This window comes from Lepidochelys kempii, chromosome 3 (assembly GCF_965140285.1).
Source record: "Lepidochelys kempii isolate rLepKem1 chromosome 3, rLepKem1.hap1, whole genome shotgun sequence".
Classification (NCBI taxonomy): domain Eukaryota; kingdom Metazoa; phylum Chordata; order Testudines; family Cheloniidae; genus Lepidochelys; species Lepidochelys kempii.
The window spans coordinates 193566451-193679782 of NC_136382.1; the positions used below are offsets into that span (position 1 = coordinate 193566451).

At 41.4% G+C, this 113332-nt stretch overlaps 1 protein-coding gene and 1 long non-coding RNA gene across 5 annotated transcripts; one reads left to right on the forward strand and one right to left on the reverse strand.

Annotated features, from left to right (window-relative positions):
- Positions 1 to 16406: 16406 nt before the first annotated feature.
- On the reverse strand, positions 16407 to 23849 carry LOC140909652 (uncharacterized). Its single transcript, XR_012158311.2, has 3 exons — positions 23077 to 23849; positions 17940 to 18019; positions 16407 to 17016 (listed from the first exon to the last, which is right to left on the reverse strand). It is a non-coding gene; the product is annotated as an uncharacterized LOC140909652 (long non-coding RNA).
- PPP3R1 (protein phosphatase 3 regulatory subunit B, alpha) lies at positions 23385 to 110478 on the forward strand. 4 transcript variants are annotated; one of them, XM_073339458.2, is made up of 8 exons: positions 23385 to 23634; positions 70611 to 70635; positions 71041 to 71082; positions 73022 to 73061; positions 98827 to 99003; positions 103436 to 103495; positions 104721 to 104905; positions 108300 to 110478. In XM_073339458.2, exons 3-8 carry the CDS (start codon positions 71053 to 71055, stop codon positions 108345 to 108347), a joined length of 540 nt encoding a protein of 179 aa, XP_073195559.1. In that variant the 5' UTR covers positions 23385 to 23634; positions 70611 to 70635; positions 71041 to 71052; the 3' UTR covers positions 108348 to 110478. The 4 variants fall into 4 exon arrangements, with proteins under 4 accessions (XP_073195559.1, XP_073195562.1, XP_073195560.1 ...); XM_073339461.2 differs by lacking the exons at positions 70611 to 70635; positions 71041 to 71082 and adding an exon at positions 26012 to 26096 and having other exon boundaries at positions 23398 to 23634; XM_073339459.2 differs by lacking the exons at positions 70611 to 70635; positions 71041 to 71082 and having other exon boundaries at positions 23400 to 23634.
- Positions 110479 to 113332: the final 2854 nt, after the last annotated feature.

Consider the following 113332-nt stretch of genomic DNA (forward strand, 5'->3'; position numbering starts at 1 on the left):
ACCATCATAGGGCCTAATCACATCAGCCACACTATCAGAGGCTCGTTCACCTGCACATCCACCAATGTGATATATGCCATCATATGCCAGCAATGCCCCTCTGCCATGTACATTGGCCAAACCGGACAGTCTCTATGGAAAAGAATAAATGGACACAAATCAGACGTCAAGAATTATAACATTCAAAAACCAGTCGGAGAACACTTCAGTCTCTCTGGTCACTTGATTACAGACCTAAAAGTGGCAATTCTTCAACAAAAAAACTTCAAAAACAGACTCCAACGAGAGACTGCTGAATTGGAATTCATTTGCAAACTGGACACCATTAAATTAGGCTTGAATAAAGACTGGGAGTGGATGTGTCATTACACAAAGTAAAACTATTTCCCCATGTTTATTCCCCCCGCCCCCACTGTTCCTCATACGTTCTTGTCAACTGCTGGAAATGGCCCACCTTGATTATCGCTACAAAAGGTCTTTTTTCTCTCCTGCTGGTAATAGCTCACCTTACCTGATCACTCTTGTTACAGTGTGTATGGTAACACTCATTGTTTCATGTTCTCTGTGTATATAAAATCTCCCCACTGTATTTTCCACTGCATGCATCTGATGAAGTGAGCTGTTGCTCATGAAAGCTTATGCTCAAATAAATTTGTTAGTCTCTAAGGTGCCACAAGTCCTCCTTTTCTTTTTGCTAGATGAAAAAAGATCTGTAGAGCCCCATTTCCTGTACCGGTCTCACTGCTGATATTTCCTGATAGCTAAGTTTGTTAGAAAAATTGGATTCAGCAGGTTGGAAGCAGACATGCCAAACCCACGAAAAAAAAACAGAAATTGGGCTTCTTATTGGCTTGTGAGTTGCTTGTTGGCTAGTTTTTGGCTTGTAGCTTGTTGCTTCTTTTTTTTTGATCGGCTCCCGGCAAGCAGGGGCAAGGGGGGGAGAGAGTCTGGAGTGCACAGCAGGCCCGTCACAGCCCCAGACTGCATATGGGGGGATCTAGTCACGTAGAGTGTTGGGGTTCTTAGGAATTGGCTTGTTTTGGCCTTGTTTTGAAATGGGATTAGCTTGATTTTTGGCTTATTGTGAAACTCGGGGTGCTTATTTACTGTGTGAAAGTTGACAGCTGTGGTTGGAAGTGTTCTTTTTTCAGCTATCTGTCCTTGGCTGCTGCTCTAATGGAACAGCATGAGTATGACATCCGTTTTAAAACTCACACTGTACATTGTGACTTGGGGCCGCAATTTGTGGGTGTGAATAATTGTAGAGGCAATATTTCACCTGGGATGTTAGGCAGACGCCGTGTAGGTAATTTAGATGTCTAAGCACCGGACTGTGCCCATAAATCAGGCACTGGCACAGGGAAAACAGGCCCATAAATAAATGGGACTACTCACAGTGCACATACTTAAGCACAGTTATGTCTTTGCAGGAGCAGGGCGTTTAATGTTAAAATGACCTAAACTGTGCCTGAAACTAACACTGCGTCATAATTTTGCAGGAAATAAAATTAAGCCCTTCCTATTAACATCTGAGGATAAATATGTTTTATAAGCTTAGTCTGTAGAGTTTTGTTCAGTAAAATGTAGTTGTAACTCAGCTGAATAATGTACTATATTATAGTGTTATTTACTCAATTTAATATAGTAATCCAGAGATGTCTAAATCTATTACTTGCTTACAAACATGCTACAGAAATAATTAAATACTGCAAGTGCCTTGTTGTAAAGGCAAGCTCATTCAAGGCTTCTCTGAAAGCAAATATTTTGGTGTGTGGGCTTAAAATAAAAACACAGACAGAGTTGCAATGACTAACTGACTGGAGCAAAGGAAAACAATTTTTTGAAAGTAATGTCCTAATTTAAATATTATATGGCCATAGTCACTGTATCTGAGATATCAACAGAAGCTAGATCAGGGCTTGAGAAGGGACATCAGTTGATTGTACTATTAAACAAAGTTTTCCTTCTCAGCGACAAGACTTCAGATTACCCAGTGAAGTTACACAGCTGAGGAATACACACTCTGGAGTCACAGAAATTAACACTATGAAATTAACCTGTTATGATTATCTTCTAATTCTGAAACTGACTAAATACCTGACCTAATGCCCACTGAAGTCAGTGGGGATTTTTCCATAGACTTTGATGAGTGTAGAGTCAGGCGCTAAATGATCAGTTCAGTTAGGCACTCAGGCCTTGATTCACCCAAGCACATGCTTAAATCAGTCCCTGTTCAGCAAAGCACACTGACTCAGTTACTAGGGTGAGGAGCATCTCTTCAGGAAAAGAGTTGGCCCTGTTGTGGGCAGATGTTATTCATATTTTCAACTTTGTAACTTCAAACTTCAAAATCTTGTTACCCCCTTTAAAAATATAAATGATCTTCACTCTATTGTCCATTAGCAAATTAATAAACACATTAAAACCTAAGGCCAAAATTGCCAAAATTTATACATTGGGTGTGTAAAGTTAGGCACCTAAGATGACAACTGAACCATTTATTTAGGTCTCTAAATATGAATTGAGATGCCTGGCTTTATGCATCCATTTTTTAAAATGTGGGCCTAAGAGAATGTGTGAAAGAGATTACTGCAACTATGTTGAAATTTATTCTGTTTATATTTTAACAAGGTTTCTACGAAAGCTAAGATAAATTCTGATGCAAATAAAATCATCACACCCTTTTGCTCATGATGTCTCTCAATTGTAAATTATCATTATTTGTCATACACAAGCCAAATATTTTGTAACTGTAAGTGCTCACATACACTAAAGAGGAAATTCTCCAGAAACCCAAGGAGTTAGAGAGTCAATGGGACTTCATCTTTTAAGCTCGTTGGAAAATCTCCCCCGAAGTCATTAAAGATCTCAGGCCAGATTCTCTGCTGATGTAAATTGATGTAGCTCCATTGATTTCAATCAAACTATGTCAATTTACACCAGCTGAGGATCTGGCCCATAAACTCATGTAGTACAAGAGACTCTTCTGTTTGCTGGGTGAAATGCCTGCCAATAAGCTTGTATCAAGCCAATATTTTCTTCTCTTTTGGTTCTTTTACCAAGCCCTTCGCCATGGTATTTGTGCGTGGATCGGTTTTGCTGAATGTATTTATTTTTACAAAAAATTCAAGGAAATCCAATTTGAAAACAGGACAATCTGAACCCATGCACCCATTCACTAGAACTATCTAGAAATGCTTTAGTTTAGGAAATATTTAATTAAGATTAGACAGGGAAATGATTTCTAGGGCTGAATGGCTGCAGAGAGGAACTGTAGTGACAGAAATCTTATACAATAACACTAAAAGAATGTATTCTAAGCAACAACAGGAGGAATATACCTTACAAAATAAAGCTCAAATATTGCCAGCTGATAAATTGCCTTATTTTATTCCATCATGATGTCTCCTGAGGCGGCTTCTGTTGCAATTTTATTTTTTGCTAGAGTATATATAGGATTTTACCTGGGGCCAGATTTAGCCCTGGTTTCTAAAATTGTTCACTTAATGTATTGTTCTACCCTATGAATGTATGTAAAGAACTAATGGATTCACTGGTAAAGACTTAAGGTGAAATCTTGGCCCCATTGGCTTGGATTTCATCCTTGGTGTGAATTCCTCAAGGCAAAGACTCTATCTTCTGTGTCTTGTGTAGCACTGAATACGATACCAGTATGCAACAGGTAATAATAAAGAACTATTTGTACAATTTTGCACCAAGAAGTGGAATGTAATTGTGAACTTCTACAACAGTGTGTCAAACTCTGTTAAGTGTCAGCATTTATAAAGGGCCACACGCCACCACCCTTATTCAAGCTGAGTAGTACTTTTCAGTCAAGTAGTCCTAGTTTCTTCAGGGGGACTATGCTGGAGCAGACTACTACTCAGTGTGAAAAAGAATGGCAGTATGAGGACAATCAGAATGATGTTCACACATTTTTTCATTTTCTTTGATCCAAAGCAAAAAGTTTTATTTTTGTCAGTTTGCCAAAAAAATAAAAATAAAATAAAGCAGTTTTTGAGTCAAACCAATCCCCCCCCCCCCCCAATTTTTTGGAATTGCCAGCAAACTGAAAAATCAGTGATTTGCCCAGTTCAAGTTGTGAATTGACCATTTTAAACTCCCATTCTATCCTACAACATGGGGCAGAATCTGTGACATAAACAGCAATACATGCAAAGTTATGTATTCTTCAGTCAAAATACAGGCTCCTGTTTATTTGTCAGGCCTTCAGAACACAAAATAAGGGGGCAGGTTGGGTGATGAATACTGGGATGGGTTATTGCCCTGACTTATGGATTTATGATTGGTATTGCAGTAGCACCCAAAGGCTCCAAATCAGCAGCAACCAAGTGCTTTAAACATTGATATGAAAGATTCCAAGAACTGCTGTTTTGATGATGGAGGGTTTTATTTTAATACCTCACTTGGGCTGCTTTCAGCCTAGGCTCTTCTCCTGTTAATATCCTCTATTACTCTCTAGCACTTTCAGGCATCTTGATCTGCTAAGTAGCATTTCCTCTTCAAAGGGCTGTTCCCCTGGCCACTCAGATGTGTTCAGGAACTGGAAGGCTTTGACAATGATGCAGCTCAGTGATCTGGGAGGATTTTTAAATGCTTATTATTCTTTGCAGAGGATCCATGTAAATTTCAAATGCTCTGGCTTCCAACATTAGTTATATATACAAGCAGTTCTGGATTATAGTCAAAGAGCTTTGAAAGTAATAGCAGAGAGCAATCCAAGCTGAGAGCAGCTTCAGTAGAAAATTCAGTTAAAACAGGCTCATTCCTCTACAGTCTACAGCCAGACATTCAGTGGCTAAAGCCAGTCACAGCCCAACCAGGACTGTGTAGCCAGAGACAAATAAAAGGGGAGAGAGGCCCCTGTGTTTCAAGTTTTGGATGAATTACAATGGAATAAAATAACTCGGGTATAGAGGAACTCCACCACTAATGAAGTGGAATGAAAGTCCCAAGTTACTTGCTACTCAGGTCCCCTCCACACAACAGCTAGAGCCATAAATAAGTGGTTGAAGTACAACCAGCTTAATCAGTTACGTAGTTTTGTTTGTGCCCACACAAGAAGTGTTTCTATCATCACAACCCTGTATTTGTCCACAGTACAGTAGCACTCTGGTTAACTGTGCCATTAGGAGTACTTCCCAGAATGCCGTCTGGCTAACAAACACATATGTACATGAGGCCTCGTAATCAGACAGATTTCATGCTCAACTGCAGTTTTTGACCTGAGCTTAAGGATCATCTTAATCATAGTTTGGAGTCTGTCTTTCCAAAACATTTGATTTTGAAGATCTGGAATCTTGGCCAGCCTGATAAACTTCACGTTGGGACAAAAGTAGGCTTTTCGATGTTAGTTGCTCAGTAACTGGAACAACTGGCAGACTGTCTTTGAGAGCCATATACATCCTCTGAGGCAAGCAGTCTTATCAGGTATACACAAATACCTGATCTTCGCAAGTGAACAGCCCCATCACCAAGCAATTGGTGAAATACTCTTGGGCAAGTCAAAACAGCAGAACCTGACACAGGTAGTGGTGATTTATGGCACAAAACCGGAGGGTATTTCCAACAATCAATGCAGATTGCAATATGGAAATATGCATCCTTCAAGTCCAAAGCCACAAAGAAATCCAATGGACATAGGGAAGGAATTATGGATATGATATAAGAACATAAGAATGCCAACACTGGGTCAGATCAATGGTCCATTTAGCCCAGTATCCTGTCTTTTGACAGTGACCAATCCCAGGTGCTTCAGAGTGAATGAACAGAAGAGGCAATCATCGAGTGATCCATCCCAGTTTCTGGCTTGTCCACTCCCAGTTTCTGGCTATCAGAGGCTAGGGACATGCAGAGCATGGGGTTACATCCCTGACCACCTTGGGTAACAGTAATTGATGGACCTATCCTCCATGAGCCTATCTGGTTCTTTTTCTAACTCTGTTATAGTTTTGTCCTTCACAACATCCCCTGGCAATCAGTTCCACAGGTTGACTGTGCATTGTATGAAGAAGTACTTCATTTTGTTTGTTTTAAACCTGCTGTCTATTAATTTCATTGGGTGACCCTGGCTTCTCGTTATGTGAAGGAGTAAATAATACTTCCTTATTCACTTTCTCCACACCAGCCTAAATTTTAACACCTCTATCATATCCCTTCTTATTCATCTTTTTTCCAAGCTGAACACTCCCAGTCATTTTAATGTTTCCTCTTAAGGAAGCTGTTCCATACACTGAATCATTTTCATTGCCCTTTTCTGTACTGTTCCCAATGCTAATATATCTTTTTTGAGCTGGGGTGACCAGAACTGCATGTAGTATTCAAGGTGTGAGCATACCATGGATTTATAAAGTAGCATTATGATATTTTCTCTCTCATCTGTTTGCTAATGGTTCCTAACATTCAGTTATTTTTTTTGACTGCCACTGCACATTGAGTGGATGTTTTCAGAGAACTATCCACAATGACTCCAAAATCTTTTTCTTGAATGGTAACAGCTAAGTTAGTCTCCATCATTTTGTATGCATAGTTGAGATGTTTTCCGATGTGTATTACTTTGCATTTATCAACACTGAATTTTATCTGACATTCTGTTGCCCATTCACCCCGTTTTGTGAGATCCCTTTGTAACTCTTCGCAGTCTACTTTAGACTTAACTAGCTGAGTGATTTATTATCTGCAAATTTTGCAACCTGTTTACCCCTTTTTCCAGCTCATTTATGAATATGTTGAACAGCATTGGTCCCAGTACAGATCCCTGGGGGAATACCATTATTTACCTCTCTCCATTCTGAAAACTGAGCACTTACTCCTACCCTTATTTTTTCTTTTAACCAGTTACTGATCCATGACAGATCCATCCCTCTTATCCCATGACTAATACTTTGCTTCACAGTCTTTGGTGAGGGACCTTGTCAAAGGCTTTCTGAAGTCCAAGTACACTATATGCACTGGATCACCCTGGTCCACATTTGTTGACCCCCCTCAAAGAATTTTAATAGATTTGTGAGGCATGATTTCCCTTTACAAAAGCCATGTTGACTCTTGCCCAATAAGTTCATCTATGTGTCTGATAACTGTGTTCTTTACAATAGTTTCAACCAATTTGCCTGCTACTGAAGTTAGGTTTCCTGGCCTGTAATTGCCAAGATCGCCTCTGTAGCCTTTTAAAAAAAAATTGTGTCACATTAGCTATCCTCCAGTCGCCTGGTACAGAGGCTGATTTAAATGATAAGTTACATACCACAATTAGTAGTTCTGTAATTTCTTATTTGAGTTCCTTCAGAACTCTTGGGTGAATACACCTGGTCCTGGTGACAATTTGTTCCAAAACCACCTCTATTGACACCTCAATATTGGACAGTTCCTCAGATTTGTTACCTAAGAATGGCTCAGGTGTGGGAATCTCCCTCACATCCTCTTCAGTGAAGACCAGTGCAAAGAATTCATTTATCTTCTCTGCAATGACCTTATCTTCCTTGAGTGCTCTTTTAGCATCTTGATCGTCTAGCTGCCCCACTGATTGTTTGGCAGGCTTCCTGCTTCTGATGTACTTAAAAAAACTGCGTTAGTTTTTGATTCTTTGGCTAGTTGCTCTTCAAATATTTTTTGGTCTGCCTAATTATATTTTTACACTTCACTTCCCAGCCTTTATGCTCCTTTCTATTTTCCTCAGTAGGATTTAACTACCAATTTTTAAAGGATGTCTTTTTGCCTCTAGCTACTTTTTACTTTGTTTAGCTATGGTGGCGCATTTTTTGGTCCTCTATGTTTTTTTTAATTTGGGGAACATATTTAATCTGAGACTCTGTTACGGTGTTTTAAAAAAAGTTTCCATGCAGTTTGGAGGTATTTCACTTTTGGGAGTGTACCTTTCAATTTCCGTTTAACTAGCTTCCTCATTTTTGTGTAGTTCCCCTTTCTGAAGTTAAATGCTACTGTGGTGGACTTCTTTGGTATTTCCCTCCCCCCACACAGGATGTTTAATTTAATTATGTTATGGTTGCTATTACCAAGCAGTTGAAGTGGCTGAAATTTAGTATTTGTTTATGCACTTCAGTTCCATTATGGCCCATAGAGCCTCTTTTCTTGTGGGTACCAGGAAGAAACAAATGTAAACCCTTAACCCCTTCCTGCTCTGGGATTTCCCCTGTGGCTCCTATGTGAAGGAGAGACACAACTTCAGCCTCTAGCAATGTTTCATAAGAGGGATCCCTGAAAAGGATTAAGTGACAGAATGGACTTGGTTCCACAGAAAAACTCTTCTCTATAATCTAAAAGCTGTTGGTCCCCAGTAATTCCATTTTATGCCAGTAGGGAAAAGGAAAGGTAGTTGCCAAAAGGGAAAGAAGAGGGAAAAGCATTCACAGGAAGAGTTAGTTTGAGGCTCCCAAACCTCAGATATGGTGCAACCCATCAGATTTGGTGAATTTCTCCAGACATTGTGGAAGCTGAACAAGCTGAGGCACAGCCCATCCTGTAATAAAACCTGCTCTTTTGTTCAACTATGTCTGCTTCCAAGTAGAATCCAAGAGCTGTCTAAAGAGTCCCGGCCTTTGGGAATGGAAGATGGTAGAACATCTCTTAGCAGAGAAAGTATATAGTTGCAGAAATCTTAAAGGAGCCCTAGAATCCTTCTCTTTTTTGGAGTGAGTTGTCAGTTTTTCCACTAAATAGGTCTGGGTCTTAAAAATGCAGATCTTCAATGATAGTCGCTACCTCTGTAGGAAGAGAAGACTTCAGGAATTAAAAATCTTATCATGATCACAGCCTTTGCCTCTGATTTTGGAAACATTTAAGTGTCCCTAAGTAAATGTTTTGCTTGCCCCTTGTTACAGAAAATAGCCTTGGCCTTCTAGTTGGGTTTAGTGTATACAAGGTTGGGTTGACAAAAGTTGCCTTGTGTCAACCTATGTGTGCATGGTCTACTCTTGAACTTGTCTCCTGCCAGCATAAATGCCCCACAGACAGTGACACAGTAATACCACCTCGCCAAATGGTGTTAAGCCGTGGTCTACATAGTGTGGTTGATGCAGTTGGAGGTGACCGATGACAACCCTAACAATCCTTTTGCAGCTATCCCATAATGACAGTGACTGTTCTGGTTATGCTCGTAAACTCCACTGCCCAGGAGATACATAGACTAGAAGCCATCACCCCTTTTCAAGCCCTTGCATATTTTTGAAATGCTTTTTACTGATTGCCCACCTTGGCAAACCACACCAAGGCGCTCTCTCCCTTGTTGTATGCAACTGCCCAACCGACCATGCCAGCTCTATGCTCTAAATACACTCCTGCCTGGAGTAGAGATGTGGTATTGGATCTCCTGGGCTGGTGGGGAGAAAAGGCTGTGCAAACACAGCTATGGATCAGCCATAGAAAGGTGAACATTTATAAAAAATATTGCACAGGGGATGCAGGCGAAGGGGTATGACAGGGATCAGCAGCAGTGCCACGTGAAAGCGAAGGAACTGCAGCAGGTATATCTGAAGGGCAAGAAGGACAACAGTCAATCTGGTGCTGACCTGCAGATCTGCCACTTTTACAATGAGCTGCATACCATACTTGGTGGAGACCCCACCCTCCTCTCAGGAACCCAAGACACAGATCCTTGCTGTGAACAGTGAGGAGGAGGAGGAGGGACAGGTGCTGGTGGGGGTCCAGCTGTGCCACAAGCCAGGATCTTTTTTGAGACTCCACCATAGTCTAGACAATCCCGCCACCTGAGCACAGACGAGCCCAATCCAAGGGAAGGAACCTCAGGTAAGTGTGTGCAGCAGTCTCTTTAGATGTGTAAATGTAAAGATGGCGCCCAGCCCAATCCCAAATTAGCAGGATACAAGTATCTACTTTTCATTGCTTTAATCACAGAAGAAGAGGTAGTGGTCCAAGAAACAGACGCAGACTTATGTGCTCTTCATTTCCATGTAGGGTCAGGCAGTTTATGTACAGAGTGATGTCCCTTGTATTCTCCTGAGAGATCTTGATGAAATCTTCGAGGTACCCTGTAATCATCTCCCAAAGGCTTCTAGGGATGGCAGCCTTATTTCTTCCTCCATAGTAGGACACTTTCACATGCTCCTCCACAATGACTTCAGCAGGCAACATGGCAGCAAAGGGGCTAATGGTTTGGGTAGCTTTGGGACGCCAGCAGCAGCTGTGTTCTCTGTGCCTTTGTGACCCTCAGGAGAGAGAGACCAGCTAAAAACACCACCACCTCGGGAAAACGGTGCCAGTCCTCAGTGCTACTGCCTTGTTCTCAGATTCAGGGAAACCGTGGCCTAAATTTTATTGTTCTATGCAACTGAACAATCCCCCCATTTCCCTGCCCCTCAGCAGGCCATACACACTGTGGCTGTCGCTGGAGAGTGGTGCTGTGTAGAAATACACCAAAACCGAAGTGTCAATGAGCGTGCCTTATTAAAAGCTTTGAGGGAAATAAGGTAATCCTGAAACTTATGTTTCGCTTTCCATTGTGACTGTAAACACAATACATCTGTCTGTTTTAGCTGTAGCTGGTGCTGTTTCAGCTTAGAGGGGTGCCCCTCCACACCTGCAGAACACCTGACCCTGATGAGGAAAAAGAAGCCGACTGGGGGGATATGCTCACAAAGATCCTGCAAGCCACATCAGACTGAACAAAGGGCCCGGGAAGAGTTGGAATCCATACAAACAAAGTTCAAAGAACAATGCATATTATTTTCTTACCACTCATTTTGGCCTCAAAAGTGAGATGCAAATATTATCTTTGAATATTTGCATGGTAATCACAGAAATAAGCAAGGTCATGTTGTCACTTCGTTGTTGTAATGCTTTCAAAGAAAGTGAAATACTGCATTTTTTAAATGGAAAAGATAAGAATGCTGGCACTATGAATGGAGACTTGTAAACTATATGAGTGTTGAGGCCTTAGCAATCAAAGTAATGAGGAAATGGAAGACTAGCATAGATTCACAAAACAGGCATGCAAATACAGGATATTTACTATACTATATAATAGATGACATTCATTAATGGGCATTCTAATATATTTGCTAATGAGGATTGCTACTATATTACACCAAAATGCCTTTTAATACTTCTCTATTTAAGTCAATGCAGTACTTATTTTTCATTGATTTCCAATTAAGTTGCCTGCTGGTGTATCTTTATTGAAGTCAATGGGCTTCCATCAACTCAAATGTATTTTTACTAATTTCCATTATTTTGAATCAGTACTAATCAACTGCTATTCTGGGCATCATCTACAACTGCCTCTTCTCTATTTTATATTTAGAAGCATCTTTGTGAGATTGTCTATTCACTGGGTTCAGCAACTGATCACTCTGCATTATTTCACTTCAAATGGTTTACAACCTCTCTTCCATTCCCTAGAAAGCAAAAGAAAGGTTTTCAGTTTGTTTGCAGTCTTAATTTTCCCCTTTTGGAATAGCTTCAACTCAGCTTCCACAATAAACAAAAACTAAATGGTTGGTATTTGTCTCACTATCTCCTCAAAACTTTGGACTGTCTGGAACTTAATCAGTCAGCTGATACAAGTAGCAGTGGCCAGATCCTAAGAAACAAGATGTAAAATGCCATTTTAAAACTCAAATTGTTTGTTTGGGGAGGGGGGCAAGACTGGTGAGGAGCATATATTGAAAGTCCACTAGTGGTTTGCAGTGCAAGAGGCCTACCTCTACTGTGTGGTCAGTTGTTGTAGGCTAAGATTTAGCATCTTCTGACTTAAACCCAAGATAAATGGTTTATCACAACCAGAGTCCAAACACAACCACAAAATAAGAAAAATAAGATGAGCCTCTGCAGGTAACACGTAAGAGCCTGGCTGCACTAGCCAAGCACATTGGTGAAAGGACAAAGAGTGAACTTCTGAGTACAACATTTGTCCTATCAATTTTAGAAAAGTGCTTGTGTTCCGTTCCTCTGCGATAGTACTAGGGTATTGAGAAACTCCCACAGTTCTTGGCACAGCTCTCCAGAAGAGGTGCTTTTTGAAAATCAGCAAATTATAACTGGCTGCCCACCAAAGATGTGCAAACAATCACCTATTATTATAAGCTGGTAGGCAATTGAAGCGGTCACAATATCAAGCCATTATGCCACCAACAACCCAGCCTCAAGTTTAATTGAAAAACTCAATGGTTTCTCCAAAGCATTGTTTCCACTTGTTTGTTCTGTGGAACCAGCTCTATATCTTGAGGTGCTATACCCACACACAGCTGTGGGGACAGGAGTGGAGGGTGGGAGGAGTACTTTTCTCACCCAATTGATTTTAGGCAATTCTGAAGCTGTGTTTAGGTTAGATACCTGAAACAGAAGCTGGTCAAAGGTTCTAAATAAAGAGTCTTAAAATTAGGACAGGAAAAGGAGGAAGTGGGGGGCAGGTAGAGATAGCAGGATGGATTTAGTGAAAACCCTGTGCAGCTAAGCCAAGTAATAGTTTTGTTAATATACCCCCATATATTTGGAACACCTATGCTCCCAACATCCATTATGAATGAATCTGGAAGGGAAACAGTGTTTCCCCATTTTAAAAAAAGCCATTTTAACAATGACCCTGACAACAAAACTGGGATACATACCAACAGTTTATTAGCAGGCAACCTGTTGTAGATTAGGGTTGTCTCATCCTTCCTCTTCCCGAACTCTGGATAGAATTTACACAACCCAAAGACATTCACAGAGCAACCAGCAAAATATTAGGACTACATTTTTATTTCTCTCTGCCAAAAAGAACAGATAAAAGCTGATATTTGAGATAAATTTGAGCAACCTTTTATTTTCAAGTCCATTTGTGAATGCATTTCAGTCAGCATTTATACTGTATATTTATATTTGTTTTATAATCTATTAATTTCATTTACCTAAATTGGATTTGTAGAAAAATGGTTTGTCAGTTTTGATGACTGAATGCATGGGAGCTACTTTCTAAATGCACTGAGCTGTGGCTAACAAGCCAGCACCAATGTTTATACTTTAACAATGGTGCCATTTCTCACTTCAATTAGTAAATGCTCTTTCCCTGGGAAAATGCTGCCTTATATTTTAGCTGGTAGATAAAGAACAATTTCCTTCAAAGCTGTTTGCAGTAAGATGACTAATTGATTCTTATACAAGGGTAAAGGAGAACAGTAATGCTTACTAAAAATAACTATAACAAGCCTTAAAAGCCAGTTACTGAGAACATGTATATTTTTCAAAATGATAGACATTTTAGAACCTAACTGCAATGCCTCAAGAGTTCACCTGCTTTGCTGAGGAAAGCTTCTTATAGGCCTTTAAGGGTCGGAAGTGAAAATTATTTAATTAGATGGAGTCCCAGGCCCTGGGTTAACTGACAACTGAATGATCCATGAGAGGCAGTTTAGTGACAGTTGTGAATGAGGTGTGAAGAGACAAAATACAGGGTAAGATAGATGCCCTATTTTTATCCTGATTTTTGGTTTTTAACTGATAATCAATAAAACACCACAAATACCAAAAAACCCAAAACAATAAATCAGAAATTGGTGTTTAACCAATAAACACAAAAACACTGAAAATATTTACTTGTGTCTAACTGCTTGTCTACACGGAGCCACAATGCCAACTATGGGGGTGCAATTTCTAACGTGCACTAACATATTGTGCATTAATTTGTTTGTGTAAACTCTCCTGGTGTGCACTAAACGTTCCCTAGTGCGCTTTAATGTGGTGCTGTTTGAAACATTACATTGGGAACATTACAAATATTGCTCCATTACAGCGGTGTATACCATAATGAGTAATGTATAATATACTATACTCATTACACTACAAAGAGAAAGCCAAAAAACCCTGATTTTTGACATTACATAAAATGTAAAAATTGCTAAAAATAACCCCTCAAAAATGAAATACACATCAAGAAAATAGAAGCCCAAGATAAAAAGGATCTGCTCAGAACACAGAGGGACCAGTGTAAACATTGGACTTTATTCAAAAAAGTTCAAAATTTATATACTGAAAAAACACCCCAAAGTAAGTTAATTAAGGAAAAAAATTCAGTTATGTAAGGAAAAAAATAGAGCTAGATTCTAGTTAGATAAGCAGTCAGGAAGATTTATAGGGTAGTTTTAATTAAAATGGATATCCATGTTTTTCTGTTGTATAATTTATTAAGTTAAATTTAGTAGGCAACCTTTCTGCAAACTGCACCTTTACTATTAATGTTGCTGAGGAGCCCCAATAAGCACAGAGTTAACTTTAATTTTATCTGTGTGGATAGACATTTTGGTTAGAGGATAAAATACATACTTATTCTAGTTTGAACTGAAGTAATTATGCTGCAAAGAAAACTTACTCAAGAGCCAAACAGGAAGTGTTAAGCAATGAAATTTTCTGAAGCTTGTTCTAAAAAAATATTTTAAAATAAATACATTTGCAAAAATACTACGCCAGACTGACATTCAGGCACAAAGGAACAAATGCAGTGAAGAATATTAATGAGTACTATTCAGTGTTTAGTACACAGTGTTACAAGCATGTGCACCACCAGTAAACACTGGTATTGTATTTTTAACATCTTATAAAAGAATGGTAAGTACACCAGAGAAAAGCAAACCACTAAAAGAACTGTAGGAAATAAGCAGGTAAAAATAGCTAGTATGGCTCAACACACAATAGCATAATAGAGAGATGGTACTTCACAATTAGTTCATTTTAGTGTGTCCTCCCATTTGTCTTTGGGTATGTCTACACTATGAAATTAGGTCAATTTTGTAGAAGTCAATTTTTAGAAATCGATTTTATACAGTTGATTGTGTATGTCCCCATTAAGGGCATTAAGTCGGTGGAGTATGTCCTCAATACTGTGGCTGGCATCGACTTATGGAGCGGTGCACTGTGGGTAGCAATCCCACAGTTCCCGCAGTCTCTGCTGCCCATTGGAATTCTGGGTAAAGCTCCCAATGCCTGATGGGGCAAAACATTGTTGAGGGTGATTTTGGGTACATGTCGTCAGTTGCCTCTCCCTCCCTCCATGAAAGCAACGGCAGACAATTGTTTCATGCCTTTTTTCCTGGGTTACCCGTGCAGACGTCATACCATGGCAAGCATGGAGCACGCTCAGCTCACCGCTGTTGTTGTGAGCATTGTAAACACCTCACACTTTATCCTGGAGTATGTGCAAAACCGGGCTAAGAGGACGATTGTGATGAGGACACGGACACAGATGTTCCTCAAGCACGGGCTGTGGCAATTGGGAGATTGTGTCAGCAGTGGGGCTGGTTGATACAGTGGAACGCTGATTCTGTGCCCAGCAAACAAGCACAGACTGGTGGGACCACATAGTGTTGCAGGTATGGGATGATTCACAGTGGCTGCAAAACTTTTGTATGCGTAAGGCCACTTTCTTCAAACTTTGTGAGTTGCTATCCCCTTCCCTGAAGTACAGGAATACTAAGATGAGAGCTGCGCTAATAGTTGAGAAGCGAGTGGCAATAGCCCTGTGGTAGCTTGCAACGCCTGACGGCTACCAGTCAGTCGGGAATCAATTTGGAGTGGGCAAGTCTACTGTGCGGACTGCTGTGATCCAAGTAGCCAATGCAATCACTGACGTTCTGCTATCAAGGGTAGTGACTCTGGGAAATGTACAGGTGATACTGGATGGCTTTGGTGCAATGGGGTTCCGTAACTGTGGTGGGGCGACAGATGGAACATATATCCCTATCTTGGCACCGGACCACCTTGCCAACCAGTGCGTAAACTGCATGGGATACTTCTCTTTGGTGCTGCACGAACTGGTGGATCACAAGGGATGTTTCACCGACATCAACGTGGGATGGCCGGGAAAGGTGCATGACGCTCACATCTTTAGGAACTCCAAACTGTTCGAGCAGTTGCAAGAAGGGACTTACTTCCCAGACCAGAAAATTACTGTTGGAGATGTTGAAATGCCTACAATTATCCTTGGGGACCCAGCCTACCCCTTGCTCCCATGGCTCATGAAGCCGTACACAGGCAGCCTGGACAACAGTAAGGAGCAGTTCAACTATAGGCTGAGCAAGTGCAGAAAGGTAGTAGAATGTGCCTTTGGACGTTTAAAAGCTTGCCGGCACTCTTTGCTGACTAGGTTAGACCTCAGCGCAACCAACATTCCCATTGTTATTGCTGCGTGCTCCATAATATCTGTGAGAGTAAGGGGGAAATGTTTATGGCGGGGTGGGAGGTTGAAGCAAATTGCCTGGAGGCCGATTTTGAGCAGCCAGACACCAGGGCGATTAGAAGAGCACAGCTAGGCACGCTGCACATCAGAGAGGCTTTAAAAACCAGTTTCATGACTGGCCAGGCTACAGTGTGAGAGTTGTGTGTGTTTCTGCTTGCTGCAAACCCACCCCTCTTGTTGATTTTAATTCCCTGTAAGCCAACCACCCGCCCCACTTCGATCACAGCTGGCAAAGGAAATAAAGTAACTATTGTTTTGAAACCATGCATTCTTTCTTTATTAATTAAAAAAAGTGAGATAACTGACAAGGTAGCCTGGGTGGGGTGGAGTGAGGGAGGAGGGAAGGACAAGGCCACATTGCTTATTGTAGCCACACTACAAATCAAAACTGTTTGAATGACAGCCTTCTGTTGATTGGGCCATCTTCTGGAGTGGAGTGGCTGGGTGCCCAGAGCCTCCCCCCGCACTGTGTTCTTGGGCGTCTGGGTGAGGAGGATATGGAACTTGGGGAGGAGCGCAGGCAGTTATACAATGGATGCAGCAGGGGTTTGTGCTCTTGTTGGCTTTCCTGCAGCTCCAATAGATGCTTCATCATGTCCCTTTGCTCCCCCTTTAGCCTCAGCATCACCTCCTGCCTCTGCTCTTCATGGTCACTTAATGCTTTCCTGGCCTCTGCCACTGAATGCCCCCGTCAGTGCAGGAGGACTGCACGAGCTCAGAAAACGTGTCATTGCGAGTGCGTTTTTTTCGCCTTCTAATCTGCGATAACCTCAGGGATGGAGATGATAGGGGGAGCATAGAAACATTAGCTCCTGGAGTGGGGGGGGGGGAGATAAAAAGGGAGAGTAAAATTTAAGAAGATACATTTCTGAGAACCAAAGGGAGACTCTTTCACAGTGAATCAAGCAATTCACAGCAGACAGCACATGTGCTTTAGGTACAAGGTCACATTTTGCCTTTTATAATGAGCGCCTGCCGGCATGGTGACATATCACAAACGGCTGGTCAACAGAATTCAGTTTCCAGGCAGCCATGGTAAGCCTTTTGGTACGCGGGTTTGGCTTCTTACGCCTTCAACACATGTGGGAATGGTTTAAAACTGCAGCACCATCCTTTCCCATAGCAAGCAATGCCGGTTGGGTTTCACGTTTAAAAAGAGGGGATGCGGCACAGACCTCTCCCCACCCCACCGCGTGGCTATTCTCTGGGATGATCCCTTCACCCCTCCCCCCGCCGCATAGCTATTCTCCGGGATGATCCCTTTTTGCCAAGGGCAAATAACCCAGCATGAACGGGGTCTTTTTACTGTTCCCTTACAAAAATCCCCCTATTTCAACCAGGTGACCATGAATGATATCACTCTCCTGAGGCTAACACAGAAAGATAAAAGACTTAATGTTGCTTGAATGCTACCAAAACCCAGGACCATTCGCTGCCATGCTTTGTGCTGCAATGATTCCAGACTACTTGTTACTGGCTTGGCATGGTAAAGTACCATGGTAAAGTACTGTGGAGGACACAATAAGGAAGCCCTCCCCAGAAATCTTCTGCAAAGGCTTTCAGAGTACCTCCAGGACAGCTTCATGGAGATGTCCCTGGAGGATTCCTGCTCCATCTCCAGACACTTTTCCAGTAGCTGTACTGGCCACGAATGCATCCCAATTCTTCAGGGCAAATCAAACATTAAACACTATTGCTTTTAAACCCTGTACTGTAGTTACAAACGTGCACTCACCAGAGCTGCCTTCTCCAGCTTCAAGGTCGGAGATCCCGCCTTGGGAGGGTATTGGCTCCAGGGTGATGAAAAGGTCCTGGCTGCCAGGAAGAACAGATTTACCACTTGTCTGCTGAGCATCCCCCTCCCTGTTGTGTGAGACTCCACCCTTTCAGGTGTCCATGGACAGTGGTAGCATAGTGGTGTGATCCCCCCCAGAATGCCATGCAGCTGATCATAGAAGCTGCATGTATGGGACTCTGACCCGGAGTGACTGTTTGCCTTCTTTGTCTTTTGGTAGGCTTGCCTGAGCTCCTTGACTTTCACGCAGCACTGCTGTGTCCCCCTGTTTAGCCTCTCTCTACCATGCCCTGTGCGATTTTGGCATATATATTAGCATTTCTTCGTTTTGATCGGAGTTCAGCCTGCACAGATTCTTCTCCCCATACAGCAATCAGATCCAGTGTCTCCCTTTTGGTCCATGCTGGAGCTCGTTTGCGATTCTGGGGGGACTGCATGGTCACCTGTGCTGCTGAGCTCACCATGCTGACCAAACAGGAAATGAAATTCAAAATTTCCTGGGGCTTTTCCTGTGTACCTGGCTAGTACATCAGAGTTGAAAGTGCTGTCCAGAGCGGTCATATTGGAGCACTCTGCGATAGCTCCCAGAGGCCAATACCATAGAATTGCATCTGCACTACCCCAAATTTGACCCAGCAAGGGCTATATTAGCGCTACTCCCCTCGCTGGATTTTAAGAGCCCTTTAGGTCGACAGAAAGGGGTTGGTTGTGTAGATGCATTCATTTTAAAATCGATCTAAGGTGACTAAATTCAACCTAACCCCATAGTGTAGACCAGGGCTTTGTGTTGAAGAGCTTCTGAACTATTAGCTATTGTACTACAGGATAAAAATGATGTATTTGGGGGAAAAAAAGTTGAGCTGTTTCGTTAGCCTTACATGAATAAGGTTAAGAATTTTAAAGTTAGTGCATTCTTTCTCGTTAATGCCATTTGCTTCTCTCTCATTTCATTCAGGTTGGGCAATAAAATTAGACTAGTCAGATTCATTTTCAGTTACAGTCAACATCTAGTCAATTTCACTTCCTGGTTCTCATATACTCAGTAGGGTTGCAGCCTTAGGGATGCAAACACAGCAGAATTTTAAATTGAAGCTATTTTTTTCCTTTGGAATTTTAAGAGTCATGGAAACATTTCGGTTGATCTTAGGTTTTGTAAAACAAGTCTGGGGCCTAAATGTACATGGCAATGCTGCCCCTGAGAAAGCTGTATTTTGAGTAATAGCATCACTAGTAAAAGTTAAGACTGTTTTATTAGCATCTGTGTTATAGAGTTTGGATTAATTTACAAGAGCACAGTTACACAAGCATACAGTATCTATTATCATGGCAATGAATGTGTGACAAAATATGAATACAGTAACTCCCATACCAGAGCAGACTAGTGATCCACCTCGTCTAGTACTGATCTTTGACAGTGGCAGGGCCAAGATTCTTTAGTCATTAAGGTACTTCTTGATTGTTTGCTGTTAATTTAGCATTCAGAAATATGTGACTTTTTAAAAATTGTTTCTTCCACTGTGCATTATCTTGCATTTATCAACAGTGAACTGTGTGTGTCACCATACTGTTCATTCACCGTTGTTAGGTCTTTGTCAATTTCTCCAAGTCAACTCAAACTCAGACTAACCTCCAGAACTGAGTCATCTACATTTTGTCACCTCACAGTTCACCATATTTCTCAGATATTTCTAACAAATACTAAACATCATGCCTACTATGGAACCTACAGTACTCCACTCTTCATCTTTTGCCATGTTGAAAACTGTCCATTTTTTCTTACCCTGTCTTTTAGCCAGAAGTTTCTAATCTGTGATAAAACTTCACGTTTCACCCAGTGATCTAGTTTCCTCAAAAATGTTAATAGCCTCTTTCAGGGGATAGCTGACCCTTAGTTCCTCTTTTACTGCCTTTGCTCACTAACACCTGATTTCAAGAGTCTAGTTACTTCTTAGAGAGTTGACAAGTTGGCCCCAGGCACAAGCAGAAAGAGTGACCACGCAGGGACCACTGTTCTTGTACTAAGAAAAGGAGTACTTGTGGCACCTTAGAGACTAACCAATTTATTTGAGCATAAGCTTTCGTGAGCTACAGCTCACTTCATCGGATGCATACTGTGGAAACTGCAGAAGACATTATATACACAGAGACCATGAAACAATACCTCCTCCCACCCCACTCTCCTGCTGGTAATAGCTTATCTAAAGTGATCACTCTCCTTACAATGTGTATGATAATCAAGTTGGGCCATTTCCAGCACAAATCCAGGTTTTCTCACCCTCCGCCCCCCCCCCCCAAACTCACTCTCCTGCTGGTTATAGCCCAGATAAGCTATTACCAGCAGGAGAGTGGGGTGGGAGGAGGTATTGTTTCATGGTCTCTGTGTATATAATGTCTTCTGCAGTTTCCGCAGTATGCATCCAATGAAGTGAGCTGTAGCTCACGAAAGCTTATGCTCAAATAAATTTGTTTGTCTCTAAGGTGCCACAAGTACTCCTTTTCTTTTTGCGAATACAGACTAACACGGCTGTTACTCTGAAACCTGTTCTTGCACTGAGTCATCAAGTCGTAAGCCAGCTCCGTCTCCCACTCAGATAGCAAGACAAGAGTGGGGGGACAATTCACTCCTTTGATAACAGGCTAGAAAGGGATGAAATTCACAGTCCAGTTTGGGGACCTTTGTTCTCAATGATAAAGCTGGAAACGATTAGCTTAGTGCTAAATTAAATGATTTCCCCTACTCCTCCCCCCAAAAAGCTATCATCCTGAATTTGGTAGGATTGATTTGTCAATAAAATGTCATTAAAAAATCAAATGCCTGCAAAATGACATCAGTGTAACTGTTTCTGCATGATTATTCTTAAGGGATATCAACATGGTAATATTTTATATTTATTTTCATCTCTCTACCTCATTTATCAGAACCGTGTCATATTGTATTGATAGTCAACACAAAAAGTTCTGATCTGCACAGTAAATGCCATAAGGTGGCAGTTGTAACCTACAGCCGCTAAAGGAATGCAAAGTAAAACCACTTTTACTTAATATTTCACTTTACCCTTCATAAAGTCTTTCCTAATAAAGCATCTGCTGGCCTACTTACCACCTTACAGTATAAATAGGTCATTTTCTGAAGGCCGATCTTACTCATGCCAGCAATTACTGTCCTAAAAGCTAGCCCTGAAAAGGTACTCAGGCTCCATTCCCTATATTATTTGCACTTATATAGCACCACTTCTTATAACTAATTTGTAAGCGCTTCAGGGCAGGGAATGTCACTTTGTAAAATGCCATATATATGTTAGTGCTATATAAGCACTTTTAGGCAGAATGCCACTATCCAGTAGCTCAATAATATTGTCTACAGCCTAGCTCTACAATACAACCGCATTTGCTCCAACCCCTCAGACAGAAACAAACACCTACAAGATCTCTATCAGGCATTCTTACAACTACAATACCCACCTGCTGAAGTGAAGAAACAGATTGACAGAGCCAGAAGAGTACCCAGAAGTTACCTACTACAGGACAGGCCCAACAAAGAAAATAACAGAACGCCACTAGACATCACCTTCAGCCCCCAACTAAAACCTCTCCAACGCATCTTCAAGGATCTACAACCTATCTTGAAGGACAACCCATCACTCTCACAGATCTTGGGAGACAGGCCAGTCCCTGCTTACAGACAGCCCCCCAACCTGAAGCAAATACTCACCAGCAACCACACACCACACAATAGAACCACTAACCCAGGAACCTATCCTTGCAACAAAGCCCGTTGCCAACTGTGTCCACATATCTATTCAGGGCACACCATCATAGGGCCTAAATCACATCAGCCACACTATCAGAGGCTCGTTCACCTGCACATCTACCAATGTGATATATGCCATCATGTGCCAGCAATGCCTCTCTGCCATGTACGTTGGCCAAACCGGACAGTCTCTATGTAAAAGAATAAATGGACACAAATCAGACATCAAGAATTATAACATTCAAAAACCAGTCGGAGAACACTTCAATCTCTCTGGTCACTCGATTACAGACCTAAAAGTGGCAATTCTTCAACAAAAAAACTTCAAAACCAGACTCCAACAAGAGACTGCTGAATTGGAATTAATTTGCAAACTGGACACAATTAACTTAGGCTTGAATAAAGACTGGGAGTGGATGTGTCATTACACAAAGTAAAACTATTTCCCCATGTTTATTCCCCCTGCCCTCACTGTTCCTCACATGTTCTTGTCAACTGCTGGAAATGGCCTATCTTGATTATCACTACAAAAGGTCTTTTTTCTCTCCTGCTGGTAATAGCTCACCTTACCTGATCACTCTCGTTACAGTGTGTATGGTAACACCCATTGTTTAATTTTCTCTGTGTATATAGATCTTCCCACTATATTTTTCACTGAATGCATCCAGTGAAGTGAGCTCTAGCTCACAAAAGCTTATGCTCAAAAAATTTGTTCGTCTCTAAGGTGCCACAAGTCCTCCTTTTCTTTTTGCGGATACAGACTAACATGACTGCTACTCTGAAACCTGTCAATAATCTTAGTTTTGCATAATTAATTGCATTAACATCAAAGACACACTGAAAGCACTTGGCTAGAAATGATAGAGGTAAAATATTATTTGGGGGCATTTCAGCATGAAGACTCCAGTGAAGTGATACCACAACTGGTGGAGGGTAGCAGCCAGTAACACAGGATCGGCTCATCCTACCCAGATCCACACACAGAAGGTAACCGCCACAATCAGATCCCTCCCCATGTGCACTTAAGCGTGTGGTGGGGTAGCCACCTCTGCAGCCCTCTCTGGGGGAATCCAATGAACAAAAAGGCTGAGGAGGCAAGATAAATCATCAAGGGGGCAGGTGGTGATGGTTGTAGAGAACATCACTTTGTGCGAAACACGGATTATTCCTTCCCTCCCCCACGTTAACCAGGGCATAAGACAACCCAAAAGGAAACAGCTTTAGCCCCAGTGTCTCTAAAGGGCCCCAGGCAGACGGTTTGGGCAGGGACAGGAAAGCCTCCCCCCAGGGCAAAGAGAGAAAAGGAGGCAACACAGTGGCACAGACCTCCCTGCCTGTAGGGGGCTCCTGCCCCCCAGCCGAGGGAGAAACGAAGCTTGGGAGAGGGAGCTGAGGGTGGAAGTCGACGGGGGTCCGGAGAGGGGCCCCATGTGGGGCAACAGGCCCAGGAGAACCAGCCCCCAGCGGAAACTCCCTCCACGAGCTACAGGAAGCAGGGGCCGAGGGGACCCACTTCCCGCTCCGCGCGAGGGCTAACCCAGATCCGGCCGGCAGCCGCCATTTTACACACCCCTATGTGACCAACCTCCAACCTCCCCCGGCTGAAACGACAGAACGTCCCGCGCGGTCTCCCCCGCCCCCCGCACGTATGCAAATTAGCCCCTGGTGGCGGGGGTGCCCGGATGTTGGCTGCTCCGCCCTGTGCTGCCGCTCTTCGCTCGCTCTTCTTCCCTCCCTCTCGGTGAGGTTGCGGGTCAGCGCGAGCCACTGCAGCGAAACCGTCAGCGGCAGCGCGGCGGGACTGAGCGGGCGCGGGCGGCTACTGAGACCGGCACTCGGCGGATCCAGCTGCGGGGAGGCTCCCAACACCCACCCGCCACCATGGTGAGCAGCCCCCGCTTCCCCTCCCCCGCCCGCCGAGCCCCCTGCACCGGGCCCGGCAGAAAATTCCAGACCCAGCCTGGTCCTGCGGGTCTGGGGCAGAGATCGGGAGGGAGCGGGGACGGCAACGGCCCTTAGGAGCCGCCCCCGTCCTGCTTCCCGCGGGACCGGGCCCTCCCCTCCGCCATGCCCGGGCCGCCTCCAGATATCCTCGTCCCCTCCCCACCCCCGTGTCCCGGCCGCAACCCCAGCTACCTCCGTGCCTGGGTCGCCTCCAGATACCCCGGTCCCCTCCCCTGGGCCGCCTCCAGCTGACCTCCCGCCCCCCGGCAGCCTCCAGCTACCCGTGTCCCCGTCCCCGCCACGCCGAGGCCAGCTCCAGATACCCCCTGTCTCGTCCGCCTCCGGATTGTCCCGCCCTCCAGGCCCGCGCCGCCTCCGGGTACCCCCGCTGCGCCCCCCAGGCCGCTTCCAGATATCTCCTGTCTCCTCCCACATGACCCCCTACAGTCTTTTCCTGCCACCCTGTCAGTAACAGCCCATCCCCCCGTCCTCAGACCCCGTCATCCCCCTCACCTACCCTTCCCCTCGCTATCGTGTATCCCCACGCCGCTGCTCCTCTGCCTTTATGCCCTCCCCTCCCCTGCCCCCAACCTCAGCGTCCCCGGGCCCCCTCCCATCTCTGAAACAGGATTGAATCCTAGGCTGCTCTTCATCTGTTTCCCAGATGTAGTCCTGCGTTTCTCTGCCATTGCTCAGTGGTGCTGTTCCGTGGTGGTTATTTTGCAGTCTTGCAGGGTGGTTTTTTTTTTTTTTTTTTTTTTTTTTTGCGCTTTGGTGCAGCAGCGTTTGCTTCTCATGTGCAGACCCGGAAGGCTACAATGTACGTCGCCCATGGCAGACTTTATTGCTCAGAGTTTGTAAATCTTACAGTAACTGTGATCTGTATGTAGATTTTTGGATGTTGTAAGAAGGTTTGCAGTATATCACGGTGTGCATGAAGGGGTTGTCTTTTTAAAATCATAGCGATTTAAATTTCCCTTTTACTGCCGTAAAATTAATCCAGACATATGGTATTCTATGCTGTAGTATTTTACGTCGACACTAGGGGTATCTCCTGCTTACCACTCGTGCCAAGAAATCAACGCCCTTTTTAATAAACATTTATTTTATGCTAAATTATCCGATACCCCTGGCTGCAGGGTGACTTCTGTCAAAGTTTCAGTTTTGGAATTGGGAAATGTATACAATTGGAGCTATTCATTCCCAGCTCTTCTTCCCTTATGTGCAAAACCAGCTGTTTATCACCATTACATGTTAAATCTAGCAGTGCGTGTGAACCAAAAATGGATTTCCTTTTGTTTTTATTTTTAAAAACACAATTGCCAACTTTCCTTTTTACTGTGCAGCAAAGCTATGGTAAAATATTATGCTGCATGTTTCGACTGATCTTGTAATTGTGCCTTTACTTTCTGTTAGAAATATTTTGTTAGGGAAACATTTTAGAGGCTTGCTTTGTTTTGAATTGTGGTTCTGGAAAGCTACTGCCAAACATTTGAAATACATAGAAAACACTAAGGCTATCAAATCCCTTCCCTGTTCTGAAAAAGTGGTAATAAAATCAGGACTTAAAAACAAAACAAACCTTTACTATTTGAAGCCATGTTACCACTGCAGTGCTTCCAGTTGTTGTATGTACATCTAATAACTGAACGATATGTAGCTTTCATTACATTATAATTACATTAATGCAGTCATTAGCCAAGGTTATATGAGAAGAATTTCTTGAAGGTTTCTCTGATGCTTATTAATGTGCACAAATTACAAGAAAGAGTTCCTGAACGGTGAGATGTATTTTTGTGTGTCTGTGAAAGGTCTTTATACTCACCCTAATTTTTCACTGCCTTGTGAGAAACTTTTGCCAGCATAGTCATATTGGGTGAAGGTGTCTTTTTTACAACATTTCTATACCAGCAAAAACCTTAGTGTATACACAGCTATGCTGTTAAAAATACTTTTGTTGGTATAGTTTATTTTGCTGGGGGAACTAATATAATACGCTATACTGGGCAAAAGCGTTTTTATTATTTATTTATTTATTGCCAGGATAAGCTGCGTCTACACTAGCAGTCTCTGAAAACCTTTTCTGATGTAGACCTGACCTTTAAGTCTGAAATTTGGATAAAATTTAAGAATAGATTAATTTGAGAAATTAAGATCAGCATAATTTAAGCTGCCTTTCATTTTTAGGAAAAATTGAATGTACTTTGTGCTAATTTGGATGCTTTCACTGCAAGAGACCAGTCTCAATGTGTATAAACTAAGATCAAATCTTATTTTTCAGTTCTAACTTTTACTTTTTTGTTTTGTTTTGTAATAGGATGATGGTTTTCGGAGTTTGAAGTAACATTTCTCTTGTGTTCCTGCAGGACCAAAGTACTGGCAGTTATAGTAAACGAGCTGAGGTGAATGTATTGTAGTGTGCATGATAGGTAGATTTATTCTAAGATTTCATAGATAGTAAGGCCAGAAGGGACTGAGGTGATCATTTAGTCTGATCTCCTGCATAACACAGGCCATTGGATTTCTGTGAATTAATTCACATTTGAACTAGACTATATTTTTAGGGGGAAAAAATCCAGTTGTGATTTGAGATGTATTCTGAATATAAACATTAGTGAGAGTGAAAATAGAACCACAATTCTGAGGTACATTGAACTTGTTAGTATACTTATTTAAATATTTTTCTAATGGGCACCTAAATACTAAGGTGATGGGTGCATTACAGATTACTTGAAGCAGTGTACACACTTTATTTATCAGAGTTTGATCTAGACAATATGGTCTAAGGGAAAAATTACTTTAATCAGAGGGAAACTTACTGGGGAGTTCTATAAAAATAAACTATGTTGGTTTTGGGCAAACATGTTGTTGGGACAAATTATTTTTGATAGCTTCTTTCCCACTGGGACATGGTTTTTCTAGCTAGTTTTGAACTTTATACCTGGAGAAAAGGAAATATAAGAATTCAGCAAGAAATCTTTTAACTGGACGTAACATAATATATATGTGCTTTTAGTGGGGGGAAAAAATTCAGGGCATTGCAGCAGATTATTAATTTAACTCTTGCTTTCTGTAAAATCGGGACCTCATGATTGTCTACTCGGAGATTATGCCTACCTTTACTCTGGAGGTGATGTGTCTACTATAGACCATCGCTTGAATATGCTGGCTAGTAATAGAAGAGAATCAATCGGGAGGGGGGTCCTAGAGTACATACAGTGAAAAATGGTAAGTTTAAGGTTATTTTGCTTAATAACTTAGACTTGTGTGAAGGCATTTGTACTTTTTATCAAAGGATTCTTATTTTGAAGATTACATTTAAAGGGCATATTGTCTCAGTTTTGTGACTAGAAATTAAATTTTGCAAAGGAAAGAAAATGAGGATTATGCTCTTTACATCATGATGTCCAAAGAAGGTATGAAGACTTGACATTAAAAGAAAAAAAGTCAACTTTTTTTTTATATTAGAAATATGGGTCCTGTCTAGGCTGGAACATTTTAATGACTGTAGAGCTAACAAAATGGTATCATCACAAAACCGAGGAGAGTAAAAGCTGAGCAATTGCGGGAGAGGGATTTTAAGTCAGTGTTTGAACCTGTTAACTTTTAACACTTATTTAACTTCGATGGCTGATAAAACATTTTTAAGTCTGTGATTTAAAACCCTCCTTCAGTTAAGGTGTTAGCAGGTACAGTAAACATCCATAAGTTCTGCAGCAAAATCAGGGGAGGACAGACTTGACACTCCAGATATTTCTAAGGCTCAACGGGGAGCTATTCAAATCAGGGAAGCTTTAAAGGAGTATTTTGACAATGAATCACAGTAATGTATGTTTCTGTAATGCACTGAGCCAGGCATTGTTTTCTTGCACTGTGGTATGAACCTTCTCATGATCGCTGTGTGTGCAGTAACAATGCAAATGCACCTATTTGGCATTGTCAACTTAAGTTACATCAACGTTCATCCACCACTATAATTAAACTGCAGTTGCATGTCCACACAATGCTCCTTGTGACGGTGGAGCGTGTCCACAGTAGTTACTCTTGCATTGACAGAGAGCAGTGTGCCGTGGGTAGCTATCCCACTGTGCAACTTGCAACCATCTTCCCCTGGATGTTCTGGGAAAGGGTTTGCAGTGTCTCACGGGGGCGGGCTGAGCGTCCCATGATGCAGTTTTCTCCCTCCCATGAATCCACGGGTTTCCTAGTACATTTCACGCCACTTGTCAACAGATCCTGTAAACACATGCCTGCCATCTGTCAGAAAGCATGGATCCTGCAGTGCTCTCCAGTATTTTGGTGAGCGTTATGAACGCAACACAGTGGTGACTCTGATCATGACACCATGGTATCTGCCCTGTTGTGTGTGCCATGGACAGAAACAATTCAAGATTGCCGTTGGCATTCATGGAGGAGCTGCACGTAGTGGACTGTTCGTTCCGGGCCCAAGAAACAAGCATTGAGTGATAAGATCGCATTGTTATGCAGAACTTTTGGATGCGTAAATCCACCTTCCTGGAAGCGTATGTGGTGCTCATCCCTGCTCCCTATCACAAGGACACCAAAATGAGAGCTGCCCTAATGGTGGAGAAGCAATTGGCAATTGCAGTGTGGAAGCTGATCATTTGCTAATCAGTTTAGAGTGGGGAAGCCCACCATGGGGGTTGCAGTGATGCTTGCAAGTGTGCATGGCCATTAATCACCTCCTGCTGTGAAGGATTGACACTCTGGGCAATGTGCGTGAAATAGTGGATGGGTTTGAGGCAATGGGTTTCACTTACTGCGGAGGGGCAGTGGTGATATGCGTGCTATCTTGCGATGGAGTACATCAACAGAAAGGGCTACTTTTCTATGGTATTGCAAGTGCTGGTATATCATTGGGGTTGTTTCATTGATATCAACACGTGCTGGTCAGGGAAGGTGCATAACAAGTGCATCTTCAGGAACACTGGACTGTACAGAAAGTTGCAGGCAGGGACTTTCTTTCCAGACCAGAAGATTTCCATTGGAGATGTTGAAATGCCAGTAGTGATTCTGGGAGATTCAGCCTATGCCTTGCTCCCATGGCTCAGGAAGTCTTACATCAGCAACTTTGACTGCAGCAGTGAGTGCTTCAACAACAGGCTCAGCAGGTACAGAATGACTGTTGAATGTGTCTTTGGCCGCTTAAAAGGTTGCTGGTGCTGCCTCTTTGGCAGGTTAGACCTCAGTAAGGAAAATATTCCCATGGTCATAGCAACCTACATTGTGAAGCTAAGGAGGAGAAGTTTCTGTAGGGGTGGAGTGTTGAGGTGGATCAGCTGGCTTTTGAGCATCCGATACCAGGGCTATTATAGGGGCTCAATGTGGCTTTGGTTGAATCAGGGAGGCTTTGAAGGAGTATTTTGATAATGAGCCACAGTTATGTATGTTTCTGTAATGCATTGAGCCAGGCATTGTATTCTTGCACTGTAGTATGAACCTTGTAATGATTGCTATGCATGCAAGAATGCAACAAAGCAAATGCACCTTTTGGCACTGTCTTAGAATTTTAGCAGCAACCACCGTATGTAAGAGACAAATAAAGATTCATTTACTTTCTATAAGTACATTTTTATTCAACAGTCATGCAAACATTTCTATCTTCTGGAAGGAACACATTTGCCAATGAGGCTCTCACAGCTGGGTGTATGTCCAGCTGTCATTGTAAACATCCCTTGGGGTGGAGTGCCTGGGGTACTGCGACGACCCTGGAATATGTGAGGAATGTGTGGGGAGAGCCTGGAAGGCAGTTCTGCATGGGCTGCAGGGGTAGGTGAGCACGGATGTGTTCCGCCTGAAGTTCAGTCAGGGACCTCAATATGTCAGCTCCCTGAGCTCCTGCCTGTGTTTCCTATCCTGACTATCCATCCGCAGTTTGCCTTTGATAGCCTCTCTCCATGCTCTCTACTTGCAATACAAAGCACCAGAGGATTGCAGCGCTTCCTGGAACATGTCTTCCTTACTCCTCTTGTTTTGTCTCCTTATGAGCCTGACTCACTCAGCTGGTGTGCAGGAGGATATCCTCAAGGGCATGTCGGCACATGGTAAAGAAACAATAGACAGAGGCATTATTATGAGTGCAGTCATAATCCAAACAAGTTAGCAATACAACTTTCTCACTTTCCCTTGGCAGGCATACATCACGGTGGGAGCCCCAGCCCTGGTGAGTTTGGCCTGGAGGGTAGGGGGTTTAAGTGGGGTACTTCAAGCTGGAGTGATGGGACTAGCTATATCCCTCCAGAGTCAAAAAGTGTTCCTGGCTTGCCACACCACTGGATATCCCTGTTACCTGTCCCCCATCCTCCTCCACCAATTCCACATCCTCATCCACCACGTCGTTCTTGGGGTTCACTCCGCTGGCCACTGTCTACGAACCCCCCTGAACTATCCACAGGACTTGTGGAGGTGGGGTCACTGCCAAGGATGGTGTGAAGCTTCATATAGAAGTAGCATGTCTTTGGCGCCACACAAGAATGACTGTTGGCCTCCCTTGTCTTTTGGTACGCCTGTCTCAGCTCCTTGATTTTTTTGCACAGCACTGCTGCATGTCCCTATCATGCCCCTTCTCCTCCATGCCACAAGCAGTCGGCCTGTAGATATCAAAGTTCCGGCAGTTGGAGCGGAGCTGTGACTGCACAGTCTCCTTTCCTCCACAGACCCAACAGATCTACCACCTCCGGTGTACTCCAGGCAGGAGTGCATTTGCTGCGGGGAGCCAGCATGGTCAGTTGGGCAGATGATATGTGAGCTCTGCACGCTGAGCAAACGGGGAAAGCAATTTCAAAAATTCCTACGGCTTTGAAAAGGGAGGAGTGCATACCTGTGTACAAGGCCCCAAGGCAGCAGAGTTCAAACCAATGACCAGAGCAGTCATGATAGACATTTTGGGATACCACCTGGAGGCCACTTAAGGAACATAAACAATGCAGTGTCTACGCCGACACTGTGTCGCTCTAACTATGGTTCCCTAAGTGCTATGCATCTCGTTGAGGTGATTTTATTATGTTGGTGTAGCAGGAGAGTTAAACTGATGGGAGGAGCATTGCAGTGCATACACTTCCATAGTTAGGTCCACGAGGGAAGCTGCCTTACATTGACTTAACTTTGTAATGTAGACAAGCTGTTAGAGTAAAAAAAAAAGGGGGGGGGGCACAGAAAAATAGCTACTTGTAATTCCTTCTCCTCACTCCTGCTTTTCTAATCTTGATCTATCATGAAGAATCTTACAAAAAGGGTGTGGGGGGAGACATATCCAGTTGTTCAAAAATCCTTTGCAGGTCACCTTCAATTTATGTAGTGCAAATTTTAAAAGGAACTAACTTGTAAAGATGAACGTTTTGTAGCTTCCATCTAACTTCAGACTTAATTGGATGTTTGAGCAACACTTGTCTGGAAGGATTGTAGAAATGAGAGGATTTTTTTGGTTGTTTGCTTTTTATTCAAGGGCTGATTTATATTATGGTGACTAGCGTCCACGAAGCACAGGATTTTGTAACTCTGGCGTGATTCACTATTAGTAAGTAATTTTTTTCCTATGATTTGTTGAGTGTTGCTAAAGAAAATAGTAAGAGAATAGTGACTTAATGCAGATATTAAGCATAGGTGATAGGCAAGCTTTTGATCCATTAATCAAAGTGCTTACAGGTTTCCTTTCCAGTGAAATAAAGCAAAACTTTTGCCCATAGTTTAAATTAATTTTTTTTTTAAAGCACTGTCCACAATTCTAATTTCAGGTTGGGGAGTCTTGCATTCTTGATTCTCCTGACCCCTTTCTCTCCTTGACCCTACTTCTTGTGATCCCATTTTGTGAATTTCTTGTGTAGGAGAGTTAGCATAATTGATCTCTATGATCACGCTGTTCTTTGTTATTTAGCAACCAGTTCACTTAGTGGTATGCTTCCCCATTTTTCCACCCTTTCTCTTGTTGGTTTATACGCATTTACCAGCCCCCCCCCCCCCCCCGACGCCTATTTATCTATTTATTTCTGTGTGTTAGCTCTCCCCACAGAAAGACCCCAGAAGCAGAGGTGGTTGATTTGTGCTTTGCTTCCTACACACTAATCCTTCCTCAAAAGCATCAGCAGGCGCAGGGAAAGCATTACTGTGCATGAAGCACAGCCATAATCAAAGTCCTTTGCTTTTGGAGGAGTTCTGGGGGTGGAAGAAAAGACTGAAATTAAGGTTGAGGGATACACTAAGGCAGAGATCTATATGTTAACTAAAAGGAGAGAGAGAAATAGAAGTGTTGCTGCTCATTGGATGTATAGTTGAAAAAGTTCAAGCAAAATTTCTTCATGAAACAAATGTACTGTATTAAATGCGGATTCTTTTCCATCCTTACACCTGTATCATCAAGAAGTATTTTAGTAAATATCACAAAAAGATTTGTACGGAGTATAGTTGTAGCTGTGTTGGTCCCAGGAGATATTACTTCACCTACCTTGTCTCACAAAAATGTTTGACATTTATACCTCTGGAATTTGAGAGATCTGATGCACTAGACTTAACAGCTCTATTTCTTTTCCAACTACCATACAAGCTAATCTCACAACACTCCTCTCAGTTTTGTAAAAATTGTCCTCGTTTTATAAATGAGGAAACTGAGGCAGAGAAGCTAAGTGACTTTTCCAAGTACTTAGAAATAACTGTTGAGATGTGTTGAGATGCATTTCCCAGCTCTGGGGGAAAAATAGCAATGCTAAACCAAATGGCCCAATAAGAATTTGAGGTCTCAGAATTTACAAATCATGAGGGCTAAAAATGCAACTTTTGTACCATTGGAAACCTGTTGTTCTCTGCTTCCCAGTGGCACCAGACATGTGACAGGCTGTCAAATTTTAAAATAATATATTTCGTACTTCATTTTTTTTCATTTTACACCCAACATGGCTACCACATAAAGTGGCCACTTTCTTGAAAGACAAGATATAGAAACTAGTGTTTTACATTGTGTGAAAGCAATTTTGTATCCAAGTTGCCAGTAACCTAAAGAAATGATAACTCTGGCAGTGTAAGAGGTCTGTTTAAAAAAACAACAACAACAAAAAACAAAAACACAAGTGGGGAAGAAACAGAACTAGATGAAAGCCAAAATATGTAAATTTAAGGTCTGATGTCTTGTGACCTCCCATAGCTAGGTATACTTCAGTTGGACCAGTGACCTTTACTGTTGTGGACCTGGAACGATGATTAGAGAATTTAAATTTTCTGTCATAGCAGGATTAGATTTCATGATGTCATGTCTTCCAGTCTTGCACTTGGATCACTGGGTCACACCATATATCGTAGAGAATTTATGGATTATTTTGGTCACCAGAAGAAACAGATATGCATGATAGCAATAGAAATACTGAATATCAAGGCAAATTTAACTGATAAAAATGTATTTGAGCTAAAGTGCAAATATTGTATCTTTGTTCTTACCAGAGTCTGTTAACATACGTAATTTCCTAATGGGACTAAATTTACTTTATTCTGTGTGACAAAGTGGAAACAAGCATTTTTCTAGATTACAGCCAAAAGTGTCTTCATGAACAAATCAATATTGCATTCTAGGCGTGGGCTGTCTGGGAGTTCTTGATGAAGATATAAGGCTAAAATACGTTAAATAGGAATGAAAAAAGCCACCAAAAAAAAAAAAAAGAAAAGAGGAAAATACCTGTGCACCTCAATATTAGTGAATTAAAAATACTTTTAAAAGTGTTAGCTGCCTAGTGTCTAAGTTGAAAAAAAAATCAAAACAAGCAAACGTTATGCATAAGAGAAGAGAATATTTGCAGATTTGAGATATTGCAGTTTTCCTCTCATTCATGCTAACTTTAAGACCATAGAAATTCTCCTATCCAGTTGCCCAGCTTTTTGTCCAGCTTAGCTCCACAGCAGTTTCTCATATCAACTTGCTTCACACAGTTCCTTTTCCTTCAGACAAGAAACATTTAAAATGGTCACCGTGTTCTTAACTGATCTGGAAATGCTGATGTGCATAAAATAAGTATTCTTTCGCTTCTTCTGAATCTCATTTTTCAACCATGTATTTTCTGAAACTTTCACCTATGATTCATTTTTTCTGTTCTTAGTGTTTTGTGTGCATGCACGGTTTAATAAAAATGCTTAATCTGTTTTTGAGTAAGAGTGGAAAAAATATTCCTCCCAGTAGTTTTTTTAACAACTGGACAGTCAAAATGGTTGGGGGTAGAAAGCTAATTTTTGGTGTTTATGCATTTCGCATCAAAGATAACTTTTTGATTTTCATTCAAAAGTTATAACCCATTAAATTTCATATTGTGGATGCGCAATAGAAATTACACTGGACTTTTAATGCACTTTTAGACTATGCAGCTAAGGAAAGCAGTGCTGTGTGTTAACATGGCTAACTTAACTGTGGGTTATTGACAGTTGTTTGACTGTGTGGTTAGTTAAGGCTCTACATTGTGAATAGAGAGGAATCCTCACAATTATAAATAATACTTCAATAACTGATCACCTTAAATAATACTTCTATAGCTGTGTTAAAGAAATCTTGGAAATCCTTTGAATAGGCCAGTATTGCTCCTTAACAGCCAGCAAGAATCTTAGCTCCCAAGCTACAAACGAGCTGTCCTAATTAGTAAATCAAATTTGTGAAGCAGTTTGTGTGGATGGTCGTTTTTAAGCTAAATTATATTAAATGCAGCTAAAAAGCCAGAGACTAAAAACCCAAGTCAAGTAAGCAACGTGACCATTTCTAAAACTTTCAGCACAGTCAAAAGAAAATTTTGAGCCACGTAAGCATTATTGCATTGTGTCAAATAGGTAAATCAAAGGAGTTGAAAAACTCCAATTCCTATAAGCCACTGCCGTAGAATGATAGTTAGCTAAAAATACAGTGGTGAAAGGCCCACCAGCAAGGTCCATGGGCAAATGTCCTGCTGAAAAGCCCAGCTACTGGAAAGGGGATTTTACTGGGATTTCTTGCAGAATATAGTCTTGGGACCCAGTGACCCAGATGCGGAGGTTCATCTTTTACATCTGCCTTTGGTTTGATATGAGTATATCTCATTTAAACTTAAAACTCCACTTCCTCCCCGTCACCCATGTTGGCTAGGAGGGAGGAGACCCTTGTCTCTTCTCCCTGCTTCCAGAATGTCCTAGCTGCTATGAGTGGGGCAGGCCTCTGCTACTGTATCCAGTTTCCATTCTCCCCACTTCCCAATGAATAACACCACTGAGCACCACTGATGTTTCTCCTGGCATTTCCAGACAGCAGTGGCAGGAAAAGACTGACACAACTCTTGACAGTTTCACTGGTGACTGGATAGCAGCATTGAAACTGAGTCTAGTCGTTTTTTTTTTCTGGTGAGTAAAATTATGAACAGCAGCAGCAATGTTGAAGTTTTCTTTTTAAGTCTTGCTGCATTCATTTTGACGGAATATATGGGCCCAAGGAGTCAAATATATTAATGTGACCCTGTCATTGTCTAGCATTAAACAATGTTAAACAAGGTTTTGGGTTTGGTATACAGAGTGCCCCTGAGGGAATTGTGTGCCAAAAAAAAAAAATTCTGCGCACAATATTTCAAAATTTCTGAAAATTTTATTTATCAGTAAATAAAAGGTGGAGGCTCTAGCATGGCAGTGGGAAGCACAGGGGACTGGCTGCACGGAGGTGGGAGATCACCATGCAGACCCCCCCATGCCCCCAACATAGACTTGGCTGTGAGGCTGAACCTGATCCTGACAGTGCAAGGGCCAGGCCTGCCTCAGAAATACTCTGTGGCCCTGCCCCTCCATACCAGGTGTGAGCAGGTAGGCTCAGCCTGGCAGGATCTTAGTGTGGAGTGAGAGGATTCTGTGTGGGGGAATCTGGGTGCAGGGGGGATCTGGATGCACTGGAGCTTGTTGAGGGGTTCCGGGTGCAGGGGCAATGGGACTCTGAAGGGGGGGGTCTTCACCTAGGGGAAGGTGGTTGAGGCTGGGGGGGAGGTCTGGGTGTGGAGGGATGGGGCTCGGCAGGGGGGTCTGCGTGTGGGGGACTTGATGGGAGGTTCTGGATACTGGGGGAGTGGGGGTGGGTGGAAAGGGGGTCCAGGTGTGGGGGGGCTTATTGGGGTGGCCCACGTGCAAGGGGCGTTGAGTGTGGGGTGCTGAGTGGGGGGTGATCTGGGTGTAGGGGTGGGGGTTTGGATGCAGGGGGTGGGGCTCAGCATGGTGGAGGTTCGGGGATGGGGTGGTGAGGGTCGGCAAGGGGTTCTGGGTATGGGGGGGCGTCTAGATGCCTGGTCGTTGGGTGCATAGACGCTGACTTCACGGGTGCTCCAGTGCATCAATGGAAAAAAAAATTAGTGGGTGCTGAGCACCCACTGGCAGCCAGCTCCCCTCTACCCCTGCAGTGCCTCACACCCACTTGCTGCCTCGCTGATCAGCGCCTCCCTCCCTGCCAGCATGTACCACCCGCCACGATCAGCTGTTTCGTGGTGTGCGGGAGGGAAGGGGAGGAGTGGGAAGGGGGAACGCTAGGGGGAGGGAGAGGGACAGAGGTGGGAGCTTGGGGAAAGGGTCGGGTGGGGGTGGGGCCTGAGGTGGAGCAGAGGGTTGAGCACCCCCCGGGCCCGGAGGAAGCCAGTGCTTTTGGTTGGGTGGATGGGGGAGCAGCTACCCATACAGTGACCCCTTCCCTTGTGGCTGAGGAGTGATGGGCTCAGGAAGTGGCGGGAGTGGAGAGCTTCCTGCAGCCAGGGAAGGATTTTGGGGGTGGGTCTTGTGTGGGAAAAGGAAGTCCTGTCCTTCCCTGCCCAGCCGGGACTAGCAGCTGAGCTCAGTGCAATATAGGAGCCATCAGACAGGGTGTCCCCAGCCCCCTTCCCTCCTCCTTCAGTGATTTACCTCTCCACCAGCTGCTCCGGGCACACGAAAGGACGTGGTCATGCTGCTGTGGAGGGGTGCATAACCACTCTTGTGGCTTCCCTTTGCTTCCCTGTCAGAAAGTCATATTTCTGCAGGGAAGCAAAGAAATCTGTGGGGGACATGAATTCCCCCAGGAGTAAAAAGACCTCAGCCACCTTGGTACTGTGGCATACACACCATTAAAATTGTTTTCATCCTTCTATTTAAGATATAGAAAAGATGAGGAAAAACATTAAAGCATTTGCAATATAAAGTATTAAGTAAGGCTTTCATTTTAACAACATCCATTGTTCCTCTTCCGTTAGCTGGAAAGAGGTTTTATTAGGAGCCCCCTTCCCTTGTTTGACAGTCTCCTAGATGATTATAATTGTCCATTTTGGGGAAAAGAATTTAGTTGAGCTGGCCTCTAACTGCTGCTGCTGTTACAGTTAAAAGTCCAATCCTGTTTCATATTGGGTGGGTTTGGGATTTAGCCAAAGCAAGTGGAGATGGTAATGTCGTCTTGGCCTGGTCTGATCTGGACATTTTTAGGATGAGGATGGGAAAGACCAAATGATGTCATGGTAGATCCCACAGTCCCATGTGACAGTGAGGTTGCCGTTCATGACATTGAAGTTTTCTGTAGTCATTGTTGACGGACATCTGCTGAGTGAAAGAAGAAATTGTGTTAGTTTGGTCTCTGTTAGTTTTTACCCCCAGAGTCTTTCTTTGAGGACCCCAAAAGAGGATGGTGGGCAGAGTAGCCCATCTCCTCATTATTTTCTTCTAGGCCTGATTAAACCTAATTTCTGACACACCAATATTGGTTTATTGATTTCTGGTCCCACATTTATCTTGTTTACCAGACATGATCTTAACAGAGTGTCCTTGAATTATATTAGTGGCCTTTTTGTTTGGTTAAACCTAGCCTTTTTGTTTCCTCTTTCCCATTAACATTTATTGTTATTTATTGTTGCCAAGAAGGCCAATGGCATTTTGGGATGTATAAGTAGGGGCATAGCGAGCAGATCGAGGGACGTGATCGTTCCCCTCTATTCGACATTGGTGAGGCCTCATCTGGAGTAGTGTGTCCAGTTTTGGGCCCCACACTTCAAGAAGGATGTGGATAAATTGGAGAGAGTCCAGCGAAGGGCAACAAAAATCATTAGGGGACTGGAACACATGAGTTATGAGGAGAGGCTGAGGGAGCTGGGATTGTTTAGCCTGCAGAAGAGAAGAATGAGGGGGGATTTGATAGCTGCTTTCAACTACCTGAAAGGGGGTTCCAAAGAGGATGGCTCTAGACTGTTCTCAATGGTAGCAGATGACAGAACGAGGAGTAATGGTCTCAAGTTGCAGTGGGGGAGGTTTAGATTGGATATTAGGAAAAACTTTTTCACTAAGAGGGTGGTGAAACACTGGAATGCGTTACCTAGGGAGGTGGTAGAATCTCCTTCCTTAGAGGTTTTTAAGGTCAGGCTTGACAAAGCCCTGGCTGGGATGATTTAACTGGGAATTGGTCCTGCTTTGAGCAGGGGTTTGGACTAGATGACCTTCTGGGGTCCTTTCCAACCCTGATATTCTATGATTCTATTGTTAAAAGTTATTGTAATCAGGGTGGATTTGATTTAAATTAAATTGATTTTAAATCATGATTTAAATCACCAGTCAGGAAGACTCGAATTAATCATGGATTTCTACATAAAAGTGCATTCTTGTTGGTGGTTATAACCTTAATACATACTCATCACAACTCAGAGATGGATGTAGATTTCATTTTTAAGTGATTTATTTTGAAAACTTTTCAGATTAGTTTTACAACTATATCAGAAAATGAATGATTGTTTGGTTATTTCATTTACCAAAGATAATTGAAACATATTTATGAAGTCTTTGGGAGGTGAACTCTAATATTTGGAGGATTTTCATGCCATGCTGTATTAGTAGGAGAACATCACCAGACAGATATTAAAATTGTTTTATTTAACTAAAACAACAACGTTATCTATTCTCGATTTTTTTCTTCAACAGCAAACATATTTTAACAAAACAAGCATATGAATTTTTGAATTTAAACATTTAAGTTTTTTAAAATCAGGTTTGTTTTTGTTAAAATTGTTTTTAACTAAAATTTTAAATGAAATATTAAAAAAAATAGTCGAGTATGTCAGCCAGGTCAACATGAGAAACTTAAAATATTGGCTTCTGCAGCTAACTCAGTCATCACCACCTTCATTTTCCTGTTTGTTCATAATCTGGAAAAGAAAAACAAGCTTTCCTGCTTTTTCACGTCCCAAACGATTTCTCAATTTGGAATGAATTAGTCCAAAGGAAGAAAATATTCTTTCTACGCTGTCAGAAGAAGCTACTGCTGTTAAAAGTGAGATTATCACTTCAACAGTCTCTGAATCCAAGTACTTACATGACTTCCATCAGTTCACTGGTGTGACTTTCTTTAAAACATCATCAGCAAACATATATTTCTTGAATCATTCTTATTCCCAAACTGGTTCTCTTTTACAGTCTGCTGCCATTATAAGTTTTCCCTTCTAGTTAGAGAATGGTATGATAGATCTCAAATCAATGAAGGCTACACTCAGAAAGACCTGAAGACTTCTGGAATATGCTGCTCAAACAGTTTCACTTTTGTTTCTACTGCCTATCCCTCCCTTCTCACATTTATCTCCAGACTTCTTCTCCTTGCCCAGATCTATTTCATCCCAACAATCTTCTGTTCAGAGAACTGTTTTTTAAACTTCTCACTTTTAGAGAGAGATAAGGGATTGACTCTGTGTACAGAAATTTGCAGAGGGACAATAGGTTGAGGACTATTGTTTCTCACCTCTCTCTATGTATTTATGTATTTAAAATCATTTTTGCTGTTAACAAGCATGTTATCTCTGGAGACACAAATCTACAGTTTGAGAACTGCAAAACTAAGCATCTCTGATGGTATCTTCTAGACTCAGCACTGAGTCCCATTGGGTAGATAGAAAGATTAACCTAAATAATCTATACAGAAGCCCCTAGAACCCCATAAGATTGGGTCCATAATCCACGAACTATGGGAACTCATTTACAAAACTTTTCTTAAACATTACATTAATATATTGTCTCATACTATAGAATTTATAATCCCTATTCTATGATGAGATATCTTTGAGCTATAATGTATCTTAAAGCTATCTTTAGATAGGTTTTTTCCCTCAAAAAGCATTTGATCAAAAAAATCAGAGTTTAAATAAAAAAAAAATCACCAGCTATCTCTGGTGACTTACTTGACTAGTGACTTATTTGATTGCTACCAAGTGGGTGCAAAAGAGTTAAAAAGTGCTGTTGGGGAAGAGCAGGAGGCACAAGGGGTGTCTGTGTCTGTGATGTAACTGTCTAGGTGGTATGAATGGGTCATTAAAGGACTTGATGAAGCCAACCCGTATCAATGAAGGATTCATAAAAACAATGGGAATTCCAATGGCTGGGATATTCATGCTTTGTAACCAATAGCCCAGAGGAAGATGATTTTTCCCCACCTCTTCGCAGGGAAGCAGAGCCAAGACCCTGCACTGGGAACAAAGGGAAAAGGTGTCAGGTAGCTATGTTAAGAGCTGGCCTTTGGATAGATACAGCTGCTCACATCTGGGACTGAGACACAAAGGGCATGTCTACATTACAAAATTTAAATTGACTTAAGTTATGTCACCATGCAGCCACTGCAGTAATTAAATCTGTTTTGTATGTCCACGTTAGCTCCTTCTGTCAGTGGTACACGTCCTCATCAGAGGTGCTTGCACCAACTGTCATTGTGGGGCACGGACAGCTAGAGCCCCGCCACTCCAGCTCTGTGATGTGTCTACATTGACACTGCATTGTCTACATTGACACTGCATTGATTTAACTACACTGACCTAAGCATTACACTTCTCTCAGAGGTGGAGTTATTAAACCTGTGTAATGGGTGTCTTACGTTGGTGAGAGCAACGTTATAGGGTAGATGGTTACCAACCTAATTCTGTAGGGTAGACCAGGCCAAAGGGACAGATACAGAGAGGAAACCAAGATGGTTACTACAGCAGCATGGCTCAAGGGAGCCCTGGTTTGGTCAGTGTTGGACTATTCTTAACCCTTGCTTCTCTGTGCTAACCTAAGGACTTCCCAATATTGTATTCCGTTTGACACAGGCCAGATATGTACTTCAAAATGCGATTGACCTTATTGTTCGGGGCTTTGAAAAATTGTGTGCCTTGTCTGATGTAGTTAGGTAGACATAGTAACTGCCTCTTGGAGGTACGGATTAACTACACTGACAGCAAAACTTGTGCTGCTATAGTGTAATATAGACATACTCTAATAAACCCTACTCTGTTTTGAAAATGCTGTTTGCTGTCACTGGAAATACTTGCTGAAGAAGCAATGATCCCTGAAGGGGGCAAAAAGTCTCTGAATAGGCATTTATTTCAGTTAGACTCACTGGGTAGAGGTCACAGTGAAACAGGATTGTTGGAGCCCAGAGGCTCAGTCTTGGAGACGTTGAGGCCACGTGGCCCATCCTTGTCAAAAAGTGGGACCCCTTGGGGGGTCTTTCACACTGAAGGGGTTCTTCCAAGCAACTGTTTTAGAGCTGGTGGGTAGCTTTTTAATAGCCCTGTTATACAGAGCCACTGAATCGGTGTTATATATAAAATGATACGCTTGAGCAGTTTAATTTAATATTTAGGAGCTATCTAAGTTGCTTATCACTTCGATATCTCAGTGTTTGTGAAGCAGGCTTCACTGGTAAAACTAAAGGGCCACCCATGTGGTTCCTCTGGGATTTCAGAGGTGAACACGAGCTTTTGTGGATCTGTTATTGAATCTAATGTCTTCCACGGTCAGTTCAGTATCTAGTGGCAACTAGAAAAACTATTAGAGTTTGAGTCTCTGTGAATAAATTTGAGGATATTTCGTCAAAAGGAAAATACACAGAGATGAGTTACTAGTGTTTTCCATAGAAAGACTTAAGTACAACCTGAAAAACTTTTGAAATATGTAATTTTGAATACTGCTTTTCTTTTTGACTCAGGAAAGGAAAAGTCATTATCTTACATTCTATGACAACCTCTTATTTGAAGTGGATCCGTTCAAATGTCTTACCAGGACTTGTTCTTATAAATTTCCAGTTGGATCTCAAACAAATGGCTGAAGGAATGTAAAAAGTTATTTACCAATTTATTTTGAAACATAGATGTTCCAGATAATAGTTAAAGAAGTTTGACCCTCTCAAATACTGAAGTGTATCAGAACATTTAATTCTTGCTACCATTTGAAGTAGACTTAGAATGTGGACAGAGTATTGAAAATTAAATAGGATTAAGTATATGATTTCAGATGGAAGGAAAATAATTTGGGTTAATGGGCAACTTTAATTTTGTAGTAGTCTGGTACATCAAAGTTCTACTGAAACCAGGCACTCATTAGGGTTTCAATAGAGATTCTAGATAAGGCATTTATATTTGATTTTCAATATTAAATATTTAGACCATTGCACCCATAAACAAAAAATAAGTTATAGTAAACGTAGGTTTTAAATTCTTTGGGGCAAGGGACCATCTTCCTGTTTGGGGTCCTGATCCTTGTTTACAAAAACAAACAAACAAAAGCTGAATTTGTTTTAATGGTACAGATTAACTGAGAAAAAATACTGTTTCAAGTCTCAAGGATGGATATCCTTCAGTAGTACATTTTCATATGAAAGCAATCTATTTTTGTGTTGTTTTTCTTTATGTAGTTCTTTGAATTTTAAGACTCTGGTAATTAAAGTAACTAGAGCATTTTAGAACTTTGCAACAAACTCTTTTTCAGTTCATTTAAAAGTAAATTTAAAACATCAGCTTGCTTATGTACAGTTACTGTTAAAAATTGAGTCCAAGAGTTTCTTCAGAACTGAGGATCTTGTTGAAAGGCTTTTGTAGCATTTTGTTGGTTCCATAGAAAGTTGCAAAGCTCTTGTTTGAAATTTTAGATTTCTATAATCTTGATCCACCTATGCTATCTCACTTAATGTCAGGAACTATTTTCATACCCTGTGACTCATCTTTATCCTTTGCAGACTTAATTCTTCTTGCATCTTCAACCCGCATTAACTAATCCACAACTTGTTAGAATGACTCAGTTAAAATGGCTGACAGCTTTAGTTCTAATAGATTTATTTTCTCTTTGCAGAAAGGAACTAAGGCCTGCTCAACACCTAAAACTTACATAGCTAGATCAACCTAACTCAGAGCTGTGAAAAATTTCACTCCCTGTGATCTTCTGTCAACCTAGCTACTGCTTCTCGAGCGGGTGGACATACTACAGCAATGGAAAAACCCCTTCTGTCACTGTAGTAAGTGACAGGTTTCAGAGTAGCAGCCATGTTAGTCTGTATTCGCAAAAAGAAAAGGAGTACTTGTGGCACCTTGGAGACTAACAAATTCATTTGAGCATAAGCTTTCGTGAGCTACATCTGATGAAGTGAGCTGTAGCTCACGAAAGCTTATGCTCAAATACATTTTAGTCTCTAAGGTGCCACAAGTCCTCCTTTTATTTTTGTAGTAAGTGCTTACATTACCCTGATGTAGCTGCAGCTGTGCCTCTAATGCTTGTAATCTAGACATACTCTGAGTATCAAGATCTATGTTAGCTGTTATGGAGAGCTTTAGTTAAATAAATGTTAGAATACACACTCAAGCTCTCCTTTGCGTCTTACACAGCTTCACTGTGCATGTCAGCCATTCACGTTTAGGTTCTTTCTGATTTGCTAATTCACATCATGTTCATGTCTACTCATGTGACCTCCCAAAGTCTCTTTCTTGAACTTGTCTATACCAGAAATCTTGTCTCTGACCTGACAGACCTCTGCTGGCTTCCTGTCCGCATAGTTACCCTTTGCAAAATTCTTTGCCATTCTCTGTAGGGCTGTGTTGCTTTTTGTGCTCTGCCTTTTCTGACGTGTGTACCCATTTTGTACCTTCCAGGCATAAGACTCTATAGAGCTTCCCCTTTCAAAGAGAGCTCAAAATCCATTTTTTCTCTGCCTAATGTTAGTAAGCAGTCAACCATTTCCTTAAATAGGCACTCTCCATTATCAGCCCTCCACAACTCTTTCAGTTATCCTCACCTCCTTTTATCCTCTTCTTAAAATGCTTTCATTGTTTTAACTACTGTGCATTGAAATGTATGAATTCCTGAATCTTAATTGTACCATAAATCCTGGGAAACAGCCTATATGAACTGGCAACAGTAGGTACTTGACTCACATGCCTTTAGGAGGAGAAAAAATCATATTTGCTTTAGATTATTGCCTGACAGTTATGTGTAATAGGACTGCATCAATTTCATCTCTTTTCTCTCAGTGGTGCTATTTAGGGTCTGTGAGACACACTGGAAAATATCTATGCTGCCCTGTCCACGAAAGCCACAACCCTTGCAATTTAAAGGGATAAAAGTTGCGTACTATATTTAATACCTTGCTAATCAACTGATTTAATACCCTTTTTAAAAATGTAACTACTAGAACTTGTAAATTAGCAGAAAGATCAAATTGGATATATTTGATTAATTTCACTAGTATTATCTAAATCAGTGGTTCCCAAACTTGTTCTGCCGCTTGTGCAGGGAAAGCCCTTGGTGGGCCGGGCCAGTCTGTTTACCTGCTGCGTTCGCAGGTTCAGCCGATCGTGGCTCCCAGTGGCCGCGGTTCGCTGCTCCAGGCCAATCGGAGCCGCTGGAAGCGGCGACCAGTAAGTCCCTCAGTCCACGCTGCTTCCAGCAGCTCCCATTGGCCTAGAGCAGTGAACTGCGGCCACTGGGAGCCGCGATCGACCAAACCTGCGGACGCGGCAGGTAAACAGACCGGCCCAGCCCACCAGGGGCTTTACCTGCACAAGCGGCGGAACAAGTTTGGGAACCACTGGTCTAAATATATTTGTCAAATAGTATTTTACAAATTCTTCAATTTTTTAATATAATCAGTCAGATGTACACATTGATGAATTTCTCAAGTATTCAGAAACAACATAATCAGAGAATAATTGAATGTTATGCAACCAGACCTACTTAGTAGTAGTCTCTTTCTTTTTTTATACCTTCTTTCCTTTCTTGTCTTCACTCCACTTTTTCTTTCCTAAAAATGGTTGTCCTCAAGTATCTGTTTTTCTCTCTCGCTCCTCCTCTTATATCTAGCTAATGAGCCCTTTTCTTCTCCCACTGCTGTTCCCCTTGCCCCAGAAACAATTCTGCCATACTTGTTTCCAAACTTATTAAATCAACCTTCCTCTCTGTACTTGCACCGGTCAATGCAATACTCTTTCTGCTTGGAAACTTTAACAAATACTAGTCAGAATTAAACATACCTGATTAAGATTCATTTGAAAGATTGGGGCACCACTGTCGAAGGATACCACCTTGGTGATTAGCCTCACTCTTCAGGCATTTAGAAAAGCATGGAGAGTTTGGTAGAGTTCCATTTAGCCTCTGGCTAGTAGGTATCTGATCAGTGTGGAACCTTTTCCCACCCCTCTGAGGCTGCAAGAAAGGAAAAAGAGAATATTTGTTTTGTTCTCCCCACCCAGAGCCTCCTAGCTGCCATGAGTATGATTAGTGCTGATTAGGAGAGATCTACACTTCCTTCTTCGAGTGGTGTCCCTATGGATGCTCCACTGTAGTGCGCTTGCATGCCTGTACTGCTGATCAGAGAACTTTGGTAGCAGTGTCCATTTAGCCTGCATGTGTGCTGTCATTCCTCCTGCCCCACCATGAGGCTAATGGCACCTGCAGGCGAATCCCCCTCCTCAGTTCCTTCTCAACTGCCACTGGCTAGAGATGGAGCCATTAGCAGTCCACTTGTGATTGTTATCTTTGTTGGCATTTTACTAGCTAGTTAAACTTCCTCTTTCATAGTTGTAGATTTTCTTTTATTTTCTTCATTTTTTCTCTTCAAAAAATCAAACAAAAAAGCCCCCCTTTAATTTCTCCCCTTTGTCAGAGACCCTTTCCCCCAGCAGGGTATGCCTTCCACCGGGATTCAAGAAGTGGCTCTCCTGTGAGGAGGCCATCCTTGTGGAAAATAAACATTCTCGCTGCATACACTGTCTTGGGGAAGGCCACATTCCTCAGAAGTGAGGTCTCATTCAGCAACTGAAACCCATGTCTCAGAAGGACAGGGAACTGAGACAGAAAATCATCCTGATGGAGGCAGCCCTTCAGCCTTCTCTGGATCCACATCAAGAGTCACCCAGGAGGCGCAAATCTTCCCCACAACTCTTGACATCCTGGGACTATGAGTCAAAGAAATTGGTCAGAGACCCTTCATGTAAGGCATCAAAAAAGAGAGCTGTGATTCCTCAGAGTGAGCTGTGAAAAAGGTTGCCAGCATGCTCAGTATTGTCAGTACAGAGACAGTCCAAGTATGGTACCCATGGCTTATGAGAGTCTACGTTGATGCTCCTAAAGACCTGATGGGCCCAGGCACCAAGCCAATGGTATCGGAGGGGATAAGGACAGGAGCAGGGAGCATACCGTTAAGAAGATGCTGCTGGTATGAGTGGGACCTTCGGTGCTGTCAACTGAGAGCCACCTTTCACCCGAATGCTTGGTACTGATGAGATCGCAGACTCCCTTTGTACTGCCATTGGCTCTGGGTTGGCCAGCACCACGGGAGTTCTGGCACTCGAGAACTCAGGGTATCGGATATACCAGAGACTCCCCTTCCCGGCACCAGGGCTCCGGTACCGAATCTCTTCCAGACGCAGGAGTCTTCTCCAGCACTGTGCTATGCACCTCCACTTTCTAGTGGTGACTCAGTGAGCCAGAGGAGGTAGTCTCTCACCACTCTTCTCATGCTCCCTATAGTGCCCATTATCAAGGGGCTCCTCAGTCATACCTTCAGGCTGCTTCTCCACCACCATACTACCGCTAGTCATGGGCATGACCACCAGGCTCTATTCAGCTGCCCCAGAGGCCCTATTGGGATCCCTGGGCAGCATATAGACTTAACCCCTCTCAGGCTTCCGGCCTGAGAGATTCTCCCTCAGCCCAGTATCCAGAACCTTTGAACCTCCAGAGGAGATCATGAAGGAACAGGAGGGCGGATTAGAAGAGCAAGTGACACCAAGAACCAACATCTCTTCTTCCTCTCTAGACAAGGCAGTGATGCTGCCCCTCCCCCCCCTTCCCCAGTCCTTGGTTGATGATTTTTGGCTTTTCCAGGACTTGGCTAAAAGGGTAGCAACCACCCTGCAGATACCCTTGGAGGAGGTAGAAGATACCAATCACAAACACCTCAACATGTTACACTCTCCCTCATCCTCCAGGATAGCTCCTTCCCATCATTGAGGCCCTTCTAGACCCAGCCAAGACTATAAGGCAAACCACTTGCTAACGGGCCAATAAAAATATTATGTCCCGGTTAGGGAGACGGAATTCCTTTTTTTTTTTTTTTTTCACCCTCCCCCTTATTCTATTGTCATGGACAAGGTAACGCCCAGGCCAGGACCAAATGAGGTACACCCCATATGATAAGGATTGGAAATGCCTTGACCTCTTTGGGGGAAAAAAGGCTTACTCCTCTGCCACATTGCAATTTGAATTGAAAATTATCAAGTATTAATGGTGAAATATAACTATATCAATTATACAAAGCTCAACAATTTTATTGATCAGCTCCCAGAGTTACATCATGACCAGTTCCGAGCTGTTATCCATGCGGGACAATTAGTGGCCAAAACAGCATTCTAATCAGCCCTTGATGCAGCTGACATAGCAGCCTGGTCCATCACCACTGCGGTGGTTATGTGACAAGCGTCTTGGTTGCACCTATCTTGCTTCCCTAGGGAAGTGCAGATGACTGTAAAAGACCTTCCCTTTTGAAGGCACCAAATTGTTCCCCAAAAAAGACTGACTCGTCCCTCCATATCCTAAAAGATTCTAGGGCCACTTTCCACTCATTAGGAATCTCTACTCCTGGACTAAAAAGAAAGTTTAGTCCACAACCTCAACACAAATCCCATACTGTATAATTCCCAACCCAACATTTGTGTAAGACTCGGAGAAAGAAATCCAGATTCTCCAAATGTAAATCATCAGGCCCACAGCCTTCCACGTCACAACCATCTACCTCAAAACAGTCCCCTCAACCACTTCAGCCCACCAACCTATTACACTTATTTGGTTACCGACTTGCCCCATTTTGCAGCTCCTGGGAATGTATAACATCAGACCGATGGGTTCAGGAAATCATCCGCAGTGGGTACGCCATTCACTCCTCCCTCCCTCCCTCTTCCCATAATATACTTCTGACGAGAGTCTGTTATGACAAAAATAGATCAACTCCTCTGGTTAGGAGCCATAGAACCAGTTTGTCAACTTGTGCAAGGCAATGGTTTTTATTATTATTTTCCTGATACCCAAGAAGAAGGGAGTTTGGAGACCCATACTCCACCTTGGAACTCTGAACAATTTGTCAAAGCTTAAAAATTCAGGATGGTCACACTTTCTCTGGAACAGAGAGATTTGTTTTCAGCCCTCGACCTACAGGATGCCTATTTCCACATATCGATCCTACCTTCACATAGATGTTTTCTCAGAAATATCTGGAGTCAGGACCACTACCATTACAGAGTACACCCCTTTGGCCTCTCATTGGCTCTGAGAGTATTCTCCAAGGTCCTCTCTGTAATGGTGGCTCACCTACGCTCTCAGGATCATGATTTCCCCCTATCTGGACAGTTGGCTCTTCAGAGCCCACTCCTTCAGTGGGGCCATCTGGGTTACCAAAATCAGTGGACTCTTTCATGGAACTGGGTTTACAAATAAACATCCAAAAATCAGCCTTTGCCCTTGTACAGTGCTACAGTTCATCGGGGCAGACTTAGGCTCCTTACAGGCCAAAGTACTCCTTCCACAGCACAGATTCCATACCTTGAGCCATGCTCATATAGACAGTCCAAAACAGTCCTTAAATATCAGCCAGACACTGCCTCCAACTCCTGAGGCATATGGTAGTGGGCACAGCAGTGATGCCTCATGCCAGACTTCACATGCAGTGCCTCCAGATGTGGTTCAGCTTGGTCTACAGATCAAACAGAGACAGATTAGACAAACCTCTGTCACTATCCACTAAGGTCAAAGACTTGCTGGACTGGTGGAAAAATCCAACCAATATTTGCAAGGGGAGTCCCTTTTTGCAAACTTCTCCATTGTTACTTCTCACCACCAGTACATCCCTTATAGGATGGGTACACATCTAAATGACCTTAGAGCACAAGGCAAGTGGCCAACCATGGAGAATGTCCCACCACATCAGCCTCCTCAAGCTCAGGGTGGTCAGGAATGTTTGCACCCAGTTCCTCCCACTGATCAAGGGAACATACACAAGAGTCTTAACAGATAACAGGCAACGTATTTACTACATAAATTGGCAGGGAGGAGCCAGGTTGCCCTTCCTTTGCGCACGAGCACTATAGTTATGGAACTGGTGCATTTTCCACAACTTCACACTGTCAATGACCTACCTTCCAGGAGTACAAAACTCAATAATGAACAGTCCAAGTCACAAGTTCCCACATGACCATGAATGGGAGAAAAACTCAGCAGTGCTTCTTGACCTATTCAGGTGACGGGGGACAACAACCACAGACCTGTTCGCTACTTACCTGAACAGGAGATGTCCACACCACTGCTCCAGGGTAGGCATAGGAAACGCTTCTTGGGCAATGCTCTCCTTCCATGGGACAGGGACCTTCTCTGTGCCTTTCCCTGTTTCCACTACTATCGAAAGTCCTGTTAAAGATAGAGAGAGAGAGAGCAAATGTCATATTCATTGGTCCCTCCTGGCTGAGACAGACGTGATGTCCTTCCCTGGCACAGCTGGTGACCTCCTACTGATCTCTCTGCAACCCGCTCCATTCCTCCTATCCCAGAACAAAGGGGACACTCTCCATCCCAACTTGTGGATATTTTACCTCAAGACCTGACTCCTTCATGGTTCCACCACATAGAAGGATCCTGTGCTCAGGAGGTACAGGAAGAGTTACTGCACAGTAGAAAATCCACTACATGTTGTACTTACCTACAAAAAAGTCCAGGTTTCAGATTTGGTGATTCCCTACAAATTTGGCCAATATCCACTACTCTCTGAATGGTCCTAGATTACATACTGTCTCTCTCAAAAAAAAATCAATTCACTCAGTGTTCACCTAGCAGCTATCGCGGCATTCCGTTGACAAGTAGAGGCATACTCAGTGCTTTCACACCCAACCACAAAACAATTCTGGGTATATTAAACCTTTTTCCCCAACCCAGACACTCCACCCTGTTATGGGACGTAAGCCTTGTGCTAAAGAGTCTGACTAGACCTCCCTTTGAACCCACGGCCACTAGTTTGCTCACACAACTGTCAGTGAAGATAGCCTTCCTGGTGGCTATCACTTCAGCAAGGAGAAGAGGGGAAATAGCAGCACTGATGGCGCACACACCCATACAATATTCTTTCAGGACAAGGTCACCCTCAGACCACACCCGAAGCTCTTCTCCACGGTGACTTCCCTCTTTCACATAAACCAACTGATTCACTACCTGACTTTTTACTCTCACTGCAACAGAGAGGCTATACGACACACATTAGATGTTAGGAGAGCTCTGGCCTTTTATCTGGATAGGATGAAGGTTTTCAGCAAGTCTCCTGGGGTGTTCCTTTCTTTTGCAGAGAGATCCAAAGGCTCAGCTATATTAGCCCAGAGTCTCCAGATGGGTCTCGAACTGCATTAAGTAATGCTATCAGGCTTGCAGCAACACCTCTATCTGGTGTTCACATTCATGCCACGAGGTCGGTTTCCTTCTTTGTTTCTGTCCTCAAGGATGTCCCTATCTCAGAAACCTGTAGAACAGCAACCTGGGCATCTGCGCATATTTGGCAGAGCATTATGCAATTAGTGGAGACTTCTCTTCCAATGCTATCTTTGACTCCACAGTATTGTCATCTGTAACTGACTCGACTCCAAAGCCCTAGCCCTCCAGAGGGGATACTGCTTGGGAGTAACCTACAGTGGAGCATCCATAGTGACACAACTTGAAGAAGACGACGACGACGTTACCTTGTGCAGTAACGATGGTTCTTCGAGATGTGTCCCCCATGGGTGCTCCACAGCTCACCCTCTTCCCCTCCACTTGGGAGTTCTTGTCAGGGACTCTGCAGTAGAGAAGGAACTAAGGGGGGTTCGCCCTTCCATGCGGGTTAGCCTCATGGTGGAGCATGGGGAGAGACAGCACATGTGCAGGCCTAATGGATACTGCTGCCAAAGTTCTCTGATCAGCAGCGCAGGGATGCAAGCACGCTTATAGTGGAGCATCCATAGGGGGACACAACTCGAAGAACCATCATTACTGCGCAAGGTAACTTCTGACCATCTCTTGGAAAAATTCCAGATTATTATACGGGGGGAAAAAAAGGATGAACGTGTTTATATAATGAAAGTGCTTTTCTTTATTGTACAATTTCTCTTACATTGGATCCACTACTCTGAACAAAAATCATAATTAATCAGGATTTCTGTCTCATCTAGAGAAGTAGAGGAGAGTTTTTTTCCTTTTGAAATTGAAAGTTCTTCCTGCTGTTATGTTTGCAGAATCTACCACATCCTCCCACTGTCTCTATTTTCACAGAGGATAGCATATGTTTTCTCTCTTGCTGTCTTAGAGTCTTTTGCAAAAGGTTTGTTTTCCCTGTGAAACAGTTCCCTCCCCCCTCAGGAGCTCTGTATTTGAAATAAAGTGCAGTGTTTGAGCAGACTCTTGTCACCAGAGGTTTTATCTGCCACCATCAGTATTCAATGTCCTGTTTTGTGTTCATATAGCCAAAAGATTGTCACTCCAAGGGGTATAGCAAGACACTTAACACAGACTTCTCTCTGCTTCATCATCATCATCGGCCCTACATTAGTCTTCAGCACTACCAAACTGCTCTCCATGAAGTTGCATAATTCAACAAAGCCTGCAAGCAAGTTCCTTGAGTGGGTTCCTACCCAAGGACCATAGATTTCCATTTGTTCTGAGATCTACATTTTCATAGGTGCTCAACACCCCTAATTGGGGTCAAGTTATTAGGAGACCTAAGATCCCATTTATGCATTAAGTGAATTGGGATTGTTTAGTCTGCAGAAGAGAAGAATGAGAGGGGATTTGATAGCTGCTTTCAACTACCTGAGAGGTGGTTCCAGAGAGGATGGTTCTAGACTATTCTCAGTGGTAGAAGAGGACAGGACAAGGAGTAATGGTCTCAAGTTGCAGTGGGGGAGGTTTAGGTTGGATATTAGGAAAAACTTCTTCACTAGGAGGGTGGTGAAACACTGGAATGCATTACCTAGGGAGGTGGTAGAATCTCCTTCCTTAGAAGTTTTTAAGGTCAGGCTTGACAAAGCCCTGGCTGGGATGATTTAATTGGGGATTGGCCCTGCTTTGAGCAGGGGGTTGGACTAGATGACCTCCTGAGGTCCCTTCCAACCCTGATATTCTGTGATTCTATGAAGGGGCCAGATTTTTCAAAAGTGCTCATCCCCTGGTAGCCCTCATTGAGCTACTTGATGCTGAGCACTTTTGAAAATCTGGCGCAAAGATTTTAGAATATCATGTTTACACTAATTGGAGTGATTCATGTAATCTGCAAACTGTCATGGCCAGAGTGTGCTGTCATGCTGTCAGATACAACTATTTGCTTTAAACTCAAGTGAAGTCTGAATACTAGTACACTTGCCTCAATAAACAGAATTCAGGTAATCCTTTGAGATTAATAGAGAAACTTGTCAGATCCCTGCTCAAACTTTGAATTATCTTATTGAGTTCAGTAGAAATCTTGAATGTTTTTTGAGAAGGCAGCAGTTGCTTGTACTTAAATTAGTGCTTTAGCATAGGTTTTTTTTCTCCCTCCACCTACTGTTTAGCACTGTTTTTTGGATTGGGATAAAGAAATGTAGCAAATAACTATTCTGTGATTTTGTGTACTGCAAAGAATTGGATACTGTATGTAGACTAAAGATGAATAAACTAGTTTAGGCAATTTTCAAAAAGCTACCTAAACTGTCTCCAATCATTCAAAACCAAAACTGTTGTTAAGATCTGTTCAGATAATTAATCAGCATTTTTATACCATTTTTCATCTGAGGATTCGCTATATTTCTACCAACACTAATTCTCAGCACTCCAGTAACTCTACTCTTACTCCTTTATCCCTTCTCTCTCTCTAAGGCCTTGTCTACACTACAGGGTAAGTCGACCTAAGCTATACTACTCCAGCTATATGAATAACATAACTGGAGTCAACATAGCTTAGGTCAGCTTACCACAGTGTCTTCATTTTGCTGCGTCGATGGGAGACGCCATAGGCACCGGCTCCATGGGTGCTCCGGGGCTGGAGCACCCATGGGGAAAAATTTAGCAGGTGATCCACACCCACCGGCAGCCAAGGTCCCCCTGCCCCACCACCTCCTCTTCCTCCCCCGAGCTCACTGTGTCCGCACTTCTCCCCATCACCTACGCTCTCGGGATCATGATTTTCCCCCTATCTGGACAGTTGGCTCTTCAGAGCCCACTCCTTCAGTGGGGCCATCTGGGTTACCAAAATCAGTGGACTCTTTCATGGAACTGGGTTTACAAATAAACATCCAAAAATCAGCCTTTGCCCTTGTACAGTGCTACAGTTCATCGGGGCAGACTTAGGCTCCTTACAGGCCAAAGTACTCCTTCCACAGCACAGATTCCATACCTTGAGCCATGCTCATATAGACAGTCCAAAACAGTCCTTAAATATCAGCCAGACACTGCCTCCAACTCCTGAGGCATATGGCAGTGGGCACAGCGGTGATGCCTCATGCCAGACTTCACATGCAGTGCCTCCAGATGTGGTTCAGCTTGGTCTACAGATCAAACAGAGACAGATTAGACAAACCTCTGTCACTATCCACTAAGGTCAAAGACTTGCTGGACTGGTGGAAAAATCCAACCAATATTTGCAAGGGGAGTCCCTTTTTGCAAACTTCTCCATTGTTACTTCTCACCACCAGTACATCCCTGCGTAACAGCTGTTTGGCTGCGTTTAGGACTTTCTGGGCGTGAGGGGGAGGAGTGAGGATGTGGTGCCCTTGAGGGGGAGGCAGTAAAGAGGTGGGACGGGGTGGGGACTTGGGGGTCGAGCATCCACGGGGCAGAGGGGAAGTTGGCGCCTATGGGAGACACTCTCTCTGATCGACTTACCTTACATTTCTCGGGGAGCTGGCGTACCAGAGTTGACCGGAGAGCACTCTGCTGTCGATTTAGTGGGTCTTCACTAGACCTGCTAAATCCACACCTGCTGCATCGATTGCAGCTGCATCAATTGCAGCAGCATCTATCTCCCCGGTAGTGAAGACAAGCCCCAATTCTGAAGGTTGAGGGTCCAGTAGAAATGATTACCTCTCAGTTGAGCTCAGGTCATACTCTGCTGCTTTGGGGCTTCCTTATGGCTTCTTAGAATAGCTACTTGACTCAGATGGCCCAAAGCCATTCACATTTCACTTTTGAGTACAAGTAGTTTGGTGGTGGAAGAGACCCCTGAGCAATGTAGGATGTAAATAGAGCGCGGCAGAGACTACTGGCCAGCTGCCAGCCAGCCGGACATGCAGCTTCTCCCTTATGTTGGCTACTAAATCCTAAGCACAGCTATGACTGAACTATGGATAATGACCAGGGAGAGAACTGGAGCCTTTATTTTTGGAAAAATGTTAGGAGGAACCGTCCCTGTAGTAGTGTCACTAGGAGTGAGGAAACCCTAGAGTTTAATAGGTATTCAAAAGGCTAGATTCCTATCAGAACCGCTAACTATTTTGGCACATGCCAATCACTCTTAATAGATACATTAAAACTAATAGTCTAGTGGAGGAAGCAAATAAATAGTCTTGTTCTATGAAACGTGCTAAAACAGCTGTAGCATTTTTTTAGTGCACTTGCAAAGAGCAACAATGCCAGAGTGCTGTAACAGCTTTAACCTGACTTGATCCTGACTATAATCCTAAATCCTGCAATCTCCTTTGCCTTGGTTCATTATCTCTGATGTCTGCAGTTAAATGCTCTGTTCAAGAGATATTAATCTTTAGTTGAATACCTTCAGTACTGAAGGTCACTATTATATTATAGAGAGTATAACAAACAAACTTAGGGTACTCTGAGGATGGTAACCCTTTTACAGCTGAAATCTTTTATTGCTAAGGATCAGTTAAAAACAAGCTTGTCTTTCCTGACAAAGGTTTCCTCTTTGCCCCCAATTTTGTAAGCCTCCTTGATTTTTGCTGTTACTCAGTACTAAGAGTTGAGATCCACATTGTCTCATGTGAGAGACCCTTGAAAATAAGTGTCTCCAAAAAAAGGGAAGAAGTGAGTGTCTATATGGAATGCTATCAACAACAAAACTATACTTTAACCCATTTCTTGTAATTTTTTAATTGTTAGCTTGCATCTTTGAGATAAGATTACAGATAAAAGCTATTCAAAACAGCTTAATTTATATTTGGGTATGCTAAGAAGAAACTCAAAGGAAACTAGATTTACAAATATTACAGAAAACGTTATGGCAACAAAGAATTTAGGGTTAAATCTTCATCAGCTCTGTGCATGCATAGAGGAATCTACATGTTCCTGCTTTTCTGTGCTCCAGAATGGTGTCTGTTATCAAAAATTCTGTGGTTATGTGGGCAGGCTGACATTGCAGTCTGTTTTTGGCTCATGCAAATTTTGGATGTGGTCACAGCAGAAGTTAAGATCCTTGGGTGTGTCCTGCTAGTCTGTTTCATCTTCTTGAAATCCCTGGCTGTCCAGATTGCAGCAAAGGCATCCCTTAGCTCTGTTGAAATGCGCCATAAGTAGCTTGGAACAGCCATACATCTTACTGAAGAAAACTTTACTAACAATTTTTTTAAAAACAATTCGCAAACCAAACTACCCATTTTCTCCCATATCTTCCCCCCAAAAAAGATAAGCAACATCTTGGGTCACACAACTGAAAACGTAAATAGAGGAAAGAACCTTAGTGAATGTTTAAACTAGTGACATTGTAGCTAAATAGATACATTTCATTATGTTAAACTTCCGTCCTCCTACCCCCACTGAAGAAAAAATCCAGTTTACCTTTTTGTGGAGCTTTAAGTACCACTGATTCTGCCTTCTCTGTTTTCTCCAAGGACCTGTGTTGTCCTTTAGAAATTACTGCTACATAAGGAACAGAGAGGATGGGGAAACTGGCTAGGCAAGCACCAGTTCCCTTCACAGTTTGGCTCTAGTCACATCCAAGTCTGGATCCTAGAAGGAAGCAAGAAGAAAACTGTTAATGGTGAGAAAATTCTCACAGTATCCAGCAGCTTCAAACACCCTTGACCTTTTTTTCTGGGTATCGACTTGGTTTGGTAAAAAGACTGTCCCTGTGTGTGTTGATCATCTCCTAGTGATGGCCAAAAAACAAGTGTCCATTCTGATATTACTAGATCTGGTAATTGCTTTCAATACTGTTAATCATAGAATCTCATAGTGTTGTTTACTCCGTTGTGGTCACAGGCAAGAATGGGTCGAGTTGCTTTTGAGTGGTTTTGCTCTTTCGTAGCTGGATGGTCCCAAAGAATTGTATTGGGCCATTGCTTATAAATATCAATCTTGTGGAGTACTTCAGGGTTCCAGTTTATTGTCCTCCTTGTTTCACGTATATATGAGGCATGGGAGCAGGATTCAGTGATGAGACTTGGGCTACAGTGCTTTCAGAATGCTGAGCTCAGCTTTGTCACCATCTTGGCTGCCCAGCAGGAGCCGCTGAAAAGTTTCACCCAAGTTTCACTCTGATAGAGATTGGGTGCTGGCTGAAGCTTAATGCATACAAGACAGGTGATTTTGGTAAACTGGAGAAAACAACCAGAAAATTTGGCAGAAGTTATATTTGCTCCTAGGATTGATGGCATTCAGCTGCTATAGATAATCCAAATTTATACTTTAGAGGGTCTGACTAGACAAACTGCTGCCTTTAGGAGATCAGGTAGCGGCCAGGGTAGAGAAGGTATTTTACCATCTGTGCCTGTCCAGAAGGATACAGCCTTATCTTTTGAATGCAGGTCTTGCTGCTATAATGTGTGCCTTTGGGACTTTAAGATTGGACTATTGTGACATCCTCTACTTAGAGCTACATCATGTATGTTTAGAAGGTAGAACTAGTCCAGAAGGTGCTTGGTAAGCAGAGGAATCATGTATAGAGTAAATGACACCTATTTTCTGATATCTGTATTGGTTACCTGGGAGCTTCTGAATAGATTTTAAGTTGCTTTATGTAAATATAAAGCACTAAATTGTCTGGATTATCTGAAACTGCTCTTTTCCTGTGATTATACCACCCTATTTTCAGTCAGAGGGGGCACTGACTCTAGATCCTGCTTGAGATAACGGAGAGGGGGCTACTATTCTCGAGAAGGGTCTCGGGCTCTGGAATGTCTTGCTGTCCCTGCTTCAAGATAGTGAATGGAAGGCAAATCTACGCTATCTTGAGCTATTTACAAAATTGTGTATTCCCCAACTTCTCTATGAATTAGGGAAATATAGTTGTCTTTTATTGATGAGAAAATTGAAGTATGTAAGAATGACTTGCCTGTATCACACAGGAAATGAGTTGCAAAGCTGGGAATAAAGATCGGGTCTTCTGATGCCAGTTGTGCTTCATCTGCTCTTAGAGCAAATCTGATGCACTGCTGGTAGCCAGTCTACCCTACCTTCAGCCTCAGTGTGAAGACCTTTCAGGTATCATTCTGAAGCCATGAGTCTGAAGAATAGACTCTAGTGTGAACAGAAGATAGTGTGGCTAGGATTAATTTGTGGTCAAACCTTTTCAATGTCGTGATCCAGATGTTGTGTGGCACCCTCCACATACTGAAATACATGCTCTATAAAATGGCATCCTCTGCATTCCTGTCGAGATTGTCAGCATTGTAGATGGATGATTGCCTGATTTCAGCCCCAGACTTAAATTTTTATGCACTCATGGTATCAACCTGTTCACTCACTTCTGGAGTCTACCACTGAAGTTATGGCTGCATGAGCACTTACTGCACAGCAAGCTAGGGAGTAAACCTAGAACGCTCTGTGTGCTTTGCACTCTGTCCACGTGGACCCTGCAGCTATGCACTAAAAATGGGTCACTGACATTCTGTTATAGTAATGTGCACAGTGTTTTCTTTTAGTGAACAGCAGCAGGGTCCACATGGACACTTAGTGTGTGTCACGCTGGAGTGCTCTAGATTTATACCCCAGCTTCCTGTGCACTGAGTTCTCATATAGAGGATAAAATATAGTATTACAATATAGAGTACACTCACTAAGTTTGTTACATAATACTGGACTGGAAATGGGATACCGTCTTATTCCAAGGATGATCTCGCAATCATTCTTCACAACTGACAGAAAAGAAAGAAGCAATGTCTTATTAAAGTCCTTCAAAACCATAAAGTTATAAGACTTTGTCAGAGAAGTGTACAAACATTTTTTTCAAGGTTTTTGATGGAAAATTGGAATTGTGGTAGCAAGTTATTCTGCCTTTTGGTGATGGGATATTAAAAATAATATCAATTTTAAAAAAAACCTTCAAACTTTTGTAAAATCCTTTTGTAAAATATGTGGTACATACAAGATAGTGTGGCAGGAATTTTTTATTGGCACTCAGCTGGGGTGACTTCACATGTGGCTGCTTCATCCTGAAATGGTGCTTACACACCATGGGACAGATCCTCAGCCAATGTGTAAATTGTCTAGGTCCACTGAAATCAATTAGCAACTTAAACCAACTGAGGATCTACTCCCCTATGCTTTCTCACTCTGTCATGAGACTATGGACCTTTTGTGCTGACGGTCTGGATGTCTCAACATGCACTATATTTGTAATAGTAAGCAGCACTAAGTGAAATGTTTCTTTAGGGAACATGCAAGTAGTTTATTAATTTAATAATCTAAGATTTTTGCATTCTTGAATATAAAATATACTGCTAGGATGTCTAGAAGAATGGGGGTTTTAAGATGAAGGTCCAGCTATATCCCTAAATTCCTAATAGAAAGGCATGAAAACATGATAGAACTCTGATGTGGGGATCATTCCTCAGCTTCTAGCAACTGAGAGCTGTTTCTTAAATATTTATATTTACTCCTTTTAGAGATACTTGGGCCACACTTACCACTTATTCCAAAGTTATAGCTACTCTGTTAGATCTGCCATGAATTTTGGTGCCTCTATGGCTATAAATAGCATGTCACAAGTAATTGCTGTTCAAGTTAAATGCCTCACTCAGCTGTGCAGCTGACTTTCTGCTCATTGCTCCTTGTGGATTTTGACACAAACTACATAAATACAATAAATTTCTTTATTTTAGCAGGCTACTGGGACACTGTAGTGGCCGTAGGTTTCTGTTTCTCTTCTTGCCTCAGCAATCTGCCAGACCACCAGAAGAGAGAGTGGCATTAAGACAGGTTAATTTTGCATTTTCTCAGGCCTGCAACCCAGAGGCTTCAGGGAGGTTTTCAGTTTTGTTTGATGTGTTTGTTCTTGCCTGTCAAGAGACGTCAGTCAAACTGTGAAAGGTTGGGTTTTTTAATGGGTTTATAAAACTGACCTGACTTCCTACAAAGAGCCTGACTTTCAGAAGTTGGGATGTCTGAGGAAACTACAAGGCAGAAATACTTATGTAAAGCAATATTTTTTTAGTGCAGGGCTTCTCTTAGACACTGTAGTGGGGTCTGTTTACAAAACTACCCATCTTTCTGGATGACGAGTGAATTCCTCCTTATTTTTAGGGAGACTGTCAACTAATTTTGGCCTCACATGCAGATTTTGTAAAATCTAGCTTTTGCAAAACATACCTTCTTTAGGTGATATTTCTCTCAGGCAGTTTTCCTGTGTTCTGTTTGGTAATCTATCTTCCACTTGCCTTTCTAACCTGAAAAGTGACTAAAAATGGCATCACCATGGGTGTCATGTTTCAGTGATTTTCAGTTCCAATTTAAACATACAAATATTTTTCAACTAACACTGTAAACTTAACAAAGGATCTGAAAGTCAAGATGTTTCTGTTAGTTCCCACACGCAGTACAAATTGTGCAGGCCAAATTATGCCTTTGTTTACATCCATGTCACATCATTACTCTTCAGTGCAGCTGTACACTGTACTACTGATTTAATTTGAAGGCAGTTCAGCTGGGCTGTACAGATGTTACTAAGGGCATAATTTGGCCTTTGAATATTTTTATGGAAAAAGGAAAGAACACAACTTGGCCTTCAGTTCCCCATGGTGAGTTTGCAAAACTAGTAGCCTGATGAAAACAAGTGTGCTTAAACATAGAACCCTAACAGATAGTAAGCATGCTTAAACCAGTCCTTTTCTTCATTCTCTCAATTTGTACCCTCTCCAAATGATGATATGTCTAAATATTCAAACTGTAGAAGGGGGCCTTTGAGTCGCAGCAGGAATTTTCTTCCTCATTAAACTGACTCTGAGACTGCCTGTTTTCAAGAAGGACACACAGCACTGAGAATTAAGAAAATTAATTCCAAACTGGAGACTCCAATAGGGATCTTTTTTTTGTTTTAGTTTTTTAATGAAAAATCTTAAGGGGGAATAACTGCCTAGGATACCGTTGAATATTAGTAGGCTCATAGTAAACGAGTAAATTAGTAGTAAATGAGTCATATTGCAGTTTTTTGTTAGGATTCGTTAAGCATCAGTATTTCAATTTACTAAAGTTATATCAGTGCTCTTAAAAGAAGCATAATCATCTATTACTTTTGATGTAGTTTCTGTGGTAGCAGGATTAATTCATGGATTAATAATTTAGCTTCCAATGGCAAATCCAGATCCAAAGATCATAAATGTACACACATTACTCTAAGATGCCACATATAATAATTCAAACATTCCTTTCCTATGTATTAGTCATATAACACTTATTGTATAACATCTCTCCCCTAGGCCTTGTCATGTAAAGTTCTTCAGTAACCTTTTGATGATGTTGAATCTTTAAGGGAGGCCCTTTAATGAAGCTATTACAAAAATTTGACCCTAAGTTCAGATATCCTCTCAGTAAAATAAACAGCCCCCTTTCATTCCTTTTATAACTTTAAACCTAAGAACTGCTTCTCCTTCTAGCCCCATCAAATTGAGTTTGAAGATCAATTTCTCCAACAGTAGGAATAGTTAATTGGTTAGTCTGATGGTTAATGCATCCGAACAATCATAGGTGAAAAACCTGAGACTAATTTTAAAGGTGTAGAATGAAGGAGTTCAAAACAAATTTGCCTTCCAGATTATTTTCAAATGTGCCTGATAATTTACCACAATGCCTCTTAAATCCACTCCTTATCTCTGGGTACACTAGAAACTTGGTTTTTGATACTGCCTTAGAACTGTGGACCATAGATAACATTACTACAATGCTTAATATATGGTGTAATTTCATCTGAGTATAGGATTACATTTATTATCTGTCTAGGTGTTCATGCTACACCCATCACTGTGGCATCTGCCCACATTTCTTTGGTGGACTAATGAAACAGATGAGGGAGAAACCTCTGTAGTTTAAAAAGTGCCGTGGTCTGACCACTTCCTAACACAGGAACACAGTTAGGTAGTAACTAAAGGCTTGCTATTTGAGTCTTTATTGTCACGTTCGGCATTTTTACTTCTCCCCTTGGGCGCTATCTACTTCTGTCCTCTCTTGTTTTCCCCACTGTCTTTTCATTATCTCCTTCTTCCCTGATTGTTATAAGGGTATGTCTACACTGCCCAAGTTACAGCACAGCTGTGGTAGCCCTGTGACATGGGCAGTGTAGTCATGGTTTATTGTCCTGCGGGAGCTCTCCCGGTGATTAAAAAATAACCACCCCGAATGAGGGGTGGTAGCTTTATCCCCGGGAGCGATAAAACGACTAAAGTTTTAACACTGAAAGTGGCAGTGTAGACACAGCCTAAGTTGTCTTTGTTCTCTCCTCTGCATTTCCTTCACTGCAGCAATTCTCACCACCTTGAGGGCTTCACATCTCTTCCATCATTTCATCTGCTAAAATGATTAAATAGATAATGTTGACATTATCATTAGGCTTCTGAGTTGGCACTTTAGGTAGTTCTCCACCCTCAGTGGTATTGTATTGGGCTGTCTGCAGACTCAGGCAGACATCCATATGTTGGCTTACGCTAATTTTCATGTTTGGAAGACTTTCTTCACAACCATGACAGCTAAAGACTTCAACAAAATCAAAGCTGAGATTTGGGAAAATATGAAAGTCGTGTGAACCACATAAATATCCATCATGTAAGCTGGATCCAGATAATAGGTCATATATTTGATACCCTTGTGCTAACATCTTGGTTTTGGGGATAGAGAGGAAGGGAAACATTTTTGGAAATGTACTTTACAAGACAAGGATCAGGATTTGCTGAGGGCACGTATATAAATAAGAAATACGAAAGGGCACCAAAATTGTGAGGCTGGGTAAAAGGAAGGCTAGGGTAGGTACACCGGTAGAGTGTGAGGAGATGTCTAAATCAATGAGAGTATTGAGTTTGAGGGGATGGTAGATATCCGGGAGATATTAGAGATGGCTTTATTTATTGCTTACAAGTCTAAGATGTACCTTGTCAAGCAGTTTGTTAGCAAATCCCCTTAATTCTCCCCCACAGTATGTAATTTTAGAAGCAAGATTCAGGACAAGGAGGCTTGGAGCCTTCCCTCTGCTTCTACAAATTGGCAGGATAGCAGAGAAAATAAGCTGCTGGAACAGTCTGTGTTTCATAGACCTATATTGACTATGCAGACCATAGTTCTCACTTCATTCATGTCAATATTTAGGGCTAGAAAAATTCACTCTCCAGTCTGGTGGGTGGGTAATTTTTCTGAGAGAGCCTGGAGAACCTGAGACATCCATTTCTGAATGCATCCGATGAAGTGAGCTGTAGCTCACGAAAGCTTATGCTGAAATAAATTTATTAGTCTCTAAGGTGCCACAAGTCCTCCTTTTCTTTTTGGCAATACAGACTAACACGGCTGCTACTCTGAAACCTTCAGAATTTAAGCTTCTGTTTTTAAAAAGTGAAGTCTGTAGCCTTTATGGTTGCAAAAGTAATCTTCCAATGTGAACTGAAATTAAATTGATACGGTGTTCTCTTCCAGAATCTCCAGACAGCTCCAGTGCTGCTTAAACTTTGCAAAGCAGCAACAGACCAAAACTAAGAATACTACTATTCAGAACCTTGTGGTCAAGTAGGAAAACTGTCAATGTCAGTCTGATGCTTCTGCAGCTGCTTTGGAAAGACAGTGAGAAACAGCAGAAGCATGTACTAGTTATTGTGGGGGAGGAGGACTCTGGACGGTCTGGAGGAGAGGTGGAATAATGAAGATCCACCCTTCATAGCAAAGGGAAGGCTTTTAATAGTAAGAGAGCAGGCAAAGTTTTTCTCTATTCTAGTAGCTAGAGTGTATGAGGCTTCTCAATCTGCTGGCCAGAAGTTGATACAAAAGATGGAGTCCTTAGGTAGAATCAAGGGTAGCGTTCTACTGGAAATCCCTGTGGCTGGGAGTGGCAAGGTGACTGGGCTTCTTACAAAGGTGTAGCTTCTGGGTCTCATTAATGAAGGGGTCTTCCTGTGTAAACCCTCCCACCCAAAAGATTTCATGTTTTATCTCTGACTAATAGGTGTCCAACCTTTTTGATCCATGTCTTATTCAGTATTCTAACTCTGGATATGTAATAGATGCTCTGAAGACAAACTCTCATTTCTCCTTTGTGTAATAACCAGAAATCAACAGCTGTTTCCATTTTAAATTCCCATGTGATTTCAGAAGGACTGGGATGGACAAGCTTGATTAGCTTTGTTTGACTTCACTCCTGGGGAGACTTTTAGAGATCCAGATATGGTTGAGGTTCATAATATATTGGACTCAGTGTAAAATAGTCAAAACCATGAAATGATTTGGTACATATTTCACCAGAATCAGGAACATAATTTCCTCAATAGTGTCTACAGGATAATAAATAATATGCAAAAGTTAAATGAACATTGCAAGGCAATGCAACACAAAATGTGTGGTAGGAAGGATGGCTGTGTTAATGCATTGGGCTGGGAGATGCTGTTTCCTCCTCTGTTACACAACTCCTGATGTCATTGGCTAATTATATTTAATCTCTCCATGTCTCAGTTACATCATATGAATGTTGTGTGTTTAAATTTATTAACACTGGTATGGTTGAAAAGTGTCAAGTGCAAATGGTTGTTACACTAACATTAATTTACAATTAAAATTGATTTCTTTAAAACCTGTGCTATGGAATGTCTCTCAAAAAACTGGCTCTGCCCACATCTGTGTCCAGAATATAGAAAAACCTTTATCAACCTTCTGATCTGGATATTGCAAACAGCGGATTAAGCATAGATGATCTTTACATAGACATAAATATAAACATAAGGAATGGATGTTTTCAGAGATATACAGCCTTGTCTAAGCATTTGTGTAAAACTGTCTCGTGGATCTGATGTCTACTATGTACCTTATGGTAGCCATGATAATGTCAGTATACCAGTTGTAACAGCAGAAATTGAGGACAAACCTAAACTAATTTTGAGCAGATTTTGTTGAATACATTTGTGATACAAATAAAATATATATATAAATGTAACTAGGTGTAGGGCAATATTACCTAATATATGTTGAGAGCATAACTCTGTATCAACTACGGAGTACAGTTATCAAGCTGGAACAGAAAGCCTTGACTCTGATATCTATAGATATAGATATGAAAAAACCCAAAATAGGCCATGCTGACTAGTTAGTAATATTCAACACAAAAACTGAGATGACAGACAAATCAGGGAGTGGATGAGGTGGGAGGAAAATGTCCTGTACACTGCCTGTTTCTCCCCAAATTATAGAAATTACTACACTGCCACTGAATCACCAACAGAAAGCTCTAGAATAAAGCTTTTATAACAAGTGATAAGAAATAGGGAATGTCTCTGCATAAATCAAATGGATTTGTCGGCCTTCCCTTAATTGTACTGAGAGAAAATGCAGAATGAGATAGCATTTGGAGCAGCGTCATTTTTCCCCATGTTTGGAACATTCTTTATGTGCAGGAAGTATTTATAGCCCTTTTGCTTGGAAAGCATAGATACTCTGCTAAAACTCATCACCATATAACATTGACTGAATACACAACTTTTTTTTTTTTTTCTTTTCAAGAAGCGAAGTTTCTAGCCCTTATGGTTGCAGTGGAAAACTTGAAATGTAACCCTAAAGGCATAGAAACTAGAGGACACAAAAAATGAAACCATTTATTATTTTTGAAAAGTCTCGAGATTTTTGGATGCTTGGGGGTTGGCAATACCAAAAATGTTGCATTGGGACTTTCCCTATACAAATGCATTAGCACCCTAGTCGCTCCATCTCCAATACAAGTCTGGTGTATCATGGTAAAAATACATCCATGTTGGTATCCAATATGTCTCTTACATGGTTTGTATTAGGAATAACAGATCTCAGATCAGTGGAAGCATGGATATTTCTAGGAATTATATTCTTATGGATTATTGATTTTATATTGATATCATGTCTCCAACTTTCCTCAGGTCAGACTGTGGCTTCTCTGTACTGAACAGTTTGTAGATGTTGGAAACCATATGATCAGATTTACCTGTGCTATTTCTGGGTTGGGTGGTCAGAAATGTTGCCTAAAGATTTTCATTTCTTTCTTCCTGCAACCTCTTAAGTGCAGATACCTTTACATCTGATGAGCCAGATTCACTGTGTACTTTCTAGAACAGGGGTGGGCAAACTTTTTGGCCTGAGGGCCACATCAGGGTTGCAAAATTGTATGGAGGACTGGGTAGGAAAGGCTGTGCCTCCCCAAAGAGCCTGGCCCCCCGCCCCCATCCACCCCTCCCACTTCCTGCCCCCTGACTGCCCCTGTCAGAATCCCGACCCATCCAACCCCCCCTGCTCCTTGTCCCCAGATCGCCCCCTCCTGGGACACCCCACCCCTTATCCAACCCCCCTGCTCCCTGTCCCCTGACTGCCCCACCCCTATCCACACACCCCCTGTTCCCCATCCCCTGACTGTCCCAACCCCTATCCACACACCCCCCCCCGTCAGGCCCCCCCGGGACTCCCACGCATATCCAACCCTCCCCTCCCCGTTCCCTGACCGCCCCCCTCCCAAACTTCCGCCCCATCCAACTGCTCCCTGCCTCCTGACTGCTCCCCGGGAACCCCTGCCCCATATACAACCTCCCTGCTTCCCTCCCCCTTATCATGCTGCTCAGAACAGCAGGAGCTCGCCGCCATGCTGCCTAGCAGGAGTGGTGGGCCAGAGCACTGGCGGCGAGGTGAGGCTGCGGGGGACGGGCCAGTGGCTAGCCTTCCCGGCCGGGAGCTCAGGAGCTGGGCAGGACGGTCCCGCGGGCTGGATGTGACCCGCAGGCCGTAGTTTGCCCATCACTGTTCTAGAATGACTTTACAGGTCCAGACATACTTACTCCCTTTTCTTTTCACTTTTGTGTGAATCATAATTTCCTGTTTTTAACTGTTCCATTAACCCACATGAATGTGTGGGCAAATTACTGTGGATGGGACTTCAGGATATTGATGTTCTTTAACTACTGGGTACTAATTACTACTGGGTTATTTAGGATACACACAGAGTACTGTAAATCAGATTGGCTTTTGTAGATGCTGTTGTAATTTTGCAGATTTTCACTGGTGTCTAGTTCACTTCTTGTCAGTCTGGATATAAATAAGTTTTAAAGTTACCAAATTTTTATTCAAGTTGTGACATGGTTCTCTCCACTCTTCATATTCACACACTATGGTAAACACATGATTCCTAACTATGCATGTGTTTGACTTTGCTTGTTATCAAGGCTCAAATATGAATGTTTTACCAGGCATGTATGGGGCAATAATGTCTTCACAGCAGTAACCAAGTCTAGGCTTTTAAAACCAGCCTGCGACTTCCTGCTTAACCATAGCAAGCCTCATTATGCCACTTCAGTGCATGTTTTGCTGGAGAGTAGAAATCTTGTGCTAGTTATTACTAGACTACTTATCTGAAATGGAGAGATCATGAGCAAGCAAAGAATATCCAAGCGCATCTTGACTTGACAAATCAAAATCTGAAACTGTCAGTATGACCTGGATCAGTATCCCCCATTGCCAAGGAAAAAAGGAGGCAGTCAAAATCTGGTATTGCCATGTACAAGAGAACCAGAGTCCTGGCAACTGCTTGGATCACGTACATTTTTTTACAAAAACAGTAGAAGTTTCACAGCACCAGACTGGCATTTTGGTCCACTTCATAGTTGAAAGCTTTGTGATAACTACAGCATATGGAAGATGAGATCAGAGGAAAAGAAAGAGGACTTTGGCCATGACAGGTAGTGTGTTTAATCTTTAATTTGATGCTGTGGGAAGGGAGTTCAGGAAATAGAATGAGGAGGGGAAAACAAGTATTTTGCATTGGATTTTACATGTTTGTTGATAGGACTACTAAGGGGGACTTGCCTGCAAGACTCGTTGTTGATACTGGGCTGATAACCTCCACTCTCCATGAAATTCTTGTCACTGCTATTGTTATACTGGCAGTGGTGATGGGTGATGTCAAAAAAAATCTGTTTGTTAAATTCACCTGGAACTACAACCCTGCTAATATTGTAAAACAAGATCCCCAGTCCTGATCCCTAAACAGTGACAATGATTTCCTGCCTTACTGATTTGATGCACTTGCCAGCGTTGCCTTTGGGAATTGTGGAGATATATGTAGGATATATTACATTCTGTATGTTGATATAGCCACATGACAACATCCAAACACTACACATGAAAAAAGTACAAACATTGATAGTAATATATTTCATTTATCTGAGTAGCTTCAATACAGTATATAAAAGTAGTAGCCCACACTGCTGTATTGAAGCATCCAGTAATCCCAAGACCATTTGCTGCTTGGTAAAGTAAAGATAAACTCATCTTGCTTTGGATCAGTCTTTAAGCTGTTGCAGAGCCCATACTGAATCTCAGACCTCTACTCTTTAGTTCATGCATCAAACTAATCTTAAAAGCCTGCTTGCCACTGGTAGAGGTAATTCACTGCTCTGGCCCATCAGTCTTAGGGCATGAACAGTTGTCAAAGCATTTAGTAGGGTGCCAGGTTGTACATATAATCTCTCACACTTAACAGCATTTTGGGGACAGAGAAATTTGGGATGGGGGCAGCCATAAAACTTGCCAGGATGGTTATCCTGGGTTGCCAGCATTAAAAGGCATTAAGGTCAGAATACCTTTCATGATAGCATTTGTAAAAGGAGAAAACTAGTTGAAAAATACCAGTCTATTAATGTTTTATTTCAGCTTCTGAATAGGTTACACAGAAACTTGATGGTGCACACAGTACAGCACAGTAGGATGCAATAAAATATACTTAGAACATTTTTTACAACATATGTTCTCTTGAAAGATATGTCATACACAACATTTTGAGATAATCTTTCCTAGTTAGGAGACTAGATAACTGCCTATTGTCTTGGGCATTTATTTTTCCTATTGTACCCGCCAGCTGTAAAATTTTGTGGATTTTTTTTTTTACAAGTAACAAACTCTCCTTGCTTCTCTCTCTTGCTGTATGGGCAAAGTCTTTTCGACAAGTCATGCATCCGATGAAGTGAGCTGTAGCTCACGAAAGCTTATGCTCAAATATATTTGTTAGTCTCTAAGGTGCCACAAGTACTCCTTTTTCTTTTTGCGAATACAGACTAACACGGCTGCTACTCTGAAACCTGTAGATATATTGAGCCGTATCCGTTGTCAGTCAGGCTGGCATATTAGAACCCAGTTACACAAAACATGGTTCTAATGTGGATGAGACTCATTTTAAGCTAAATATTCACATTTTTGCTAAACTGGAAAATCTTGTGCTGTTCTGTACTGTAAGCATTGTCCCTTGTACTTGGTGGCACATTAAACTCTAACTGTGGTAAGATCTCCCAATTTATATAGCAGTGTGTATGAAACAAATTAAGTGTATTAATAGAGCAGTCAGAGGAAGTTTGCTCAATACCTACCTGCCCTTTTTTATTTGCATCGTTTTTAATTATCACCACTTTAAGCAGCCTCCTCCAAATACCCAATTTTGATGGCAGTGGACCTAACTCTGGTAAATGATGTAGAAGAAGCTCCACAAGTTAGGGTACTAGATGACTTGAGAAAATGGCAAAGAATTTCAAGCCTTTTCCTCTTAGCTTGATTACAGAACAATAGTGGAACAGCTGTTCGTTTGCTGATGTGAAATAAGTTGGTGGTCTAACTTCTAGTGGCCAGGTATCCACATAACAATGTGTAATGTTTGTTGGTAGTCTTAACATGAATAATTCAATTTTGTATTAAAAAATATAGAGAATTATACTTTGAACAATAACAAGCTAACTATTAAGAATACTGACAGTATGAATGTCTGATTTGACTGTTAAAAATATCAGACACTAAAAGTAGACGTAGCAAATTTGCCCAAGGGACATGGATGCCCATTAGAATTATAAACCTGTGAATTAGCAAATGAAGAAAAGAATGCTTACCACATTTTATTTAGATTTTATAGTTCAGAATATTCTAGTAGGGCAGTATATTTTATAAATATAGAAGTCATAGTAATATTAAATCTTACTCTAGCATCTGCCATTAACTCTTTGAGATGGGAGAGAGCGCCTTCTTTATACAACGTATAACAGTGTGTAGATTAGCAAGGTTCCAATGAAACTGTTCCCTCAAGAAGAAAATATAATACCACGTGAAAAAAGCTCTACATTAATCTAATTTTAATTGTCAAAGGTGCTCTGTAGTATAGTATCTCATTCCAACTGTGAGGATGCCTTGCCTGTTGCCAATACCATCACACTTGGAAATTACTCACAGCAGGGATTGAGAGAGTGAGTGAATTTATACCCTCCATCAATGGACTAAAAAGCATCAACTTCATAATTCACTTTGCACTATCTATGACTCTACAATGCTAAGTCTTACTTCACCTGCACCTCTGCATATTATTGCTGTGTTGTTGGATGGACAAAACAGAATTTCTTATGTTGTTGGTAGGCCACTTAATAAAAATATATTTTAAAACCATTTCCTTTTGCATTTCAATATCAAAACCAGCAGCTAAATTTGTCTTCCTTTTTTGGTTGGGAGAGAGAATGTTAAAAAGTTTGTCTTGTTCAAGCCCTAATAATGAGTCAGATTTAATATTTAGATTCTTGTAAGGTAATCCATGGTTAATAAGCACTGAAATCATATCTTCTGGACCGAAATTTCCGTCCTCCCCCCAGTCATGAAGGAAGAAGTATGCACCTCAGCATCTGTTACACACAAGTTGGTTTGAAGAATAGGGTATAAGGGAATATTTGACTGACCAAATTCCAAATGTAGCAGAAAGACCATTTTACTGGAGCTGGTCAAAAAATGCCAGTTTTTCACAGGAAATTTTGTGAATATATGAATTGAATTGTATTTGCACATCGGATATTAGCAACAATTCATGTTTAAATGATTACTAGTAAGAATTAAGCAATTAATTTTGCTGTACAGTTAAAACCAGATTGACTGACTAAAAAGGTCTGCTCCCAAGAGGAGAGAATTAATTTTCATTGTTTAGGCATCCGGTATTCTGGATTGGGGACCCCCCAACTCCTTTGAATTTGTCCAAGTCACAGGTTTACTGGCAAGAATGGTATGAATAGCTTTTGCACTTACTCCTGAAAGCCAAGATGAAGGTTTAAGATCTTTTTAAGAATGCACTAGACTTTTGGATTCTCTCAGGGAATCAACACTCAACACAGCACTAACAGATAAGTGATTAATTTTTAACTACCATATATTTTATGATGATTAGCAAATATTAGATATAAACTTTATATTATGATTTATAATGTCTGTTGTCTTCTTTCTAGATACAAAAGTTCCAGTTCAGGATAGGTAAGCACTCTTCTCTTTTCTCAATAGCAGTACCAGTTTCACAGAACATAACTTTGCTTAGTTGCTCAGGTCTTCCACCCCCACGGTCCCTCCAAAGTTTACTATACTCCTTCATGCAAATAATTAGTAAATATTTTTCATTGCAATGAGAATATGCCATCTATATTATATTTGAATTAATAAATTGAGTAAATATCTCAGCACATTAAGTTCCTTTATAATATTTCTCTCTCATGTCTCAGAAACGTTTTATGTTTCTGTTGACAGACTGATTTCTGTTGTAGATACCAGGAATGAGTTTTGTCCTCATCCATAACGGGTTCAGAACAGTCTTTTAATGCATGGGTATGTTGTACCTAAAAGTCCACTGTTTTTTTTAATGCAACTTTCTCCTTTAATTTGCAGCCTTCCGGTCTGATGTTTTCTTACCACTTCATGCCTCATCCTGTAAGAGTAGCCTATCCGGATCCTTTGGTTCCTGTTTCTGCCTGTGTCAAGATTTTCTTTGGTTCTGTTTCCCCACATTCCCAAAGATCTCTTCTGCATCTTTTAGGTTTTGACTACTTATATTTTGCTCTTCACTTGTTTTCCCAAGTTTTATTGTGGCTCCATCAATGGTCTCCCATGTAGCACAGGCAGTTCTGATGTTCCTTTGCAGTGAAAAATTTTCCTTCATGGAAGCTTCCCTGGAGTATGAGTCGCACTTCTTAAATTGTTTTCCTGGACCTAATTATCCCTATTTAAATTTTTATTCCAGTTCTTTACAGTATAAGCTGTAAATAGACATTTAGGGAGAAAACGAAGGGTACATGTTTAACTGTTCTATAAAAATTAGATGGGCACAGAATACTTTCTAAGAAGACAGAGTAGGGATAAATAGCAAATATATTGCTACAAAAAGGACTTCTCTTAAAGGAGGAAACTTAGTATTTGTGGGATGTTTTGATTTACCCCTTCCTCCTATTATTGACATGCAGTCACATTCCCAAGCCATTTGTAGGATTTCTTTTTCATGAAGCAATTTTTTTTAGCCTGTGAGTGATCTTAAGTAGCCATTCTCTGCCAGAGTGCTGAACTGGTTGACCCTTCCCAATCTACGGTATTAAAGAAGCACTGTCTTCTTAAATTTTTTAAGTAAACTAACTTTACATTTATTCCCTTTTCTGGTAGAGAGTTCTTTAAAAACGCTGTCCTGAAATTATTTTTTACAATCCCTTAAGTTTTTGTATAGGGTTTTGTGGTTTTTTTTTTTTTGGTTCCCTAGTTTTTGTTAAAGCTCTTTACAGTTATCCAGATTCTCTCCTGCTAACTGACTACTGAAAAACACTGCACATGAGTGCTCAAATGCATGAAGTATACAAACTGAAAAAAAGTAACTTTTGATTTAGTAATCTTTTGTGTTCTTGTTACAGTAGTTACATAATTTGTAAAAAGAAAAGGAGTACTTGTGGCACCTTTGAGACTAACCAATTTATCTGAGCATAAGCTTTCGTGAGCTACAGCTCACTTCATCGGATGCATCACAAAAGCTCACGAAAGCTTATGCTCAAATAAATTGGTTAGTCTCTAAGGTGCCACAAGTACTCTTTTCTTTTTGCGAATACAGACTAACACGGCTGTTACTCTGAAACCTATAATTTGTAAATATTTTTAAGTTGAACATTTCTAAGATTGTTATAGCAGATTTAATTTTTTTAAAATTCTTAGTTTTGTATTCCAGTCTCTCACTCTGGTGTTACATAAGTAGTAATACTTTGATGTGTTTAAATCCCAGTATTTTAAGACATTTCCAAACTTCTAGAGAAGAGAATAACAATTTGTGTGCGTTATTTCTCCTATGAATGGATTTTTTGTGTGTATGTGGAGGATGTGGGTGGGGCCTGTTCTGGTACTATCCCATTGTTCAGCAATGTAAGGTTCTTCATGTTAATACATTATAAGGACATGTATTCCTTTTTGTGAATCGAAAATAAAATTATAAAGCACCTATTGTGTGAAATTTGAATCATTTTAATTTATTTTAATATAACCTGTCATAAGCACTTACACAAGTAGCATGTAAAATGTGACTTAATGTTTAGGATATAGGTTTGGGGTTACTAGTCGCTACAAACCTCTTCTTCATGGCTGATATTTTCCTGGAAATAATGTTGCTATCCTTAACTGTTAAAAGTTCTTCTCTGCTGCATGGTAAACTTAATTTTTGTACCTGTTGGTAATGCAGAATTATGTATATAATAGTACACTGACAGTAATCTGTAATTTAAAAAAAAAAACCAACAAAACACACTATACTGTTTATGGTCTCATATTTAAACTTAAACATTGTTAAAAGTAGCTTTTGCTAAGCTTACTTTATCACTAATAAAACTTTTTTATATTGCAGGGAAATGAGGCAAGCTATCCTTTGGAAATGTGCTCACACTGTAAGTCGATTCTTTTTTTAAGTTTCAGCTCGGTGTGTGTGTGTGTGTGTGAGAGAGAGAGAGTCTGACTGAAGTATAGTAGTGTCAGTCCCAGGATATTAGAGAGACAAGGGGGTGAGGTAATATCTTTTATGCTCCTTTTCTCACCAACAGAATTTGGTGCAATAAAAGATATTACCTCACCCACCTTGACTGACTGATTTTTCCCTTGTGTGGAAAGCTTGATAAAGCCTTTCCTTCTGATTCTTTGTTTGCTCATATTTTGTCTTAAAAATAGGTTGTAAGCTATTCAGGGCGGGTACTCTGTGCTTGTACAGTGCCAATTGTAATAGAACGCCTATCGTGACCATAATACACATGCTAAATAATAATAATTTGGCTGGTCAAGATAACCAAGCATAGAGAAATTATTTTCCAAATACATTTTGCACTAAGTGAAAAATGACTTTAAAAAAAGGCCTATATGCTAGTGTCTTTAACATGTTACAAGAAATACTTCAAGTGGTAGTACTCATATCTTCCACTCAGGCTTGTGTCCCCCAGCCTAGCAATACCCATAGGGGCTGTGCTCACGCCCTCTGGCCTCTTAGCCACACCCATGCTTATTTAAGGGCATGGCTGCCCAACCCCATCAGTTGCTTCTCATTGCCCATGGCTTGAGTTGGAGTGCTCAGTGCAGTTTTTATGTAATGTTTTGTTTCACAGTGTCATCTGTGATATTTATTTTTCCTGCATAGAGGAGTTAGTTGCAGTTGATTTAGGTTTAGTTAGTTAGGATTTGCCTGGTGTGATGCCCCCACTGGTGTTTAAACACTGCCGGTCGTGTGGAGTAATTATCCCGAGTAGTGATCCCCACACTCTCACTGTTTGTTTGTCTCTTTGGGAAGGGCACATTAAAGAAAGGTGCTTCAACTGCACGTTGTTCAAGAAGAGAATTTGGTGGCCAGAGACTTGCACTTGAAGCAGTATCTACTGAAGCAGGCCATGAGGTCTTTTGTTGGCACTGGGGACCTCCATAGATCATCAGGCCCCTCAGAAGGCATCTGAGCCAGCAAAGGTGGTGGTTTGGGTAGTTTTGGATTCCTCTTCTAGGAGGAAGAGAGACAGTTCTCCTTCCTCTGGTCCTTCTAGGAAAAAGGTCTCCTACAATGGACTGGGGCCATTCCCAAGCTAAGAGAGATTCCTCCTCTCCTTCTAAGGTGAGTGCAGACCAGCACTGTGATTGATCTGATACATGAGCTAGAATAGGGCCAGTGAGTGAGTGAGGTGAGAGTAAGTGGGCTCAGTATCGTTCCCTCTTGTACCACTTGTGGGACTTCTGTTGAGTTTGGAACCAACGACATTGGTGTGGGCACCAACTGTTCCCATGCAAGTAGCATATCGGGCAGCATTGGACGTGCTTCCCTATCTGTTCCTGACTCTGCACTAGTTCAGGAATGTTCAGTTATGGTGGTTTCTTCTGTGTACCTGGCACTGTCTGGATTGGTTGCAGACTTGTTATTGTTGGCACTGTCTTCTGTGCCTTTTCCAGTTCAGGGTGCAGAGTTGATGTCTCATGCATTTTTGGTACTGAGGGGCTTGTAAGTGCAGGTACTATCTTTGGTGCTGTGATGACTCTGGTGCGTGCTCCATCTGTGGGACTGATACCGGCTTTGATTTCAGTACCAACATCTGCTCTGGTACCAAATGTAAGTGAGGCCGCTCCCTGTAAGTACTTAAAGTATTAACTGCTTTACCTTTGTTGGCACTGATACATCCTGCGTTCTGGACTTAAGATGAGGCTGGATACTTACTGGCCCTTCCAGGGGGAGGCTCCTCCATTGCCTGTGGACTACTTGGAAGGTTCTTCAGGGTTGGGCACAGAGATGTCTTCCTCCTCTGTCACCTTCTCGTTATCAGTTTTGAAAGTTATCAAGACCTTGTGGGGATCACCATTAGTACTCAGATCAGTACTGCTCCTATAGCAGGCCTGGGATGTTGTGCAATGGGTGAGGTCCTGATCCTCTCCTCAGTCCAGAATGAAGTCTCTTATTCTGCTGATAGCCTCTCCTCCTGAACCCTCCCACGCTGCAGCCACAGACGGGGGTTGTTGCTCTTGCTGAACTGGTTCAGCCTGAACCAGTGTTACAGGCACCACAGGAGATGCAATTGGCTCAGCTTCCTTCCTCCTCTTCATCACCGGACAACTCTGTGGTGCCAGATTTCTTCCTCCCCTGTACCTGAGAATTTTGAAAGGTGTCAGGACCTCCTAAGGTGCATGGCTTCAGCCTTGAGTGTATAGGGTGTTTGTTCAGGAGAACACTTAAAAGTTGCTGGATATTCTCCAGTCTTCAGCTTCAGGGAGAGTGGTTCTCTCCATAAATGAAGTGATCTTGGAACCTGGAATCTTGGAAGATGCTATGGAACACCCAGCATCCTTACCACCTACAGTGAGGTGTACTGATAAGACATACTGTGTGCCTATGCACCGTTTTGAGAGCTTGTTCTTGCATCCAGTGCCTTACTCTTGCCATAAAGGCAGTTAATGAGAGGTTAAGACAAGGGGGATATAAGGACACCAAAGGACAAGGACTCTAAAAAATTGGACTTTTGGGGAGGAAAAATTATTCAACCTCATCCTTACAAATCCGCATTACCAAAGTATGACTCTGTAAATTGGGACACTGTGGCAAAAATTACAGATCATTTGCCAGAATCTTCCAGGGAAGAGTTTAAGGTTTTTGTTGCAGAAGGCCATCTAGTGGTAAAGATGTCACAACAGTCAGCTTTGCACATGGTGGATGCTTCTAGAGTTATGGCCTCTGTTGTACCAGTGAGAAGGTCTTCATGACTGAAGAACTCCGATATAGCTCCCAATTTCCAACAGACCGTTGAGGACTGACTTACCTATTGATGGTAGATTTTGGTTTTTGGACAAAACTTACGAAATGCTACATTCCTTTAAGGACTTTTGAGCTACATTGCATTCATTTGATGTTTTTAACCTGGCAGTAAAGAGTCATCATTTCACGGGGCAACAGCAGCAATATGACTCTCAACAGCTCTTTCAGTTGAATTATCCCTCTAAACAGCAGGATTTCTCCAGAAAGGGAGACAAGTCATGTAGGAGAAGGTCTTGTGGTCCCAATTTCAACCAGTCAGCCGGTCCTTCATTAGTGTCATGCAAGCAGTGAACTGGATGGTCTCGCCGAGGTAGACATTCCAGTCATCAAGCTTTAAGTCATTTTCCTCTTGTTTGCGGACAAGCTGTCCCATTTCTACAGGGTTAGAGTCATTAACGACAGACAAGTGTTAATCACTATTGGACTGGATTATGTCATTCAATTCCTGTTCGGTCCCCCTTCCCACCCTCCTACCCTCTCCCTTTCCAGAATCCACTCTCATGAGTCTCAGTGCCTACAGCAGGTTCAGGCTCTCTAGGCTTCGGGAACCATAGAGTAGGTTGTCTCCATTGTTTTAACAAGTACATCAAAAACAAGATTCTGCATGGTTACCCTAGCTCAGTGATACTCAGACCTCAGTGGTTCAGGAGCCAAATTAGCAATCAACATTACCCAAAAGAGCCACAGTAGTGTGAATTCATTGTTTCATTTACTATAGTACTATATTATTCTCACAGCAAATAAGTTAATAACTTAGTGCAAGTTGATAACTTAATTGGTTAATAACGTAGCAAAAGCATCCTGATTGGTTAATAAATCAGTGTTTTAATATCATGTACTGCAAAGAACCACTTGTGGCTCATGAGCCTTAGTCCCTATCACTGCCTTCCCTGCATTGAATCACAATGACGGGTTTGCCACCAACTGTCTTCAGGACGCTTGCTTCTGTGTGTCGATTTTATCAAGGCACAAGAGGTTTCTGAGATTCGTGGTGACAGGTCACAATTATCAGTACATAGTACTTCCCTTTGCCCTGTCCTTTGTCTGTTTACCAAATGCATGATAATAGTAGCAGTGTGCTTCAGAAAAAGAGGACTTCATGTCTTTCCATACCTGAACAATTTGTTAGTGAGGGACAAGTACAGAGACCAAGTAATCTGTCATGTCCAGTACACATTGCATCTCTTTTGATTGTCTGGGTCTAATTTTTGAACAAAGGGAGATCAGCATTAATACCAACATGTAAAATTAAGTTCATTGGGACCCGATTAGACTCTACACATTTGAGGCTGTTTCTGCTGAACAAACTATTTCAAGCAGTTCATCGCCTGTGCTTGTCTCCATTCCCACCCTTCAACTACAATATGTGTATGCCTGAGATTGCTAGGCTACATGAGGGCCTGCATTTATGTGGTGCAGCACGCGACTGGTTTGTCTCCCTCAATCTTCAGGACACTTACTCCCATGTGGCGATTTTCACAAGGCACAATAGGTTTCTGGACTGCTTGAAGTTGGTATATCAGCTGAACTGTTAGTCACTGAATGGCCTAGTGGGAGTGCTACCGCCCATCTTTGAGTCCTTAGAGAGATAGACAGATCAGATCTATATGGGTCAGGGTGTTCCCTTTCCCCATCCTTCTCCAGTCAGGACCATAGGTACTCATGCCTCCATGATAGTTGGGAAGTGAATCTGAGGACACTGAAGGTTCAAGGTTTGTGGACAGAACAGGAAGCTTCCCTTTGTATCAATATCCTGAAGCTTTGAGCCATTTATAATGTGTGCAGAGCTTTTCAGGCACAGATAAATGACACAGTGGTACATATATTCACCAACATCATCTCCACAATGTATTATATGTAGGGCCCTACCAAATTCCCGGCCATTAAAAATATGTCAGACAGTGAAATCTGGTCTTTTGTGTACTTTTACCCTGTACTATACAGATTTCACAGGGGAGACCAGCATTTCTCAAATTGGGGATCCTGACCCAAAGGGGGGTTACATGGAGGCCACAAGGTTATTTTAAGGGGGTTACCACCCTGACTTATGCACTGCCTTCAGCGCTGGGTGGCTGGAGAGCAGCAGCTGTTGGCCAGGCACCCAGCTCTGAAGGTGGCACCCCGCCAGCAGCAGCGCAGATGTAAAGGTGGCAATACCAAACCATGCCACCCTTACTTCTGCACTGCTGCCTTCAGAACTGGGTGGCTGGAGAGTGGTGGCTGCTGACTGGGGGCTCAGCTCTGCAGGCAGCAGCGCACACGTAAAGGTGGCAATACCAGACCAGGCCATCCTTACTTTTGCGCTACTGCTGGTGGTGGCTCTTGCTTCAGAGCTGGGCTCCCATTCAGCAGCTGTCACACTGTGCCTGCCCAGCTCTGAAGGCAGCTGATGCAAGCAGCAGCACAGAAGTAAGGGTAGCAGTGCTATAACCCCCGCACCCCCCATGACCCTCCCACGACTCCTTTTTGGGTCAGGATCCCTACAATTGCAACACCATGAAATTTCAGATTTAAATAGCCAAAATCATGAAATTTACGATTTTAAAATGTCTATGACCATGAAGTTGATCAAAATGGACCATAGGGTCCCAATTATATGAACATGCAGGGAGGAGCCTGCTCCAACCAGCTTTGTCAGGAGGCAATAAAATATTGTCACTTTGGCATCAAGGAGAGCATCATTCCCACAACTGTTCACTTATCAGAGGTTCAACATCACTTGGACAATCACCTCAACAGGAGTTTCTCCCAGTATTACAAATCGTGTCTGAAAACCAGTGTGCTGATGTCTGTCTTTGCAGAATAGGGAATCTCAGCTATTGACCTGTTTGTAGTGAAAGATAACAAGAAGTGCCATCAGTTTTGTTCTTAAGTGGGTCTGAGTCCAGGCTCCTTAACTGACACCTTCCAGCTGACTTGGGAATGGGCACTGATGTATACCGTTCCTCTGATCCTACACATTCCTCAGCTTATTCTCAAACTAACGTCAAACTAATTTTCGTTGCACCAGCATGGCCAAGACAGTGTTGGTTCTCCAACCTCCTCAGTCTATTGGTTCGACCCTCCGTCACAAATATCTGTTCCTCTTTATCCTGACCTACTAACTGAGCACTGGTTTCAAGTTTGGCATCCAGTGCTGAGCAGTCTGCACTTCACAGCTGCTTGGCTAGATGTGGAGAAATGCTGTTAGACAAGTGCTACTCTACAGTAGAAAAAACTCCACTAAAGCTACGAATATAAGCTCTCTTCAATTTAATCACTAGCTCAATGGATTCGACTAATGCTAACCTGCATTCAGGACATTTTGGAGTATATGTTACACCTTCAGTCCTCTGGGCTATGCTTCAGCTCCTTCAAGATCCTCTTTGCTGCGATCTGTGTTCCATCCTCCATTCCAAGGGAAGTCAATTTTCTCAAACGCCATAGTATTGATATTTCTAAGATAAATCGTTCATCTTTTTCCAGTGGTGAAAGCTGTGGTTCCTTTGTGTGACATTAATACTGCGCTGGCTGCCCTTATGGGTCCTCTGTTTGAGCCCCTGGCAATTTATTCTCTGTTCCTCCTGTGCCAAGATAGCTTTTCTTGTTGCTATCACATCTGCAATAAGAGTAAATGAGCTGCAGTTTTAATAGCAGAGCCCAAGTATACTCAGTTTTTCAAAGACCAAGGGGCCCTAAGACCTCATCCAAAATTTTTGCCTAAACTAGTTTCATGGTTTCACCTTCACCAAATAATATATTTACCAGTATTCTGTCCTGAGCCACATTCAAATGGAGATGAGCAGTGGCCTCATGCATTGAATGTGAGACCTTGCTTGATGTTTTATTTGGAGAGGACTAAATCATTTCATTTATCACTTCAGCTTTTTATCTCCTGTGCGGATTGAGCGAAGGGTCAGGCTGTTTCTGCATGGACGATTTCCAGATGGATAACTTCCTATTTCACAGTGGCATTTGGAGTAGCTCAGGTCACACCTCCACAAAAGCTATGGGCTCATTCAACTAGGGCCCAAGCAACGTTGATCTAATTTCTCAACGATGTTTCAATATTGAACATTTTCAAGGTGGCCACTGGGTCTTCCATACATACTTTTACCAAATGTTATGCTATTATAGCTGTGTCTAGATCAGCTGCAAGCTTTGGGAATGCAGTTCTGCAGTCATTCTTTAAGTGGACTCTGAGCCTACCTCCTGCTGAGCTGCCACAGTTGAATACACATCTGCAACTACTCGAAATAAAAACTGTTACCTACCTGTATGGTAACTGTTATTCTTCAAGATGTGGGTGCAGACACGAATTCCACAGCCCACCTTTAGTCCCTTCTGTATTGGAGTCTCAACTCTTGACATTTCCTGTGAAGGAAGTGGGGGCTGGGGCAGCAGTACCCTTAAATAAGCAGGGGAGGGGCTAATGTGACCAAAAAGGGCACAAGTGCTGCCCCTACTGGTACTGCTAGACAAAGTTCTCTGGTTTTGGTGCACTGGGTGTTCACACACCTGAGTGTAATATGCATCTGCATGCACATCTCAGAGAACAATAGTTATATAGTGTAGTTCTAGCCTTGTCAGTCCCAGATATTAAAAAGACAAGGTGGGTGAGGTAATATTTTTTTATTGGACCAGCTTCTGTTGATGAGGGCTTGTCTTCACGTACAGCACTACAGTGTTGCAGCTGCACTCCTATGCCGACGGGCGAGGTTCTCCCATTAGCATAGTTAATCCACCTCCTTGAGAGGTTGTAGTTACGTCGGCGGGAGAAGCTCTCCCGTCAACACAGCACTGTCCACTCAAGAGTTTAGGTCGGTATAATTGTTGCTTAAGGGTGTTGATTTTTCACTCCACCTGCCAGTCCTCTCTGACCCCTTTCTTACAAACGACCAGGTGCTGCTTTAATTCCTTTTGTGGAACTTCCAGTTCTTGTTCTGGGTCTTGTTTTAAATCCACCTGGCCATTTTTGTTTACTGCAAGTACCTCAATTATTCTACTTTGGGTCATCAAGAATACCAGCTCCCAGTCTGTCCTTGGGAATGGGATCCAGTTTCAACATCAGTGTTGCCTCTTTTCAACCTGAGCAGCTAGTCAATTTGTGGAGCCCTGAAGCCATTCCAGTTGGAAGTAGAAACTGAGGGAGTCTTGTATTCACTTTGAAGCAGTCTTAATTATATGCAAGACATGTACAAAGACCTTCTCCAAACACAGGAGGAACTAAGAATAAAAAGAGCAGTTTCTTAGCTTACCGCTCCAAGCCTCTTTAGCCAACACCAAGCCCATAGGTGCTCTCTCTAGTTTTTCTCTCTGTCACACTGTGCTCACACGGCTCCTGCTTGGCTTTCTTGCTTTTTGCCTCTGCCTCTCTGTTGTTGTCTGTTCTTTGTGCTCCCACCCCAGTCCCACACAAAGCACAAACAATCCTCAGCAAAAGCTCCTGGGAAAGTTTACCAATCCCCTTTTGTCTTTGATGGGGGGCTTCTAATTAACTCATCTTGACAGTTATGTTAACTGAACGGTGTGTTCACACCCAATCTCAGATGATTGTGAACCAAGCAATCCCCACTACATTTCAGCATAACAGTATGTATGAAAAACAACAAAAAACCCCCCAGCTCATCTAGGGTATAGGTCAAAGGATGGCAAGCATTAACTAGTCGAGAAGGATTCATTTAATTCTACCTTCCGTTTTGAAATATTGGTATTTTCAGTTGGTAAATGAGCATAGGATATAACCAGGTTCCTAATATTCCACCTTTATTCAAAATTGAGATTTTTCTGCCTGAGAGGAAGCTACTAAAGCTTATACTTTTGTACCATACATTTTATTTCAGTATCTGAGCCTAACATCTATTTTCTGTACTTAAAAATTGTAAATGGCACATCTGAAACCATGAAAAGGATTAAACCAGCTGTGTGTAAGCATATGCAAGCAAGTGGTTGAATGCATTCTCAAGGGCATCGGTTTTTTTGACATTTGACCTCAGACTGAAATAGAGGCTGTCTTAGTTGCTCACTCTGAAACATTATATTTGTGCATCAGACAAGATTTTGAGGTGAGAGCTTTGATTGAAGGTCTCCTTTATTTTGAGATCTCTGCAGTCCATTCTAATGAGAAACTTTTATCTTAAATAACTTATTTTTAAAATGAATTTCAGGGTATAGCTTTGCTGAGAACAAAATATCTTCTAGCAGTGTTTTTGGTAAGATCCGTGTTCACAAATTGGAAAACTACAAAAATTAAGATTTTTTGCAAAACTGCCACCTTATAGACCATTTACTGTCATGTTTATGCTGATATTTAAGAATGCCTGAAATTTAGGCTTCTAAATCCTTATTTAGGTACCTTAAGTGTCTGGATTTTTGAGTATAGATCTTCAGTGAAGAAGTGCAGGGTGTTCAGCACGTTTGAAAATCCAGACTCTCTCATATAAGGTGCCTACGTAAAGACTTAAGGCATGATCCAAAGCTCATTAAAGTTAGTGGGAGACTTTCTAAAACCTGATTTCAGTTAGATTTGGACCAAGGCCTTAGTAACCTCACTTCAGGGCACATTTTTTTTTTAACATTGGCCTTACCATTTATGAAACAATGGCATGTAATTACTGGTACTATCGATGTCTAGCAAAATATCATTAACACAAGTTTTTTGAGAGACTTTATTTTTAAAAATATACAGATGTAAATTTCTTTGTGTGTCTGCATTTCTGAAGCACCTATCACTGCTTGGCATATGTGGACAGACTGCCAGCTATAAAATTGCATCTTTAAAAAAATCATGGATTGGAGAATTGATTTTCCTCTCCTCACCATGGTGTTAAGGCCAGACTACATGGCAAGTTACTTCACAGCAAGCCAAGATGTGAATCTGCAGCACACCAGCTTGCCACACAGTAATGTCTTTTGTGGACACTGCTACAGCACCCTGAGAACGCCAGAGTGCAGTGTTTTGTAGCAGTGTCCAGACAGGACAGTACTGTGTGGCTGTAGATTCACATCATGGTTTGCCATGCAGTAACTTGCAGTCTAGACAAGCATTTAGTTGTCAATGTTTTTCGAGGCACTATTCAGGATGGCCACTAAGGGGGTAAGAGACCACTGTGTCCTGGGCCTCCGTAATCTCTACACTCCCTATCGCCATTTTAGAGGAGGGGAACCCATGTATTCTGCAGTACTTGCTAAATATCTGAAAAGAGTATCAACTCAAGTGTCTACTACACTTAAATGGAACTAGATAATTCAAATATTTTTGAAAAAAAATCTTTAGATAGCCCTAGAACGAATACCATGAATATCTTTAATTTTAATATCAATCCAAGAACATGCATTCCATTGCATTTCCATGGATTTATGTAAGAGCTTAGAATTCCCTTCAGCATTACTAGTAAGACCTGTTTAATAGTTGCCTCTGGAATTTAACAAAACAGCTGCTTGGATGAATGAGGAAGCATTTAGTAATAGTCTTTCTGTTAAGAAATACTTAAATTTGGAACTCTATTAAAAAAATGTAGATGGTTTTCTCAATGGCATATGAATATAAACAGAACTGAATTAATTTTTTTCTTTACCAGCAGACTGTCTTTTCAAGATATCCATTTAAAATGCCAATATCTCTATATGTGCGATTGCATCTCTTGCAACCTCAGAGTAGCAATTTACAACTGATGGGTGGTACCCTTTCAGTGATGACTAGCAGTTAGTGGAGTCAGTTAAAGTTCATAGGTTTGGCATCAGCTGTACCTCCCCTCTTCACATGACATTCCTACTCTTCACCAGTTTTCAATGCCTCTTGATGACATTTGTATCCAAAATGTTTTTTACCTACTCCAGATTATTTCAAAAGAAAAAAATACTACTGTTAAACCTAAAAAGCAGAAAATGAGGGTTAAGTGGATCTTCAGCTATCTAAGGAAATCTGGAACAACAAAGGTTACCTCTCCAGTGTGTGAGGTTAGAAGAATGCTGGCCCCAATCAGCACTCAAGGATACTCAGATCAATTCACTGAGGTACAGGCAAACTCTGCTTCAACAAATGTAGATCAAGTTAATTTCTCCTTTACTGTTTCAGTGATCTGTGGCCCAGCGTACTATTGTGGACCTTGGGCCTATGTGCAATAACAGTGCTTGGAGCTGGGTATTGTTTGCTTGTCCTTAGTTCAGTCAGCAGGCTCACTGGCAGCTACTGACCCGATAAATCTTCATAGGTCAGAGTATCTTTTTCGCTGTCACTGAAATGGCCCACGATTTATACTTTATCCACAGATTTATGTTCTATGTGGTTGAAATAGATGACCTTTCTGAGTTAACTTCTAGGGATCTCGAAAACAGATGGTAAAGATTCCGTTCAGGCTCTGATTTCCTCCACTTAAAGGAGTCAAAAATGAACCTTACTGGCGGGGCAGATTGCTATCAGGTATATAGAGAGTTTTTTATAGGAAGGAGCAGAATGGTGATGGGTGAGAACAGAGATACCTGTGTATCTGTGGAGGAAGTCCAGGTAAATGAATCTACCCACATGGTTTCAAGAAGAATGGAGAAGAACATGCCTTCATCAAAAGAATGAATAAGAATATGAGTAAGAATATCATCTCAACTTTGTGGAGAGTGCTTTAGTGTCTACTGCTTATGCAAAACAGGGTACCCCACTTAAAATCTGATATAAAATCTGTTCTATGACATTTTCTTTTATGTAAATGGCAAAAATATGAAGTTAAACTGCTGGGCAGAGAATACTGTAACAAGCAGATGGCACCAAAAATTAAAGACAGACAGACATGAAAATAGACAAAAACACACTTGATTTAGAACAAGTCTTACACTCTGCATTTTTTTTACCCTTCTGTTTATTTTTTAAAAGGAGGCCTTGTTTAAAAATATTTTTTAGAATGTGAAAGCATTTCCAAGACAATTCATGAAGATTAAATATACCATTGGAATTTTTTATCACAATGTTTAGAACACTGACTGGAGAGGTATTAACAAGCCAGTTCACCTTGAATGGTCCCCTGAAATGTATTAGCTACTTATGCTAAACAGTCTGCTCCACCTTCTATTAGCTGTGAAGAGTACATTTCCCAGACCTGAAGAAGAGCTCTGTGTAAGCTGGATAGCTGGTCTCTCTCATCAACAGATTTTATTGGACCAACTTCTGTTACCTCACCCACCTTTGAATTTTTCTGGCAGTTTAAGCATTTTTTGTCAAATTTGAGCATGTGGAATAGAATTTTTTTATTTTTAAAAAATACTTGCCGAGACATGCAGTGTATAATTAACTTATGAACTTGCTCTGGGATATATATTATAGATGCAAATAGCTAGTAATTAAAATGATTAGACACTTACATGAATAAGAATAGTATGTGCAGTTATGCTAACTGGGAATGGCAGTTATAAGAGTTTTATGCTTGAGGGCATAGGCTGATCAACAGTTAGGATAATGAAGACATTTTTCCACTCATATGGTTTAGTATTGCTCAATTGCCATGAACAAGTATGTCATCCTCCCCATGCTTTCCTCTGAAGAATCCAGTATAAGCCGACGCCAAACTAGACTGAATGCTGGTCTGGTTCTGATATAGCAGTTAATGTATTCAACATGGACCTTCAATCTATCTGCATTTATTGATCATTTTTTTCAAAATATAGCTTGAAACGTTTTTCAGTTTAGGTTATAACACCTTTGCTTCACAACTTCAAGATAATTGTTTTGGAACTGAGATTTTAGTAGCTATTTCTGGCACAAGACCTATTGTTCAGCATCTGTAATTTAACCTGAATCCCAATTGAACTGAAATTTACCATACAATCAAACAACCTGAATAGAAAAGGAAGTGGTTTTAAGGGGTTGTCCCCCTTTGTTTAGCCACACAAATGTCAAATATGTTTTTTCTTTCAAGTTTTAAAAACTTAAAAAAAAAAAAAAAGTCCTATAAATCATTGCATCATTACAGACTGAGTAGAAACCTTTTCTGTTAAAATAATAGTTAACAGAACTCCTGGTATTTGAAATGGGGTTGAGAGCCCTTTGCTTCTAGATTTCCAGTTCAAAGTTGAACCTGGGAAATAGTGGCCATCTTTTTGAACTTTAAGAGTTCAGATGGTTCATCTGACCACTGTTTTGTGGTGTGGAAGTTATCTTCTGACTGGCTTTGCTTCCTATGTTTCAGCTAAAAGTCTAAGGCCAAAGTGCTTCTCTTGGGCTAAAGGAATATTCTCAAATTCTATTCCATCTCCTCCTTCCCCTTCTTATCTTAGATTCCTGTCTCCACTGTCCATAATCTTGCCATCACCTTGGAATGTGACATTTTCTTCTTTGGAAATTTGCCCCCTCTTTCTAGTCAGCATTGCGCCAGCATGTTCTTAGAAAACTTGTCATTGGTGTGGGTAACTAAAGATTCAAGACTGGTTGACTTAATACTGGTCGCCTTGTATTACCATTTTTGATAAGAATGAAGAACATATTTTCAAATGGACACAACTGGTCAATGACAAACTCTTTAGAAGGGCTCGTCACTCAGTAATAATAAATACATTTTTCAGAATGCTTCCAGGAAAGATGCTCCTGCTCCTCATTTTTTTCATCAGAGGTTCATGGTATGTATAAACTGTCCAAAAGAAAAACAGGTTCTGTCTGGTCACTCTCAGAAAATTTTTGGATACTATTTCCTTTGACAATAAGTTCAATCCCTTTATTTGATTATGGAAAGCAGATATCCTTTTTATGCAGGATTTCCCAAGGTACTCATCAGACATCTTGCTGGCTGAAGTTGTTTAGCTGTTTCACACAATTGTTGTAAACTGGATTACATGCTTCATTTAGCATCATCTGATAGAATTTCCTTTAGTTTTTTTCCTCTTGTTTAAAAAAGTAATTTTTTTTTTTTGCTTTACCCTTTTTTTCTCTTAAACTGGGGATTTCCCCCAGTAAAGGGCATGCCCAGTTCACTCGGGTTTAAGAGGTGCCTTTCCTGCAAGGAGTCCATTCCGATTACGGGCAGGCATTCGTGCTGTGTCCGTTCCCTCAGGGAGGGCCACATTCCACAGAAGTATACCTTCTGTCATGAGCTAAACACCAGATCCCGAACAAAAAGGGAACTGAAACTAAAGCTGCTCCTCATGGAGGGAGCTCTGCAGCCTACGTCTGACCCGCAACATGAGTCTTCTCCTCAGCCTTCCCTCTCCAGGCCAGTAAACCGAGGAAGAAATCCGTAGACTCTCCATGCAAGACCTCTTAAAAAAAAAAAAAAAAGCTTCAAGGTGAGTCCTGAATCAGCCAGAGGAGGTTAGGTCTCTTCGATATCAATTGCACCGAAGGCATCTAAGCACAGTACCTACAGATTGCCAGGATCTGTGAGACAGATACCACTGGTATGTCTAAGGACCCCCTGGGCACACGTATCGAAGCAGCAGTACTGCTGGTCAGGGACAGGTTTGGAGACCGTGCCGCATCTGGGAAGATGGTGTGGGTATGGATGCCCTCAGTACCGACAACTGTAAGGCAACCAACATTGGACCGTTTAGTGTGGTGAAGGTTGCCTGCTCCCTTGGTACCATTGTCTCAGTACCAGCAATCACTGACTACCAATTACTGTGGCACCAGAGGAATTTAGGTTCTCTAAGGACCTCATGGTATCTGAGGAACCAGAGTCTCCTCTAATCGATACCAGGGCTCTGGTACTGGGTACATCTCAAGCCCCGGAATAACCACCAACACCAAGCCATGTACCTCCAGTCTCTGTATCGGCTCCATGTTTTCCAGTGAAGAGTCAGACAGTGACCAGGAGGAGGTCCTGTCCCATCACTCTCACTGTGCTTCCTCCTGCTACCAACTCAGGCCTTCCCAGTCATACCCTCAGTCTGGACTTCAGCCCACCTAGTATGACCAACCATGGGTTCAGCCACCCATGCCTTTTCTACCACCCTACCAAATTCACAGCCATAAAAACACATCACAGACCGTGAAATTTGGTCTCCCCCTGTGAAATCTGTTCTTTTGTGTGCTTTTACCCTATGCTAAACAGATTTCACAGGGGAGAACAGTGTTTCTCAAATTAGGGGTCTTGACTCAAAAGGGAGTTGCAGGGGGTTGCGGTATTGCCACCTTTTATGTCTGCGCTGCCTTCAGAGCTGCGTGGCTGGAAAGGGGGCGGCTGTTGGCCAGGCGCCCGGCTCTGAAGGCAGTGTCCTGCCAGCAGCAGCGCAGAAGTAAGAATGACAATACTATACCATACCACCCTTACTTCTGCACTGCTGTCTTCAGAGCTGGGTGGCTGGAGAATGCTGGCTGCTGACTGAGGGCCCAGCTCTGCAGGCAGCAGTGCATATGTAAGGGTGGCAATACCATGCCATGCTTTCACACCTCAGCAATCTCATAACTCAGGGCAAATGGTTGCCTGCAAAGGCAACCCTCCACATCAACCTCCTTCAACTCAGAACAGTCAGGAATGCTTGCGTTCACTTTCTCCCATGGCTCAGAGGTATTCACACAAAGGTTGTGACAGACATCACATGCATGTACTACATAAATTGTCAGGGAGGTGCCGGATCATCCTCTCTCTGCGCAGAAACACTAAAGCTCTGGAACTATTGCATTTGCCACAATGTTCTGATAGCAGCGGCCTACCTACACAACAGCGGACAGTCTCAGTTGCAAGTTCTCACAAGACCATGAGTGGGAACTTGACCCAGCAGTACTTCATAATACTCCACATTCTGTCAATGGGGGACACAGACAATAGATTTGTTCGCTACTTACATGAACAGGAAATGCCCACACTACTGCTCCAGGGGTGGCTTCAGACAGCACTCATTAGATGATGCTCTCCTACTTCCATGGGACAAGGGCCTTCTTTACACCTTTCCCCCATTCCCTCTGTTGTTGAAGGTCTTGTTAAATAAAAAGAGGAAAAAGCAAACATCATACTGAGTGCGCTCACCTGGCCGAGATAAATGTGGTACCTGTACCTGTCAAAGCTAGCAGCGTGTCCACCAATCGCTCTCCTTACTTCCTCTTGCAGAACAAAGGACACACTCTCCATCCTAACCTGCAGATAGTCGGACTCAAGGCTTGGCTACTTCATGGGTCCAACACAGAGCACCTGCTCCGAGGAGGTACAGGAAGTGTTACTATACAGTAGGGAATTGGCTACCCATCATACTTAACTACAAAAGTGGACCAGGTTTTAGGTTTGATGCAATTCCAGACACATTATCCTGACATCTGCTACTCTCCCTGTGATGTTAGCTCTCAGAAGAGAGGGCTATCCTTCAGTTTGCTCAAAGTACACCTGGCAGCCATAGCAACTTTCCATCAGCAAATAGAGGGATACTCAGTTTTCTCACACCCAACTATAAAGAGATTCCTCAAGGGTATAATGAACCTCTTTCCTCAATCTGGATGCCCCCCTTCAACATGGGACCTAAATCTAGTTTTAAAGAGCCTGGCTAGACTACTGTTTGAGCCAATGGCCACTTGTTCACTTACACATCTGTTAGTGAAGACATTTCTGGTGGCCATGGCCTCAGTGAGGAAAATAAGGGAAATAGCAGCACTTACAGCACACACACCCTTTATAGTCTTCTTTCACACAAGGTTACTCTCAGGCCACGCCCAAAGTTTATTCCTAAAATGTACTCCTCTTTTCACATGAACCAACCAATTCACCTCCCAACCTTTTATCCTAAGCCTCATTGTGAAAACAGTGAGGCCATATTGCACACGCTAGATGCCAGGAGAGCCCTGGCCTTCTACCTGGACAGGACAAAGACTTTTAGGAAATGCCCTACGCTCTTTCTTTCCATTGTGGAAACGTCTAAAGGCACAGAAGTATCGTCCCAGAGACACTTCAAATGGGTCTCAAACTGTGTTAAGCACTGTTTATCATGTTTGCAATGCAGTGTCTTCATCTGGAATTTACACACATTCCATGAGGTTGGTTTCCTTGTCTGTCACTTTCCTCAGGAATGTCCCCTATCTCAGAAATCTGCAGAGTAGCCATCTGGGCATCTGTACAAAGCTTCACAGAACACTCTGATCACTGGGGACTCTACTTCCAATGCTAGCTTCGGCTCCACAGTATTATTATCCATAACAGACTCAACTCCGAAGCCCCAACCTTTCATTAAGGATACTGCTCCGGAGTCATCTGCAGTGGAGAACCCATAGGGACACTACTCGAAGAAGAAGAAGAAGAAGAAGAAGTTACCTTGTGCAGGAATGATGGTTCTTTGAGATGTGTCCCCCATGGGTGCTCCACAACCCACCTTCCTTCCCTCTACTCCTGAGTTCTTATCAGGGACTCTGCAGTAGAGAAGTAACTGAGGGTGGTTTGCCCGCTCTGTGCTAATTAGCCTTGAGACAGAGCACGAGGAGGGGAGAGCGCATGTGTGGGCCGAACAGACAAGGCTACTGAAGATCTCCAGTCTGAAGCACAGGGATGCACATACATCTACAATGGAGCACCCATAGGAGGACACCTCTTGATGAACCATCGTTACTGCACAAGGTAACTTCCTCTTCTCATTTCTAGGCCCTCTGAGAGGATGACTACACTGGAACTACAATTTCAAAGAAGCTAGACTGTTTGGAGTGATCTTACCCTTTAGGTACATCTCCTATCAGAAGATCTTGGGATGCTTCACTGGAGCAAGGCAAACTTGTGGAATGACCATTCCTATCATTCTTTATTTGTGACTTAGTTCTACACTTTATTATTGATTACTGATTATGTCGCTATAACTATCCTGCTACTATAACTGATAACTATTCCATCTCCAGAATTATGCTGATATTCTGGATCAGACTATTTGCAGTTTTCCCCTACATCTTTGAAGGTAGGCGGGGACATTGTTGTGTAGACTCAACTTTCTGTCTTGAAATTTCAGTATATGTTCAAGTTAAATATATCAATTTCTCTCACCAATTACAGTATATATTTAAGGGAACATGGGATATGCAACACTAGTTGCATTTGATATTTTCCTACAGTTATAAAATCATGCTATTGTAATGATTGCTGCTTGTGGTAGTTGGTTCACTGATGCTCTCACACCTATTTGCAGCCTGGCTTGGTAGTCTCTTCCTTATTTTTCACGTCTGTCTTAGATTTGCTCTTTGAAGGAGAACTCACTCAAGCATTTAACTTTCCAAGAAGGGGGATTTATTGCAACTATTACAGATAAGTAATTGCCTTTTCTCCAGAAAGAAACTGTTCTCTCAAGGTACAGGTTTCAGTAGATCCACACTTTCCAATGTTTCACAGAGTTTGGGTAACGTCTGTATTGGTTAATGCTTTGTGGCTTTCAGTTGAAAAAGGAACTGAAAATTATGGGCCCTAGAGGTTGTTGCAGCCCTTCTTTAGAAGTAAAATGTGCCACTTCTTGGGAGGGAGGTAATAGCTTGGAAAACTTCATAGTAACCCTTGGAGAGTTCTTGCTTGGTTTAGACTGGAAGCATGGATTTTAAGCATGGGGATTTACTACCACTTGCACCTCTGGTGAGCAATTATATGCAAGTAATTACCTCTTCTCCTTTGACTGTACTTTTTAAGTTGTGTTATATAGGAGGTCATATTAGTTAATCGTGGTCTCTTTTGGCTCTAAAATCTGTGAATTTCTCTTCCATTGAAATACAGTATATTGTATTTCATTAGTGCACTGCCCATTTTTCTTACAAAAGCTCCATGATAATCTTCTCTGTTAAGAAATTTTGAAACAAGTCGCCAAGCATGAATGATGATTTTTTACTTTTAAAATAGACCTTCTAAACTGAGTGGGGAAAACTGTCTTGATGCTACAATAGTTAAATACTTATAATTTTGTGGAGGAGAGAGAAATGGTTAGGTGGTGTCTGTATCTGTCAGAATTTTAAGAAAGCATGGAAATAAATGTTATCAGATAGACGAAGCATTTCTTTGCACACTTTCTTCCCACCTTTAAATGGACTTTCATAATACAACTGTTTTACTTTCACCCCTTCCCACTGTAAAAAAAACTGTTCCTAACCTCTGCCACTTTAAGGCAAGTTTTTTTTGTTTTTAAAGAAAGGTAAAAGGCATTAGTTGTTTGTCACTTTTTCATTAACTTTTCTTATTCTTCAGATATTGTTTTTAATTTAAAATTGTGTATCACCCTTTTGGTCTGTATATTTTTTCTGGAGTTTCAAGGTTGTATTTACACTTTCCACAGTTTCTTTTTCTGCACTTACTTTTTTTCATTGATTTAAAATCCCAGTTCTTCTATTTAGCCCTTTACCTGTAGCTCAGCGTATTTTAATGTTGCCAGTCTTCATATACAGTGGTTTCTTATGGGATTCTCTCTTGTGCTTTGTCAAGTATTTTATTTGGCTTGGAGGAATTTTACAGTTTGAATCAAGAATAGGGTATGCGCTTGTATGCTCATATACTTTTTGTTATGAGTCAGTTGGTGTAAAATGTTTAAATGTTCTTTCATGCTTCTTTTTTCGTTCTGGGGTGGCCCTTGCAGCACTTCAGAGAAGGTTGAGCCAAGCTTTCTGTCTGGAGTCAGTTTTTCAAAATGCTCTAAATACATTCTCAGATTGACCTGAAAGTGGCTATGCCAGTTGAAGTCCTGGGATAGAGTTAGTGGTACAAATTTAGAGTCAGTTGGTCAAGGGGTCCCAAGATACAGCTGCCCCCCAACCCAAAAGGCTTATTTTTAAACTGTGCTCGTTCTTATAACACTTTATTGCCCACAGATGTGGGGGGGGAGGAAGAGGTCGGAACTATAAGCAGGAGTTCAATAAAATATGTATTGCTGTCTGCCCCTGAGCTCAACTAGTGACTGACATTCCAAATAATTGAGATATTGGTATATACAACATAGTTTTAATTATTTTCTCTGAAAACCTAGCGCAACTTCTGTTGCTAGAAGCAAAAGGTTAGGGCTAATTTTCACTACTGCGCTACATCAGTGCAGCTGCACCACTGTAGTGCCCGTCTGGTGAAGATGCGCTATGCTGACTCTCTCCCGTTGGCATAATTACTCCACCTCAATGAGAGGTGGAAGCTATGTCAGAGGAAAAGCATCTCCCACTGACATAGCGTGATGTGGACAGCGCTTTAAGTTTCTATGTAACTTGCATAGCTCAGGGGGTGGCTTTTTCACACCCCTGAGCAATATAAGTGGCAATGTAGACAAGCCCACTGTGAACAAAATCTTCGATATACTGATAAGGAGTGGGAACATACAGTCATACCTTATCTGTGGATTTTATCAGAAGAATTGTTTTCTGTAACTTGGCCAATTGCTGGGAGTATCTTGCTTCCCCTTCCTAATCTGTTAAGCACTTTCTGCATAAGGGTTAGTATAAAGTGATCCAGGCTATTTGAGGCCCAGAGGGGTTTCAGAGTAGCTCTGCCAGCGTTGTTTGCACTGTAGAGCTGATGAATAACATAGTCTTGGCACTACTGTGAGATGCTATATTGTGCAGGCACACATCCTAGATAGTGTTCATTCTAAGCAGAAGATCATTGGCAAGGGGGAATGCAGCATGTTAACAATCCAAAGCATAATTAAATGAACAGGTGCTCAGAGCTGCTTTATTTACCTTGTATCTCTTTCCAGCTCCATGTGCAGGCAGCTGAGGAAGCAATATTCAGCATAGACAAGTTCATAGATGCTACAGTGGGTATTTAGCATGCTTGGGTGTTCAGCATGCCTTGGCAGCCCTGGAGGCAGAATCAGAACTGTCAGTAACTGACAGCAGGGGAAAAATTCTATTCTTGAAGATCCTGCCTTTTTTTTTTTTTTTCCTGTCTCCATAGTTGCAAGCAGTTATCCAGACTTACTGCTGCAGAACTTTACGATAAACTGTTAAACAAAGAAAAAAATCTTCGGTAAAATTCTGATCTGGCCAAGTTGGTAGGGACACCAGGTTGCCTCTCTGGATCTTGTTCTTTTCCCCCACCTTGGTTCAGAGGTACTGCAGCTGTGTCTACCCCAGCTACTACTTTTCTCTTCCAGGACTCATAGTGCTGCTGACGTAGTGACGCACCTGGCTAGGTTGTCTGTGAAGATTTAAATGGATCTCTGGCTCTGAGAGTATGGGCCTTTACTGCCTGAGCAAAAGGACTATATCTCTTGGCTTGGATGTAGTAGTAGACTCAAACCTCTACAACTGGTCCAGCCAATGGGGACAGAGTGCTACACTGTGTTAGTGTATGGTACAAACTCCTTCTGGCCAGGGAAGCATGTCCTGAGTTTCATACTTGCTCAGCAGTTCAAATCCCCGTACAGGCCACCACTTTTAATGACACTGCTGCTTGGATTGTCTTTATGGATTAAACCCAAGACCTCGATCTAAAAGCAAGAGCTTGTGCTACCGGAAAGTAGAAATTAGCAGACTCACAAGTCCTTTACATGGTCCAGTCTCTAGATGGGACAAAGAGCCATATTTATTGTGGGTTACGCTGACAGGGCAGACAGGCTGGTAGATTGGAAGTTTTGCCTATTCTGCAGACAGGGAGAAACCATATCTGTGTGGATTCAGAAGGAAGCTGTAGTGTGCCTGACTTGGGGGAAAAAGAAATCATACATCTCAAAATTCTGCATAAAAGAAGAGAGCTCAGTAGGGTAGATAGATCATTTTGGCAGAATGAAACCTGAATATGGAAGTATTCTCCATGATAGTCTGAACAAATCTGACAGTGGCGGTCTTTGCATTATGATAAAACTGTGAGATCCCTGAGCTCTTTGCCAAGAGACAAGAACAGGGTATGCTAGTGACAGATGCACTATCACAGAAGCAGCCAAAGACCCTTTTCTCTCCATTTCCACTTATGTCCAAAGAAGGGAAAATATGTGGATGTCCCTAGGGGCTGGCTCCCTACTGGTTGAGAAAGCAGTTGTCCTTGAGACTGGGCAACATGACAATAGACACACACAGCCCCTACCAAATAGAGCAGATACCACCACTGATATAAAACTGATCATTTTAAGAGGAAAATATCAGGCATACCACTCTCCTATGATCAGCTTAGAAGAATAAGATTTCAAGGCATTCAGATGCAAAAAGTATTGAGGACAGCATCACTACTGCATCCAGCTTTGTTGCATAATGCACCTCCACCGAGATTTCAGTCTGCTTCTGGTCAGTTTTACTTGCCGTATTTTGATGAATTACTGAAGAAAGATCAATCTTTTTCTCCATCAAGGTACTATTTTTAAAAATGATGACTTTGGACAGACAGACAGAGCAGAATTGGATACTTGCTCTGCAAGCCACAGTTCTACATTTTCTACAACAAAGCAACATTGATCACAAATCAATCTTTTATTCCCAAAGTCATCCCCAGTTTTCTGTCAGTCTCAAGAGATCATGTTGTCATCATTCAGTCCTAAAGCTTTTCCCAGTAAGGAAAGGGAATGCCATGCAATGGCTGTCAAAAAGGCACTTACAATATTGGATGTTCTAAATAAATTTAAGTCTGTTCCATGAGTCTAAAGTGCTCTTTGTTTTAAAAAGAAAAGGAGTACTTGTGGCACCTTAGAGACTAACCAATTTATTTGAGCATGAGCTTTCGTGAGCTACAGCTCACTTCATCAGATGCATACTGTAGCTCACGAAAGCTCATGCTCAAATAGATTGGTTAGTCTCTAAGGTGCCACAAGTACTCCTTTTCTTTTTGTGAATACAGACTAACACGGCTGTTACTCTGAAACCTGTCTTTGTTTTAAGTTACTGTTTTTAAAGGCAAGAAGGTATCAAAATCTATGATCACCAAATGAGTCAGCTGGAGCAAATCTGAGGTACAGAAAGCAAGGAGAATGCCATCTCCTGCTATTGTACGTTTGCTGAGCACAGCCGTGATACGAGGAAATATGTAGGATAACCTGCACATTTTAATGAAATTCTATAGGCTATGTCTATGCTATAGTCTATGTTGGCATAACTTACGTTGCACAGGGGTGTTAAAAAAAAACTACCCCTCGGAGCAACATACATTACACCAACATAAGCACTTGTGTGCCCAGTGCTGTGTTGGCAGGAGAGCTCTCTCCCATTGGCTTAGAGCGTTCACCCGATGCGCTGCAGTAGCACAGCTGCATCGGTACACCTGTGCTGCTGTACATATGTGCTGCTGCCGCGCTGTACGTACAGACATGGCCTAAGAGACATGTGCAATCCAGACCAGTAAATGTCTCTGTCACCCCTGCTTTTCCACCTGGGGAGCCTCACAATGCTTTGCTGCTGTAGCTCGCAACATGGGCTCCTCACAAGCAGCATACAGGTTTCACCCTGAGTGTCTGTGTATAGCCACAGCCCTGGTCCAGCAACTCGGCCACAGTAGCCAGTTAGTAAACACCAGCCACACACTGGCTTCCAGCAGCCTTGGTTACTACTTGAAGGGTGACCCCAACACACTCTCAGTCCTTGATTTTTCTCCCCCTCCCTCCAAAGTGTGTTCTGCACTGTCCAGCCCTGTCCAGATATATTAGATCTATTGCCCCTTGAAGGGGATCTGTATACAACAGTTTGATACCATAAATGGAGTTACCAACACAGTTCAGTTTAAAGACAACAGTGGATTAATTTTATTTAAAGAATAAAACAAGTTTATTTAACTACAAAGAGAGTTTAAGTGAGTACAAGTATAAGGCATTACAGGCAGAAATGGTTAAAAGAAAAATAAAGATAACGCTTTCTAAACTTAACAAACTTGTTTCAAGGTGCACTTGTTACCATATGCTTCCAGCAACAGGGGTGACCAAATTTCAGTTCAGGGTCTGCTCCCAAAGTTCATAGGCTGTTTCTTTTGTTGTCTTAGATGAAAGAGAGAGAGATGGCTAGGGAGAGAGCACTTGTGTTTTTGCCCCTCACTTTTGTAGCAGTCACCCTTTGAAATTACATTTTTCTGAAGAAAAGGAGTACTTGTGGCACCTTAGAGACTAACCAATTTATTTGAGCATGAGCTTTCGTGAGCTACAGCTCACTTCATCAGATGTATGCCGTGGAAACTGCAGCAGACTTTATATATACACAGATGATGTCTGTCTGTATCTGTACAAGTTTTTTCATGCAGTTGATAGATTTCCACTCCATACGGCTAAATGCAGTGCCTTGCATAATGACAGGTTTCAGAGTAACAGCCGTGTTAGTCTGTATTCGCAAAAAGAAAAGGAGTACTTGTGGCACCTGTGATAAATTTCATTCCCACTGTGAGCACAGAGACCGTCATTGTGAGAGACGTTTCATGCTGTGCTTTGCTAAAATACAGATTTGTCTGGTCTCTCTCTTGCTTTCTCAAGGACCTTGTTTACTACTTATGTCAATTGATATAAACACACATTCCTTTAAGACCTGCTTGACGAGTCCTGCCTAATAGGGGCTACCTGGGTTTGAATATATGCTACCAACATCAGTCAGGAGGAATTCATAACTTTACACATAAGGTTGTTACGCACATTTGATCATGATATTATTGACCAGTGAGTTATTAGCTTTCAAATGATACTTCACAAGGCATATGTTGTACAAAGATTATTAAAATAGTGTTTAGGGTGTGAATACAGGGGTACGTTTGATCACAGTAATTTTCCGCCTGCACAACTAGCAGAGCACTTGGTGGTATTTCCAATAAACTAACTTTTTAAAGGAAGCACAGATAACTGTTCCTGTTATAACAACATGATGGTATTTTTTTTTTAAAAAAAAAGATCAGATTGACAACTCTTGTGAAGAATATTTATGCAAAATATATTGTTGAAAAATCTCAGCTAGCATCAAATGTCAAATATTGCATAAAGTGAGGTTTTTTTACATTTTGGGTATAGCTAATTTAATGAAAGGACATATTTGTACAAAAGGTCTGTTGTTTTTATTTTATTAAAGCTATTTCTGTGACAATCACCATAGTATCTGAAGAGTTGTTACCAAAGTCTGTCCGTCTCTACTAACTTTGTTTTAAATTTGATCATAATTGTGATAAAGTGGGCTCTGTACCTATGTAGGTTACTCTGTTCTTCCACTGACAGGCTGCTGGGTGGGTGGATGGGAGAGGTTCTGGTTTTGAGGTTGATAAAGAAATTTTACCCTGAGTCTCTTAAAAGTCTGTTGCAAGATTTTTAGGTGGCAAAATTGCAGTGGCCTTGCTGTGGCCATCAGTCTTTTTAACTTTCTGTGGTGAAACCACCAAACAGGTTTCCAGTATGGTGTAGTAAAATACGACGAGTATGTTTTTTTGGCATAACCAAGTAGCATTACTACTTTCTGTTTTACATAAACTAAAAAAAGCATAATTGCCTTTCTTTAAATATTACCATTAATGCTTAGTTTAATGGTAAGTCTAATAGTTTACTACTACTTATTAAAAATCATCCATGATTTTTTCAGCTGTTTAAGCTGTTTAAGGTTTAACTATAAATGACAGAAAGGACTGTGCTTTTAGATGAACCAGTGAACATCCTGCTGAAACCCCCTCCTCGAAGGTTCCTTGGTGCCAGATTCTGATTGGGAGTGCATCAGGCAGGCCCAGGCTGGGGGTTTCAGTGCTAGGAAGCTACACAGCCAACTGCAGTCATTGGTGCCAGAACATACCATGTGACCATAAATAAGAATTAGCTTAACATGATCAATCCTTTAAAATCTTGAGTCAGCATACAGTAGTTATAGTGAGTCACAAGGTTGTGTGCTATGGCTGGTGCAGGGGAAAAAATTGGTAAGTGGCTTTTGATAGAAAACCTGGCTTCCCATAAAAGCTTTTCAATATAAAAAGTGTCTGCGATCATGGCTGTAGTATACAAGATTTGCAGAAATGTGGCACAATTGTGATACCGGAAGAGAAACATTGAATTAAATACATCAGAGCAAACATAATTAAGTAGCAAATTTGTGTCATGAAATCTTTCTGAAAGCAGTTTTTTTTTTTCCCCTTTAGTTGACGCAGATGAGATTAAACGGCTAGGAAAGAGATTTAAGAAGCTTGATTTAGACAACTCTGGTTCTTTGAGCGTGGAGGAGTTCATGTCTTTGCCTGAGTTACAACAGAACCCGTTAGTACAGCGAGTAATAGATATATTTGACACAGATGGGAATGGAGAAGTGGACTTCAAAGGTAAGATACAGTGCTCTATCATTCATGATGTTGGCATTTTCTTAGAAGATCTAACTCCTGGAAACTGTTGATTTCAGCTCTGACACAAAATTTATTCTTTTTTTTTTTACAAGAACAAAATAGTGTGAAATCCACTTAAGGGTGAAATATGCTTATAAAGATACTTTTATATATTAGAAATAGATACTAACAATTTCTGTGAACATGTATATAAAATAGACTTAAATGTATTTATTCCCTAATGCATAACCCAATATAACAGTTTCTGTTGGTTTAACTGTTTTGTTTAATAATCTTTCTTACTGTTCATATTCTTAACTTCACTTTCATGCTTGATGTCCATTTTAGAGTATGTTCGTGAAACGATCTAAATCTAGGCATTCTAAAAACTATTTTCCTCATTAACATGAAAAAGACACGATGGGTGGGAGAGAGTTGCAAATGTGTGGGTTCTGTTTTACTTAACTAAACTTTTAAGAGAGACATGGAACTAGCTGTAGCAATCTCAGAACCATTAGCAAGAGTCATGGAAGATGGGTAAGGTCCCAGAGGACTGGAGAAGGGCAAACAAAGAGGACCCGAGCAATTATAAACCAGCTAAGCTAACTTAAATACTTGGAATACGGGAACAGATTGTTAGACAATCAGTTTGTAAGCACCATGAGGATAATAGGTGAAGAGGAACAGCCAACGTGGATTGGCAAGAACAAATCATGCCAAATCTAATTTCCTTCTTTGTCAGTGTTACTGTATGAGTGGAGTGGGGCAAACAGTAAACGTGATATATCATGATTTTAGTAAGGATTTTGACAGTCTAACATGACATTCTCATAAGCAAATGAGGGAAATAGTCTTGATGAAATTACTATAAGGTGGTTGCACAGCTGGTTTGAAAAAACATACTCAACAAGTAGTTATCAATGGTTTGCTGTCAAACTAGGAGGGAGTATCGAGTGGGATTTCTGAAGGGGGTCAGTCCTGGATTTGGAACTATTCAATATTTTCATTAATAACTTGGATAATGGAGTGGAGAGTATGCTTATAAGCCTTTCAGATTACACCAACCCAGGAGAGGTTGCAAGTACTTTTGGAGGACTGGATTGGAATTCAAAAAGACCTTGACAAGTTGGAGAATTGGTCTGAATTCAATGAGATAAAATTCAATAAAGATCAAATGCAAAGTACTTCACTTAGGAAGCAAAAATCAAATGCACACGTACAAAATGGGAAATAACTGGGTAGGTGGTAGTACTGCTGAAAAGGATCTGGGCATTTTAGTGCATCACAAATTGAATGATAGTCGTCAAAGTGATGCTGTTGTAAAACAGGCTAATAGCATTCCAGGGTGCATTAACAGGAGTGTTGTATGTAAGACCTGGCAGGTAATTGTCTCGGTCTACTCAGCACTGGTGAGGCCTCAGCTGGAGTACTGAGTCCAGTTCTGGGCTCCACACTTTAGGAAAAATATGGGCAAATTGGAGAAAGTTCAGAGGAAAGCATCAAAAATGAAGGAAGGCTTAGGAAACCTGACCTATAAGGAAAGGTTACAAAACTGCGGACATTGAGTCTTGAGAAAAGAAGACTGAGGGGGGACCTGATAAGTCTTCAAATACATTAAGGGCTGTTATAAAGAGGACTGTGATCAATTGTTCTCCATGTCCACTGAAGGTAAGACAAGAAGTCATGGGCTAAAATCTGCAGCAAGAGAGATTTAGGTTAGCTATTAGAAAAAACTTTCTAACTGTAAGGGTAGTTAAGTTCTGGAATAGGCTTCTAAGGGAAGTTGTGGAATCCCCATCACTGGAGGTTTTTAAGAACACGTTGGATAAACACCTATTATGCATGATTGAGGTGCTGCCTCAGTGCAGGTGGCTGGACTAGATGACTTCTCATGGTCCTTTCCAGCCCTACGTTCATTTCTATGATTCTGTAAATATTTGGATCTAAATAGTTCATTTTTTATGAGAAATAAGTTCCAATTTTTATAGCCTCTTATCACGATTTTTTTCTTGGAATATTTCCTAAGGATTAAGGTATTACACAATTACTAAGATTAAGATTCTGTCACGGGTATTTTTAGTAAGTCAGGGACAGGTCGTGGGCAATAAAAAAAAAAAAAAAAATCATGGAAGCCCACGACTTGTCCCTGACTTTTACCAAAAATATCCTGTGGAGGGGCAAAAAAGCCCTGTTGGGGCTTGCAGCTGCTCCAGCCTTGCCCCAGGGGACTGATCGGGACTGGGATCAGGACCATCACTCCGGCAGGCCTGGGACCACTGGCAAGCTGTTCCAGGGGCCCCTGCTCTGGGGCTGGATGCTGCTTTGGTCAGCTGCTTCGGTCCTGTCCCAGAAGAAGTCATGAAAGTTCCATAAAATAATAGAATCCGTGACAGACTCATATCTTGTGTGTACATTACATCAGGATTAGACCAGGTTGCCTAGACTGGTGTGGGAATCTTTCCAGGATAATTTGCAACACTTTTGTGTTTCATACAAAATGCTCTTCTGTGACTAAAATATTCTGTATGTGATATTTTTCTATGACAGTTTAGATTGAAAATTGTTTCTCTGTAAATTACAAAAATTATAGAAGTCCTGGTTTTTCTATTTAATGGTCTTTTTTTACCCGTAGTTATAGTTTGCCACTTTTTCAAACAAAAAAGAGAGAAAGCTGATATGACTAGAATTCAGTTGAAACTTATTTTGCTTTTAAAGTAAGTATTGGAAAGCTACATTATTTAAAATGTTGCTCATTTAGAGGATCAGAGGCTGAGTTTTTCCACTGCCAAATTATCAAATTTAATATTTCTTTAATTTAGGATCAGATCCTCAGAGTGGCAAGTTTTCTTTAACTCCCATTGAAATTAATGTAGGATTTTTTTTCAGGATTAGGAAAAAATTAGAAACAGACTTTTTAGTCTATCTGATTAGAATTTACCAAATTTTCAATTATATAGATATTTTGATCAATAAAATTTGAAGAAAACTATAAACATGAAGTACATTCAAGCTGTTCTAGCACAACAGCAAAAAACAAAACCCAACTAAATTGGAATGTTTGAATTTTAAGACTATATTTTCCTCAACAATGTCATCCTCTAAAACGATATAAACAATGCACATAATAATTGTCAAAATACACTTGTTAAAATGACATCGTGGGTGGGGGAGCGAGTGTACTATATTGTTCATGAGATTATGAACTCAAATAATGTGATTACGAAAAGCTGTAACAGACGATTTAGCACTAGTCTGTTTTTGTATCATAAAATGATGCAGTCATAATGTGTTTTGTGGCAGTGAATCTACTGTTGCCATCTGGCCATGTTTGGTGACTTACATAAATGAATGGTAGTCTCAATCCAGTTTTTGCTGAACAGGTGGCTCCCTCAAAAAAAAAAAAAAAAAAAAAATCACTGCTGGCACTCTGTGTAGACACTGCAGGGAAGTGTGGGGAAACCTGCATTGTTTCTCCTGTGTTCTACCTATATTTTTTTCTAGAGAAACTCATTTTCTGGTATCCATCTAACATCTTTCACAAACACAAGAAAAATGTCACCTAAATCACATTAGTACAGCTGTATTAGATCTTCTCTTCATTCTACCTATATGTTTATAAAAATATTTTATTAAACCAGTTTGATTTTATTGTTAAAATGAAAGCTGTTCGGGATTTTTGGCAACAAATGGTATTTAGTATTTCCAGTCTAATGGTAGCCTTTGTACTTTTTTCTTTACTGTATTTTATACTACGAAATTCTTATTAGGTCAGCATCTTACCTTCCAGGACTTCAGAAAGTCCTGCTCTGGAGTCTGATCCTATGTACCTTGTATCAGTAGTTCTTTTGATTCTTTGCTGTTACACATGTGAGTAAAGGCTGCAAGATCTGGCTCTGGGAATTACATGGTTTTGGAGTTTGTTATAGTTTAAGAGTTTCATTTTGTTAATATTCACATTTATTTATAACACCCTTTTAAAAATACTATTTATGTGTCTGTTTCATTAAAAATATGGTCACGTTAATGTAATCCAATATGAAATTTAGGCCTTGATTTGAGATGAACTGAACACAACACAACTCCAATTCAAGTCAATACAGTTGGTGTTTCAAGTCCTTATTTATATAAATTTTGATTATTTTAAGTAAATTTTGATATGTATTAGTACATTGGGCATGGTGTTTGGTTTGAGATGCTTCCTGCTGAAAGGAGCTAGAAATGCCTTCATAAGGATGTGGAGACACTATTTCTTCTTGAGGTAAGCTGTGTTCTAAGGACAGTCCCAATAATACAGACTTTTAAAAAAAATTCTTCTTCTTTTTTTTTTTTTTTAATTTCTGAATATTCTGGTTTCTGTTTGCAATAAACAGGGCTTTGAAAATATATTTACACTACTGATTTGTAAATGCTTTTCCTGCCCTATATTCTTCAGAATTTATAGAAGGAGTCTCCCAGTTCAGTGTCAAAGGGGATAAGGAACAGAAGTTGAGGTGTAAGTACTTCGATTTTTATGACAGCTTTTCTGATATTTTTCAAATGTAGTTTGCTTTTAACAAAACATTGGGAATCACTTTTTCCTCCTGGGGTGCATGTTCTCTGACAGAAGTCTACATCAGGCAGGACAGGTGGAGACTATCTTGAAGGAGTTGGGACTCCGTACCTGTTGAGGTCACTGGCACCTTCACAAAAAGGCCTGACCATGCTGCTTCTGTAGCATTGTTCCATTCCCTACTGAATGAGCAAAACTAAGTCCACATCCTTTTTAGATTAAAGGAATTATGAGTAAGGCACATCATTTTGCTTTTGACAGTATGGAAATCATTTGATTTTTGCTTATACAATAAAACAAAGAAATACTAAACTGTTCCTGCAAAATTTTGACAATGTATCTTTCAGAAGCATAATGTGGTCAACCCTTTGCTTTTTCTTTCTATCCTTATTGCAATAACTGAGATATAATATGAATGTAGAAAGGAAAGTTGTTACCACGAAATATTAAAAAACATTTCCCCCATCCCAGATTTAGACTATTTTCAAATGGCTTGCTGTAAACTGACCAGTTGGGGTGTTGATTAGCCATGCCACAGAAGGCCATAGTTTTGTCTCTAATGTGAGTGGCCCAGCTTATGATGCACTTCTTGTTTGCTGAATTTTTTGTTGTTTACTTAATGTTGTCAGTGTTAATGGAATACTTTTACACTCAGGGCTTGTCTGCATTTCAAACATTGCACTTCAGTGTAGACACTACCTATTCTGACAGGAGGGATGCTCCCATCGGCTTAGGTAATCCACTCCCCTGAGAGGCGGTAGCTAGGTCGACAGGAGAATTCTTCTGGTGACCTAGCATTGTCTACACAGGGACTTAGGTTGGCTTAGCCACACTGGTCAGAAGAGTGACTTTTTCACACCCCTGACCAACATAGTTAAACCAACCTAATTTTGTTAAAAATCTCTCATACTAAAGGGTTAAATAAATTATAGTAGAATTGTTGACTGTTCTGTGTCTGATATAGTAGAATCCTTGTCTCCCAGGATTTATAAATTCATGACTTAAAAATCAATGTGACTACAGAAAACAATGCAAAACCTTTTTTCTCAGTTGTGCATATAAAATACATAGTTATGTATCTGTCCTCTGAGAAGTGTTCAGTCTAGTTAAATTTTTTGTTGGCAGGTCATATTTACTATTGAATTTTCCTTTAACTCATTTTCTGCAGTTGCTTTCCGGATTTATGATATGGACAAAGATGGCTATATCTCCAATGGGGAGCTCTTCCAAGTGCTGAAGATGATGGTTGGGAACAATCTCAAAGACACTCAGTTACAGCAAATTGTAGACAAAACCATAATTAATGCAGATAAGGATGGTGATGGAAGAATATCCTTTGAAGAGTTCTGTGCTGTAAGTATTCTTTAGGGAAAGATGTTGATATTTAGATTTACTAAAATTATATCTAAAATACAGTTTGACCTAGAGACTGGTTTTGCCACAATTACATTTAAAATAAGACCGTTGTTGTCTTACAGTAAGTAAAATTAATAATAAAATAACTGACTACATTATTCAGGATTCAGATGTTTCAATTTGACCTGCCTATAGAAAAAATTATCAAAATATTGTGCTGCAAATACAGTGGATTAATTTTTGCATCCTTTTTGTTGAGATGTATAAAAACAATTGAAAACTACCCAGGCCTGTAATTGCTGTATGGCAAAAGTGAACTTCTAGATCAGCAGTTCTCAAACTGGGTTGGGACCCTAAAGTTGGTCGTGACCCCATTTTAATGGAGTTGCCAGGGCTGGCTTAGACTTGCTGGGGTACAGAGCTGAAGCCTGAGGGCTTCAGGGCTCAGGTTAAAGCCCCCCTGCCTGGGGCTGATGTCTTTGGGCTTCAGCTTTGGCCCCCCTGCCTGAAGTGGTGGGGCTCGGGCTTTGACCCCTCCTCCCCCCAGGGCAGCAGGGCTTGGGTAGGCTCAGGCTTCTGTCCCCCCTCCTGCGGTCATGTAGTGCATCCAGGGAAGTGAGCTGTAGCTCACGAAAGCTTATGCTCAAATAAATTTTAGTCTCTAAGGTGCCACAAGTCCTCCTTTTCTTTTTGCGGATACAGACTAACACGGCTGCTACTCTGAAACCTGTAATAATTTTTGTTGTCAGAAGTGGGTCGTGGTGCAATAACATTTGAGAACCCCTGTTATAGATTGAGGAACCAGAAACAGGAGCCTTGGATTCCAGGCTTTCAAATGGTAGAAAATAGTGGTTCCTAAACCATATTTGCAGACCATTAATGGTCCATGGAAATAGACTGTCCTTGTTTTGAGCAGCAAAATTCATTAAAAGTAAATTTAAAATATCCAATACATTTCTATAATTGCTTTTTCATCTAAACAGTTGTTTTAGTAGCCACAGAGACAGTCCGTGATCATGGATGGGAAGGGTATGTGTTGGATGTGGTGTATGTGTTGCGTGGAGATCTTTACAAAAACGAATGAATGGAAGAGGTACTTCGACATCTTTGAGAGTCTCTTTCATGGAGTTTAAGGCCAGAAGGGACTACCAGATGATCTAGTCTGGCCTTCTGTATATCCCAGGCCATGACCCACAGACTAAACACCACAGCCAAAATAAGATCAAAGTAATACATCCCACAGGAGACTAGAGTGTTATGTGCTACAGGCTGAGAAGAGGAGGGACCAAGATGCAACAGTGCTCAAGGCCTCTGCAATGTCAGGGAAATGATCAAGTGAGATATATCCAGATAATCCTGGCAAGTGCCACACCCATATCCTGCAAAGGTGAAAAACCCATAAGGTCACTGCCAATCTGACACGGGGTGAAATTTCTTCACATCCCCTTAGTTAGACTCTGAGTATGTGAACGAGAATCAGCCAGCCAAGCACCTGAGGGAGAGAATGCTTTTGTTAAAAATGTCACAATTGAAGGGGTGGATGGAAATAATCATCAGAATAACATGATTTTGTGGGATAGATACTTCATGTCCTGCAAGAGCTGGCAGTGTTATCTGTTTACTTGGTTGGACCAATATAAATGCATTGAGGACCAATAAACTATTCTAAGCACTGGTCCTATAAAGTGATAAAAAGAAAAATAATTAATAGACGTTAGAATTTTAAAATTGATTTAATATAAAGCTGCAGTGTATTTGAATTATCGTGTGTCTGATAATCATACATTTGTAATTGGGGATTTTTATGCATATAACATGCTCAACCACGAGATTGACTTAACATGAGAATTTATATTTTTCTTAAAAGGAAAGTAGCAAATGATGCATTGAAATACAAGTGCTTTTTATAAAATATCAAATGATCACACATGACGGTAAATATGTATGTGTATCTTGATTTTATTATATTTAAATTGATGAGTATGGAGGCATGTAAATCTGAATAGCTTGATATACAATGAAAAAAGTATTAAGCACATATATGCTCTTTGTATGAGGTTATAGCTTCAGTTCAATACAAACCATTCATTCTTCATTAAGTGTGGTGTACGTGTTGAGTGCAGATTTTGAAAAAAACATCCTTTTCTCTTATAGCACTTGGAAACTTTCTTAAAGGATTAAAATCTCAATTTTTCATGCTCCTTTAATTAAGAAATGGCCACATGGAATTTTTACCAAACTTAAAATATACAATTTTTGTGTTCTGACTAGGACCAGCATTGGAAATATAAGGAGTACATTTTCTGGTCATTTATATGCATTAGTAAACAAGAGCTTAGAATGAATTTCCTTCTCAAGCGTGACTACAGCGGTACTGCCAGTACACATTTAAATAGGTGATGTCTTTGTTGTCCCCTAACCTTTTTCACACTTTTATCCTCTCGTTCTCTGCTCTCCCATTGTCTGTCCATTGTCCTCAGCATTTCTTTTACAGTGTTTCTGCCCAGTTCCCCTCTTTTTGTTCTCTCTCTCCTTTCGTTAGTTTCCAGTATGTGTGGGTTTCTTCCACGTTTGTTTGTTCTGCTCCATACCTCACCCATTCACTTCTCTCCATCTCTGCCTCCCCTTATGCCGTTGTTTTTTGATTTCCCCTCATTGATTTTTTTCTCTCATGTTTTGTTGATTTTGATGCATCCTTTACCTCCATGATCCTTTTTCTTTGAATGTCTTTCCCTTGTTTCAGCTGCACACCTTTCCCCACTTTTCCTTTGCACACCCATTCCTCCCCTGCCTCCTTGTTTTTGCATCTTCCCTTAGTTTTCTGAACATGTGTATCCTGCTGTTTTTGGAAGTTCCCAAACACTTTTTGGATGCTCCCCATATTTTTTGTGCACGCCCTTTCTTTTACCAGGGATGTGGGTGGGCTTCCCCAAGCTCCTGGTTCCTCATGTTGACTTCACAGGTTTAATTTTCAGGCCATGAGAGTTTTCCTATTCGAGGAGGCTTATGTGTTTGAAAATCATAGCTGATAAATTAATTCAGAGGTCAGTATAAGCGGATCTAAGAGAGAATAAGCTGGTATGATTTATTCTCTCTTCTGGCTCCCTCACTGTGTGAGTTGCACTAACCTAGATTCTGTTACATGTAACCTACTTGCCATAACTTACACCCCATTATATGTTACTTGTGAATTTGGCCTATTCAGTCTATGGGAGTGTAAGCTGGTGTGGAAAGGCCAGAAAAGAGGCGCGCAGCAGAAAAAGCAACTGACTGGAGGTAGCAAGTTGCTAAGAGGATGCAAGTAGAAGTATGTTTATGTGGTGTGCTATTTAATGTCATTTTACTAATTCTCAGTTCTCTTAACTTTAAATGTTTTTCATTCCCATTTCAGGTTGTAGGGGGCCTAGATATCCACAAAAAGATGGTGGTAGATGTGTGACTCTTTTTAGGGCACCACCCAACACTTTTGCTTTCTTCTCCATCTCTGAAGATCTGCTCAAGACGTCCAGCAACGCTCTCTGTGTATTTAAATGGAAGTATTTTTCTCTGTGAAGCCACATTTTCCAACATGAGCCTCATGAAGCCAACTAAGTGTTATTGAACTTTATTCTCTCAATAACTCAGTGTAGCACTTTAAAGTCTGAAGGACAGCAAGATGGAAAGAGCATATCAGTGTGGTGGAGAAAGGGAAGGGGTTGGCTTTTTAATTTATTTTTCTTCATCTTTTATAACAAGGAAATATCTATCTATATATATATGTGTGTCTATTTATATATAGATATATATGTAGCTTTCTATATGTAGTAGTTAGATGGGCTTTAATTTAATATACTTGATTCAGAAACAAAACTAGAGTACAAAGTGCCAAGCAGAACATTAACAGTTCAATATATGGATATACATCCTTACTTTTATTTCACACAGTTTTATATATATATAATAGAAGAATGTAAAAATTTAACAGGGTGTTAGGTCAACTGTTTTCCTTTTCCTGTGGCTGTTCAGATGTTTCTATATATTGACTGGCTGACAAAGCATTGCTTCCTGTTAATTAACCTTAATTACATTTTTGTAACACAGGAGACTAAGTTTATTTATACCTGTTAATATATTACCAGGGACTGTCTCTCTTTGCTAAATAACTTGTAGTACAGCTCTGCTTAATAGTATGAGAAAATATAGTTTAATGCTAATGCCAAGAACTAGTCCTTGTATGCATATAGTACTTGCAGCATGCTTATATGGTCACTTCATTCTGTCACCTACTAACTGGGAGCAGTTGCATCTATTAAATAGCCCTAAGAATATATAAATCAGCTGTGAGATTCATTTCAGATACAACAGCTGAAGATGTTTGCATTCATGATTTCTCTTGCACTTAGCGTAATGAAATTTAGGATTGATATAATTGTGCAGGATTCCCATTTACTCATTTTATACATTGCTTAGTGAGATTATAAAATGTTTCTTGCCACTAAATTCGTTTCAACCATAACAGCTTCCCCTCTGCATTTAAAAAAGTACTACAGGTAGCATAAATAACTGGTCATATTTTATATATCTCTCTATATTTATAGAGATATATATGTATATAGGATTCATACGGGGGGGAATCTTGTTAACCTATGCCATAGAGAAGGAGGAAAACTTCACATTATCTAAATTTATATCTCTTCCTCTTCTCCAGTCCTTCAATTGGAGAATTCTTTTTTTTCCCCCCTAGATTTGTCCATATCATGATTTCTAATGTATGGTAACTAGATATATTTGTGTGATATAAAAGTAGCGAGCCATGTTTTACAACTTTATATCATCCCTTCCCTTTTCTGCAATGGTACTATTGGCTGGAAGAAAAACACATTTACTAGATTTTTAGGATAGTACATCTTTGCTGTATAGCAGTTTTTCTATTAAAAAATGTTTTATAATCAACAGTGGAAAGGACAGGTTGTATGAACCTACTTAAATGGAGCACCTGTCTGCCATAGCTGTTCCTTCAACTGAGTGCTGCACATCATGGGCTCTGTCTGTGAGAGAGAAATCCAGGTGCTTGGTGTCCTTGCATGACATGAAGTTTTGCATGTAGATCGAATTGAAATGTTCCTCTTGTTTACATAATTTGCATAATTTAAAAAGATAATGTTGCCAAACTTTGGTAAATGTTAATGTTCAAACAGAAAATCTCCACTACATGTAACTTTCTTCCTCTGGATCAGTACGTGGCTTATAATCCCAGCCAGTGGTTGTATCTGTTCCATTGTCAACTGCCATGTGCTCTGCTTCAAGGGGAAACTAGTCTTTTGTGAATTTTTTGTACATAAGTATTTGTTACAAACATTTTAGCAAATGCTTTCTATTTCTCTTACTTGCTTGTGCATATCTTGGCTGGCGTTCTAGCAAATAGTGCTGTTGTTATTTCCTTATCGGGGGGATAAGGGTTTTTTTAGTTTGTGTGGGGAAAACGGTTTATGTTGAATGTTTAGTTTTTCCTCTGCATGCTACATCATATGTTGTGGGAACTATAGAACCTTCATACTATATGAATAAAAAAATAAAATATTTGAACCTTGCCATCGGGTCCTAAATGTTTCTGTTGAGCTTCGTCAGGCAGCATTACTTTACACTTTTAAAAATGAATGTTGCAGAACTAATTCCATAGTTGCTGTTAGTTTAAAGAAATTGGGTACTCGCGCTATAAAATTCCTATTGAAAGTTGTGTGCGTTAGAAGATGCCAGCTGTTAGTGGGGACATTGCCAGTCTCCCATTTGCAGTGTTTCAGAGCCACCTTCTCTTTGTTACTGGGGCACATGATTTTATAAAGGTTATTTTTCTCCTATATGCTCATCTGCCAATCCAGAGGACATGAGAGAGACAAGGTGGGTGAGGTAACATCTTTTATTGGACCAACTTCTGTTGGGGAGAGAGAAGCTTTCGAGCCACACAGAACTCTGTCTCATAGGACCCACCTGCCGTCATGGAGACAGCTCAACTAGCTCAAACGTTTTTTTGGCGGTAAAAGGAAGCTCTAACTTAAATGCAAGGATGACAGGCATTTTGGAATGATCTTTGTCCTCGGAGGCAGGTGCACTATCCTCTGAGGAAAGCAGAGGGAAAACACAATTGTCTGGTTTCTAAGTACTGAAAAACACTCCTAGTCTGGAAGCCCTTTTATTTCAACCAAAGCCTGTTTATTTCATTGCTTTTGATGTCCCACTTGGCTAGCCCAGTGTGGGGGGAGGAGGAGCGTTTTGTCCTTCAGTGTAGCACCCAATGCTAGCTTTACAGTAGCTTCCATTCAGTGCACAGTTACCTCAGGAAAACTCCTGTGCAACGTAGCTATTCTTTCTGCTGCTCTCAAAGTTGGTGTGTAAAATGGCAGGACTAAATTAGTCTATCATAATGCTTTCTTCCCATTTAACTAGCCCTCATTAGTTTGGGGCAAAGATGTCTGAGCCCTTCGCAAAAAAGCAGTACCGGTACTAATGCGTATACAAGACAAAGTTCCAGGACAGACAGGATTGGGATGAAGTTTGACAACACAAGCCAATCTTCCGACTAACTTTAAATCACAACTCACCTAGATATTCTATTAGTAGAGGGGGGGAACCCTTAGTACGAGTTTGGTAGTGTTTTGGGCACGTGATAAATGGGAGCAGGTGCCTGAAGTGCAAGAATGTGCCTTTACAGAGGTGCACACATATGCTACTAAACTATTCAACAGGTTACAGCGGTTCATTTCTCTAAACATGCAGCCGTATTAACACCCCTGCAGAAGGTTTCATATGATTGAAAACTGCCCCTCTAGTTGAAATTTTTGAGGGGACATCTGCTGCTGTATTGATGTTGATGTGCTGAGCACCAGCAACTCTGCATATGCTCCGTACCACGTCAAGCAGCATTTACTGAACTAGAACCTTGTCCAGTAGATAGGTTCACTGCTTTACTTAAATTGAGCTGGTTCAATAGTACAAGATTCAGGCAGGTACATATCTCGCGCTGTCCTTGCATTCAGAAGGATGGTATAGGCCTGAAATTCCATTTTAAAATGTGTAAACTTGAACATGGAAGTGGGGTCTTTTTAGGATGCTCCATTTAATAGAAATCTCCCTTCATAACAAGTGACCTGTTTACATTAGGAAAGTATTTAGTATGCTTAAAGTGGAGGAATTTGGCTGGTTCATTGTTACTGGTAGCACTACGTTTGAAGTTTGCCTGACATCTTCCCCATATAAGACTGTAGCTTCTGTTGTTTATATCTTTTCAGCCCAAACAGCTGAAGTTTGGCAAATTGCAATGGAATAATTTTGGAAGGTTTCGTGCAAAATGGTTCTGCTGGTTTTGAGAACAAAGTTAGGGAAAAATACATTTCTCCCATATTTAAAATGGTTTTAGAATTTCTTTGAGAAGCTCTTGTACCCCCCCATACCTTGAGAATGGAACTGAAATTTGACCAAGTTCTAAGCCTCTGAAAAATCTGTTTTCACATGGTCAGAGTGAAGCAGCTAAAATCTTACCTGCACCCAGCATGCTCTATTTCACTGCTCCAACTGCTGACTACACTAGGCTGCAGGGGGGAAGCCACTTGCTTGGCAGCTGTGGACTAGGGTAGTTCACAAACTTTTTGTATGGGTGACCCCTTTGACACCTCCCCATCTAAATTAAACCACTATTTTATATTTAACACTACTTTAAATGCTAAATTAATAACCCTATTTAAAATGAATGTATCTTTTCTCACAGCTTTTAAATTAAAGATTGAATTATTAGCAGAAAAGTTATATTTTTAAATATTTACTGCTTAATACCAGGAGGTATGTGAAGAAACTGTCTATCGCTTTTCACAGCAGAATTGCTCGCTAGCTGGGAGGCAGTGAAAAGTGGTATTAACATACAAATATCACTTCACAGTAGACTGACTAGCACCCCATTGCCACTCTTACTTCTGTGGTGATGCTGGCAGCATGCGCTGCCTCCAGAGTTGAGTGACCGCACAGTGCTGGCTGCTGGCCAGGCACCCAGCTCTGAAGGCAGCACCGTTGCAGCAACAGCCAAAACTGCAGAAGGTATTTAAATGATATATTTTATAGCAGATGCTCTGTTTCATGCATGTACTTGCAACCCGTGTAAAACCTCCATGACCCCTGAGCTAAGGAATGTAACAGGGAACCCCCTATCCAATGCTCTCAGTGATGCCCCTACTGGTGTCCAGGTAGGGTAGCAGAGGAAGCCACCTTATGCAAATACAGAAGGGACGAGTCAAGCCAGGGGGAAGGAAAGGACTGGGCTGGGGTGAAAAGCTAGGAGTGGGTGATCTATCTAAAGGTTCCAACCCTGTTGATGGCCTGGTGTAGGAGTTAATATACTGCCTTTAAAAAAAAATTAAAATTGTATTAAACACGAGTTAAAGCCAAGCACTCAAGTTA

Coding starts and splice junctions, on each gene's coding strand:
- PPP3R1 (XM_073339458.2), top strand. CDS start 71,053: ATGTTTTCTTACCACTTCATGCCTCATCCT. Junction 73,062..98,826: donor TTTGGAAATGTGCTCACACT/GTAAGTCGATTC, acceptor TTTCCCCTTTAG/TTGACGCAGATGAGATTAAA. Junction 99,004..103,435: donor TGGAGAAGTGGACTTCAAAG/GTAAGATACAGT, acceptor TATATTCTTCAG/AATTTATAGAAGGAGTCTCC.